Source organism: Eubalaena glacialis, chromosome 3, assembly GCF_028564815.1.
Source record: "Eubalaena glacialis isolate mEubGla1 chromosome 3, mEubGla1.1.hap2.+ XY, whole genome shotgun sequence".
In the NCBI taxonomy this organism is placed as follows: domain Eukaryota; kingdom Metazoa; phylum Chordata; class Mammalia; order Artiodactyla; family Balaenidae; genus Eubalaena; species Eubalaena glacialis.
Window position 1 is genome coordinate 186,008,925 of NC_083718.1, and position 137,972 is coordinate 186,146,896.

At 53.1% G+C, this 137,972-nt stretch overlaps 7 protein-coding genes across 16 annotated transcripts; 3 read left to right on the plus strand and 4 right to left on the minus strand.

The window, feature by feature from the left end:
* Positions 1-8,652: 8,652 nt before the first annotated feature.
* NPPB (natriuretic peptide B) lies at positions 8,653-17,206 on the plus strand. Its single transcript, XM_061184104.1, has 4 exons — positions 8,653-8,778; positions 9,038-9,293; positions 13,992-14,099; positions 17,055-17,206. The coding sequence occupies exons 1-4, from the start codon at positions 8,653-8,655 to the stop codon at positions 17,204-17,206; spliced, it is 642 nt and encodes a 213-aa protein (XP_061040087.1).
* Positions 17,207-18,011: 805 nt separating this feature from the next.
* On the plus strand, positions 18,012-20,865 carry NPPA (natriuretic peptide A). Its single transcript, XM_061184106.1, has 3 exons — positions 18,012-18,131; positions 18,230-18,556; positions 20,791-20,865. The coding sequence occupies exons 1-3, from the start codon at positions 18,012-18,014 to the stop codon at positions 20,863-20,865; spliced, it is 522 nt and encodes a 173-aa protein (XP_061040089.1).
* Positions 20,866-22,206: 1,341 nt separating this feature from the next.
* CLCN6 (chloride voltage-gated channel 6) lies at positions 22,207-51,668 on the minus strand. Of its 4 annotated transcripts, XM_061184944.1 has the most exons (23): positions 51,389-51,668; positions 50,540-50,599; positions 44,687-44,752; positions 44,263-44,328; positions 43,331-43,397; positions 41,421-41,527; positions 40,661-40,787; positions 39,944-40,011; positions 38,862-38,920; positions 37,875-38,007; positions 36,944-37,057; positions 36,507-36,673; positions 35,838-35,964; positions 33,012-33,138; positions 32,597-32,750; positions 32,296-32,455; positions 32,099-32,205; positions 30,898-31,084; positions 29,950-30,107; positions 29,649-29,805; positions 27,943-28,050; positions 27,673-27,798; positions 22,207-25,217 (listed from the first exon to the last, which is right to left on the minus strand). In XM_061184944.1, exons 1-23 carry the CDS (start codon positions 51,476-51,478, stop codon positions 25,137-25,139), a joined length of 2,616 nt encoding a protein of 871 aa, XP_061040927.1. In that variant the 5' UTR covers positions 51,479-51,668; the 3' UTR covers positions 22,207-25,136. The 4 variants fall into 4 exon arrangements, with proteins under 4 accessions (XP_061040927.1, XP_061040928.1, XP_061040929.1 ...); XM_061184946.1 differs by lacking the exons at positions 22,207-25,217; positions 27,673-27,798; positions 27,943-28,050 and having other exon boundaries at positions 29,655-29,771; XM_061184948.1 differs by lacking the exons at positions 22,207-25,217; positions 27,673-27,798; positions 27,943-28,050 and having other exon boundaries at positions 29,796-29,830.
* A 160-nt stretch (positions 51,669-51,828) lies between these two features.
* MTHFR (methylenetetrahydrofolate reductase) lies at positions 51,829-67,603 on the plus strand. 6 transcript variants are annotated; one of them, XM_061184965.1, is made up of 13 exons: positions 51,829-51,862; positions 52,750-52,863; positions 54,235-54,480; positions 55,638-55,876; positions 56,738-56,848; positions 59,628-59,821; positions 60,540-60,790; positions 61,079-61,213; positions 61,388-61,568; positions 61,811-61,993; positions 62,825-62,926; positions 63,777-63,896; positions 64,274-67,603. In XM_061184965.1, the coding sequence occupies exons 3-13, from the start codon at positions 54,248-54,250 to the stop codon at positions 64,490-64,492; spliced, it is 1,968 nt and encodes a 655-aa protein (XP_061040948.1). In that variant the 5' UTR covers positions 51,829-51,862; positions 52,750-52,863; positions 54,235-54,247; the 3' UTR covers positions 64,493-67,603. The 6 variants fall into 6 exon arrangements, with proteins under 6 accessions (XP_061040948.1, XP_061040949.1, XP_061040947.1 ...); XM_061184964.1 differs by lacking the exon at positions 51,829-51,862 and adding an exon at positions 52,216-52,459; XM_061184966.1 differs by lacking the exon at positions 52,750-52,863 and having other exon boundaries at positions 51,852-51,862.
* On the minus strand, positions 65,533-86,134 carry C3H1orf167 (chromosome 3 C1orf167 homolog). The gene is given in 26 exon segments (XM_061184107.1): positions 65,533-65,855; positions 66,406-66,440; positions 66,747-66,812; positions 66,815-66,933; positions 67,126-67,288; positions 67,665-67,777; positions 68,141-68,187; positions 69,333-69,606; positions 70,228-70,617; positions 71,649-71,793; positions 72,708-72,761; positions 72,764-72,915; positions 73,578-73,636; positions 73,697-73,732; positions 74,965-75,082; positions 75,402-75,587; positions 75,720-75,864; positions 76,097-76,272; positions 78,765-78,802; positions 78,804-78,848; positions 78,850-78,956; positions 79,416-79,471; positions 81,902-82,038; positions 82,868-83,299; positions 83,754-84,985; positions 86,065-86,134. Coding segments are annotated over 26 exon segments (4,545 nt in total). The 3' UTR covers positions 65,533-65,705.
* A 10,576-nt stretch (positions 86,135-96,710) lies between these two features.
* On the minus strand, positions 96,711-111,297 carry AGTRAP (angiotensin II receptor associated protein). 2 transcript variants are annotated; one of them, XM_061184950.1, is made up of 5 exons: positions 111,158-111,297; positions 103,473-103,507; positions 101,075-101,180; positions 100,042-100,216; positions 96,711-98,529 (listed from the first exon to the last, which is right to left on the minus strand). In XM_061184950.1, exons 1-5 carry the CDS (start codon positions 111,182-111,184, stop codon positions 98,426-98,428), a joined length of 447 nt encoding a protein of 148 aa, XP_061040933.1. In that variant the 5' UTR covers positions 111,185-111,297; the 3' UTR covers positions 96,711-98,425. The 2 variants fall into 2 exon arrangements, with proteins under 2 accessions (XP_061040933.1, XP_061040932.1); XM_061184949.1 differs by having other exon boundaries at positions 99,970-100,216.
* A 15,350-nt stretch (positions 111,298-126,647) lies between these two features.
* Positions 126,648-137,379, minus strand: DRAXIN (dorsal inhibitory axon guidance protein). The gene is made up of 7 exons (XM_061187091.1): positions 136,929-137,379; positions 134,347-134,537; positions 134,092-134,094; positions 132,863-132,974; positions 132,355-132,444; positions 130,736-130,825; positions 126,648-126,760 (listed from the first exon to the last, which is right to left on the minus strand). The coding sequence occupies exons 1-7, from the start codon at positions 137,377-137,379 to the stop codon at positions 126,648-126,650; spliced, it is 1,050 nt and encodes a 349-aa protein (XP_061043074.1).
* Positions 137,380-137,972: the final 593 nt, after the last annotated feature.

A 137,972-nucleotide genomic window follows, 5' to 3' on the forward strand; every position in this document is an offset into this window, starting at 1 on the left:
AATGAGAAGCCTGCGCACGCAACGAAGAATAGCCCCCGCCCTCCACAACTAGAGAAAGGCCACGTGCAGTAACGAAGACCCAACGCAGCCAAAAATAAATAAATAAATAAATTTATGTTAAAAAAAAAAAGAAAGAAAACAACCAGCAGAGCAGACAAAGTTTCTTAGAGCTGGTACCTGCCGGGCGCTCTTCCAAGCGCTGTATGCGGGTTAATCCCTTTGATCTTCACACAGGACCATACTGTTCCCATTTTACAGAAGGGGAAACAGAGGCACAGAGAGGTTCATGACTTGCTCGAGGTGGCACAGCGGTATCTCTTAGAGCCGAGGGTGGGTTGGTGCTAAAGCCTCACCCATCCCTCAGCCCCACCTCCGCAGGCTGGATGCGGAGAATGAGGCCCCGGTGGGATGCAGCTTCCACACAGCCCGAAGCTCAGTGACCAGGCAGGGCTCGCATCAGGGGTTGGGGTCGTGAGCCTGTGCTCTTTCCTCTGATACAGGGGGAGGGGTGGGGTGGGGGGAACCTGCGGAACGATGATGACCACAAGTAGGGAAGGTGCGTTGCAGCTGCCGCAGCCCCGTAATTAGCCGCTGGGGCTGTGGGTCGGCGCCACTGGGCACGACCCTCTCGACCCTCTGAGCCAAGGGCCGCGCTGTGGTCAAACGTGGGATGTCAGCGCCTTTGAGGGCGAGCTGCGGGGGACCCTCGCAGTGAAGGCAGGCGCCGGGTACCCAAGGGCCGCGAGGTGGAACGGGATGCGGGCGCTAATGAAATTTGGGGAACGCCCCCCTCACTCTGATTCCCACCTCCACTACCAGCGGACAGAAGAGCCCCGTGCAAGGGAGAAGCGCGGCAAGCCCCACCCTCCTCTCCCCATCTAGTGCTGCCAGGCTGAGCACGTAAAAATATAGGAAGCCCAGTTAAACGTGAATTTCAGACAACTAGGGACTAACCTTTTAGTGTAAGTAAGCCCCAGTCTACCGGGCTGAGCTGTGGCAGCAGGGATTCCGCTTTTGGGAGAGTCCCGGACTTAGCACCTGGCCTCAGGTGGATACTCATTAATGCTCTCTCTCCCGGCCAGTCTAGATAGGAGACGTTTAACTAGGGAGTCCCAGGCGTGGGAACAAACTCTCCCAGCTGGGGGCAGGGCATAAGCCTGTCCACGGTCAGCTCCTCCCCGTGAGGTTGGCTGCTTTCCCCCAGCCAGCCAGTGTGGGCCATGGGGCATCCCTCCAGGGGCTCCCCGACATGGCTGTTTCCACTGGAGCCCAAACCAGGCCTTTAGCTGCTGACCCTGAGCCACTCAAACCAGACAAGCTGAGTGAAGCCAATGCCCCCACCCCCGCCCTTTGAGGTTAAGCGCGGCATCCCTGGAGGACACTGAATGCAGACCCCGTGTCTCTACTGGATTAGCAGGGTCAGAGAGCAATCTCACACCCATTTCCAGGCTCCTGGCTCTGAGCTGAGATAGTCCTTTGTCTCTTCTCCTGCAGGAAGGAGGCGAGATTCCTGGATCGGGAGGACCTTGGGAGGGAACCGCCTCAGGAGGCAGAGGGACCACCTTCCCATGGTGTCTCTGGCTCAGCATCACAGGCTGCACAAATGTCTGCTGGTGGGTGGGAGGTCAACATATGTGTCCTTAGCCCTGCTTCTTAAGGAGCCCTCTTCAGCCTGCTGAAGGGGGAGGTCTGTCTGCCCATTTAGACTGTAAGCCACTTGAAGGCAGGCTTTGGGCCTTCTAATTCCTCCATCTATCCCCACTGTGCCAGGACAGAGCTCCTGTGGGATGTGGATTCTGAGGTGTACCTCTCATCCTTCCTCCTGCATCTCTCCCACCAGCTGATGCAGCTCTGACTTTCCAGCCTTTTGGAAAGTTATTGAACATGTTTTCTGTCTGACTATGGGGATAAAACCACATTACAAGAGGAGAGAGTTAAATTAGACAGTGCTCAGCAGTTTCGTCTGCAAAGGCTCTAGACCTTGGGCTGTTACCAAGGGCTGAGATATTTTGTTCTCAAGATACATTTCTAAGAGAAAGGCATGCCGTTTCTTTTGGGGACTGTGTCGGTTAGGAATCTTTGAGACAAGTGATAGAAATCTAACTTAAATTGGTCTAGGCAAAAAAGGGGGGCAGATTTATAGGTTCACATAACCAAAGAGGCCAAAGTAGATTGACTTCAAGCATTGCTGAGTCCAGGGACCCCAATGATGTCACTAGGATGTCAGCTATGGGGACAAATAATGAGTACAATCCTTTTTGGAGGTGGTGGGAGGGATAAGGTGACCCTTTCAGAATTCTTTTTTCCTTATGAGGTTGTAGCAATGCGAAGGAGAGAGGAAAGAAAGGAAAGAGAGAGAGGGAGAGACTATTACCCAGCAACACATAGGCAACCCCTCCACTCTAGTCAGATGCTTTGAATATTGCTGGCGAGGCTGCACATGGGATGGGAAGAGTTAATAGCTCTTTTCTTCCAGGCTGCCAAACTCAGACCTTCCTCTGTTAACCATCAGGCTAGAGATTCACTTCAAGAGCAGAGAAGATCTACACACTCAGACTGGTTTCTAAAGAACCCCGAGCACACACTCACCACACACACCACACACACACACACACACACACACACACGCCTATCACAGCTGTGAAGGATCTGATGTCCCTCTGCAGGTGGTTTCTGGCTTTTGGAGAAGGTCTAAGGGTCACAGAAGACGGAGGTATTACTGGGAGCTGGGAGCTGGCAAGCAGACCTAACCATGAAGTAGGGGCAGTTGACTATAACAACACTTTTGTGGCTGGGAGAATTCCTTGTCTAATTCCTTCTTTCTACACAGGGGAAACAGAGTGCCAGGGCAGAGAAAGGACTTGCATAAAGCCACTCAGTGAGACAGCAGTGGACAGAGGTTCGCCACCAGCTGACTCCCGGGGTAGTGCTCCTTGCTCCCTCCTTCCCCTTTTCCTAGGTGCCCAGTGCTCTTATGTTGCCCCATAGCTGCCCAGGGCTGGGCTAGAGATGGGGTGAGAAGGGGAGCTGCAGAGAAGTAGCTCAGTACAATTGCAGCTGAGCCATGCTACCTGACAGGCCCAATTGCCCCAAACATTTCCTTACATGCATCTTTCTTCTGCCAAGAGCCTAGGTGTTATAGACTGAATGTCTGTGTCCCCCACCAAATTCACATGTTGAAACCTAACCCCCAGTGTAATGGTGGAGCCCTCATGAATAGGATTAGTGCCCTTATAAATGAGACCCCAGGGAGCTCTCTCACCCCTTCTACCATGTGAGGTTACAGTGAAAAGAAAGCTTATGAACGAGGAAGGGGGCTCTCACCAGACACTGAATCTGCCAGCACCTTGATCTTATATTTCCCAGTTTCCAGAACTAAAAGAAATAAATTTTTGTTGTTTCATCCATCCAATCTACGGTATTTATTCTATTACAGCAACCTGAATGGACTAAGACACTGGGGGTGGTAGTTGAGCAGTTAACCAGTCCCCCAGCTCTGCCCAGAACACTCCTCATCTTCCCTCTCATGGCTGATTCATTCTTATCCCTCAAAGCATTAGCCCAGAACCACCTTCTCCAGGAAGCTCTCTCCTCAACTGAGTGTTCCTGCCATGTTCCCAGAGCACCCAGGTCTCCGTGCTGGATCAGTCACCACGTCACCCTAGGGGCCTGTGACTGCGTCTGTTTCTCTCCCTACACTGTATGCTCCTCAAAGGTGGGATTTGTCTTGTCCACTCCGCATCCCCACCTCCCAGCAGAAAGCTTAGTTTTACCTGTACAGTCCCATTTCGTCTTCACAGCAACCCTATGAGGTGGACATGAAAAACCATGAGAGATGAAGCAACTTGCCTGCGTAGCAAAAGACTGAGGTGGGATTGAGTCCAGGCAATCTGATTCCAGGGACTGGACTCCAGATCATTGTGAGCTCAGACCTTCAATGAAGATTTGTTGAGTGAAGTAAGGGTCTTCCTTCTTCCTTTGTAGCCAGCACAGCCAACACCTAGCACCCCCTACCTAGGGTCTGATACTGGAGAGAGCCAACACTGCCACCACAACCACATTTATGAGGGGGGGGCGGGTTGTCACTAAGTGCCAGGCACTGTGCTCAGTTAGTTTCCTATTGCTACTGAAACAAATTACCCTGAACGTAGTGGCTTCAAATAACACAAATTTATTTTCTTACAGTTCTAGAGATCTAAAGTCTGATATGTATTTCATTGGGTTAAAATCAAGGTGCTGGCAGGCAGGCCTGTGCTCCTTCTGGAGGCTGTAAGAAGAATCCATTTCTTTGCCTTTTCCAGGTGCTAGAGGCCACCTGCATTCCTTGGCTCATGGCCTCTTCCTCCATCCTCAAAGCCATCTTCACAGATGCCAGCCGTGTAACACCTCTCCCCTCTGACCCCTGTTTCCACCCTTCCATGTCCTCTCTCTAGCCCTGATCCTCTTACCTCCCTCTAGTAAGGACCCTTGTGATTATACTTGGTCCTCCTGGATAATCCAAAATAAGCTACCCACCTCCACATCCTTAACTTAATCACATCCACAAAGCCCTTTATACCACGTAAAGTAACATATGCACAGGATCTGGGGATTTGGACATGGACATTTTTGGGGGGCTATTATTCAGCCTACCACATATACCATCTCATTTAATCCTTGAATGGTAATACTGTGACATAGATGGTGTGATTATCTCCATTAAATAGAAGTAGAAAGTGCATGGCATGTCATAGGCACTCAATAAATATTTGTGGAGATGATCTGGTGTAAGAGGGGTCCTTCCCTGGACAGAAGTCCCTGGAGTATGTATTCAGTCTTGTGTCTGCCCTAAAGTCTTCTTCCCAATCCCCTCCACTGGGGGAAGATAGAGACCCTGTCAGAGTGCTGAGCACTTAATCGTTTTCCCCCGGGGTGGCTCTGTCTCCCCAGCGAGACACAATCTCTGTTGATGCAAGGATGAACTCTCCCATGTATTTCAAATTCTTTGGCTCTTTTCACACTGCTATGGACTTTCAAAGACACCATTTTCTCCCTTTTAGTCCTTGCAAGGAGGGAGCATATGTCCATTTTGTGGAAGAGTAAAGAGAGGCTCAGGCTAGATGCAGAGTCAGTTCTTGATAGAACTGTTGGTTGATGTACTATGCCTTGCTCCCAACCCTTCATATCATGACACCCAGCTCTAGGGATTCTCTACACCCTCAGCAGCCCCAGCCTTCTGACTCAGCTCTGCTCTTGGCAGGCTTTTGTTGTTTCTCTCTCTGCTGTTTAATCTTTGGATATTCTTCCTGTAGTGTGCATGTACACACACAAACACACACACACACACACACACACACACACACACACACTGCTCCAGCCTCCAGAATCTTCCCAGGACAGCCCTTACCTCTCCCCCATCTTCGCCTGCAAAATTCTCATCTTTCCCACGCTTTACATCCTTCCCCTTGTGTCAGCCACCAGACTTACATCCCTTATTGCACAGCTCTCTGTAGCTTTAGAGATGGCAATAGAGTATCCTAATTTTTCTTTTAGTAGAAGAACTTTACAATCACCCTGGCAGTGATTAAGAGCTTCAGGTCTGGAATCAGACTGCCTGGGTTGGAATCCAGGTTTTACCACTTGTTAATTGTGTGACCTTAAGAAAATAGATTAAGGCAACCTGTTGAATGGGAGAAAATATTTGCAAATGATGTGTCTGATAAGGGGTTCATATCCAAAATATCTAAACAGCTCATACAAGTCACTATTTAAAAAACCCAATTAAAAATGGGCAGAAGAGGGGTTTCCCTGGTGGCGCAGTGGTTAAGAATCTGGCTGCCAATGCAAGGGACACGGGTTCGAACCCTGGCCCAGGAAGATCCCACATGCCGCGGAGCAACTAAGCCCGTGCACCACAACTACTGAGCCTGAGCTCTAGAGCCCGCAAGCCACAACTACTGAGCCCACGTGCCACATGCCACTGAAGCCTGCGTGCCTAGAGCCCGTGCTCGCAACAAGAGAAGCCACGACAATGAGAAGCCCGCGCAACTCAACGAAGAGTAGCCCCCGCTCACCGCAACTAGAGAAAGCCCACGCGCAGCAACGAAGACCCAACACAGCCCCCCACCAAAAATAAATAAATAAATAAATTTTTAAAAAGGCAGAAGATCTGAAAAGACATTTTTCCAAAGAAGACATACAGATGGCCAACAGGGACATGAAAAGATGCTCAACATCATTAATCTTTGGAGAAATTGAAATCAAAACCACAATGAGATATCACCTCACACCTGTCAGAATGGCTATCATCAAAATGTTTAATGGGGACAGAGTTTCAGTTTAGGAAGGTGAAAAATTCAGGAGATGGATGCTGGTGAGAGTTGCACAACAATGTGAATGTACAGTTCAGTGCCACTGAACTGTGCAGCTAAATATGGTTAAAATAGTATGTTTTATATTATGTGACTTTTACCACAATTAAAAAAACATTTTAAAAAAGACCACAAATTACAAATGTTGGCGAGAATGTGGAGAAAAGGGAACCCTGATGCACAGTCAGGGGGAATATAAACTGGTACAGCCATTATGGAAAACAGTATGGAGGTTCCTCAGAGAACTAAAAATAGACCTACCATATGATCCAGTAATTCCACTCCTGGGTGTATATCCAAAGAAAATGGAAACACTAATTCAAAAAAACATATGCACCCCAGTGTTCATAGCAGCTTTATTTATAATTGCCAAGTTATGGAAGCAACCTAAGCGCTTATCAACAGATGAATGGATAAAAAAGATGTTGTATATATAGACAATGAAATGATACCCAGCCATAAAGAAGAATGAAATTTTGCCATTTGCAACAGCGTGGATGGACCCAGAGGGTATTATGCTTAGTGAAATAAGTCAGACAGAGAAAGACAAGTACTGTATGTTTTCACTTATATGTAGAACTTAGAAAATAAAACGAATGATATAACAAAATAGAAATAGACTCAGAGATACAGAGAGCAAAGTAGTGGTTGCCAGTGGGGAGAGGGATGGGGGAGGTGCAAGATAGGGGTAGGGGATTAAGAGGTATACCACAAGGTATAAAATAATAAGGTACAAGGATGCAATATATGGCATAGGGAATACAGCTAATATTTTATAGTAACCTTAAATTGAATCACTACGTTGTACACCCGAAACTAAAATAATATTGTAAATCAACTATACTTCAATTAAAAACTAAAAATCAACTTAGGTGTAAAAAAGAAAAGAAAGTAGATTAATTTCACTGAGCTCAGTTTCCTTATCTGAAAAGTGAAGAACTACAATAACAATTTTCTCACTCAATACCTGGAAGATGCTATTTTTCAGGCAAGATTTGCTTAGAGGTCTCAGCTTCTGCTCCTTGCTGCCCCTTTCTCCACTTCTGTCATAACACATTTCCTTTCCTAAACAATGCTACTCCCTCATCCTGCTGCTTGTCAGCACAAGTTATCTGGTAAGGGTGGTGACATCAGTCATGCACACTTTAGGGGGGATTTAATCTGCTGTGTCTCTTCCCAGGGCCATTTTTCTATGGAGCCCGTTTTGTAATCACAGACAGGAGGCACAGACCATCTGCAAATGGGAATGAGATCATGGACGACCAGGTGAAGGAGGCATTGTGGAAGGCACTCCTTCACACCCTTAGTGTCCCACCAAATAGATAACCATCTTCCAGTCATCCTTGCTTTTTCCGTTATGTTGGCTTGGTGGGAGAGAGGAAGTGTTGGCACCTGGAGGATATGTGATAGAAGGCATTCCTGAATGACTTCATCTCTGGGCCTTGCCTCTCAAAATTCCTGTCAAATCAGCTCTACACTTTAAGGGATGGAAGAAGGGTCAGCATTCCAGAAGTTCCTTGTCATACCCAGACTTTTAATCAGGTGACACTGGAGAATTAGCATCCTAGTGCAGGAGGTTGTGAGAGGGCGGAGAGGGGTCTCAGACGTCTCTTGCCCCTGCCCCACGCTTGTCTTTCTGGCAAGACCCAAGTTGAGGAGAGCGATTCCTCTTGCGTTGTTGGCTCAGAGCGATCAGAACCACGGACAGCGGTCAGAGCGCCCGGAAGACCCGCCGCCGAGCCAGGTGCGGAGAGTTCCAGGCGGGTGCCGAGTTCCAGGCGGGGAGGGAAGACGCGCTGCGGCGGTGGGGTGTCGGCTGGGCCTGTTCTTTCTCTGAGTCACCCCGTGCGCCCGGCATTTGCGTCAGGCCTCTGATCGCTGGGGTACCCTCTGCCCTCTCCAGGAATGCGGGGGGGAGGAAAGAGAAAAGAGCCACTCTAAAGCCCCGGGGTTTTTGCAGGAAAGGGGGAAGCGAGAGACAAAGGACCTAGCGGTGTCTACCCAACCCCGCCAACTCCCCCCGCCGCGCGCTCCCGTTCCCGGCCAGGCCCATTTCTATACAAGGCCTGCTCTCCCCGGCCTCCACCCCTCCGCGCGGAGAGGTGCATTCCCCCGCCCTGAGCTCAGCAGGCCGGGCCGGAATGCGCCGATAAATCAGAGATAACCCAGAGGGGCAGGGCCGGCCCGGCTCTCAGGACGGGGGATAAAAGGCCGCGGTTGCCCGAGGACCCAGTAGGTGAGACGTGAACCGGGACCCAGCGCAGCGGCAGCGGCGGCAACCTCTCTCCGCCCCTCCAGCGACATGGACCCGCAGACGACGCTGCCCCGGGCGCCCCTGCTCCTCCTGTGCTTGCACCTGTCGCTGCTAGGCTGCCATTCCCACCCGCTAGGTGGCCCCGGCCCGGCCTCGGAACTGCGCGGGATACAGGTGAGCGCTGCCGAACTGCGTAAACCCGGCTCGCCGGGAGGGCACCGACAGCAGCAATTGACGGATCCCCACCTACCCCCACCCACGGTCCCAAGAGGTCCCCACCCTCCCTTGGGAATTAGTGATAAGAGAATGAGAAAGCGGCGAGACTGGGGGCGGGGACCCCCGTCCCCAAGGCGGTCGGTTTGCCTTGGCGCCATCGAGGGCGGCTGGGCCCAGGTGCGGGTTCCTGAGGCTCCGCCTCCCCCGGCCATCGCAGGAGCTGCTGGGCCGTCTACGAGGCAGGGTCTTGGAGCTGCAGGCCGAGCAGAAGGGCCTGGAGCCCCTCCAGCAGGGCCACGGCCTCGCAGAAGCCTGGGAGACCCGGGCGGCCGCCCCCGCGGGGCTCCTCGGGCCCGGCAGCAGCGTCCACCAGGCCCTGCGGGGAATACGCAGCCCCAGGATGATGCGCGACTCCGGCTGCTTTGGGCGGAGGCTGGACCGGATCGGCTCCCTCAGCGGCCTGGGCTGCAATGGTGAGCACCCACCCCCATTCCCACCGCGTGCTGCCTTTCTGGGTTTGATGTCTCTGGGGACCAAACTTTGAGCAAAGGACACCTGGATATCACTCTTTCTTGCTGACAGTCCTCAGGGTCAAGGAGCGCCTTTCTGGAAGTATTAAATTTTGACAACATTCATTACCATGCCTGTGAGTTCCCACCCACCTTCTAACCACCTCCTGCCTCTCACCAAAAGGGGCAGAATCACCTTAGGATGTAATTCGGTCATTGCCTGGCAGCCCCTTCTTGGCGCAGAAAGAGTATTAAACATTTTCCTCCTGGTTTCCCCTGAACTGTCTAGAGCTGCAAAGGCAGAGGGCAGGATCACCAGGGTGATGGTAATCCCCAGTTTACAACAGGGAAAGCAAGGTCCAGGGAGATAGATTATTCCAAAGCCTCAAACATCCAGATGAACTGAAGAGGGGGGAGGCACAGATGGCACATGGTGAGGGGAAGCTCAGGTCCTGCCTGTCTCCCACCCAAATGTAATCACCACTCTCTCTCTTCCCCACACAGTGCTGAGGAGGTATTAAGAGAAGGTCCTGGCTGCATCTGATTCTCCCTCAACCCCCTGCTCCCCTTTGAAGCAACTCCTATTTATTTTTACTTATTTATTTATTTATTTGGTTGTTTTATATAAGATGGTTCTTATCTTTGAGCACAAATTTTCCATGATGAAATAAAGTCAATATCATAGCTTTTTCTTTTGAAATTGACTTGTCTCAGTGTTCTAAAAAATAATCCATCATTGAAAAACAGACAAACCCTGTGTTTTCTTGAAGATCCCAAAGATGTCCTAATGGTGGGGCAGGGACACGGCTTCAAGGGCTGGTCAAACAGCTGGAGGGGGTGGTGGTGGTGGCTGCTTTTCTTTAAGGGCTTTTCATGCTCTGAAATGTCTCTAAATATCTCAAGCACTTGAGCCGCTTCCCAGAAACTACTTTTCAAAGGCTGGCAGTTTCTCCCTGGGAGTTGAATGGGCCCTGATGTATTCCTGTGACATGAGGGTGTGTGTCAAGGTATCTGCCCCTTGACAATAGCCTTCCCTCTGCCTGGAATTCTGCCATTAGAGGCACTCTCCCTGTATTTGTTGTTTCCAGAAGTTCTCAGAGATTGGGGGTGCTTTGTGTGTGTGTGTGTGTGTGTGTATGTGAGTGTGTGTGTGTGTGTGAGAGAGAGAGAAAGAGAGAGAGAGAAAGAGATATGCCAGCTTATTTGCATTCCTGATGGGGGTGAGCTCTCCATCTGCCCCCAACCTCAGGTTCAAGTCTTCAATTCCTGATGTCATCCTGGAAAGGAGGCTTCTAAACCCTGAGTTTAATAGCATTTTCATTTCCTGAGCCCATAAGTTTAGAAGTGCCTGAAAGAGGCCCAGCATTTCAGGGTGCCCTTCCTTTGCAGCCCCACGTCTTCACTTCCTCTCTGCCCTAGAGAGAGAAGACCTTTATTCCAAGGCAGAAAAGGAGACAAGCACTAGAATCCTACCGCGTTGCCTTAATCAGCAGGGAGTCCTGGTAGATGTCACTGCCCTCTCCTCTCAGGGTCCTCCTTCCCCTGCATCTTGGGTTCCAGGCATCCCAGGTCATGCTGCAGAACTCTCTCCTGCTTTCAGGCTCCCAGGCTTCAGCTCATGCAGTTTCCTTTGCCTAGAATGCCTTTTACGATCCCAGCTCTGCAGAAGGACAGGACTATTATTATCCCCTCTTTATGGATGAGAAAACTGAGACCCAGAAAAGGGAAGCATCTTACCTGAAAGCATTCAGCTGCTAAGTGCCAACACTGAGATTTGAGCAGAGATCCACATGACTTTCTTATGGCTTTTCTGCTGTTCTCATCTGATGTTTCTTTGAGTGAGAGGGAAAGAGAAGTGGTGGGTCTTTGTGTTATTTCTCATTTTAACCCAGTGTGCATTAGACATATCTAATGAGATTAAGATTTTGAAAATAAGGTTTTAGGACCAACTGATTTTCCAATAAAACTGTGAGCCATCTTTGCCTAATGTTTTTGACCCAGGATGGTAATGAGTAATTAGCACAGTTAACATTTATAAAGGCCTCACTATGTACCAGGCCCGGTTCCATGAACTCATATTAGTCCTTGCAACAACTATGCAGGAAGAACTCTTATTATCCTTCATTTTACAGATGGGGAAATCGAGGCACAGAGAGGTAATGTGACTTTCTCAGGGTCCCGCAGTTAGGACGTGGCAGAGCCAGGATTCAAGCCCACGCATACTGGTCCAACACCCAGGCCCCTAACCACTGCACAACCCAACCTTTCCCAAGCCAGTGAATTAGGCTTGCTGGTGGGTTGGAAGGTCCCCCTCTTAATGGCATCACTCAGTTCACCATTTGGGGCTGCTGCGTATTGGCAACTTTCTCCCCCTGCTCAGGTGATGAAGACAGACCCCCTCCCAGAACGCCCACTCTACAAAACCCAGCCAGCACTTCAGAATTCTTCCAGGTAAGTCCAGCTCTTCCATAAATAGGGCTCAGGCAGTGGAGTCTGTATGTATGATACAGATATATCCTGTTACTTGAGCCTTTTCCTCAAGCAAAAGTCCAGGAAAGAGGACCCCAAAACAAACTGTGAAGGAAGCAAATATGACTTCTGGAGGATGGGGAGTGGGTGGCCTGATGTATCCAATGAAGTGACATCTCATTGAGCTCCCCCTGTGTTTGGTGTTTGAGGGCAGTGCTGTGGCACATGCATCATCTATGGATGCCTTTTAGAACCAGCCCTCCCTAACCTGGGACCCTGGCCCCTTCAAACACATCCCCATGTAGCTATAGCCATGGCCTTAACCTCCCTGACTTTCCTATTATCAACCTCGTCCTCCAAAGAAGCTGCCAGATTATGTATCTCCGTGGATGCTTGTCAGTATAATCTACCCAGAAAGACATGTTGGTGGACACAGGCCCAAGGATGCCTAGCCCACGGCTTCACAGCTGGAAGGAGCTTCAGTAGAGGGTAGACTGGCTTTGCTGGGTCTCCAGTTTTGAGGTTACTGAAGTCAGGACAGTGTTGGGCCTGAACGCTACATCTCATGTCACTGATTCTGCATTCCCCTCTCCATCCCTCTTGTGGCAGTTTGACTTTTTTTTTTTTTTTTGACCACGCCGCTCAGCTTGTGGGACCTGAGACCTTAGTTTCCCAACCAAGGATCGAACCCAGGCCCTCAGCAGTGAGAGCACAGAGTCCTAACCACTGGACTGCCAAGGAGTTCCCAGCTTTGACCCTTCTGAGAATGATTTGTGGCAAGAAAAAAAAAATGCATTCTTTCCTCATGCAGAACCAGGTCTAAATAAAGTCATGAACTTGGCCACTTGTCTTTGTTCGTGTTGCAGTTCTCTCAACCTCCTATCCCTGTCTCTGTAGGATTTTTCATGCAATCAGTGCTTTTCCACTAAGTGGCCTGTTTCTCCCATGGGGTCAGGAGCCAGGCTCCGTACAGCTGCCTGGGCATCCTGGAACATTTCAGCCCTGGGACATTGGCTCCCACTCTTGTGCCCCCAGTATCTTGTCTCTGGCACTGCCAAGTACAGCCCCTGCCCTTGCTGCTTCAGTGCACCCCAGCCCTAATTACATCCAGCAGCACGGCACTGTCCTGCCTGAGGACTTTCTCTGGCAGCCAGAGTCCACTTCCTGTGGGCAGGCAGGAAGTGCTGGGGAACATGGGGACATGGACCAGAGCAACACTCAACCGACACCGTGGAGTGCCCTCGGTTCACAGGTGGCGTGTGTCTTTCACCGGTTACTGGATTTCTCTGTGGGGAGTTGGGATTAAGCTGCAACTGCCCACGGGGATTACTAAACTCCTTCTCTCCCTGGTCACTTCCCCACTCTCCTGCCAGTATTTCCTGGGATTATCTCCAAAATAAACTATTTTGCTTGAATACTTGTCTCAGATTCAGGAGAACCCAAACTATGACACTCCCGAATGAGTAAACCTTCTCCCAGGGCTCCACCCTCGATGACTTCAGCCCTTGGAATCTTCCTTGACTCCGTTCTTTGGCTGGACCACCCAGGCAGGTACCATGTCCACTCTTCCTTCCTTCCCTCACCACTCATATTGGCGCACCAGCTTCCTAACTGGCCTCCCTACCCTGGGCTCCCCGACCTGGTTCTTCCTGCATCGGGGGAGAGAGCAGAACCTTCATGCCTTAGCCAGCGGGTGACTCCCCCTCCCTGTGAGGCCCCTAGGGAGGGCAAGGTGCAGGGGTGGACCCTCATGTATGTCCTTGGGTGGTATGCTGGAGGGGGTGTTGGTGAATCACGGTCATTGTGGATGTAGTTAGTTAAGATGAGGTCATACTCGAGTAGGGTGGGCTCCTATTCCAATATGATTAGAGTCTTTATAAGAAGAAAAGAGAGAAACACAGAGAGGGAAGACAGTCATATGATGACAGAGACAGAGATTGGAGGGATGCATCTACAAGTCAGGGAATGCCAAAGATTGCCGGGACGTCCCAGAAGCTGCAAGAGACAAGGAAGGATCCTTCCTTACAGGTTGTGGAGGGAGCCTGGCCCTGCTGACACCTTGATTTCAGACTCTAGCTTTCAGAACTGTGAGACAATACACTTCTGTTGTTTTAAGATACCCAGTTTATGGTACTTTGTTACAGCAGCCCTAGGGATCTAATGCAGTGCCCTCATCCTTTTCTCTCCTCATAGACTGTTTGAAGGTGCTGGGTTCCACGACGCTCTCTGGAGATGTGCAGCATGACCAACCAACCGACCAACCAACCACTAAGCTGTTTTTGCAAAGCTGTGACCAGCTTGGTAACATATCACTTTATATTTGCTCTTTCTCTTTCCTTACCTGTGGTGGGCAGCCTCTGAGATGGCCCCCAGTGAAGCTCATCTCCTGGTATTCATCCCTTGGTAATCCCCTCCCTCTGAGTATGGGCTGGACCTTATGATTCACTTCTAATGAACACAGTACAACAGAAGTGATGGGGTACCACATCCAAGATTAGGTTACAAAGAGATGGTGGCTTACATAATGTTTCCCTCTCTACCTAAAGGAAGTCAGCGGCATCTCTATGGAGAAGCCCATGCGGTAAGGAATTGACATCTCCAGCCAACAGTCAGCGTGGACCCGAAGACCTGCCAAGAGACACACGAGTGAGCTTGAAAGCAGATCCCCAGCCAAGCCTTGAGATGACCGCAGCTCCGGCCAACATCTTAATTGTAGCCTGTGTGAGCTCTGAACAAGGGGCACCCAGCTAAAGCAGAGCCAGATTCCTGGTCCACAGGAACTATTAGATAATAGATGTATAGTTGCTAAGGTTTGGGGTAATTTGTCACGCAGCAGTTGTTGACTAATGCACTATCTCACTTCCCTTTGCTCCTCACTCTTACTTCCCTTGAACTACAACCCCCATAAAGCTTTAGCAAATCAACTTGTCTTGGGCCTTTTTTTCCTGGGGAACCTGTCCCCAAATTCCAGTCTCAGTGGCCTCCATGTTGCACCAGAGAAACAGAACATCATTTTCAAAGTCCAAAGCAATCATTCCTAAATACGCACCAATGTCCTACCAATTTCTCCCAACTGGGGCTTCTGCTTTAGACTATTTAGGTCTAACAGACTTGTCCCATGAATGTGAGGGGTTTTTCACACCAGTTCTGCCCACATGTGACATTGCTGGGCCCTCATGGCTCCCCGAGGCAGTCCACAGCATCCCCATGGAGAGTCATGAAACCAAACTTGGCTAGAAACTGGAGATACCCCATTCTGGATCCTCCCACTCATCTGCAACCTTTATTCCATCATATGACTAAGACGACTTCTTTCCAGTGATAAGGAAATAAAGCCTTTTGATTTTTCAGCTAGTGGGAGAAGTGGAGGTGGAAGGTGGACCTGGTCTTCTGTGCCTTTTGCTTTTCTTCTCTCTCACTCCCACAGGCTGGCTTCTAAACACCCTATTAAATATTAACTCCTCCACACATACCCCCCGAAGTGGAGCAGGGGCACGAAAATGAAGAGAAACTGTACGTCAAGGCATTTTCCATTTCAGGGACAAATCAAAGGCTTTAAGAGGGTTGGGCAGTAAGTGTATTTGGGGATTGTCTGTTTTCCCTGGGCCCTGTTAGTGCAGGGGGTGGTGCTGGTCCTATACAAAGTCAGGGCATTAAACCTAAGTATTCTTTTTTTTTGCCACCCACCTTCCACAAAAAACCAAAAACAATAGAAGCAACTCAACAAATGACACTCGTGCCCCACTCCAGTTTCACGCTGGAAGACGAAACGTAACTTTAATAAAAGGAGCTGGGAAAATTCTGAAATTCTCCTTCTGGAACCTTGGACGGGATCTCCGCTTTTCCTTGGGCCACCAACAGACTTCAAAAGTGGCTCAGGACGCAGGAACAGCATCAGCCTCCGGAGGCCAAGCCGTAGCAGGGGCCACCTGCCATGATGCCCTTCCGGAAGTCTTGCCTGCATCAAAGGTCTGTCTCTAAGGGTATCTCCAGGAGACAGGCTGTGTGACGCACGCAGCGAGGAGCATCAGTTCCCCCAGGGTGGCTGCTCACTGAATCCTCTTTGCTAATAATAACCCTGCCACCCGAGCTATTAAGCTGTGAGCACATTCCAGAGACTCGTCAGGATAGAGCGGTTCTTTGCCCCCAGAGCTCCTAATCAGAATTGCACTCATTTCGGATTTCAAGTTGAGTTTGGCCGACCCAAATCTTTTCTCCTTTAGAATAAAACCACCCCGAACACCTCTCATGACCCCTCGCCACGTAATGCCCGGATTTCCTGCTCTTTCACTGCGTAACAGCCTCTCTCTCTGATCAGCCAAGGAGTGAGCACAGTTGGGGGAGGGTCCGGCCAGGACAGAGCTGTCATTCCACCCACATTTCCTGAGCTTCTACGGGGTAGATTGAAACATGTTAGGTGTGTAAATAGGTCATGGGACTTGGATGTGGTGCTTTCCTGAGATAGTCCACACACTCGCAGACTTGCCAAGCACGCAAAGCTACAGTCCCAGGGCAGGGGGAAGGCGAGGAGGTGCTCAGAGGCAACCTGAGAGGCTGGGATTAAGGTGGTGTTTAATCAGGAACTGAGACTAAAGGGCTTGTTAAGGAACCTTCGTGCAAAGAAGCAGCAGGATCTGGGAAGTGGGTGGAGAGCACAGGCGTTGGCGTCAGACCTGGGGTCCGAGTCCTGGTTCTGCCGAGTGACTTTGGGCAAGTGATAGATGCTCTCAGTCTCAGTTCTGTCCCTCTGTGAATGGGGACAATACTACCCACCTTCTGGGGCTGGTGATGAAAAGGAAAGAATCCATATAAAGCTCTCAGCACGGTGCCTGGCACATTCCAACCAACCAGTAAGGACAACCGTTGTGAGCATCGTGCAATTATATAGCAATTCACACTTCAAAATACGTTCATATATTAATAGCTCTTATGATCCTCACAGATGAGAAGAATAAGGCCCCAAAGATGTACGCAATTTGGCTTGTTTGGGGCTGCAATGCAGGGCTCTCATCCCTTCAAGTGTAGTGTTTCCCCCCGGATACGTTACATTGAAGAGTGTAGAGCATTGAGTCCAGTGCTTAGTAAGTGGAGGCCACTCATTACATGTGGACAGGCTCGCTGCCTGGTACTTCTCTTTTGGGGGCCAGGAAAATGACGGCTTCTGTGGCTCATCGCTTGCCTGGCCTTGGAGAAGGACATGGGAGGCATTAAGGGAAATTCCACGGGCCACAGCTGCATCCCACCTCGCTCCATCAGCCAACTTCGCCACGGGAGCTTTCCTGGCGAGGTGTGAGGCATTACAAGCTTCAAACCCAGAGTCGGAGAAGGAGCGAGCTTCTGTAAATGAAAATGCTGGCATCCTCTTAGCGCCAGTCTCCCCCAACACCTTGGGGGGAGCCGTGCGGTGAAGGAGGGGAAGCTTTGCAGAGGAATGATCGCGTTCCCAAAGCTTTTCTTGCGTTTCTATTTGGGAGCGGAGTTCTCGGGACATCTGTCACATTTGGTTCTGGCTGACTTAGTACTCTAAAAAATAACTCCCTCTTCACCTGACCACTGAGGGTGACAGCCAGGGGTCAGGACAGCCCTGTGGAGGGAGAGGTCTGCCCTCGCTGCCGATGAGTCAGGTATGAGGCCAGCTTGAGCATCCGGACTAATTTGTCCTGAGCTGAGCTGCCGGCTGCCTGCCATTTCCTCCCCTCCCGCCCTTATCTGGAGCCCCTGACAGCTGAGCCGCAAACCAACGGGGGAGCTGGGCGCCGGCCAACCGTCACCCTCTGCTTCCCCGCACGGGTCCGGTGGCTGATGAGAAAGAAGCCTGAGGCATCGCTGTGAGATAACCAAGGACACTTTTTTGCTCTTCTCACACCTTTGAAGTGGGAACCTCTTGAGGCCAATCAACAAGAATGTGGCTCCTGCGGCTGAGGGTCCCGGGCTTGTCGGAGCTGCTCACGGCGGAGGGGCTGTGACGAGCTGGCTGGACTGATAACTTTAAAAGGGCATCTTCTGCTGGCTCCTCACTCAGCTGCTTTATCGCTGCAAGTGACAGAATGGGGAGGGTTCCGTCCCTCTTGTGCTCTCAGAGAGCCAAGGGGCTATAAAAAGAGGAGACGCAGGGCAGCTGGGAGACGGAGACGGAGGGAGGCCAAGGGTGGGAAAGCAGAGAGGAGAGAGAAGAGGCAGCAAGCACCAGACCGCCCCTTGACCGACGCCAGCATGGGCTCCGCCACCATCGCCGCGAGCTTCCTCCTCTTTCTGGTGTTTCAGCTCCCAGGGCAAACCAGAGCGAACCCCGTGTATGGCTCTGTGTCCAACGCAGACCTGATGGATTTCAAGGTAGGGCCAGGAAAGGGGCACGGTCTGGGATGAGGGGGCTTTGTGACACTGTGCCAGGTAGTGAGACTTCTCCCTTTCCCTATTTTCCTTTTGTAAAGAACTTGCTGGACCATTTGGAGGACAAGATGCCTTTAGAAGAAGAGGCTGTGCCCCAACAAGTACTAAGTGAGCAGCATGAGGAAGCTGGGGTCCCTCTCAGCCCCCTTTCTGAGGTGCCTTCCTGGACCGGGGAGGTCAACCCGGCCCAGAGAGATGGGGGTGCCCTTGGGCGGGGCCCCTGGGAATCCTCCGATAGATCTGCCCTCCTGAAGAGCAAGCTGAGGGCACTGCTCGCTGCCCCTCGGAGCCTGCGGAGGTCCAGCTGCTTCGGGGGAAGGATGGACAGGATTGGCGCCCAGAGCGGGCTGGGCTGCAACAGCTTCCGGGTAAGAGGAACTGGGGATGGAAATGGGGTGGGCGGGAAGGAAATAATGGTTTTGTTGAGGTTCAAACCTTGTGAAAGAATACCACCAGGGGACACCTTCAACAGGAAAGGGAACAGCATAGAAGCTTACTCCCTTTGAAATTTCTGTCCCAACTGGGTAGGTGCCCCACGAGTCTCAGAACCATGATACCATCCTCAGCTACAGTCTGCTGAGAAAATGCTAAGAAGAAAAGAAGTTACTGCCAGGAGCACTGGGAACTTAACACGTTCATGGGGCCAAGTCACCTGAGTACTGCTGATTGGCAGTTCATGTCCCTCGAGGAATTGTCAGATCCCGAAGGATCGAAATTTACCAGGATTGACTTTACTAGCTTCTAATGGGCAATTCGTTTACCAGTTCATGGAACTCAGAGGGTCGTCAAGCTGGAGCAGGGGCTGGTGGGAAGGGAGCACAGTCCTATGAAGCTGACTTTTTCCAGTGGAGGGAGGTCACCAAGCCAAACATGTCTCTGCTCTCTTTGTAGTACCGAAGATAACGGCCAGGGAGGAAAAGGCGGGCCAGACCCCGGGCAGACTTCGAGAGACCCTCATCCCCTGGGATCTCTCACTCAACTTTGTCCCGTCTCGTTGCCATCAAGTTGAGCTGTGACGAGCGTCCTATTCAAGCATCAGCCTCCTGTCAACATTTCTCACATTTTATGCTAAATGTAGATAAAGTGGTTTAGTTGTGGCTTCTCCACCTCTCCCACCCGTGCGTTAAATTTTAATCACCTGTTACTGACATCGGTTTGAAAATGAATAAACTTCAGCACCACGGACAGAAGCTGAAGGCTTGGTGTGATTTCTTTCATTTCCTGGGGAAGGGAGTTCAGCCTGATAGTCCCTGGCATTTTACCTTTTGTCAAAGAGAATAATGCTCAGTTCTTTTCTTCTACCTTTTTTTTTTTTAATTAATTAATTTATTTATTTATTTTTGGCTGTGTTGGGTCTTCGTTTCTGTGCGAGGGCTTTCTCTAGTTGCGGCAAGCAGGGGCCACTCTTCATCGCGGTGCGCGGGCCTCTCACTATCGCGGCCTCTCTTGTTGCGGAGCACAGGCTCCAGACGCGCAGGCTCAGCAATTGTGGCTCAAGGGCCTAGTCGCTCCGCGGCATGTGGGATCTTCCCAGACCAGGGCTCGGATCCGTGTCCCCTGCATTGGCAGGCAGATTCTTAACCACTGCGCCACCAGGGAAGCCCACCTCCTTTTTTAAAAAAATAATAAACTTATTTTGGGGAGCAGTTATAGGTTCACAGCAAAATTGAACAGGAAGTAGAGATTTCCCACATATCCCTGTCCGTCCCACATGCACATCCTCCTCCATTATCAACATCCCTGCCAGAGTGGGACATTTATTACCATGGATGAACCTACAATGACACATCATGATCACTTAACGTCCATAGTTCACATCCAGTTCACTCTTGGTGGTGTACATTCTATGGGTTTGGACAACTTCGGCTTCCTTTCATTTCTCCCTCCTTGAGCACGTGTGTGTGTGTGGGGGGGGGTAGGGTCTCAAACCACAGCTCTCAACTTGCTCTCACTCACACTGCAGGCTCACCATGGATCCTGAAAAAGCCACTGGAGACCAAAAGGGCATTTATCTTTATATTCAGATTTGCTCACATTCAGGGCACTTATTTATTGAAAAGAAAACTTACAAACATCTGGGCTTTTTTTCTGGTTACATCGAACGTAGCTTGTACTCAATATGACACTTTTTGTACATTTACTGTTTTTTGGTTACTGTTATTATTAATTTTTTTTAGAGGCACATATGTAAAATGAGGGCACTAACTCTTCTCTGACACCTTTTGAGAGGTAGTGCGGCAGCTGAGTGAATTGTACTTTTAATCTGAAGAAGAGTGGGCAGGATATTTGGGTTTAAAAGCTGAGCAAAGTGAAGAAAGAAATGTTTGCTGTGCTGACAAACTTCAAGTTTATGTGCCTTTTGGGCACTAAATTAAAAAATTAGCCATTGGCTTTCCCAAATTCAGGTCCAAGGTGTTTGGACTTGTAGGTTTTACTGAGGGGGGAGCCAATGGAGAAGTTTCTTTGTATCTTTGTATCTGCTTCTGAAAAGGGTGCTGCCCAAAGCAGAAAATACCAGGCCCTGAGTTCACCTGCAACATGAAGCAGTGCTCTGACCAATTTTCCCAGCCGTTACCCCCTGACACCACACTCTCCGAATCAGATTCTACGACACTCCTCCGACAACCCTCCACCTTCGCTTCCCCACGCCCTTATTCACGCTGTTCCTTCCACCTAGAATGCCCTTCATCCAGAGCCCTTGAGACCGTTTTGCTCATTTCTCAAGGCTCATTGAGAATGCCACTTCTTCCCTGAAGCCTTCCCTGATACCACATGCCCAGGACAAATCAAGCTCTTCACTGGCAGCATGTTATAACTATTGTATAGCTATTATCATAGACCACAATTTGTCTTGGTATGCAACTGTGTCTGTGTCCCTGAACTGCAAGCTCCTGGAGGGTCAATGCCCCTTCAGCAGCCCCTGCAGCACGTGGTACATTGGGTGCTCTATAAATGTCGGTCAAATTGTCTTGGTCTGGTACAGAAATTGAGAAAAGAGGAAATAAATTAGCAACTTGCTCCTTGTAGAGGGAAGGGGAGGCCAGGAGTGAATTGATGGTTAGAGAGGGAGGTGGGGAAAGAACACTGAGGTAACCACTCTCATAAAGATGTTCCTTATGTGGACTCTGAACGCAGAGGGCGGAAAGCCAAGAACAGAGGACTAACAAGGACCAGGAGGGTGGAGAGCAAGGAAGAAGCATCTGTCCAAAGCCGGCTCCTGAGGCCCGGCACTGTGGGAGCGGGAGCTGCTGAGAGGAGTGGGGACCTGGGCTCACTGCCAAGGTGTCGCAGTGACACAGCGGGTGCTCGCCAATGGAATTTACTGAACGTGCCAAATACCCAAACGCACAAGAGACGCCCCTGGAACTTGGAGGACCGTGGGGGATGGGGATGGGTGGAAGGGGGGATGGGTGGAGGGACCTGAGTCGACTGAGACCGTTTCTGCCACTGTGGGGTGGCAACTCGAGGCAGGACAACTGGAGACCAAGAAAATCACGTTTCCGGCAAAACAAAATGTGAGCAAAGAGCCATGGCAGGTGGCAGTGACGGAAGCTGGCTGCAAGGGCTAAACGTCCTCAGGCCCAGCACCAGGTCCATTTGTTCTGGTTGGACATCGGGGAAATCTGCCTGTGGGGCAACTTCCTAAACGCAACACCAACAGGAACCGAATGGCTTCTCCACCGACTGCTGCAGGAAGGAATGGCTGGAAGGACAGGTGGCTTTATAGGAGGAAAGGACCTGTAAACAAGGCCCAACAGCGTCGACGTGAAGCGGGAACACCGGTGGTTTTTGCTAAGATCCTCAGGACTAAACTGGTTCTTATATTAAGGTGGTAAGTGGCCCCCTGCGGATGAAGAGTCCTGCTGGGAGAGCTATAGAAAAAGACCTGAGACTATAAACCCCCTCCCCAGCTGTGCAATTTTGACATATTAGAAAGAGAGAGGGAGTGAAATGAAAACCAAGTATGTACCACTCTAAAGAAAGTGCACGGTGGAGACAAGAGGATGATGGAGATGAAGACATTTTATTCTGACATGTTACAGTTACAGTGAGAACTTCCAAGTTCCAAGAGTTGAAATAAAAATAGAATTTTACAAATTAAAATAAAAAAACAATTTATATACACAGTAGAATTAGCTGACATTACCATATAAACAAACAGTGCAAACAGAAAGAAGGAAGCTGCTACTGTTGAAATGACCAAGGTCCACGAGCCGTGGGGCAATACTGCACATCAATACTGCAGGCCTGGGAGGGCGCTGCTGGCCTTTCCGGAGGCTTTCTTGTCCCCCGGGGGCCATGTCAGTGTGTGATTTTGCATCAGAAATGTCATATGGTCAGCTGGGTCAAGTATGCAAGTGTCCATTCCAGTCTGGAACTGTTAGTTAAACAAGGTCACAAGCAAATCGTCCCCCAGAGCACAAAGGTCCCCCAGTCGGGTGGGGACTCTTGGCCCCCTCCCCCATCACCTCGGCTGGGGAAACAGGAAACCATCTCTAGCCAACCCCAGCCCCAGCCCCCGAGGGTTTGTTTATCCAGGTGCCACGTTCACTGGGAGGTGATCAGGCTGGTAACAGGCGGGATGTTGAAATGCAGATTTCTAACTAACAGAAATCAAAGAAGTGAGGCTTACAGTTACTTGTTACAAGTGGAGCCCTGCTTGTCTTTGGGCTTGTCTGGAAAGGGCAAGATGCCAGGAGAGGACAGGAAATAACGTGCCTTTCCAGAGGGGCTGGGTTTGGGTCCTCCTTGGCGCCCGTCCAGTCTGTTCTGGGGGAGGGAGGCGTTTGCACTCTGCTGTCTATCTCTGGGCTACACTGAAGGGAACAAAATATCTGGTGACTTAAACACAACGTGATGTGCAGGAGGCATAAATTCCAACACCACTCACCCAGGGTGTCCTGGAGGCTACCAGCCTGTGACCCCACCCTCTGGAGGCGGGAGATCCTCATGCAGGACCTCAGTCCTACCAATTTCAGGAGAGGAAAGGAGAGGGAAGAGGAAAGCAGGTTCCTGGTATGGGCGGTCATGCCACTCGCCTGACTTGGGCATTGGTTTCCTTCTTAATAAAAGGAAGAAATAATGCGGTCAAGTTCCGAATGCCGCCTTAACATAGTGGCAGCTGGTTGAACGCAATCACATTTAGAAGGGCTTGCCCTTTTGGTCCTTGTGATTTCCCGAACTACTTACTCGGAGTTTCATCTGTGTTTCATAAGTCAAGTGCACCCAAGGAAGTTGAAAATTTTATAGGTTGAAGTAATCTTGGTCAAAGAGATTAAGAAAATAGGAGGAATGGAGGGGCCAGAGTCATTGGCAATGATGCTGACGCAGCCCCCCGGCGTAGATGGAGTTGTTCCCTAGAGTGTGTGGAGCACAAGACCTGAGCCAGCAAAGCCGGGCGGACACCCCCACCACCCCCAGGCTTAAAGGCGGCAACAGAGGTCGGGAGGCTGAGGGGAGAGAACGGCGTTGCTGAGGCCTGGCACTGACGTCCTCAGGCAAATTCCATGATTAAAAAAACCAAAAAACAAAAAACTAACGTAATGCAAATGAATGCCACCTTGACTCTCAGAGCACATCTGCCACATGGTTGCACGACGGGCCTAAGATGTTGCTAAACACGTAGAGAGAGCACAAGAGGAAAGTAAGCGCAAATGCCTTTGGGTGCCTGTTCAGAGAGGACCAACCAGCCCAGAGGGAAACTAAGTCACTGAAAGAGAGAGGGAGGCTTCCTCCGCTTGATGTTAAAACCCCGGGGCACGTGCTGGCAGGAGGCACCTCCCTCTCCCCACTGTTAACCTCTCCTGAAGTTTCCACCGCTGAGCCGCTCGGTAGGCTGGGGATGGCCAGCAGGCGAGTGAGAAGTGCTCGTGAAGGGCAGACACCCTCTTCCTCGAATAAACATCTGCTGTACTGTCACACTCTGGCTTTTTAAGCCACATCGTGTACCTGTGAGTGGACCTGGCTCAGGATTCACTCCTTTCCATCTTCTGAATAACTGCACCATTGCCCAGAGGCAAGTGAAGCAGTTTTATCTAGGGGTGCCCTGCTTTTAGGGGTGATGCCAAGATCCTCTGGGCTGGGGTTGCTTCACCAGGAAGATGCAGGTAAAACTTAAGGAAAGTTTAGAAATTCCATGGAGAAGAAAAGGATCAGGGTGAAAACGTGGCACTCGGAGACCATGGGTAATCTGGAAAATGGAGAGGAAGCCAAAATGCTCAAAACTAGGGCAGATGTAAATCTAACCCTACTGTCAGAGTTATTGTTCAGGAACTATTAGTGGGATTTGAATACTTTGTGCTTCTAGGGTTCTAGGGAGATTCACAGCACAGGGGCGAGACCAGAGCACCAGCTCACACCCAGAAGCAGAACTTCCCTCAAAATGAACTGCTGAAGATGTCAACTTAAGAGTCCCAGTGAAGGCGGGCCTCCCTGAAACATGCGTAGTTTCCTCAGGGCCCAATTCCTCAATTTAGTACTTGACTCAATTCTGCAACTGGCATTCCACCCAGTGTTTGCCTCGGTCAAGGTCCCTCCCATGATGGTTTAAGGCAACAGCTGGGTTCCCTAGGAAAGGAGCAAAGAGGTGGTGGGGGACCTGCTCCGAGTGCCCCCGCCAGTGGGTGAGGCCTGACTTCCCCTCCGGTCCTGGTGTTAGCGGGGAGGAGGGGCTGGGGCCTGTGCCAGCACTGGACGGGGGAGCGCAGGGGGCAGGAAGCGGGAAGACACTGGCGGAGAGCTCACACAAGTCCAGACTCTTGATGGCTTGACACTACCCCCAGGAGCTCTGACGGCAAAGCGTTCGATGATTGTAGGCTTTCCAAGCGCGCGGGCGACTGGGCATCTTCCGTGCCCGGGAACAGCCCTGGCCAGCCATGGCGGCGGAGCCCGAGCTGCGGCTCCCGGAGAGGACGGGCTGGCACGTGGCGGCGAGGCCGAGCCGGGCCGTCATAGGCTCTGGTAGTGCTGCCGCAGCCGTGCCTGCAGAAACTCGTGTGTCAGGTTGTGCCGCGTGATGACCCCAACGATCTAGGACGAAGCAAAAAAAGACCCAAGTCACCTGCAGAGTGAACCCCACTGGGACGAGAACATGAGGAACAGGAGTGGACAGAGCTTGCCCGGCCCGTCTCAATAAACGGCAGGGCCAGAATCAGGTCCTGGAAGGACGGGGACAGGCCTGACAACATGATCCGGACACTCATTTCAAAGGCCACCTAATTTCTAGATGGGAAGGAGATAAAGAGACAACTCGCGATCACAAGCTGGAGGCCAATGGCACAAATTTAGCTCCAAAAGGTTTTAGTTGGGCCGGCTAGAATCTGAATGTGAATGTCTTTTTAAACAGGGCCCACGCTCTCTAGCTTCTCAGCCACCACACCCAGCCTGCTTCGTGTGCGTGTGCAAGACACAGAACCCAGGGAAGGCTTCTGAGAGGCGGCGACCCTTGCTCCAGGCCAGAAATACCATCTTTCAGAACTACCTGAGTCACTGTGATATTGGGATTTATAATAACACATATTTGGACTTTGTCCTAGTTCCTGGCACAAAGCTCTTAAAACTCTTGGCATTTCCTAAATGATGAGTAATAAGGGTGTCTTATTATTCGTAACAAGCTCCTTTCAACCACCCCAGAGTTCATGTTCATGAAGTAACTTTTAGAAAGCCCTTAAGGATGGAGGCTGGTTTCCCAGGGAACCAAGTGTGTGACCAGAAGATTGGAACTTTCATTCCCACCCCGCCAGCTGTGGGAGGGGAGGGCTGGAGGTTGAATCGATCACCAACGGCCAATGATGTAATCAATCATGCCTGTGTCATGAAGCCTCTATTAAAATCCCTGAACTCCAGGGTTTGGAGAGCGTCCAGGCTGGTGAACACGTAAGCTGCTAGGTGGCGCCAGAGAGGACGCAGAGCTCGGCACCCCTTCCCCATCCCACATCCCTTGCCCGGTGTACCTCCTCCATCCGGCCGTTCCGGGGTTACTAAATTACTGTTTACTATAAAAGGATATAAGTAACTGTCTTCCGGAGTTCTGTGAGCAGGGGGTCATGGGAACCTCCTATTTACAGCCAGTGAGTCAGGAGCGCAGGTGACAACATGGACCTTCCGTTGAAAACTGAAGTGGGGGAAGGCGGGTGTGATGAACAGCCTTGTGGGGCTGAGCCCTCAACCCGAGGGACCTGACGCCGCCCCCGGCAGACGGCGCCAGGGCCGAGTTGAGTTTAGGACGCCCAGCTGGCACCCGGAGAACCAGAGAACTGCTTTGTGTGGGGAACACCCGGCCTCCGCCGCCAAGCCAGGGACAGACGCACAGCAGAGCATGAGAGTCCAGAGAACCAGAGTCCTCCCTAAACGGGTATTTCCCACAGTCATCGCAGTGACTCACAGCTGCCACTGAGGCGGGTGTCCCACACCATAAACTGCGTTAGAACTGTCAGCGCGGCTGTGTTTCAAGGAACACGATTTGACTCCCTGCCACTAAACCCGCGTCAGGACACGCCGTGCTGTTGGAGGTCCTGCTGTGACCCTCACTTTGGAGAGGCGTCACTTCCCGGAGGGCAACGAGGCGACACCCACCGAAAGCCTCAAACAGGTGACCGTTATGGTGAAATTTAACTAGATATTGCACAACAGAGGACAACTGAATAAGTGACCGGACTGCCACACAACGGAATGCTCTTGAGCTGTCAAAGTATCCCAAGTGAACACTTTCTGCCGTGGAAAGTCATTTCCTATAGATTAATTGAAAAATTAAGGTATTAAACAGGATAAATAGTGTTAACATCCTCATTAAACCTTGACACATAAAACCTCTATGTCTAGACACCGAGGAAAAAAACAAGATATACTTTGAATTAACGTGGCTGCCTCTACAGAGATAAGGGTTTGGCATTTCTTTTTCCTGCCTATCTATATTTTCATATTTTTCTACAAACGCCAATGTTTGTGGAATAAGAAAAACAATGGAGTTCTAAGAAAAAGAAAACAATGGAAAAATCTGTAGCAATAATTACTCAGTATTTTACCTTTCAAAACTCTCCAAGTATTTTGTCTGAAACTCCCTCATTTACTGCTACAAATTCCCATAACAGGTGGGGAACTGACCCCCTCCTCAAGGAGGCGCCGTCAGGTCAAGGGTGAAGAGGAAGGTTTCAGGACAGAGACAAGGCCCTAAGTGCTTCTGGGCCTCAGAAGGGAAGACCAGTGAGACGCTGGCGACATCTGCCGGCCACACAGGAGACGGCGTAGAAGAAACACCCCGGAGGCAAAGGGAAAAGAAGGTCGCCGAAGCTACCCCAGTCTCCCCCTCCACCCCCGGGCCCCTCACTCCCGGTGGGGAGCCGCAGAGCAGGTCGGGTCTGAGAAGCCTCCCTGCGGGATTCTGCTGCTCCTTCCTGGGTGAGAGGCCCCGCCGCCCCGGCAGCGCTGCCCTTAGAGGGTCTTTTCCAGAAGGTGCGGCCGCAGGCACACGCGCCCTCACGCTCACCTCTCCCACCGCGTTCACCACGGGCAAGTGCCGCAGGCCCATCGTTCTGAACAGGTTGAAAACTTGGGAGACGTGGGTGTTGGGGGAAACAGTGAAGGGCGCAGGGTTCATGTACGGGGTGACGTCCTGCAGAGGAGACAACACAGGGGACCTGTGGCCTGTCCTGCCCGCCCAGGATCAGATGCCAACCGTGCAGACGAGCAGCGGTCCACGCAGGACAGGCCCTCGGCCTCCGTGCCTGGCCCCGTCCCCAAGGGAAGCCCTTCTCACCACGATCATGCGCGGGTTCAGCAGGGTCAGGTCCAGGTCGTGGATGTCAGGGTACCGCGGGTAATCCTCGGCCATCTCAGTGTAGGAGAGGCGCGGCTGGCTGGCGCTCTGCAATCCCAACCGAGACAGTCCTCGCACCGAACGTGGCAACTGGCAGGGTCACCTTTAGAGACCCCCCCCTCTGCGTCTGAGAGCGGGGCGGGGCAGAGCAGGGGCCAGGACAGGTGCTCCACAGCCAGTTCTCTGCCAATTCCTAGCTGTGTCTCCCTGGGCCAGTCTCCTAATTTCTCTGAACTTCCCTTTCATCTGTAAAACAGACCTGAGCTATTCTAGAGTTTCAACGAGAAAGGTGCTAACTAACAGTAGCTGTGTGGGGTGACTTGTGTCACCCCAAAAGATACGTCAGAGTCCTAACGCCTGGTACCTGTGAATGTGGCCTCATTGGAAACAAGGCCTTTGTGGATGGAATCAAGTTAAGATGAGGTCATATTGGATTAGGGTGGGCCCTAAACCCAATGACTGCTGTCCTTACACGAGAGGAGAGAACACACAGGGAGAGAGCGGGTGACGAGGAGGCAGACGTGAGTGAGGAGCCTCCAGTCGAGGCAGGCCGGGGACTGCTGGCACCCACCACAAACGAGGAAGGCGCCTCCAGAGGAAGCACGGCTCTGCCGACACCTGCACCTTGTCCTGTGGCCTGAGAACTCTGAAAGAATACCCTGCTGTTGTTTGAAGTCACCCAGTTTGCGGCGACTGGAAATGGCAGCCACAGGAGACTCACACGGGAGCTTTGTTACTCCTCCCGCGTTCTGAGTCTTCTGGACTTTCCCTCAGCTCTCACTGCTGCTGACCGTCACCGGGCAGCGGGGCCGCCACTACCAGCTCTCGAGCGGGGCACAGGAAGCACGGGTGCTGGTCACTACTCCGCCCCGCTCTCCTCCCCTCTGCACGCAGCCCTCCCCGTCCACCGCTGACGCGGGCCAGCTCTGGCGGCTCCTGTGTGCAGGCAAGGCCCTGTGCAGTCTGGCCCACTTCATGCCTCCAAATTCCCTGTCCCCTGTGCTCCGCACGTGACCTTTCCCCCATTCCAGCAGGGCTGGGCCTCCCCACAGGCCACACCCCCAAGCCCGAGCCTCTCCACCTATGGCCTTTTCTGTCCCGCCCACGTGAGCTGCTCTTCTGCAGGCCAGTGAGACCACGAGTGACCTCAGCTGGCTGCCCACAGGCAAGACACAAAGCAGGAGAGTCAGTTTGGAAACCAGTCCTCTGGGTGACTTTTTCAGGCTCCATGTGACGGGGTGAAGTGTGTCCCAGGTCGTTACAGGGACCACTTCGAACACAGCCCACCCGTGCCTGCTATCTCGACAAAAACCAAAGAGAAAAAAGAAAAAAACTACAGGGGAATTGATGAGAAGAAGGGTATTTCTCTGGATGACACATGTAACAAAGTTCATTCATGGCAGAGATTAAAGGCAGAAACTATATTAAGAGCCCACCGGCCAGAAGGACACTTAGCAACGGGTGAGGAGACTACGGGAAGAGGCCCTGGAGGGCGACTCACAGCCCTGCTCGGTCTCAGCGCAGGGACCCTGCCTGCAGCGGGGGCCACGGGGCCACACACACCGCTGGACGGCAGGTGCAGGGACTGCGCTCCTGCCACCCTCGTGCCTCCCAGAATGCTGGTGGGGACAAGAAAGGAGACTCACCGACTGGCTTTCAGAATAACAAACTCCTCGGACAAGCAGGGTGACGAGTTGTGAGCGCAGGATCAGGCCGTGGAAGGTCAGTGGGCGGAAGCGCTCCTCCATGGTCCAGTCTTCGCTCGGGGACTGGTCAGGGTATAGGTTGGGGTAGGGAGTGTATCTGTTATACAAAAACCAGACGCTGCCTAGGACACCCTCAGCAGGACCACTTCCCGTCCACGTCCCCGCGCCCCTCCCCCAGTTCCCGCGGACAGCCCCGGCGGGCGAGGGGCTGACGGCCCCGCAGGCGGCCGCGCTCCCTCACCTCCGCTCGAGCATCTGCTGCAGGAGGTCCTCCTTCTCGCCCGGGTCCTCGGAGGTCACGTGCTCGTCGCACACGTTCCGCAGCTCGCTGGACGGGTAGGACTTCATGGACTGGCTCCGTCTGCGCTGCTCACCGGCGCGGGTGAGGATGCTGCACTTCTGTGGGCGGGAGGGGCGGCGACGACGGCCAGCTAGCGCGGGCGCACCAGCACCCACTCAGGTGAGGGTGTGGGTGACAGTGCGGGTCAAAAGCGCAGGCCTCCACCGCAACTGCAAGAAACCTTCACTGCGGCTCAGGGGCTTGTGATTCAAAGGAGCCTCTCGGAGCCCAAGGTTTTTGCCAGCCCAACCCCCCTACTCCTTTGATTTGGGGACAGCATCTCAATGCTCCTACGTCATGTCTTGGCGGTCCTGTCAACTGACGTGCCCCCCAGCCTCCAAAGCCAAGGGTGGGCACGTGACCCAAGTGAGGCAGCGGGACTCTCCCTCAGCGCAGGTGCCTCCTGGTACCTGCAGAGGGGCCACCAGCCACCTGCTCGCCCACAGCGCACAGCTCCTGGCCTTCAGCCTTCCCGTCCGCCCTGCAGTTTCCAATGGACTTTTTTCTTTCTTAAGTAGGTCAAAGTCCATTGTTGGCAACTCAGAACCCTCCCCGATGCAACCTGCACTGCATACTCGAAACTGCTGGGTAAAACAACAATCTGTCCACCTGCTTGCTGGAGTGGGAATGAACACACGTCCTGACGGCCTAACGCAGTCCTTACTCACTGGGTAGTCTGTACTCGCCATCCAGTCCACACTCTCTGTCGCGTGCAATGAAGGGCGCCGACTTTCACACGAGCCAACCAGGGCCACCCCGTCTCCGGGGTGTGACAAGCACGGGATCACCGCGAGCAGCAGGGAACCGCTTGCCCATCGCCCACCTCTCCTCCGGGGCCGTTTCCTTTACCTTGTATTTGATGTTGTTGCTGATGAGCTGATTGCCCTTCATGAACTCCTTCTCGTTGCCCCGGTTCTCCGTGACCACGGGGAAGGCGTGGTGGACGGTGGTGCGCAGGATGCTGACCAGAGACTGGATGCGGGTGTGCGGGTAGACGTAGGTCAGGTTGGGCTCCATGATGTCGTTGGCTCGCAGTCTGGGGGAGGGAGGGAAGCGGTCCAGCCTCACGACAGAGTCCACGGCACCGGGAGCGAGCCGTGACGGAGCTGCGCTGCCTCTCCTGCACCGCCTGGACCACCTGGGCCCCTTTTCCGAACCATCTCTAGCAGTTCCTGGAACACACCCGCTCCTTGGTACTTCCATCCCCTTCGCTCATCCTGTTCCCCATGCCTGAAATGCCCTTCCTTGCTCTGTCAGACGCGTGGGCCAAGACCCTCAGCTCAATATGAACGTCCCCCCTCCACAAACCTCATCCACTTGCTCAGGGGTTTGGCCATCGCTCCTCAGCACCCCATGGCACATGCCAGTATCACCATTGAACTGCTAATTATACTGGAATTAAAATGAAAATGTTTGGGCGTCCCTTTAGACCAGGGATGGCAACTGTCACCCACAGGTCCAATCTGGTCACGCTCGCTCGTTTACATGTTGTCTGTGGCTGCTTCTACACTAAAACGGCAGGACAGAGAGCACATGGCCTGCAAAGCTGAAAATATTTACTATCTGGCCCTTTCCAGAAGTTGGCTGACCCCTACGTTAGACTTTAAGCGCCTTGCACGATCCCAGACATGGGAGGCCTGAACTATCTGTCGGCTGATGGATAAGCTGGTGATTATGCCCAGAGGAATCACTGCTGATAGGACGACACCTCGCTGGGCACACACGAGGCAGCTAGTTCTCACTCACAGGGCTTGGACCCTGAATTTAAACATTCAATCATAACACTTCCTATTTAACCAGAACGCCACAGCGGCCGAACCATCCACGAAGCGGCCCTGCCCGCCCCAGTCCCCAGCTGCACGGGGCCGCTCCACCGTCCCAAACACACTTGGGTACAGACGTGCTTGCTGTTGGGAGGACCTTGTTGTTGTCACTTACCTTCTTCCAACCCAAGAATCTGAATTACCGTTTCCTACCTAATACAAACATTCCTGGGCCCTAAAGTCTGTAAATTCTGGAACTAGGACATGAAGAGAAATCCTGGCCTTACTTGTCCATTTCCACCTCCGTCTCCCATTCTAGAAGCGGCACGCCTCGCAGGCCCACGTGGATGTCATAAATGCCCTTATTGAAAAAGTCCCCTGTCCATTTGGCTACCTGAAACACAAAGCAAAGACTTGAAAAGAGGCTGCTGTGGGGGAACTTGGCCCTGAACCTGAAGGAGGCCTAGAAGGGGGGCGTGCTCACCATCAGGGTGATCATAATGGGGAGGCCATAACTGATCTCGTTGGTAGACTCAATCAGGATGACCGTGAGACTGATGGTCATACGGACAACCCCACCCAAGAAAGCCGCAGCACCAATCAGGGCAAAGGTTCCCGAATAGATATGGTCCAATCCAATGTAGCTGGTGAAGAAAGAAACCAAGAACGTGCCTTAGAATCATATTGGGGGTGCGGGAGGGAGCTATGATTTGCACACCTGTGCATACGTACTCAAGTGCACGCTCAGGCGCATGCACGCACACACACACACACACACACAGTACCTTTTGAGAACGTTGGCAACTAAACGTCCAAAAGCAGCTCCACATAGCAGGGAAGGCACAAAAAGGCCACTTGGAACAGAAATGCCGTAAGTCCAACATGCAAGCATGAAATAGAGGACGAAGAACAACGCCAAAGTGATGGGGCTAAAAGTACCTGCAAAGCCAGAACAGACCGACCTGAGTCCCACTAAGATGCCTGCCAAGGCCCATCAGACTGCGTTGGCTCCCACCAGGTCCTTCTGCGCCCTGACCGGTTCACCTCCAGCACCGGAGGCAGACACCTCAATCTTGTCTGGGTTGGCATTACCAATGAAAAGCCCTGTTCTCGCTCAGAATGAAGGGCAAGCCTGGCTGTGTCTGACAGAGGAGTAACCATTTGTTCCCTGCCCCAAACCCCACCCTCCCGGATACTCACTATCCTGGTGGAAAAGCTGAAGGATGCCAGACTCCTGCGGGTTGAAAAAGAGTGTGGCCATGTCATTGTAGGTCTCATTGGGACAAAAAAAGGTCTTGATGCTGGAATTCACTTCTTCTGACGTGACCTAAGAAGCAGGAATCAAAAAGTCAAATAAGGGCCCCTGAGTGGGGCATTTGAGACTTCAAGTGGGATGTCTCCAGCGAGGTCGAAAAAGTCTGGTTTGCAAGCTTTACCCATAAATTAAACAGGCAGCAGAAAAAAGATCGATCCCCAAGAGCAGCCAACCGTGATACGGTATATCCCTTACGTTCTGAGAAAGAAAGAGTCAGGAGGAGGGCCCTGTTCATGCACATTCGTAACAAAAATGTAACTACACTTCGGGTTTACCATGGTCTGGCTCTGCCTCCTCTCCCAGGGCTAATTTTGTCAGTGGTACTGCGGGAAGCCTGGCCCCAGAGCACCATGGATGGTGGAGGACGAGGCAGGGGACCGACAAGTGGCCGGGAGGGGACAGGCGTCTGCGGAGGAGAGTCCAGGGCATGGCCTGACCTAACGCCCCAACTTTGTCCCAAATGGAAAAAGCCTCCACCCGAGCTTGCTGCAGAAGAAAACCCACGTACACGAGGCCCGATGCAGACGCCGCGCTCCTGGCTGCCTCGCCCACCTGGCTGAACAAAACCCAAGCTGGGAGAAGAGATTATTTCTCCACATCCCAGCCCTCTCATTCTCTTCATCGTTTTGTGTGAGCAGATGAGATCCGGGCACTGCTGGACTCATTATAGGGCGAGGGTATCTGTTTTCTGGTTGGCGATGTACAAGTAGCACAGGGGGCAGACCTCACATCTATCACTGGGCAAACAATTAGAGAGTGTTTCTTGCAAAGTTAACTAAGCAGACAGACTTTTCCTGGATTCCATTCTATCGATATTAATGACACCGTAAAGATGCCCTTATGCGGACCCTGTAACAATACTAGGTGATGGGTTTGTATAACTCTACCAGGTGGACCTGGCTGGGCAACACGGCCGGATGAAGGCTGCTGTAGGAGACAGGCGAGCGCCCCCTATCGGCAGAACCTGGCAGGGAGGAGCTGGCAAAGGAGACGCATGTGCAGAACAGGGACAAGCTGAGGCGACAGCTTAATCACCAGCACATGCAGTTTCCCAAACTATGTCTAGAGGAACCTAGTCCTGAAGATGCTCTGGAAAGAGTCCTGTGGTCAAACGCATACAGAAGTATCACAGCACTTGCTAGAAATTGGTGTATCTGTGAAAAGCAGAGAACAGGCTCCATGATCAGGCGGATTTGACTCTCACGCTGCCACCCTCTAGTGGCCTTGGGAAAGGTCTTTCATTTTGTGAAGCTTCCGTTTCCTCATCTATGAAATGGGAATAATACCCACCTCATGCTATATATTACTAGCTGGGTGATCTCAGGCAAGACCTCAGTTTGCCTCAGTTTTCTCATCTGTAAGATGGGGACAATACTAGCCAACGTGGCAGTGGTAAGGACTAAGTGAGGTCACGTATGTACAGTGCTTAGTAGAACACCTGGCACAACAAACACTCCACACATTCCTAACACTTACTGGAACTTTAAAGGCCCTGAGAAGTCCTGTATTAAAGAAACCTACTCAGCTCTGGTTAACCCATCTGACCACAGAATCCTTTTCCATTTGTTTGCTCTTGAATCACGTGTATCAATGTTCCTTAGAACACACATTGGAAAATATTGGTCTGGTAACGAGGTGGCCTTGGGGAATAGCCAGTAACAGGGATCAACAAACTTTTCCTGTGAAGAGCCAGACAGTTAATATTTTAGGCTGTGCGGGTCACATACAGTCTCTGTCACATGTTCTTCTGTTTTTGTTTTTGTTTTTTTTTTTCCCAACGCTTTAAAAATGTAAAAACCATTCTTAGCTTGGGGGCTACACAAAAACAAGCAGTTGCCAAGGGCCAGATTTGGCCCATGGACCGCAGTTTGCTGACCTCTGACCTAGTACATTCTAGCCGTTCACTGACTGTTCCTGGGGACACGGAAGAGGCAGCCACTCAAGACAAAAGCCCAAAGGGGCTCAGAGGGACTCAAGTGGCTCCCCGGGGGCAACAAGACATGTACTTAGAGAACCTCCAGCCTCCACCCTAGAGGCCAGCTCTCAGACCCACCGGACTGGACCAAAAAACACAGGGTACAGTAAGCTCTAATGCCTACCTCACTCAACCGGCTCTTTCGGGGAAAGGTGCTAGAAAACATCACATACTCCTAGGAAAGGAAAAGGAGAAATGCAAAGAGGAGGCATGCCAGTAAATGACCTAAACCCAGAAAAACTAGAAGATGCAGGAAGAGCCAGGACCACTGTGTGCCCTGAGGCAGGCATTCCTTTCTCCCATCTGAGGGGTGCCTCTCACATCCCGAGGGTGAGGCTGGCGGGCACCTTTCAGGGGTGGGGGGTAGAAGAGTAAACAGGCTCGGAGGAGAAGCAGACAGTCAGCATCCTGAACGTCTGTTTCCAATTAGTTTTGTTCAACAAAGAGAGAGAGGGAGGGAAGGAAGGGAGGGGGACGGGGGGGAAAAAGAGAGGGAGAGGAGTCCCCTCTATGAGAGCCAGGACTGTTCACAAAAGTGAGAAAGAGAAAGTTTGGTGCACATCCTCTCTTAGGTAAAAAGACTACTACAACGCCCGCCCCACCCCGGGCAATCTCAATCAGGTGTGGAACAATGAGCCCAACACATCTATTAGCTCTAAACCGACGCAAGCCGTACATTTCTGGATTCTTCTGCTTCGCGGGTGTAGGACAAAGGTAGCAGGTGCACCAGGGTTACCTGGAGTGGGAAGGAGTCATTGCCGACTTGACTTGCGGAAGACATCTGTCGGCATTCTCCTAACACCATGGAGGCCACAAACACCACCACGGTGGTCACCACAGACACCAAGAGGCTCTCCAAGACTCTAGGAGGCAAAGCGCAGCTGTTACTGTGGATAAAAAGTCACCTGGTCCTGGGAACTCAGAAACTGCCTACCCACAACCCTCCTTTCCCCCAAGAGCACGCACAGCAGCCCCTGCTCAGTTAGCGCGCGTGCAGAATTTATCAGTGACTTGCTGCATTCCGGCAATTTGCATGTAAAAAGTGGGTAGCCAGTAACGTGGGCTGCTGCCGCCACATCATCTCTCTCCGAGGAATGAAAGGCCTTCCATTTTAAGTCCGGAGGCAAGAGTCTCGTGAGAGTGCACCCCTCGGCGGGGCCAATACTGACTTTGTCATGTGTCCTGGTGGCCAAGTCCAGAGAGGCTGGGAGTGAGCCAGCGGCTCTGATATAAATTAAGCTCAGCCTCAGTCTCTTGGCCCGTCTGACAAACAGATTTCCATTCTCAGTCTTAGACATGACATGAAAGCTGGTGTGGGAAGTGGGGTCCATTCCCCGGGAGAGATGGCCCGGTCCACACGGGGCCTGGGGGGCCACGGCAGGAGGGGAGGTGACTGCGCGGGTACCTGACGAGCTTAGGTTTCGGGTGCACGTTTCGCATACGGTACTTTGCAAGCCTCTTGTTCAGACAGTTGAATGTGGCTCCCAGGAGGCCCCCAACGACCCCCATCACGACGAAGAAACCCAAGTCCATAGCTGTCCAGAGATGACATTTTTTATCAGAGTCAGAGCACTGAGAGAAGGGGCAAGGGAGGGAGAGAGAAAAACCAGAGTGCCCATGAGAACAGGAAGGGACAGGAGCAGAAAAAGACAGAGACGAGAAGCGATCCTGCCTTCTCCCTGCGAGAGCCAAAGCAGTGCTGGAATCCTGCCCACTGAGCACAGGGCATGCGGAGACGACAGGGGCCGAGACGCACCTACCCTTCGGACGGCTTCTCTCTGGTACTTAAGAGCAATTTTCACGGGTCAAGAAAGAAATTTTGGGGGCAAGGACAAAACGTACCTTAAACTCGCCAAAGTTCAGCAATCCAGGGAGCTGGAAGGAACCCCAACTTCCAAACTGAATCCCAGAACGGAAGAAGTTGAGGGTGAAGGTGGCAGACATGGAGCAAAAGAGCTAGGGGACAGGTGAAAAAACAAGAACGCTCAATAGCGACAGGTCCTGCTTCCTCCCAGACATGTCCCCGTAAGCCTCCTGCTCCGCAAGAGACCTGCCAACTCCAGGTCTGGACACAGGGCTCTGGTAACCACGGCAGTAGATACACCACAAGTGTGAAAAGTTGGAAATCAGGCTATTAGGAGTTTTCACTCAGCCTTTTGTGAAGGACTATTTATTTACAGCCTATTATGCACCAGACCCTCTGCCAAAAAAGGAACAGTAAACACCAGAGGAAGAACGTGCTCCCCTGAGGGAGGAGACGGGGGTTCACATCAGTACCACAGCTGGTCTCACCTACTGGGTCGGATGGTTCCTCAGGAGAGAATAACAGCAGCTTGACTAAGGATGGGAAGGGTGTTAATATGGGAAGTACAGAAAAGTCCACAGTTTGGAGGTTATGGGTGTCTAGAGCAAAGGAGGTTCCAGTAACGTCAACTCTCCTGGTCTCATCAGAAGCACAGGTTAACTAAAACTATCGATTAAATTGAGCCTTTTATCACCGTGAAACGTCCCTCATTCACTTTGGTAATTCCCCTTGCCTCAAAGTCTCCTTTAACATTAAGAAACTACTACACCAGCCTTATTTTGGTTAGTGTTTGCATGGTATACCTTTTCTGCTCCCGTTATTTCCAGATATTTGTAACTGTATTTAAAGTATGGCTCTGGTAAACAGTAAAAGAGGAAAAAAAAAAAACTACTGGTAAATGTAACGAGTAAGAGATGTCCAGTTTAAATTTGGGGGGTGTGGTTAAGTTCAGGGGAAGGTCTTCCTCACCACTTTCCACGTGAGCCCTTGGTTCCAGAAGGATGAGCCCTCCTCCAGACTGAACAAGGTACCCCCAATGGGGGCCCCGAAAGCTGCAGCGACTCCGGCGGCCGCCCCTGCTGATACAAAATCCCGCTTGTCTCTGAGGAGAGAAGAGAGAGACGGTTTATCTGAGAAACAGCCCTCAGGCTGCGAAAGGCAATTTTTCACTTCCTTATGCGCTGACATTTTAACATCTCGAGACCCACGAACAGTCAGGGCTCATGAAGGGCAGGTCTCTGGGGAGGCAACTCGGCAGCCAACGCAGTTCACGTACGAGCCAAAAGCTCTCCCCAGGAGGAGCTCCGCCAGGTGGGGGGACTCCCTGATGTCAGTTGACTCTGAACATGGATTCTCAGGAGGCAGACTGGAGGGTTCTGGTGTCACCGCTGAGCCACTGGCTCATCAGACCTTCCTTCCAGAAAGCCCAGCACCAGAGAAAACGTACAAGTGTGGCTGTGAGCAGAGGGGCAGGTGACTGAGCGGCAGGAACGCCGCGGCGAGAAGGCGGACCGCAGCCCGGACCCTGGGCCCCTGACTGCAATGGCCTGGCCAGGTGTGCAGGTCAGTAACACACGCAAATCCCACGGGCTGAAGAGTGCCCGGAAGAAGCCTTCCAACCCCGAGACGCGGCTGACCAAGCAAGTAAACTCCATTCTTGATAATATGCCTGTGGACTTTCCTGGTCGTATGTTTGACCTTGGACCACATTCTTCGTTGTCTGAGATGCTTCTAGGCCCTACGTTATGACAAAATAGAAGCCATGATGCCTGCTTGGCCCTTGTGCTCCTAATCTTCAGAAGAATAATTCAAAGCCCACCTCCTTCTGGACGGTCGGGTTTCGCACGCAGCCCGCCCAGCAGGGTAGGCTGTGAGCCGGACTAGAGCAAGTGTAGGGGCAGTAAATGAACGGCTTGTTTTTTCCAAAAAAACCCCCAATCTCCAACCTTTCCATACCTGTCACTTCGGAAATAGGGGAAGTTAAACTGGATCTTCCGTAAAGAGATGCTCTGAAACTAGAACAAGAGAAAACAGAGTCAGAGAGGGGCCCGAAGCTGCAGGAATCCACAGCGCCGGGGGGTCCCTGTAGCCTGAGCGCACCTGGGCAGGGACCGTGAGAAGGAGAGTCCAGGGCAGCAGATGGGAAAAGAGAGGTGACTTTGGGGAGGAACTTCTTTTCCTGCCCCCAAATTTCTAGGCTCTTCAGAAACTGCATTTTGTACATAGTGAGCGAGTCCGGAAAGAAAAGGGGAAAGAGCTGAGTGAAGGGTTGGGCGGAACTGAAAGCTGCTGCAGATGTAACGGGGCGGTCACCGAGGAACAGGCAAGGGGGCCAACTGTTAATCTGCTCGACAAAACCTCAGGCCGCCGCACAGCAACTCCCTCCCCTTAGAACATGAGATGTAAACGTCTGTAAGTGACAGTTCACAAGCAACTGAGACTTCTCCATGTGGACCAGCCCGCGAGAATGGGAGCCGGGGAGTCCTAAGCGAGCTCCTTGGCCTCCCTAAGCCTCAGCTCCTCATCTGAGAAGGAAGATGAGGACAACTCAACCCTTGAGGTGCCTTTAAAGAAAGGAGTCAGTATATGAGAGTCTGGCCCGGACAGCACCTAACGCTAATGAACAGCAGCTGTTACTCCTGCGTTGCTTCCAAAGGAATCAGCATAGACCTGCGCCTGAAACCATCTCCGCCAAGGCTTCCAGCCTCTCCTGAGACGCTCCACAAAGCCACCCTGTGTGGACGTGCTCGGCAAAGGCTGTGGGAGCACCGGGTGACTTTCATTTGAACAGACTTTCTCTCTGTCCCATTCCTGCTTCTAGGACTCAGCAGGGCCTCGTTAAAGCCTCGAGGTACCGACTACCTGCTCTCCTGGGAGACAGACCACATCGTTTCCTCGTCAACCCAAAGTGACAGCAGATTCCGAAGCCGTGTTGGGATGCTCCCGACGGATTTTTTCCAAATTCAGCCACAGACACGCCCCTGCGCAGGAGGCCCACTCGGAGGGGTAACCCGCCCCCGCAGACCATCAACCCTTACCTGCGGGAGGCCAGCCCCTACCACTGCTCCACTGTGGATCATGGGGCCTTCCTTCCCCACAAAGAGCCCTGGAACAGTTGGAAAAGGGGGAGGCCGTCAGTGAGCACAGAACGGTCTGGGTCAGGAGACCTTTGTTACATAGACTTTTCTCTTGACAACTATAAAACAAAGATGATCCTATGGCTTTATAAGAGAAAGAGTGAGTCAAATTCCCATCAAACAGGAGAAAATAATCTTGAAATTCTACATCGGGGGTCAGCAAACCATAGCCTGTGGGCCAAGACAGCCTTGCTGCCTGTTTTTATACAGCCTGGGAGAGCTCAGAATGGTTTTTACATTCTCACATGGATACATTTTAAGCGGTTATGTAAGTTTAAGCACCTACCTAATAGCTTCTTTTCTTGCCTCTTGGCCCACAAAGTCTAAAATATTTACTATCTGGCACAAAAACTTGCTGACTTTGCTAAAAGCCAACTCCACAAACCAACAGACAGCCGTTCTACTTCAACACTCAGTGGTGTGCTGGTCAGATATCTCGGAATGGCAACTAATTCACAGCGTCTGCCTTTAAAAAACAACCCATCAACAAACAGTGCAGAAACCTGTTTGAGGCTGGGGCCTTCAAATCCGAACCTACTCAGTGTACACACATGATGCTTCTTGTCATCTTCACCCCTTGAACGCTTGAAGGATAAAGGTCAGAAAGACCCTCCTTACCTCCAGCCACACTGAACAGCACTCCAAAGACTTTGCAGAGCAGGGTCCGGAGACGCACGATTCCGGGCACCTTCACACCATTCAGATAGCATTTGATCTCGGGTATCCCAGAACCCGCTGCCACTGGCTGATGGGGAGAGCAGGTACACCCAGAAACTCAGACTCCACTGGGTCTACGGTTCACCCTGGACAGCCTCACTAAAGAGGGCGAACTGACCCTCCTCACCAGAGCAGCACCCACCCTCCTGCCCCCCGTGGGCCTGTGAAACCAGAGGCTGCCCCTGCTCCCCGGGCTTCTGACTCAGTAGGTCTGATGCATTTCTAGCAAGTTCCTGGTGATTCAGCATCACCTGGGGGGGTCTTTCAACAATCGATGCCAGCCTTCACTTACGGAGAGTCTTACCTCATTCGTCTAAGCTAGGTATCAGTTACTTTTAAAGTTATTTTAAAGTCTTTTAAAGTTTAAAGTATTTAAGTTTGAAGTATTTTAAAGTTATTTAAAGTCATTTTTACCATTCCCCAGGTATTTCTAATGTGCTACCAAGGTTGAGAACCAACCTCCTCGTCTAGATTTTTCCTCTTTAATCTCACCAGAGGCTGAAACCACTTTCAGAAAACATCTCTAAGTGAACGAGAGACCACTTTTTCTACGGGAATCTATATTTGAAGTCTAAATCAGTTTCTTGACATTTTGAAAATGGAGATGGAGAAAATGAGCGCAAAACCTCATGAGCAAAAAGGCAACACCCCACCACCTCACCTCAATTAGGACAAGAAGGCTCGCGAAGAAGACAAAAGTCAAGTTGAAACCCAAGAGTTCAAGGAGGGACAGGGCGAGGCAGCCTTTCTGGCTGCACTCCTCCACCGCTACAGACATGGGGTTAAGGAAACCGTGCCCGCTAGCTGGGGCGGTCCTACCGTCACTTGAAGTGAGGCAGCTTCTCCTCTTCTGAAGCACGGTGGCTGCTTACTGCACACCTTCCTGTTCTCCGTATATAAACTTAAAAAAAACACAACTGCCTGAGATGTCTCCTACATTAGGAACCATTTTTAAACTATGAAATACTTCAAACATTATGAGAGGTAATGTACAGACACCTGTACTCCCACAGCCCATGCCTTGACAAATCTCAGTGTAACGCCACATTTGCTCCAGGTATTTTTTGAAAATGAAAACATTAGATACCATTAAAAACAACGACGACAACAACAAAACCCTTTCAGTGTCCCTCCCTCTCTCCTGGAAGAAACCACTAAGCTGAAACTCTTGCGCGTCCTCCCCTGTAAGTTTCCATGTGCGTCCACATTGTTCTAGGTGCTTCTAAAATTAAAACAATGGCATTGCACTTGACGCACATTCTACAGCTGCCTTTTTTCTCTCCCTCAACGCTTTCTGAGAATCAGTCATGTTGATATAAAAGCTCTGGTTCATTTATTTTAACTTCTACATAAAACTGTATCATATGAACATCAGTTTTCCCACTCTCCCATTTGGTGCGATTTCAATCCTTTGCGATCACAGAGCTGCAATGAACATCTCTGTGCATGTCCGAGGGCCACATTTAGAACAGAAACTCAGGAGTCAGGAAGGCGCACCTTCCTATGTATTTAATTTTCATTTCCCTGCTGGTGGTGAGGTGAGTCCTTTTCCACAGGTTTATTTATCAGCTAATTTTCCTCTTCTGAGAATTGCCTGTTCACATCCTTTGCTTGTTTTTCTATTGGGCTGTTTGGGCTTTCTTCTTACTGAGTGGCCGTTCTCCCTCTATTCTGGATACTAATTATTTGTTTCTTAAATGCACGGGAACAACCTCTCCTAGGCTGTAAACTTGTTTTTCAGTTTAGTTATGGTGTTTTATTGTTGTTTGGGGTTTTTTGGTGTGTGTATAAATAGAATATTTACTTTGATGTGGTCAAGTTTATTGATCTTTTCCCCTTCACTCTGTGCCTCCTGGAGTCCTTAGAAATTACTCTGTACTCTCAACATTACATAGTCTCTTCAAGTTTTGTTTCGCCTATTGACATCTTCAGTCCATCTGGAATTAATTTATAGTACAAAGAATCTAATTTTGTATTTTTCCAGGTGGATAACTGATGTCCCAGCATCTTTTATTAACTAATCCATCCTTCCTCACTAATTTATAACACTAAGTCTGTCAGTCACCACATCTCTGTATGTGTGTGGGCCAGTTTCTGCTCCTCTATTATTTCCCACTGGTCTAATAGGGTGTTCCTGCACCAATATGATACTGTTTCAATGACTGTATCTTCAATTATATGTCTTGACATCTAGTATGGCTAGTTCCCTGTCTGTTGTTCAAAACTGTCTCAGCTACTCTGGGCTCTTTACTATTCCACACAAATTTAGGAAGAGACTTTTTGAGTTCCAGCAACAAATCTATTGGAATTTCCATTGGGACCACCATGAATTCATAGATTGATCAGGGAAAATAGGCATCTGTGCTTCACGTCTTACTAACCATGAACATGAGCATCTCTCTATTAAAGTCTTCCTCTCGTGTCCTTCGATGATAATGAAAAACCTCAAACCCAAGTGGCTAATACGTAGCTCTTCAAAGATCACGTCTGCTGTTAAACTCACTTCTAGACAGGAAAGCAGAGTCAGCAACTGCTGACGTCCGGAAACACCAAGACCCGTGAAAAGGATACACGCCTGCACCACTCCGAACTTGAGCTGGGTGAAGAGCCGCACAAAGAAGTCCACGAAGAGACCCACCTGTGAAGAGCACGTGAGCGGTCACCCAGGTCTCCCTGCTGTCACAGGCGCTCCCTTTGAGGCACCGCCCCTTCCCCCCACTGCCTGTTCTCGCTGGTCACCTGCACCGATGTTACCAACAGGCCACGCGTCCTTAGTCACTGTGGCTACAGGAGGGCCCCACCTGAGCCTGGCGCCACGGCCCCTCCAAGCACAAAAGAAAGGGGTGCAGCTAAGTTGTCAGAAGGAGAGTTAAAACACAGAGGGAAAAGGCTGGTAAAAAAGATCTGAGACTGGGCTTCCCTGGTGGTGCAGTGGTTGAGAATCTGCCTGCCAATGCAGGGGACACAGGTTCGAGCCCTGGTCTGGGAGGATCCCACGTGCCGCGGAGCAACTGGGCCCGTGAGCCACAACTACTGAGCCTGCGCGTCTGGAGCCTGTGCTCCGCAACAAGGGAGGCCGCAGCAGTGAGAGGCCCGCGCACCGCGATTAAGAGTGGCCGCCGCTTGCCGCAACTAGAGAAAGCCCTCGCACAGAAACGAAGACCCAACACAGCCAAAAATAAATAAATTAAAAAAAAAAAAAAAAAAAAGATCTGAGACCAAGGAAGACCACTGGTGCTTGGAGAGGAATAGTACAGAGATGTGTGAGGGCCTGCTCCGCTCTTTCCAAATGCAGTTTCAAAAAGCCTTTGCGTGCTTTAAAGGGCATCAGAGTTGCGTGGCAAGAGAAGTATGAAAAAGTGTCAGGATTATGATTTTAAAAAAAGGAGTGGGGGGAAGGCAGACTCAGTTATGAAGACAAACAACTTATTCGCCGGCTGGAGCTTGCCCTCTGACCCCCTCCGCCCCTTGGCCCATCATCTCCCCACGCCCCGCCTGCTCACCAGCCCTGTGCAGACTCCAATGGCAAACACCATCATCCACTTCACCGCCTCATATCTGCGACCTTTCTGTTCACAAAGGAAAAAAATGACTGCATCATTGCAGGCTTATGATGACAGCAGGGAGGGAATACATTTCAGCCAACCAGTTTTAGACTAAATTCCATACGGACAGCAAGCACGGTGATGATGTCTGGGGTGGCAGGTGCTTTACAATGTAAGAATGAAGAACGCTAAGGGCCGGGCCAGGAGCACTGACAGTGGGCACTCTGGTTGGCAGGTTGAAGGACTAAGTAATAAATGCAGATATCTCATGAAAAGGGTTGTTAAGAGGCCAAGGGGTAAAGAAATTTACTTGAGTATTTAGAACAGAAAAAGAAGCTGTCCTAAGACCTACTTGGTCCCAAGATATCAATAAGGGACTCACCTTATTATCCATGGTCTCCAAAACTTCCAGGTAAGGGTCATTGATACAGCGATCATAATCCAAACTCTGAAAGAGGGACGTGTGAGTTAAAAAAAAAAAAAAAAAAAAAAAAAGTCACAAGCCGATCGGAAGAATTACCAAAACCTGGAAAGGGATAAAACTCCCGGTTCCTGCCACTCAAAGCACAGACGGACACAGCAGCACCCAGGAAGAGCTTGTCAGAAACGCACACCCTCAGCCCCCTCAGACCCGCAGTATCGCAATCTGTGCTTTATACGGACATTTCAGCAGCACTGCTTTAGGTGTATACGTCACGCTTTAGGAAGTTTTTTGTTTTATTTTTAATTAAATTAAATTAATCAATTAATTTTTGGCTGTGTTGGGTCTTTGTTGCTGCGCGCGGGCTTTCTCTAGTTGCGTCGAGTGGGTGCTACTCTTCGTTGCGATGCGCAGGCTTCTCATTGCAGTGGCTTCTCTTGTTGCGGAGCACGGGCTCTAGGCGCGTGGGCGTCAGTAGTTGTGGCACACGGGCTCAGTAGTTGTGGCTCGTGGGCTCTAGAGCTCAGCCTCAGTAGTCATGGCGCACGGGCTTAGCTGCTCCGCGGCATGTGGGATCTTGCCGGACCAGGGCTCAAACCCGTGTCTCCTGCGTTGGCAGGCGGATTCTTAACCACTGAGCCACCAGGAAGTCCCAAGAAGTTTTAAACTACGTATTTTTAAGTGTCCTGTTTCTGCCAAACATTAAAAGACCTTCAGCTGTCACTAGTGTTACCCAACTTACTCTATTAGATGAACAAATACTTCAATTAACCTGAACCAAATTAATTTAGAAAGTCTAATTTTAAGTATCTTCTGCAGTTCGTGTCTGTGAAAAACAGGTCACGAGACAAACGTGGAGACTGTTTTCCTTAAACTTCACAGAACACAGCTGTTCTGCAAACGCTTTGCAGGTGGGCCAGGGTCATTTCAAGAAACAATTCAAAGGAAATAATTTTATTTCTACGTCTTGCATGAGAAGCAGCAGTTTGGCACCAAAGGAAAACAGTCTTCTGTGTGCTCTCTCCCCATAACCTGTTGCTACCTACACGTCAGCTAGTGAACAAACTGGACACTGGCCCGGTGGCCACACTCCCAGGCAGGAGTTCAGAGTCGGCCAAACAAACACAGGTGTGACACGTGACAGTTTTTTCCATTTATATGACTACCCAAAGTCCAAATTCCTTTTTTAAAAGGCTCCTGGAGTAACAACAGGCGACTGACTAAATCAGTTATCATCCACCCAAATACGGAAGACTATATAGCCATAAAATAATTCTGACAGGTCTACAAAGACAGATGGGGAAAATGTGCAAAAATTAAGTAAAAAAGGCAAGATGCAAAATAAATAAATAAAGGCAGATGCAGAATAAAATGTATAATATAATCCTATTTTGATTAAATAAAATTAAGATTTGTATGTCAGCATACAATGCAAAACATTTGGGAAAACTGTTAACAGTGGTTATCTCTGGTGTTTTAGGAGGCATTCACATCTGGATATGATTTAAAATTCTCCCAGCAAACATGGTGTACTTTTTATATTAGAAACAAAATTGTTTTCCTGATTACAAAACAAAGACAACCCAATCTGTAAACTATACTTCTGCTGGGAAACTAGACCCATCCATGAATGACTAAATATATATATGTATTTAATGATTATATATATATACACATACACATTCTACACATATATGTACGTATAGTAGACCCTTGAACAACGTAGGGGTTAGGGGAAGCGACTTCCCACACAATCGAAAATCCGAATTTTGCTATTTCTGCCTCAAAAATGAAGAAACTGATAAATGACTCACCCAAGGGCAAGAAGCTGAAACAGTTTGGATACTAGCTCTTTTGATTCCACATACTGTGATCTCTAATGGAACACAAAGTTTTCCCCACACTTAGTTAATTTAAATATCTGTAAAATGAAAATACAGGCACTGCATATAACCTGCATATAAGTGGACCTGAGCAGTTTAAACCTGTGTTGTTCAGGGTCAGCTGTATGTACACACACACGTTTGTGTATATGTGTGTGTGCATATATACGCACACGCATATATTTTTTAATCAATTAAGTGACAGCACATTCTAGGAACAAACAGAAAAAAATTAACATGTTGAAAAATATGACTATCCTTCATACCAAATATGTATAAAAATCACTGGCAATTAATTATTTGCTTGATGGTTCTGTCTAATAACACTATGGCTCCATAAACATTGAAAACGCTTATAGATGTCCAGAATAGGCAAAGGTATAAAGATAGGAAGTAGATTAGTGGTTGCCTACGGTCAGGGGCAAGAAGAATGGGCAGTGACTGCTAACAGGTGCATGGTTTCTTTCCAGGTGATGAAAATGTTCTGAAATTGATTCGATGATTGCACAACTCTGTGAATATACTAAAAAAACACTGCACTGTACATTTTAAATGGGAAAATTGTATAGCATGTGAATTATGGCTCAGTAAAGCTGTTAAAAGGGACATTTAGAAACAACTGCAACACCAGAACACCAATCTTTTTTTTTTTTTTTAAATAAATTACCTGAAAGTTGGACACTTGGTAAACAGGTACCAATGAACTATATGATCTGTTATTAAAACCTGATATTGTTACTTCTCCTTTGCCATGACTAACTTCCTTTTTATTTCTGCTGTATATGTTGCTCTTTGGTTTGGGGGACTAAGAACTTTCTTAAAAATAAAATTTGTATAGGTGGCCTGCAGGGCTGCTGCCCATGATTATGAGCAAAAATGCCATCTGGCCATGAGGGCATATGGGGACTGAGATGTAGGCCAAATTCACTCAGAAGGGCACCTTAGGGCTCACACAAAAAGCACCTTCAATGGGCCTTTAGCTGGGGCGTTGCAATGGCTCAGAGGGGGAGGCCTTTTATTCTAAGTCCTCCCAGCTCTGAGGGGTGCCTTTTTCTAACTCAAAAAGGCACTACAGGCCCTGCATGAAAACAATACTGTTTGGTAATGGCCCCATCCCATAAATAGGGAGTTGTTATTATTCAAACCACCTATAATGAAAATAGATGTCAAAACAGGGACTCTACGGACTTCCCTGGTGGCGCAGTGGTTAAGAATCCGCCTGCCAATGCAAGGGACACGGGTTCAAGCCCTAGTCTGGGAAGATTCCCACATGCTGTGGCGCAACTAAGCCCATGTGCCACAGCTACTGAGCTTGCGCTCTAGAGCCCGTGCGCCACAACTACTGAGCCTGTGCTCTGGAGCCCACAAGCCACAACTACTGAGTCCGCATGCCACAGCAACCGAAGCCCACACGCCTAGACCCTGTGTTCCACAACAAGAGGAGCCACTGCAATGAGAAGCTCGCGCACCACAACAAAGAGTAGTCCCCGCTCACTGTAAGTGGAGAAAGCCTTGGTGCGGCAGCAAAGACCCAACACAGTCAAAAATAAATAAATAAATAAATAAATAAATTTATAAAATTAAAAAAAAAACAAACCTCAATTTAAAAAAAAAAAACAGGGACTCTAACATCTTGTAAGACTCCCAATTTATCAAAGAGTCAAGTATGTGCAATGAACTCTTTCTAAGGCAAGAAAGAACACATCTTAGAAAGAGCTTCAGAAGGAAGGTTTTCTAGTTGATCCCTCATAAATAAAATCTGGGCAGACTTTTCTGATTACGTGCCTAGCTAAATTTGCTCTTACACATAGCAAATGCTCTCAAGAAGCTCATATGCAGAGATGGTTAATTGAGAAATATTAACGACTCACACAAAAGAACATTAGCCCATAAAATTTACATAAATATGCATATCAGCTGAAAGTAAATGCATTACAAATATGAGTGCAATACAGTGAAAGGAGTGAAGGGGAGCCGGGGGAACAGTAGGTCAATGGAGCACAGATGCCGTAGTGAGCTCCCAGGAGTGGGATGAAGGCTGAGACGGTGTCAGTCGTAGTAACAGTCAGGATGATATCACCAGGCTCAGGCTCAGGCTCAGGCTCAATGAGGGAATACAAGGTGACAGCACAATATGGACTGTCTCATACTAATTCCTGCAAGTCTCTCAACTATGTACAAGCAAACAAATATTTAAGAAATACGAGACAATACATCAGTGGATACAGTGCTTTTTGATTGATTAAATGCACTCACATCAGAGCAGCACATCACACTATACCACTGTGGTACAGTTGGCAAGTTCTAGACTCCTAAAATTATTTTGTTAAGTCAATTGCAAGGAGAAAAAAAAAGATGAAGGTGGAATCTACTTCATCTTAAACCTATTTGACTTAAAAGATATATCACACAAATGCAAGGTGAGGACCTCATCTGGAACCTGATTCAAACAAACTATTAAAAAGTACATATGACATTTATAAGACAACTGGAAAATCTGAACACTGGTTTCTTGATATCAAGGAATTATCATGAACTTCTTAGGTATGAAAATGGTATTGGGTTATGCTAAAAAAAAGACATCATATACTAGAGATATGCACTGAATTACTTATGGGTGAAATGATGTGATGTATAAAATTTCCTTCAAAATAATATGGGAAGGGGGAAGTGGATGGGAGCATACATGAAACAAGGTTAAGCATGAGCTGAATGACTGTTGAAGCTGTGTGATGAGTACAGGGGGTTTCAATGTACTATTCTGCCTATTTTTGTCTATGTTTGAAATTCTCTATAATAAAAGTTTTTTAAAAATTCCATGCGAAGCTATAAATCATAATAGTTACACTAAATTCTACAGCCAGAGTAAGATAAAATATTAGAAAGAAAATTAGTCTGGGTATGTTATTGCTCTAGGATATTGATTTTTTTAAGTCTACCTGACATTTTCTTTAAAGCATTAAACATAGACATGACTAAGCCCACTTCTTGGAATTGATCCTAAGGAAGCAATTAAGGATGAACAGGAAAGGATGGTCACAACGATGCAGTTCATAATATAGAGAAGTCAGATTAAAGAAACTGTGGCACAATGAAATGTTATTCCCCTATTTAGAAAGATATTATAGAAAAGTATCTATTGCTACAAAAATTCTTATCAACTGGGAGGGGAAAACATGTTAAAATAGTGTATTTAGTAGAGTCTCACTTTGTTACTTAAGAAAAAAACATGGAAAAGGACGTTTAGTAAAGTGAATAATCATCTTTTAACGAGCAGTGTTACGGGTTTTTCCCTAGCTTCTTTTTGTAAATCATTTACGAATCCTCTATCACAACTATGGCTTGTTTTTGCCATTTCAAAAATCATAGAAATGTCATCATAAACTGATTAAATGATAAAAGGCACTCCAGCAGCACTGGCCTTACTACACACACACACACACACACACACACACCCCCCACAGACTTTCAGAGTCCAATGCTTGAAATCCAGAACTAAAACCAAGAACTGACAATTCTGAGAGAAGCTGCTTGGGCAGGAAACAATCATCTGAAAACTCAGTTCTCTTCGAAGAGAAGCAAGGTCTCCTGGCCCACACCTGTTACGAGCAAACACTGTCAGTGGCTTTGACTCTGGGTCTCTACAAGTTGTAAAAAAGCAAACGGTCTAATGGCAAACACATGCTCTATCCAGGTTAAGGTGCCACAGATCTATGAAAGCCTGGAGACACACCCAGACCTTGCTTTGGGGCTGAGGTGAGAAAAGGGCTTCTTGAACAGGCCCCTTCCCACAAAGAAGTTACATCTTACCCACTCACTCCCCGGGAGAGAAGGTCAAAGAGCATCTCTGGTTGGAATCCTAATGCTTCGCTCTGAAGTGAGCAGGTCACGCACTACTTATGTTACCCAAGACAGCATCTAAGAATCTTACCTCATAATCTTTCCTTGGAAGGATCTCATCCTCCTCCTCTTGTGTTTCTCCAAGGATGGTCTAGAAAAACAGATGCAGAGAAGGAAGACCTTTTTAATGGTTTTAAAAGTGGAAAGAGGCAGAAGTATTTACTGAAACCAGCTACTAGTTTCTAAATCATCTGGAGCCATTATCATCAAATGGGAACAAGACCTAAAAAAAAAAGAACCTTTTGGGATGGGGGTGATGTGGTGGGGATCTACAGTCATCAGCTGAGCGCTTCATTCCTACTTATACATTCTCCAAATAACCTCTCATCTTCAGGACACTTCAAAGATGTCACTTGCCAGTTTAAGGGGCAAAGAGTTCAGGTTCCGTCTGGTAACATGCCGAGTCTGAAATCAGGAGGGACTTGTCAACTCTGGGGACACAACAACTCAAGTTTTCCCAGGGTGCTTTGCAGAGGGAAGCTGGATTATCAGTGACCCAGAAAGGGTGAGGGATAGAGTGAGAAAGGGCTGGAAAAACTAAGCCAGCTGCATGATATGCACAAAGTCCAGCGAGGGGGCTCACTCCGAAAACGCTCGTTTCATTCAAAACTCCTTTCAGATGGAAATAAAAAAAATAAGGATGGGATTAACTGGAGCTGGCCTGGGTTCTCACTCAGATTCCAGGGAGAGGGTTCTGAGAAATGACCCCAGACTTGGGCACGTGAAGCCAGGCAGATGCTTCGAGAGCCCAGGCTGCGGTCCCCAGGCCCCACCCGCTGCCACCTGCGGGCCCAGCTCGGCCCGGCCCCACCCCCGGCAACGCCTCTCGCCGTCCCTTAGCAACCGCCCCCTCCCCAGCCCGGTTCCACCCGCTTCTTACCAGCTCCTCGGGGGTGCGGGTCTCACGCTCACCACAGCAGCAGCAGCACCACCTGCAGCAGCAGCACAGGGACCCCCTGCACCCCGCCATCTTCCTCCTTTACTGCCACTCTGGACCCCCTCCGCCAACCCCCGCCCACCCAGGATCCGCGCCTCACGTGACTGGCCTCGGGAGTGTCACGTGGCCCTCTCGAGCTTGGGAAGAAGACGGGGAGTGGCTGCGGACGGGTGAGGCGAGGGCTCGCGTCACATGACGGTAGAGGGACGCCTTCCAACGAGACTTCTGGGCGCCGCCATGTTGGGGGCGGGGCTTCCGGGCGCCCGCAGGGGTGGTTTCCGCCCTCTGGCCCCGCCTTCCTAAGCAACCTGACACCGGCGCCGCGCCCCCACCGGAGCCGCGCCCCCTCTGCTGGCGCCTCCTTATGGGCCACGCAGCTGCGACGGGCGCGCGCTTTGAGTCATCAGCGACCAGAGGGTGAGTGGCAGCGAGGCTTGTGGTCGCCGGGGACGGAGACCAGGACCTTGGGGGCCTTGGGGGCCTTGGGGGCCACCCACCCGGGGGCGGGCTCTGGACGGAGGGCGGGGAGCGGTGGCGGTCTGTCGGCCCGACCCCTCTGCGCACATGCCCTCGGTGGGACTAGAGTAGCCCCCCCTGGCTGCCACCCCCGCGATCCTCAACCCTGAAGCGGAGACTCACTTTCGGCCCCCGGCCTGGACTGAAGGACCGCAGGGCTGAGGCGGCCCTGAGCTGGAGGTGGACTTGGGCCTTCGCTTCCGCCCCCGCCCGTGACCTAGTGACCCGGTGACTAGATTCGCGGCCCTCGAGCCCCCCGCGCCAGAGGCATCTCTCCGGCTCCCTGCCGAGCACCTGGAGAAGAGCCGTGGGCCGCTGGCACTGCTGTCCCCGACGCCCACTGCATCGGGCGGCTCACAAGTGCCCACCGGGATCCCTCTGGGAGTGGTGGGCTCCGTATTCCCCCACTGCTCGGTGCCTGGCACCGATTAAGTGCTCATCAAATGGCAGAGGGTTGCTTTGAGGACGGGGTGACAGCGCCTGGCCCGTCGGCGCTCAGTGAGTGTTACCGGGTGCCAGCACGGGGATACCATAGGCAGAATGCCCGGCCCTGGTTTCAGGGAGCTGGGAAGAGGGAGGGGAGACAAATATGTGAACCCACAGTTGCAACCCAGGGTGCTATGGGATCCTAGCTTAAAATGGGTTAAGTGGTAGCACGTGAAAAATGTTGGAAGAAGGCTAGTGCCTGGCACATACTAGGAATGCAGTAAGTCTTAATGAACAAATGAAAGAGCAGATAGTTTGTGGGTGGTTCAGCCTCCTCTCCCCTCTTGGTTTTGTTCCAGCAGACAATTAATGAGGCACTCTCTGGAATTCGGAAGAAAGACCAGACTAGGCTGATCTTGACACTCTCCCCTTTCTTACTCCTGACGTTCATCCCCACAGAGAAACTGGAATTTTAGGTCAGAATCAAAATGGGCATCCCTGGGGGTGGTCTGGTCTCAACTGCTTGACGTTGGGTGTACCAGGGTGTGTTACGTGCACTTGTGTGTGTTTTAGGGGAGAGGAGCATTGGATCTCGTCAGTTTCTCAAGAGTCTAGGACCCCCAAAATGGTTAAGAACACGGGCTTAGCCGTGGACATTCCCTGAAAGACGTGAACTTGGCCTGGTTGCTCCTCTAATGCTCCAGGTCACCACACCCTGGATTTTCACGACTGTGTGTTTGCATCTTGCTGTGCAAGAGTAGTGTTTTGTTTTAGTTTTTGTCTTATTTTCCCCACCAAACTGCCCAACGGCGCTGTGCCCTCTTGTCGGCCAGCCTGTGGTTGCCATGGTTCAGGGCTTCAACCGTGGTGGCTTTGCAGTTGCCGTAATCACTTGAACTGACTTCACTGGTGTGTGTAAGGAGAACAGCCTGGAAGGCAGGCACAGACTGTTCAACCTTTGTTCTGAGTTGGACATAAATTCATGCCCATATTGAATTTGGGTCTGGCTATTTTTGGAACCCAGCCAATGTCAAGTTCTAACCCATGACATGGTCTTTTCAGAGAAGCACAAACTCGGGAGAAATCAGGCTGCTTTGTCAAGCCCTCACCCCTTCCAGCCTGCATGCATACAAACTGTTCCAAGTAACAGGAGATGTTTCCATGGCTGAGCCGTGCCTTCCTTGGCATGTGATCCAGTCACCCTGAACATCTGTTGGCCTCATCACACCCGAACCCTGCAGTCTGCAGTCCCACGTCCCCCTCCTTCCATCCGCCTTCGGCCGCTAGAGCCTCAGCCCTCCCTCTCGCCGGGAAGCCTTGCCCCCGCCCCTTCGCGCCGGCCCCAGCTACTGCTCTCAGCTTTTCCTTTGTCACAGCTCCGCCCAGTCGGACACACCCGCTGGGGAAGGTTCCTCCATTTCTTCCCCAGTGGTCTGGGGTCTGAGTTTACACTGGCAGAGATGGACCGTCCAAAACCCAAGGTCCTCCCGGCGGGGCACTGCTGCCCCTCCCTGGGATTGCGGGCCTGGGAGGCTGGCAGCGCGAGGTTCTCAGTGCCACCCTCCATCAGGTAGCGGTCACGGAGGATCCACGGGCTGCAGGAGCATGTTTCTGTGCTGGGTGGGGGCTGTCATATGCGGAATCAGGCAGCAGCGGAGGGCAAAGCTTGGAGCGAGGCAGCGCAGACAGTCGTAACTGGCGTGTGGAGCCACTGGGTGGGCGCGTTGTCACCCGTTCCCTCACCGCCTTCCTCCTGCGTGGAAATGCAGCATCTCTCGCTTGACCCTGCCTTGCTGGGGCTCGGCTGCCCGCCTGCCGTCTCACGCCCCCTGCCTCACCCCGTGCAGCAGGAGCTCGGCCATGGTGAACGAACCCAGAGGGCATGGCGGCCCCAGCCCCCGCTGGGAGGGCAGCAGCAGTGGCAGCGAGAGCTCCAAGGATAGTTCAAGGTGTTCCACACCCGTGCTGGACCCGGAACGACACGAGAGGCTCAGGGAGAGGATGAAGCGGAGGATGGAGTCTGGTGACAAGTGGTTCTCCCTAGAATTCTTCCCTCCTCGAACTGCTGAGGGAGCTGTCAATCTCATCTCAAGGTGAGTCAACGCAAGATGAGGAGTAGGGCCCGACTGGGGGATGGGGGCAGGGGGAAAAGATGAGCTGTCCGCCCTGAGGCTGGGCTGCACTTTGACCCAGCGGGAAAAGGCAGCCACAGGGGCTGGAAAAAAGCAAAGCCAGGGTAGATCCTTTGATACGCAGCTTCTGTTGTCTGTAAAAGCCCCTCCAAGCACCTGGAATGTTTAGACACACTCTTCCATGTGCTAAAAATGTTGATTCTCTCAGACGAAACTCTTTGGCGGAACTTGGGGCTGGATCGTGAGGAGAGTTTAGGAAGTTACAAAACGGTGGCTTGGAGAACATTTTCAGCAAGTTAGGAATTTGGATTATGCATCTTGAAATCTAGAAACGCCAACTGGATCATGTTAGCACTTGATGAATCGCAGTTCTTTTTTTAAAGTTTATGCTTTTTATCACTTGCACTTCTTATGTGTCACTGCCAAGGTTGTGACGTTTGAAGGCACAAAGATGTTTCAATGCACCACGTTATAGCTTGTAGCACAGCGCATGTGCGCACGTATAGCTCTTGATTCTAGTTATGGAAACGTGGCCGTGCTCTGCAGGACTCTTGGCTGCTGCGCCGGAACTGGGGGGCGGCAGGAAAGAAACTTGTGTCTGCTGACCCTCTTTGTCCCTAGAATGAGGCCCTGCTTGCCACTCTGAGGGTTCCCCGAACCCTTGACCATTGAAATGTCTTAACTCACCCGAGACAATTAATGTGCAAAGCACTTCGAAAAGTCCAGAGGGCTGCTCTCACACAGACTGGTTTCATCGTCGTTATATATTATCTCCACAGTAAGAGTAATCGTAACGATAGCACATTGATTGCGTGTTTGCCGTGTACCCAGCGCGGTTTTAAGAGCTGTGGAGCCATCTGTCATGATATCCTCAGAGTATTATTATGAAGTAGGCACTGTTCTCTGCCACATTATAGAAATCAGGAAACTGAGGCTCAGAGAGATCAAGTCATTCTCCCAAGATCACACAGCTAGTGAGTAGCCAAGCCAGGATATGAATGCAGGTCGGTCTGATTCCAGCCTGCACGTGATGCTTCTCTAACTCCCAGACCCCATGGGAAGGTGATGAAGGGTGGTGTACCCCCAGGAGCCCCTCTTCAGAAAGAAACTCCCTACAGGTTTGACCGGATGGGGGCAGGTGGTCCCCTCTTCATAGATGTGACCTGGCATCCAGCAGGGGACCCTGGCTCAGACAAGGAGACTTCGTCCATGGTGATCGCCAGCACCGCCGTGAACTACTGTGGCCTGGAGACCATCCTGCACATGACCTGCTGCCATCAGAGCCGGGAAGAGCTCACGGGCCACCTGCACAAGGCCAAGCGTCTGGGCCTGAAGAACATCCTGGCGCTGAGGGGAGGTGTGGAGCCAGCACTCTGCTCTCTGGGGTCTTGCTTTCCTGAAGACTTCTGTCCCTGGAACGGTCCTTTCCTTTTCTCCAGGTCCCACACTGAGTACGCGCAGGGTACCGTCCCTGCCAGTAGCACCAGTAGGCAGTGTGGGTCAGGAGGACCATGGGCAACACACAGATGGAACCACTCCTTGACCTCTTGACCTCGCAGTGGGAGTTCGGTTGGGCCCGCGGCTGGTGCCTGATAACCCTCTGTCCCGATGTACACAATCAATTAATCAATTAGTCAATCCCTGGCTGCACCTGGCTTTTGGCCCAGTCGAAGAGTTCAGCTCTGGCATGTGTCCTAGGAGTGAGAATAGCTGGTTATGCCTCTGGCACGCACTGTCACTGGGCCACACAAGTGTGGGAAGTGGGAGCCTGATGGGTGGGCACTTGTGGCCTCATGCTCCCCACCCCAGAGACCACCTCTCACTTGAGATGAGTGGAAGATTCTCCCGGGAGGCGAGGGTTCCAAGGGGGTGGGAGAACGAGCAGTGGGCTTGGGTGAGGGTGCGTGGACACACCCAGGTGTGAGTAGGGAAGGGATCGCCGAAGCTCCAGGCTGAACGCAGAGCTGCAGCTGCTCCCTGTCTGCTGCTGCCAGCACAGGGCCCTCGGAGTCGGTGCTCAGTGACTGTTTGATGGGTTGGCTGCTGTCTTCCCTCCCACTGTTTACCAAGTGCTACGCTAGAACGCGGAGACACCAACTTGAGTAATATGAAGGCTCTGCCTTCGAGGTGCTCATGGTCCTGGGTGTGGGGGGAGAAGGAACAGAGAGGCTACCTGGAGGTTGGGTGAGACCCAGCACTGTGACCTCCAACCCTGCAGACCCCATAGGTGACCAGTGGGAAGAGAAGGAAGGAGGCTTCAACTATGCCGTAGACTTGGTGAAGCACATCCGAAGCGAGTTTGGTGACTACTTCGATGTCTGTGTGGCAGGTGAGAGGCTGGGGTATCCCAGTGGGTGGGGCCGGAGAGGGGAAGGAAGGAGAGGCACAGAGAGCCCCCTCGGCATTCAGGTCAGGACCCGCTAGCTCAGCGCACCGCCGGCCTGCCTGCGCCGGGTGACGGAGGTGCAGGGGTGAATCAAACAGCGTCTGCCCTCTCATCATTCTGTCATCCGCTGTCCACCCAGGCGTGCCACCACCCCTTAAGTTTTCGTTCCTCTGCCTTTTCTTTTTATTATTTATTTATTTTTCTTTTCTTTCTTATTTTAGGCTGCGTCCGGTCTTCGTTGCGGCACGCGGGCTCTTCATTGTGGTGTGCGGGCTTCTCTCTAGCTGTGGCTTGCGGGTTTTCTCTCTCTAGTTGTGGCGCACAGGCTCCAGGGCGCGTGGACTCTGTAGTTTGCGGCACGCGGGTTCTAGTTGAGGCGTGTGAGCTCAGTAGTTGAGGCGTGCGAGCTCAGTAATTGTGGCGCGCGGGCTTAGTTGCCCCATGGCACGTGGGATCTTAGGCATTGCAAGGCATCCGGATTCTTTACCACTGGACCACCAGGGAAGTCCCTTCCTCTGCCTTTTCTCGCTCTTAGCCTGCTTCCCAGCCCTATTCTTCTTTAAACAAAAGAGGTATGTTTATTAAGGTTCCGGGGGCAGGGAATCTCAGAACAAGGTCAGGAAATGGCATCAGACCTCATTAAGCGCTGGAACCAGGAGGCAGGCAGAATCCAAGGCCCTCCCTCATTCTCTCTGCCCCCTCGCTGCTTCATGCTTCATCCAGTAGACCTGATATGTACGCTTTTTCTGTCTCTGATATGTACGGTACACATGTGACCTGCCGCCTGCTCCTGACTCGCCCAGACTGATTGACAGGTCTCAGTATCAGTTCCAAATCCTCAGGAGAGAGAACTGCATCGGCTTAACTCTAGTTTCTTTAGCTACAGCCGGGAGGCAAGGTTCACCTGCTAGAAACAGATGGCGTGGCCTTCCCTTTTGCCCCGACTCATGGGGTCTGGGCCTTCAGCTTCTCAAAGGGGGGCTTGGGTGTGGTGAGGCAGTGTGTGCCAGGGACACAGGAAGTCCGGGGATTAATTTGACCTATCACCTTAGCATGACAATTTTTCTCAAATATTTTGGGGAAAATCATATTCTTATTAAAATAAACACGGCTGCATTATGGAGTAGCACATCAAAGTGATCTGAATTTAAAAATACAAGCCACGTGGCTTCAAGGAAATTACTTGTTGTGGGGACTTTGGGCTGCGTCCCCAGGCCCCCACGTACATGTCCGCTGTTCTTCGTGTTGAGAAGAGGGCATTGAGGTGGATGAGTCTAGGAGGCCCCGATGAGGAGGTAGGAATTCAAGTGTTGTTGGTCGTGCGGCCACGAGACAGTCGGTTGATTGGGGAATGTGCCCACGTGTGGTGGGCATTGGACGGTCACGAGGGGAAACCAGCAGAGCTGTGAGTGTACAGTTGCTGAACGGTTTGGTGCTTTGCTTATGGTAAAGTGGATGAAAAGGAGGACCGGTGGATTACAAGGCACCTAGCTGGCCACGACAGAACAAGAATACAGTAAAACTGAGCAAAATCCAGATGTAAGCAATTGCTGGATTTGTTGGGTGCTGTTGAGGTTTTATAGAGTTTCAGCTATTAAAACCTCTGTTTCTGAAATTCCTGCTGGAAAAATAGCCTTGTTATTGAAAGTATAAAGCGCTAGTGTTTAATCCTCCCACGCCCATCCCCGAAACAGTAGTTTTTATATCCATCTTTGATGACTCAGGGTTTCTTAAGAACGAAACTGCCTTATCACAGCAAAGCAGCCTGGCTGCCCAACAGGGTGGGTTCAGGTTTGCCCCTTCCTGGCTCGGGGTCCTGCCCTGGCCTCGGGCTGAGGAAGCCAGCACTCTGCTTGTAGTTCATTAAGGCCTGTGGTCTTTCCTGTGCAGGCCGAGCCACTAGTAAGTTTAGTCATTTAGGGAAGGGAGCGCACCGTTCCCGGAGCTAGTCAGGAACCTAGGGGACGTCTGGCCCCGCCTCCCAGGCATCCCCGGAATCCCATCTTCGGCATCCCCGGCACAGGGTCATCGCCCTGCCGCATCGTTTTCACACACTGGGAGTTCATTCCTTTGTGGCGTTGCTCGTTCCATTGTCAGGCAGGTCTCTGAAACTGATCCTAGTTCTGCCATCAGAAGCAGCACAGAATATGATGAATGAGGAACACGACTAAGGTGACTCCTTTTTCCCAGTGACAGACTTGTGGGCGTCTAGAAATAGTTACCATATTTTCTGCGTTCTTTTCTTCAAGCACAACATCTCTACTGTCTGCACTTATTCCTTGTGTAACGTGGTTTCTGACTTTGCACTGTCTGGGACCCCGGAGTTATTTTAATATGAAATTACAAGCACTGTTTTAATCCAGTACCTAGGGTCAAGCCCATTACCCCAAGGCTGCCCGGCCAGTGTGAATGTAGCATTTCCTCTCTTCTGTGGCCACAAAGTGCAGGCCGGATTGGCCTGGCTGATTGCAGGACAGTGTGGGTGTTTGGGGGCAATCCACCCCCACTCTTGGGAGGGTGGCTCTAAGGCAGCGTTCACCAAGGGTCACCTCCAGGGTGAGGGGCGCATCAGATGAGCCCAGCCGTCACCGCTTCAGCCTGTCCGTGCTGTGGGGTTGGAAGGTATGGATCCGGAGCTCTCCGTTCCCAGCTCTCTAGTTGCTTCGTCACTCACCTTGGGCAGGTGGAGCCAGTCTCTCCCTTCTGTCGTCCCTATTGGCAGGTTACCCCAAAGGCCACCCCGACTCAGAGAGCTTTGAGGCTGACCTGAAGCACCTGAAGGAGAAGGTGGCAGCGGGAGCCGACTTCATCATCACCCAGCTTTTCTTTGAGGCCAACACTTTCTTCCGCTTTGTTAAGGCTTGCTCCGAGATAGGCATTACTTGCCCCATCCTCCCCGGAATCTTCCCTATTCAGGTGAGGGTCCCCAGAGGGCTCATGGACTCCCGCCACCCCCGGCCTAGCACAGGCCAGGGCCTTGGTTCAGGCCAAAGTGAACCCGAAGTGCCGAGTTCAGGCCAAAGTTCTTCTTTGATGCTCATTAGATTTTCGTCAGACGGGTGCTCAGTCCTTGCAAAATGTTGTCTTGCCACCCTCTTTTGATTACCTCTTATGTCTCCCCAAAATAGCAACAGTAACTGTCGGAGGGGTTTATTGATAGGTGTCACTAAAAGGGATTATTACTCTCATTATAAATTTGGGTTAAATCAGTGTTTCCCAAACTTGGCTGTCACCAGAATCATTTAATAAGCTCTTTTAAAACATGGATTTCCAGATCCCATGCCTAGAAGTTCTGATTTAATAGCTCTGAGGTGGGACCTGGGAATTTGTACATTTCTGAAGTTTGGCAGGCGATTCTGGTGATTGGTCAGGCTTGGGAACCACTGGCTTAGATGACCACCATTTATCAATAGATACATCTAGGGGCCAAAGGGCCAGCTCAGACCAATGGCAACAATGCTGTGGGCAGCTGCTGTACCCTGCAGAGTACAAAAAGTGCTGGTACAATACGGTCTGACTTTCCTGGGTCAGTCTGTGTCACACTGCAGAGCCAGGAGGCCTGGTGGGGGGATAAGTATTTGGGGTGAGAGACGGGCAGGGAGATGGGACCCGCAGCCCCCTGTGTCTTGGGCAGGGCTACCACTCCCTCCGGCAGCTTGTAAAGCTGTCCAAGCTGGAGGTGCCGCAGCAGATCAAGGACGTGATCGAGCCAATCAAAGACAACGACGCTGCCATCCGCAACTACGGCATCGAGCAGGCGCTGAGCCTGTGCCAGGAGCTTCTGGCAAGCGGCTTGGTGCCGGGCCTGCACTTCTACACCCTCAACCGCGAGATGGCCACCACAGAGGTGCTGAAGCGCCTGGGCATGTGGATCGAGGACCCCAGGTGAGGCCAGTGGCCCCGAATTCAGGCCCTGGAGCCACAGAGGAGAGTCGGGTGGGCAGGGAGGTCAGAGAGAAGTCACAGAATGCGTGCGCCCTAGCTGGCAGTGCTGGCTGCCACGGGGGCACAGAGGGATGTCTGTGCCGTGGCTGGTGGCACCCTTAGGGCTCCAATCTCAGCGGGAATGCCATCCGGCTTGACGTTTACGAGTCAAGATGGAAGAACCCAGATTCAGTGGTGCCCCCTCCCTCTGGCCAAGCCCCGACCCTTTCTGTCTCCATTCTCACCCAGACGTCCCCTGCCCTGGGCCATCAGTGCCCACCCCAAGCGCCGGGAGGAAGATGTCCGTCCCATCTTCTGGGCCTCCAGACCAAAGAGTTACATTTATCGCACCCAGGAGTGGGATGAGTTCCCCAACGGCCGCTGGTGAGCCATTGCAAATGAACTGTTTCTTGGGAGGAGGGAGACCCATCGTGGTGGAGCCCTCGGGACAGGATTCACAGGAATGCCCCCCACACCCCACCCCGGGGCAGGTGGATGCTACTGTCTGGAGCCCAAGGTCAGAGGTGTGCCTTGACCTCCGGGCACCTCCTCCGCCAGGGGCAATTCCTCCTCTCCGGCCTTTGGGGAGCTGAAGGACTACTACCTCTTCTACCTGAAGAGCAAGTCCCCAAAGGAAGAGCTGCTAAAGATGTGGGGGGAGGAGCTGACCAGTGAAGAAAGTGTCTTTGAAGTCTTTGCTCACTACCTCTCGGGAGAGCCCAACCAGAACGGCTATAAGGTGAGTGCTGCTGGGATGGGATCCCTCGGTCCCTCCCCTCGCCCCATGGGCCAGACGCAGGCATGACTGCCCCACCCTGAGCCTCATCGCTGTGCCTGGAGGTGGCACCTCAGCAAAGGGAGAAGGTGAGTTGGGGGGTCCCCACGTGGGGTGCCTGGAAGGGGCTTACGGAAGCAGAGACAGGCTGGGCCTCTGATGGGGACCGTGACTGGGAGGAACCCAGCCCGGCTTACTCTCCCCAGGTGACTTGCCTGCCCTGGAACGATGAGCCCCTGGCGGCCGAGACCAGCCTGATGAAGGAGGAGCTGCTGCGAGTGAACCGGCGGGGCATCCTCACCATCAACTCCCAGCCCAGCATCAACGGGAAGCCGTCCTCCGACCCCATCGTGGGCTGGGGACCCGGCGGGGGCTATGTCTTCCAGAAGGTGTGGCAGGGACGCACGGGGCTACCCCCGCTTGACCTGCCTGCAGGGGTTCCCCGGGGCTGGGGACAGAGGCCTTCGTCTTGGGGGCTGTTTGTTCTGAGCGGCCGGGGATCAGAGTGGATGCGAGCTCAGGCTTGGAGTCGGACAGACCTGGGTAGGCTGGTCAGTTGACCACTCTGGGCCTCAGCTTTCCCTTCTGTAAAATGGGGATATGTCATGTCGTGTTCTAGGGATGAAACATGACAAAGCACATAAAGTGCTTAACACGTGGGAAGCATCCCTTAACTGGGAGCTATTATTACTGTTCCTTGTGGACCCCTTTCTCCTGGGGCTGCTGGAGTTAAAATTACATTCTAAGCTAAAGCCTGAGGGCTCTGGGAAGTGAATTTAAATAAGCCCAGCTTAATCCCTGGTGGCCAGGTGGTGCTGGAGAAGCCCTCCACCCAGCAGATAGGGGGACGGGGTGTGTCAGGCTTCTCTTGCCTTACTTGCCAAACTGGGCCCCCTGTACAGCTTCTGGAGCGACTTCTCCATGGAACCTTCCCCAACTGGACGAAGGGTTGGCAGACGTCCCTCAGACCTGTCCAGACCGAGAAACCTCACGTACCTGCTCCCCTCCCTTTGCTTATGGGTTCAACTCCCAACTAGTGGCCACCGCTAGTCCCGACACCTTAAGTGTTCTGCTACAAGTGTCCTTGTGGATGCCTCCCTGGGACGGTCAGGAGGGCAGGCGTCTGGTGTTTCAGAGCACATGGCCCACTCAGCAGCGCCCGGCGAAGGCATCCAGCAAGGACTGGGGGTTACGTGATGGCACCTGTCTCCCTCCCGCAGGCCTACTTAGAGTTCTTCACTTCCCGAGAGACAGTGGAGGCGCTTTTGCAGGTGCTGAAGAAGTACGAGCTCCGGGTGAATTACCACATCGTGGATGTGAAGGTGGGCCGGCCCCGGGTCAAAGGGCGCTCAGCAGGGCCGGGGTGAGGGCACCACGTTTACTCCACCATTCAGCAGTCATGGAGTGCCCCAGCGGGGCCACGCATCGTGCCAGATGGATATGCAGAGCCAGGCCCCTGCCCTCCGAGAGCTCCCAGCCTAGCGAGGGAGGCCATCAGTGAATAATTATGAATGGGTGTAAGCAGTTGCACTTTATAACAGTAAAGTTCAGCATAGGAAGAAGCTGGGGATCCAAGGGAGGGATGTCCAGCTTGAGAGATCAGGGGAGGTGTTTGGAGAGTTCCTGTGTGGCGTGAATCTTTAAGGATGAGGAGTAAAAGGGCATCCCAGGGAAAGGGCAGAGGGCGTGCAAAGGCATCGCTGCCAAATGGGGTCAGAGTGAGGCTGAAGCATTAAGCCGGGGCCAGGTCCTCAGGGGTCTCAATTGTCCTGCTTGGAAATTGGGTTTTCCCGTATAGGCAAGAGGGAGCCTTGGCTCCATGTTTTATTTTGGGCAGGTCCCAGGGGACAGCTGTGTGGCTAACAGGGCCAGGGGAGACCAGAGTCAGCAGCCCTGGTGGTCTGAGTAGCAAAGAGAGGCCTGGCCAGGCTAGACATGAGGCTAGACACGAGAGGAAGTGAGAGCACCACTGGGTATGTAGGAGGAGGAAGGAGAAGCCCAGGATGACGTCTGGGTTTCAGGCTCGTGGCCCGTCACAGAGCTGCGGAGCCGGGGCAGGGGTGGGGCCGTGACAGTGGGAGGAGGGGCAGAGCACACCCCCGGGGAGAGGGCTGGAGCTGTCTGCACCCCAAGTCTGCCCCTACCCACCGCGCCCTCTCCTCCCCCCCGCAGGGTGACAACATCACCAACGCCCCCGAGCTGCAGCCCAATGCCGTCACGTGGGGCATCTTCCCTGGGCGAGAGATCATCCAGCCCACAGTGGTGGACCCGGTCAGCTTCATGTTCTGGAAGGTAAGGGGGGGCCGGGACCAGGCCTGCCCTGCCCACCTCCAGAGCCTTGGGCGGGCAGGCGGGGCGGCTGGAGGCCGCACGGCCAGGGCTGGCAGCGCCCTGACTCTGACACATGGTGTTTACTTCTGGGCTGGGGAGTGGGGGTGGCACTGGCAGTGGGCCAGGTTCTGTTCTCGGAAACGTCTTGTTGGGCAGCAGCAGAGGCCCTTGGGGTGCTGAGTGTGGAGCCCTGGCCCTAGGGCAGCCCTGTTAACCTGGCCGGCGTGTCTGAGAGTGCGTCTGTATGTGGGACCGCGTATGGACCTGTGTCTTTCTGTCTGTGTGTGTGCCGGCGTCTCCGTGTGTGTCTGCGCGTGCGCGCCTGTGCGTGTGTGCAGGACGAGGCCTTCGCCCTGTGGATCGAGCAGTGGGGCAAGCTGTATGAGGAGGAGTCCCCGTCCCGCATGATCATCCAGTACATCCACGACAACTACTTCCTGGTCAACCTGGTGGACAACGAGTTCCCGCTGGACAGCTGCCTGTGGCAGGTGGTGGAAGACACGTTTGAGCTTCTCAGCAGGCCCCCCCAGAACAAGAGCGAGACGGAGGCGCCGTGAGCCTGAGCCCTGACACCCTTAGCTTGAGGCCACTGTGTCCCGCCTTCCTCCTCTCCGTCCTGGTTCTCTGGGAGACCCCCGTTCTCCTTCACGTCCCCCCACCCCCTGACGCGACGATGGCAGCTAGACTGGTGTGAGGGTTCCAGGCTCTGGCTGGACCGGAGTCCGCCCCACACGGGAGCCAGGTGTTCCCTGCTCTGCTGAGAGTCTGTGCTCCGGTGGGAAGCAGCCCCCCGCCCCAGAGGAGCACGTGGGCAGAACACATCCTCCCTGAGAAGGGTTGTTGCTGACGGAGCCCCTAGGAGCCAGCCTGGGACTGCCAGTGACCTTGCTCTTGGGGCCTACGGAGGACAAGCAAAGCGAACATGGCAGTGGGCTCTGTGGGATTGCAGAGGAGACATGGCAAGGTCAAGGCGCTGCAGGCTTCCACCTCCAAGGCGCTGACAGCCAGGCACGACCCGCTCGGGAATGAAGGGGCGGACCACTGCCCTGCCAGGCACTGGCCCCTGGACGGACCTTGGACTGAAACCGAATAGTTTTTGCCTCCTAGCCGAGAGCTCAGCTGTTTCTCCCTTTTCTACAGCGCTGCTTTTTGAAACAGTTGTCTCTGTTCCCGTGGCTCGAGAGAGAAAGTGCCTCTGAAGGGTTAAAGGTGTCTGAACCTTTGTGCGTGGTGGAGCCCTTGGCCTTCCCTGTTCTCCCCTGGCTGTGAGGGGTGAAGGGATACCCTGCCTGTTAACCATCGAGGGCGAAGATGAGGTTGGCCCGAGCAGGACTGACTTCCTCCTGGCTTATTTTCCGGGCAGGACCTCCTCCTGCCCGCTGCTCCCTCCTCTCCGTGCACCCTGTCCCGGAAGCTGTCTGTCTGGCAGTGCTCCCCGGGCCTCAGCCCTCAAGCCGCACTACCCAGGGGCTGTGACTGACACGTGCACATAGGTTGGTCCCCGTGCCAGTCCCTGCTTGCGGGTCTTCACCGCTCAGGGCAAGGAGAGGGGGCCGGTCGTCCACAGGGCAGCCTGACGGCAGAGGAAGCAGGTCAGAGGGGCTGGCTGGGTGGGGCAGGGGGCAGCCTTTAGGAGAGACAGAGACGCAGCTGGGGCTAAGGAGGGCGTTTTATTGTCCTTCAGAGCTCTTGGCCTGAGCGCCTTGTACCTGAGCCTGTACTCCTCAGGTGGGTGGGGCTCCGATCCATTTTCCTTTCCAGGGGAACGGGTCACAGCTGCGGCTGGGCCCCCTGCTTCACCCCAAGTCCACCAAGCACAGGGGCTCTGGCAGCTTCCCGCCTGCTCCCCGGCCTCCCACCGCTGCTGGCTGTGCTCCTCAGGCCCCTGGCTGCCAGGCGCTGGTGCCGTGTTTCAGAGGCCTGGAATCAGGCAGCAGGAAGCTCTTTGGCTCCCTCCTGGGCACGTGCTGTCAATGCTGGAAGAACGCCGGGGCCCAGCTTCTTCTGCCCCCGAGGGAAGAGGAGGCCCTTCCCTCTGCCCCAGGCCAAACACACAGGCTCGGAAGTGATGTGACCTGTGGTCAGGGAAGCTGGGCTCTGAGCGCATACCAGGCAGGGGCGCTTAGCAACCCGCACCCAACACAGGCGCGTGTGAGCAGCAGCTGTGCCACAGGCCGAGCCCTGTCCCCAGACCAGTGACAGGGCAGGACCGTGCTCAGCACGTGGTCACCAGTTGAATGAAGGGCTCTGGAGTCCAGGCTGTTTTCTCTAACTGAACTGACCTCTTCCCTGAAAAAGAAGAGGTTCTGGGGGCAGCAAGCAGGGAGGGCCGCAGCTCAGGAATGGGCAGGCGTGGCACTGCTAGGAAGGGCCTGCTGGGGGGCGGGGCCGCCCCCCCAGTACCTGGGAATGGACCCAGCCGTCGTCTTGTTGCTGTAATCGCTGAGACACCTGCAGCCGCAGGGCCCACAGTCGCCAGGCCCGCCTCAGGTGCCACTGCCTGAGCTGTGGGGACAGTCGCGAGAGGCCCCGAGCTGGGCCCACCACTGTCCCCGGCCCGGCAGCCCCCAGCCCCTCTGCTGCCTCTCCCTGCCTGCAGCTCTGCGGCACCGGGAGGAAGGGGATGTGACGAGGAGGTGTCATCTGAGGTGTGTTAACAATGCAGATTCCTGCAGCTGTTCCCGAGGTTTCAGGCTTGGTAGGTCCAAGGGCCTGAACTTCCTTTCAGAGACTGCGTTTCCAGGGGTTAGGGCTGGGAATGGGACGTGAGGGGAGATCAGCGTGAGGGTGGGGAGGGGCCGCCCCACTCACCAGTGTCGGCGCCAGCTGCTCCGTCCCCCGAGCATCTACCCAGCGCTGCCATGCAGCTGCCCGGGCCTGGCCTGCGGGGAACCCCGGAGCCGGCGAAGCAGTGCCTCAAGGCACCAGGGCTGCAGGTACTTCCTCCTGAGGGGAGAGGCCCTGGTGTGTGTCCTGACAGCCAAGGGCATCACGACCCCTTCATGGCCAGGAAAGAGGGCAGAGCCACGGGCCTGGACCTGGGCCGCAGAATCCTGCGGGACGAGCACCAGCCAGAGAGGGCCCAGGTCAGGCAAGCCTCTCAGCCCAGCCCACACCCTCAGCCCTCCCTCTCCACCCCTACTCTCAGCCCTTCCTCTCCACGCACACGCTCTGCTCCCACCCCAGACACCTTTTCTCAGCCTCGCCTTTGCCCCTGAGGTCTTTGGTCTCAGAGCTGCGGTCCCCTTCTGGCCCCATAGGGCGCTGGCCCTGCGCCCAGCAGGCGCATCTGGGCCCCTGCAGCTGGAGCTGGGAGGCAGGGCTCCCAGCTGGGAGGGGAGGCTCTCTGTCACCTGGCAAAGGGGCGTCGGAAGAGGTTAACACATCATTCAGGGCAGTAAGCTCTCCCCCCGGTACTTCTGGAAGCTGAGCCCTAGGAAGAGAGTGAACAAAAAATGGTGTTGAGCCTGTGTCCCTGCTTCCACCACCTCTGCCCACGCCTCCTGCAAAGGCTTGGGCTGCGGCCCCAAAGGGTGGGGCCAGAGAAATTGTAATTGTTTTCTCAAAATTGTGAAATATTCCAGAAGAGGAGATGGGTGGGGAAAACAATAAATACGTAAGACAGATTCGCCAAGAGTTCAACGCTGATTTCCGGGCCCATGAGGGCTGGTGACGGTCTCATCCCTGCACTTCAGACATTGTTCATTCCCCGAGGGAGAGTCTCCTTACTCTGAGTCCGGGACGTTTCTCTCTGCTTCTTCTGTCCACTGGGGCTGTGGTGCTTGGTTGGGCTGGGCAGGCCAGGCCCTGTGGCCTGTGGCCTGTGGCCTGCAGCTGCGGGCCTGAGGGAACAAAGAGGAAACCCTGAACCAATGGGCTTGGACATCTAGGGGCCCAAGTGACCTGGCAGGATTCCTTTCCCGACCAGTAACAAGGCCTCCTATTTGTGTGCACACAAGTGGGACGGATTCTCTCGTGAGCCCTGAGGCTCCCAGAGGAGACAGGAAAGGCCCGAGAGTAGTATGGCCATCAGTACACGCCACTGCCTCTTTCCCCATACTCCCACATGGCTCGAGACTCAGGAAGGTGAGTGGACCCAAAATGGCTACCAATCAGAGCTTACCTGTGCCAGGTACACCCTGTGAGGTGGGCATTACTCTCCCCACTCAGCCTCATAAAGTCAAATTACTTGTCTGAGGCCTCACCTCTCCGGAGTGGTCTGACTCCAGGGCCCGAGCCCCCAGCGACTGCACTATACGGACACCAGGGGCTCTCTAAGGGAGTCTGTGCCACCATGAGATGGCATAAAACCCGCCCCCATCGTTAGGTGAGGGCTGCCTGGGCTCGCGTGTGCGTGCGGTAGAAAGAGGGGGGGCCTGGAATTCAGCCCCCTAGTTACCATTTACCATTCCTGACATTTACTTTGTTTCTACAAGCCTCAGTTTCTCCATCTGTAAATGGGATCCCTGCCTGCCTTTGCTGACAGGAATGGAATGGAAGTGTTTATAAACATACTCTGAAAATAAAATTCTCTTGAAACACAGATCTAGAAATAAAATACCCTGAGACCCCAGAATCTGCTGTCGCCATAGCCCCACATAGGTAAATATGTGGATTCTGCAAATAACCAAAGCCAGTCCGTTTCAATTCCATTTAAAACAAACCACTTTAATCTTTTTTCTTAGAAACTTTCTAGAGTCTATGACATACTTTGTGGCATCCTGAAACAGGATTCTTGATGATGCCAGTTCAGCTTGAGGAACAATCTGTGGCCTGCCAGTGACTCTGGGGCTATGTGTCCCGCAATGACATGTCCCTAGACTGCCATGCAGTGTCACTCTTTGTGCCCGGGTTTCCTTGTGGCCTCTTCCCTCGTGCTGGGCCACCCAGCTCTTTGTCACCATTTGCTGGTATCAGAACTAATGCTTCTGGTCTGGAGACGGACTGGCAGTTATCTTTGGGTAGAGAGAGTCATGAAAGAATATTTTTTCATTTATATTTTCTGGGTTTTCTGTAATGAGCATGTTTCATTTTCTAATTAAAAAAAAAAAAAAGACAAAAAATTGCTACTGGCCCCAATTACCTCTCTTGATCCTAGACTGTACCATGACTTATAATGAGTTTAGGTGTCTGTCTCCCTGACAGATGCGACCCAGGGTGCTGCTTTGTAGCAGACCAGCACTGGGCGGGCACTCAGTAAGTGCTGATGGACCTGTAATTGGCTGTCTGCCCGGCCAGGAGGCTCTTGAGAACCCACAGGGGTGGTGTCCACAAGGCCGCTGGGGTCCTGGAAAAGCATGCAACCACCCTCACCATCGGGGCTGAATCAAGCTGACTCTGAGGCCAGTGGCCCTGAGGTCCTTTTGGACCTCCCACCCGACCTGGGCCGGGCCTCACCTGCCTCCCCAGGGCTGGAGCGCTCATCAGCACCAGGAGGTGCCCTCTGGTGGCCAGCCTAGGCCAGTGCCTGAGGCTGGCTCTGGGCCTGGGGTGGGCTGTGCTGGCCTCCTGGGCCTCGGCCTGTGGTTCCAGCCACACTCTGAGCAGCGCTGTCCGCCAGTGGGCCCAGTGGGTTCGCAGGAGGTGCCTGGGCCCAGCCTGCTGGAACTGGGTGATGGCAGTTCGCTGGACACGGCCCCCGGTCGCTGACTGGGCGCAGGCCTCTAGGACCCTGGCGGGGAGGGAGGAGCCCACACCGAGGCCATCAGGGCCGGGACTCTAGGGCGGGCTGTAGGGAGCCCTCCTCTGCCCCCGCCGGTGCACTGCAGGAGGGGGCCCTCCAGGCAAAGCCCGTGCCTGTGCTTCTCCTCCCCCATCCCTCTTCTGGAGAAATCTCCTTCAAATGGGCACAGAGAGCAGCAGAATATCACATGACGGGGACAGGCATCCTGTACTGGGGACACAGAGAAAGCAGTCCTGCCAACTGCTCCTTCCCTCCCATCCCCCCACGAGCACTGCTTTATATCATCCAGGACCTGGTATGTGTCTGGCCCGAGCTGAGCTGAGAACTTGCACACGTTATTTCTTATCCTGATCCCCGGGGCCACCCTGCAAGGCAGGCCTGTAATCTTCCTTGGACCTTCAAAGTTAGACTTGCCCAAAGAGGGGTGGCATAGCTGGAAAGTGCAGAGCTGGAATTTGACCCCAGGGACCAGGACCTCCTCTCCCCATCACCCCTAGCTCCCTGAGACCTGCCACCAGCCGTCAAATACCCTCTACCCTGGCCCCGAAGAAGCTCAAGGCCTAAGCTGGAAGCACAGTGCGGGGCTGCCCTCAGGCCATGGGCACCCACCTGGCGCTCAGCTTCGGGGCAGCATGGTCTCGGCTGACCCGCTGCAGGCAGGACTCACGTGCCCACAGCATCCAGCACAGGGCCTGGGCCTGGGTTCTCTCTCCTGCCTGCTGGCGGGCCTCACAGCACTGGCCAGGGGCCACTTGCCTTGCCTGCTGGGCCCGGGCCCTCCTCAGCTTGATGTCCACCTGGTGTCCCTGTTCTTGGCTTCTCCAGCAGGAGAAGGAGGCCCGGGCCACGCGCTGCTCCCGAGGCCGGGCTGCAGCTTCTGGGGCTTCACTGGCAAATGTGGCCCCTGGTGCCCATCTCCTCAGGCCATCCTGGAAGGCTGGACCCTTGGCCCGGGGCATCCCTGTGTCTCTCACTACTCCACACCAGGCCTGGAAGTGGCTGCAGAACAGGTGCAGAGAAGGGGCCCAGCCGACTTCCCAGTCAAAAGTCTCATTAATTCAAAATTACACCCGAAAATTCCCCACAAACCATCACTGGTTCTTCACAGTTTTGCATACACAGCCCTGTGCCTTAAGAACGTATGGATGGATGTATAACAGGTGAAAGCTCTGGCTTTCATTTAGGGGCCTTGGCACGCACTCACCCTGGCTCCGGGGGCAGGTGTTGCCCGGGAGGGTGTAGGAACCCGGCAGTCGTGGCTTCAGGTCCCCCTCCACCAAGAGAACATGAACGCCCTGCTTGCCCTCACAAGGCCGCTCTGGGGCAGGAGGTCAGTGAGGAGAATGTGGTCCCCGCTCCCAGATGGACCAAGAAAACATCAGCCACTCTGCGGTGAATGGTTCAGTGCCCCCATGGGGACACTGTGAATGCGTGTGAGTTTGTACAGAACCAACCCTGGGAGAAGGTGTCATCTGTCCCCTCTGCTTTTAAACATGCACCCATGAACGGTATATGTGTGTCACTAGAACATCTCTATTTCAGATTTCTCTCTCTTTGTGGTGGCTGTTTGAGGAGTTGATTTCCCCATCTTTTTTTTTTTTTTTTGGCCTCAAGGCATGCGGGATCTTAGTTCCCTGACCAGGGATCGAACCTGTGCCCCCTGCAGTGGAAGCGCAGAGTCTTAACCACTGGACCGCCAGGGAAGTCCCTGATTTCCCCATCTTAACTGTGAGCTCTGAAACCAAAGGGCTGACCTGGCCAGGAGGTGGAGACCTGGGGCTTGTCAGGGCATCGGGTGGGGTTAGGGGCTTGCCATCCCCCATCTCCCAAACAATTCATATAATGGAAGCTTGGTGGTTTTGACTCCAGGCTGGGGTCTCCCTTCATGCCCATGATGCCAGGGTCCCAGGCCTCCAGCCTGGCCTGCCCCTAGAGCTGCAGAGGCCACCCAGCTTCCCATCCCTAGGCTCTCTCCCTGCTTTTCCTGGGGTGGGAGTGACCCTCGCTCTCCCACCCCCAGGCCCGGCCACCTCTGCAGTAGGAGCTGCTCTGGACCGGCCGCCGTGGGTCTCTGACGAGCTGCGGCCTCCTGCCAGCTCCGGAACACGGCCCTGCGCAGGCCCTGGAGGCGGGCCCGCACACACCGCTGCTACTTTTCACGCCGGATCTGCTGTCCTGTGGCCAGAGAGATGCTGAAGTGCCCCTAGGCGCTCATTCCAGCCTCAGCCTGGGCCCCAAGGAACCGCGGGCCCCTGCTCTGCCAGCCTCCGCCCTCTACCCAAGTGGGAACCAAGGAGGCCACCTAACTGTCTGGGTTAAAATGCTCCCATTACAGGTGTCCTACTGGTGACCAGGCCAACCAACTCAGAGTTTTTTGTTTTGTTTTTTTAAATTTCTTGACGATGTTTAGGAATCAGGAGAATTCACATAAAAATACAGATTTCCAGCTTTTCTGTAAAAACAGAGGTCTGGCAACACTGGGCCAACATTCCTGGGCAACGATTAGGCTGGGGAAGCAGCTGTCCCCAGTGGACAGGACACGAACTTTCCAGAACAACCAAATCCCCACCTGCCAGCCCACTGATATGATAGCGTTGGAGTGAGAAGCCTCTAAAATTGCCCCCAGTGATCCCCGCCTTCTGTGCTGGGCTCTGAGGACACTGTGACTCCTGAAGGCCGGGTGAGGATGACAAGGATGAAGATGAAGATGGTGATGATGATGGTAGCACCCACGAGGAGCTGGGTTCTGAGCCAAGCACTTTGTGTGGATTGTCTCACAGATTTCCCGCAATCACTCTAGCGGGGCAGGGGGGTGGGGGTGTGTGTACCACTGTTATCCCCATTTTACGGATGAGTAAGCTGAGGTTAAGTAGCACGCTTAAAGTCCACACAGCCAGGGAATGGAAGAGCGGGGAACGTGAACCCAAGCCTACAGCGTCCACGCCCCCCGGTCCTGCTCTGCCCCCCCAGGGGGCACTGTGGGAGCGTCCCATCACTGGACTCTGTGCTAGAGGACCAGAATCTTGGGTGTCCCTGACGGACCTTGGCCCCCCTTCAGCCCTGGTGCCCCGTCCCAGTCCCCGACTCACTCTGCCAGCAGCAGTGCCAGTGGCCCAGTGCACGTCGCTGCTGTCCCTGCCCCACTCCTGGGCCCACTGTTCCGTCTCCTGCTGCTGCACCAGCCGCTGCTGCCACAGGCCCAGCGCGGCCCTGCAGCTCTGATCCCAGGCCCGGCGGGCAGCCAGCTCTCTCCTGGCCCCCTGGGCTGTTGCCCAGTGGCTCCAGCCAAGGAGGATGCTAGGAAGGGGAGTGTCCACCCTCAGGTGGTCACTGCCACCCTGGGCCAGCCCGGCCCTCCCCTCCCCTCCCCTCAGAAGCAGGGAGGGCTTGGGGTGACTCTTCTCCCTCCATCCATCATGGGGGAGAGTGGGTTGCTGGGGGCTGGAGGGCTTAAATGCTGCTCCGAGGGTCACAATGACAGGTGGTTGGGATACAGTGGGACCCCAGACCCCCGATGCCAAGTGCTGTGCTCAGCTCCTAGTGATGAAGATTGCTACGGGCTGAGTGTTTACTAACGCCAGGCACTGTGCTAGGGGATGTGCGTGCCCCTCCCTCGCTGATTCCCATTGGAGTGTGTCCTATTATTATCCCCATACAAACGGGGAGATAGGAGCAGAGAGAGGTTAAGCAACTTGCCCAAGATCACACAGCCAGTGAGGGACAAAGCTGGGATTACCACAGCCGTGAAATTTCTGGGAGAAACGAATACCTCACACCTCTCAGCAGGGCAGGGTAGGAGGGCAGGAGGCTCTGAGAGGATCTGAGTCTGGGGTGTGAGGGGAGCCCTCTGGGATGCAGACCCCAAGGGGGTGTGGTGGGAAGGGCAAGGATTGATGGGAAACAGTAAATCCAAGGGTGGTGGGCAGCATGGCTCACCCGTCCTGGGGAGGGGTCCCTACCGCCTCTGAAGGGTGCGCTGGTGCCACCTTGCCACTCCCCGGGACTGCTGGGCCCGCGCCTGCCAGAGCAGAAGGTGCCACCCCTACTGCCGCTGCCCAGCTGCCCACAGAAAGCTCACTCGGAACGCCTCCAGGAGGCCGGGGGCCCGGGAAGTCTGGGGAAGGAGGTGTGGAGTCCTGGGTGCCCCGGGTGCTGCCACCCTCCCCTCCCCTCCCCCTCCCCTCCCCTCCCCCTCCCCTCCCCTCCCCCTCCCCTCCCCTCCCCTCCCCCCTCCCCTCCCCTCCCCCCTCCCCTCCCCTCCCCCCTCCCCTCCCCCTCCCCTCCCCTCCCCTCCCCCCTCCCCTCTCCCCTCCCCTCCCCCTCCCCTCCCCTCCCCCCTCCCCCCTCCCCTCCCCCTCCCCTCCCCTCCCCCCTCCCCCCTCCCCCCTCCCCTCCCCTCCCCCCTCCCCTCCCCCTCCCCTCCCCTCCCCCTCCCCTCCCCTCCCCCCTCCCCTCCCCTCCCCCCCTCCCCTCCCCTCCCCCCCTCCCCTCCCCTCCCCCCTCCCCTCCCCCTCCCCTCCCCTCCCCCCTCCCTGGTGAGTCCACACCAGTATTTCTGCCTCTGCTCGGTTGTGAAGATAGCGAAACTGAGGCCTGGGGGAAGGTCATTTCCCCAAACTCCAAACAGCAGCAGACCTGGGATCCAAGCACTCATCTCAGGCTACAGGGCAGCCTCAGATATGTTGCAGGGAGATATGAACTGTGACCCGGTACCCAAAGGCCAGAGGATAGACTGGGGGAGGGAGGGCTACATTCTGAAGGATCATGGTGAACTGAATTTCCCTAGAGTTCCAGGGACACATTAAAAGAGACTGAGGGTCCAAGTGGGCCAGGTGGGTGTGGGGCTGATGGATGCCAGGTGTATAGCTTTTTTTGGTTTGTTTTTATTTTTTTCTTGTTTTGTTCTTTTTTGTTTGTTATTTTGGGTTTTTTGTTTGTTTCTTTCTTTCTTTACAACCCCTTGTGTCGAGGGCTGACTTTCAATAGATCGCAGCGCGGGAGCTCCTCTGCTAGGTGTATAGCTTTTAAGGACAGAATTCTTAACCCTGCAGCTGCTGGCTTACATTCCTGCTGACATTCCGTCAGTGAAGCTGGCCCCTCCTGACTTCCACCGGCTCTCTCACCCATAGCCATCAGCCTGGGCTCTGAGTCCCAGCATCCCATCTTGTATAAAAGCATCACAAGAAGTTCTCACTATAGGGACCTTCTTGCTCCTGATTCAGTGTGATTTAGAGCAAGCTGCTTGACCCCTCTGAGCCTCAGTTTCCCCAGCTGTGTAATAAGGCAAATGGGGGCAGGGGGAAAAGTGGCTCCTTCACTGATTCATTTACGGTATTTGTTCTGTGCCTTCGGCAGCCTGGGCATCTGCAAGACGCTGGGAGACAGTGGTGAGGAGACAGACACGGTTCCCGCCACCAGGGGGCTCCCACTTAGCCAGGAGATGGGTGAGAGGTGGGTCCAGATTCTGGGGAGGGAGACGAGCATTAAACCAACCTCCCCATCAGGTTCCAGCCACCTTGGCAGGACTCCATGTCTGTGCCCCTGACCACTCCCTGTCCCCCACAGCTCTCTGCTCAATCACTGTCTCAGTGTCCCTAGGCTACCTCCCCCGGCCCCATGCCTGCTGGGCACCACAGGGTGCCAGACCCCATGCTGGGGCCACAGAGAGGAGCAGGATGTGGCCCATTCCCTATGGGACACTCCATCCGGTGCCTAGGACTGCTCACATTCCCACCCCATGCCCTCCAGGCCCAACCCCAGGTCACAAACTCATGGACACCTACTCCGCCCGCTGGCACTGGGAGAGCCGCGTCCTCCAGAGCAGCAGCGGCCGGTGGAGGGCCAGCCTCCGGCCGGCTTCCTGCAGGGAGCCCCGGCCTTGCTCCTGCGGCAGTGCCTGGGCCTGGGCCACCACCCCCAGGCTGTGGGCTGTGGCCCCCCAGGGGCCCAGCTGAGGAGGGCCATGTTCCCTGAGAAGCAGACAAGAGATGAATCAGTGACCCCCCTCTGCTCAAAGCCATTGGTGGTCGCTGCCTCAGGCCCCTTAGGACCTCTCCCCTCGTGGCTACTGCCCCCTCCCACCACCCCCAAACCCTCCCCACCGGGACACCTGGAAGACCCCATCTTCCTCTGTCAGGTTTTGGTCGGTCGGTCGGGGGCAGGGGTTGTGCATCCCCCTAAGACCAGGAGCTTCCCAGAAGCAGGGGCTACATCTCTTGCAGGTGGAAGACTGAACAGGTCTCTCGCCTAGAGGAGCTCACGATGGAGGTCAGGATGGGGCCCACCAAAGCCTGCTGCTCCAGGGACCCCTCCAGACCCTCCCAGGCCTGCCAGGCTGCATCCCCGAGAAAGCTCCCGATCCCATCACCTCCCACCACGAGAATCCATAAATCAACTGGGCGACTGCAGAAGGAGCTTAAGTGATGCTGTTTGCTGGGGTGGGAGGGAGAGGGAGCCCCTCGGCCCGCCACTCGCTCACCTGCCTTCCGCCAACAAAGGGACAGCTGGGTCACCTTCGCCCCATCTGAGGCCTGGAGCTGCTTCATCTGCACCCACTGCTGCAGGCACATCCTCAGGGTCCCTGCCCGGCGGTTGGCCATGTGGTCCCGGTACCAGGTCCCTCTTTGCACGAACCGCTGCCAGGCCCCAAAGCACCTGGAGAGCCAAGAGAAAGTGCTGGTGCTCATCGTAATGACTGCAGCTGCAGCCTCCTGCCATGTGCCAGACACACCACTGAGGCCTTGGGCAAGCCACTTACCTCTCTGAGCCTCAGCTTTCTTGTCTGTAAAATGGGGCTGCTGTAAGGATGGTGCGGCATGCCATCTCCTCAGGCCACACCGTCACTTCTTTTTTTTTTTTTTTTTTAATTTAAGAATTACTTTTTTTTTCTTTTTTTAATTAATTAATTTATTTATTTTTGGCTGTGTTGGGTCTTCGTTTCTGTGTGAGGGCTTTCTCTAGTTGCGGCAAGTGGGGGCCACTCTTCATCGCGATGCGTGGGCCTCTCACTGTCGTGGCCTCTCTTATTGTGGAGCACAGGCTTCAGACGCGCAGGCTCAGTAGTTGTGGCTCACGGGCCTAGTTGCTCCACGGCATGTGGGATCTTCCCAGACCAGGGCTCGAACCCATGTCCCCTGCATTGGCAGGCAGATTCTCAACCACTGCGCCACCAGGGAAGCCCCAACACACCGTCACTTCTGGGTGCCCAGATGGCCTCAGCAGCCTCCTACCTGCCCTCCTGCATCCACTGTTACCCCCGCCCCTCCAGTCAGTGCCTACACAGTAACCAGAGTGATATTTTTCAAATCTCAAATCAAATTACCTTACTCTCTTGCTAAAATCCTCCAGCAGCAGTCCCCTTGCTCTGATGATAAAATTTCGACTCCTCCCCACTGCCAACAAGGCACTCTCTGCATGGTCTGTCCCCCACCCGCCATTACACACCTTTCCAACTTCATCTCAAACCACCCCAGCTCCCAACCCCATACTAACAGGGTTCCGACTGGACTGCCGTTCTTTGAATTTTCCATGTTCCTCTCCCTGTCAGAGGTCTTTGCACATGCTGTTCCGTTCCCTCTGCCTGGCACTCCTGTCTGCTGTCCCTCCACCAGTCAGCCATGCACCCTTCCCATCTCTGCTGAACCCTGGTCGAGGTCAGCTCCCTTTGTCAAAAGTTCTCATAGAAAACTCTATCGGGGACTTCCCTGGTGCTGCAGTAGTTAAGAATCCGCCTGCCAATGCAGGGAACACAGGTTCGATCCCTGGTCCGGGAAGATACCACATGCCGCGGAGCAACTAAGCCTGCGAACTGCAACTACTGAGCCCTTGTGCCACAACTACTGAAGCCCACGCGCCTAGAGCCTGCGCTCCGCAACAAAGAGAAGCCACTGCAATGAGAAGCCCATGCACCGCAACAAAGAGTAGCCCCCGCTCGCCACAGCTAGGGAAAGCCTGCGCGCAGCAACGAAGACCCAACATAGACAATAAATAAATAAATAAATTTATTAAAAAGAAAAAGAAAACTCTATCGGGGGATGCAATCAAAAAAATGCAGACAGTAGGAAACTCTACCTGACAAGCAGCCTGGTTTCTTCAACAGGTAACTTGCAAGGAAACAAACAAACAAAACAACAGAGGGGAGTCCCTAGATTAAAAAGAGCTTAAGGACTCCTCAACCAATGACAGCATGTGGGCCTTATTTAGATCCCAATACAAACAAACTATAACAACAGGGACCTCCCTGGTGGTCCAGTGGGTAATACTCCGTGCTCCCAATGCAGGGGGCCTGGGTTCGATCCCTAGTCAGGGAACTAGATCCCGCATGCATGCCGCAACTGAGTCTGCATGCCACAACAAAGATCCCGCATGCCGCAACTAAGACCCAGCGCAGCCAAAATAAATAAATAAATAAATAAATACCAAAACCAAAAAAAAAAAAAAAAACTGTAACAACATGTTTGCTTGTAAAACAATTGGAAATTTGAATGCCGACCAGATACTTGTTGGTATTAAGGAATTATTCATTTTTTAGGTGTGATCCTGGCATGGTGGTTCTGTTGTTTAAAAGACACTTTATGTTTTAGAGATGCTACAGAAATATTTACAGATGAAATGGTAGGATGCATGGGATTTGCCTCAAAATTATCTAGTGGGGGAAGTAGCCAGGGTACAGATGAAACAAATTTTCTCAGGAGGTGATTTTCGTGAAACTGAATGATGGGTACACTGAGGTTGATTATCCTATTCTCCCTACTTTTATGTAAGATAAAAATGTCCCATAATAAAATAGTTAACAAGGAAAAAAACAACTTCATGTAGATCTGTGTTTCTTCCCTTCACAACACTTAACTTTGGTGGTATTCACACACACACACCCTTTGTGATTGTTAATTTCCTGCCTGTCCCCGCACTGGGCCATGGGTTCCATGAGGGCCAGTGACAGCGGGCATTAAGCTTTGCTTATGACTAAATCCCAGCCCCTGGGTGGTGTCTGGCAGGTCTTAGCATCTCAGTAAATGGAACATGTATTCATTTCTTATTTTCATCATTTCAACACTAGGAGTCAAGAATTGACTTAAAGGGCATCTCCCAGCTGCATCCCACCCTCTGCCTCAGGGGAGGGAGTCCCCATTCCCACTTCCCCCTACCTGCAGAGCCAGGCCCTCTGGCACTGGGTATCCAGTGGGGGACACCCAGGCTGCATCTGCAGCAGGAGAGCACCAGGCCTGGGGTGGGGGGGCTCTCCATCCTCTGAGTCCTCAGCATGGCCCCGGAGGCCTCTCCCTGGACCCCCTTCTCCTGCCTGGCCCATTCCTTCTGATGGCACCACAGGAGGAAGGCTACAGGGAGGGAAGAGAGGGGGAAGAGAGAGTGAATGGAGGGGAGCATCAGGGCCAGGAGGGACCACTGACTCCTGGGACCTCAGGCTGTGTGGCCTCCAGCCAGTCCCTCTCCGTCTCTGGGCCTCAGTTTCCCCACGAGTGAGTCATGTCTAAGGACTTGCCAATTCTAACACTCAAGCTTCTGTCCGGCCTGTACCAGCGTCCATGGCACACAAATGCAGGATGTGCGCATCTCATACTGTGTGTCTTTGAGATGGTCACTTCATGTCTCTGTGCCTCAGTTCCCCATCAGTAAAATGGGCACAATGCCTTGCTGAGGTCACCACGAGAGAATCAAATGAGATCTTGTCTGGGAAGTTGCCAGAGTAGATACTCGATAAACACTCATTCACTCACTGAGGACCCCCTGCCCTGCCTGGCTCCGTCTCCCCCGTTTCCCAGCGCCCCACATCTTACCAGCCAGCTGTTGCAGAGCCTGCAGGATCTGGACTCCCCTGTCTCCTCCATCTGGCCTTGGCCCAGAACACAACGGAATCGGCTGGGCTCCCGCTTCCTCCCTCCGACTACTTGGACTGAGAGTAAAATTGCCCAGAGAGAAACTGATGCCCAGGCAGAGGGAGGGCACCTGGTCCCAACCCATCCACCCCAGTCCTGCAGTGCTGTCTGCCTGCAGGAGCAACGGCGCGCTGAGCCACCCCCTGTTCTGTTCCAGACAGTACGTTCTACTCCTGATTATGTAAGTGATTTGGGGGGAAGGTTATGCTTTTGCTGAATTCTCGTCAATATTATTAGGGTTTTTTACAACACACATGCATTAAAATAAATATTACTTAAATAATTATTTTAAACACATTTGTTTCATTTAAAAATAGGAACAAAAACAATATATCACTGGAATGGAAAATTGAGGAAAAGAAAATAACCACCTTTAATCTCACCACTCCAGAGATGACCATCATTTTAGCATTTTTTGGGGGGGAGGATGGGGGATGACATTTATTTACTTGTATTTTTAATAGTGGTAAAATACACATAATATAAAATTTACCATTTAACCATTTTTTTTTAAGGAATACTGATGTGATTATCGTGACTTTCTTTTTTTACTTTTTGAATTTTTTTATACATCTTTATTGGGGTATAATTGCTTTACAATGTTGCGTTAGTTTCTGTTGTACAACAAAGTGAATCAGTTATATGTATACATATATCCCCATATCCCCTCCCTCTTGAGCCTTCCTCCCACCCCTCCAGGTCATCACAAAGCATCAAGCTGCTCTCCCTATGCTATGCAGCAGCTTCCCACTAGCTATCTATTTAACACTTGGTAGCGTATATATGTCAATGTCACTCTCTCACTACATCTCAGCCTCCCCTTCCCCCACTGTGTCAAGTCCGTTCTCTACATCTATGTCTTTATTTCTGCCCTGCCACTAGGTCCATCAGTACCATTTTTTCTAGATTCCATATATATGCGTTAGCATACGGTATTTGTTTTTCTCTTTCTGACTTACTTCACTCTGTATGACAGACTCTAAATCCATCCACCTCACTACGAATAACTCAATTTTGTTCCTTTTTGTGGCTGAGTAATATTCCATTGTATATATGTGCCACATCTTCTTTATCCATTCATCTGTTAATGGACATTTAGGTTGCTTCCATGTCCTGGCTATTGTAAATAGTGCTGCAATGAACATTGTGGTACATGACTCTTTTTGAATTACGGTTTTCTCCGGGTATATGCCCAGTAGTGGGATTGCTGGGTCATATGGTAGTTGTATTTTTAGTTTTTTAAGGACCCTCCATACTGTTCTCCATAGTGGCTGTATCAATTTACATTCCCACCAACAGTGCAAGAGGGTTCCCTTTTCTCCACACCCTCTCCAGCATTTGTTGTTTGTAGATTTTCTGATGATGCCCATTCTAACCCATTTTTAAATTAATTAATTTATTTATTTATTTATTTTTGGCTGCGTTGGGTCTTTGTTGCTGTGCACGGGCTTTCTCTAGTTGCGGTGAGCAGGGGCTACTCTTCGCTGAGGTGCGCGGGCTTCTCGTTGCGGTGGCTTCTCTTGCTGCGGGGCACCTGCTCTAGGCACGCGGGCTTCAGCAGTTGTGGCACTCGGGCTCAGTAGTTGTGGCGCACGGGCTTAGTTGCTCTGCAGCATGTGGGATCCTCCCAGACCAGGGCTTGAACCCGTGTCCCCTGCATTGGCAGGCAGACTCCCAGCCACTGCGCCACCAGGGAAGTCCCCATCTTAACCATTTTTAAGTGAGCAGTTCAGTGGTATTAAGTAATTCACATTGTTATGCAACATTTTAGTGTTTTTGCTTCTGGTTTTTTTTTCTATGCACCGTTTTACGTTCATAGAAAAAAATATTTTAGGTACTATTTTTTTATCCTCTTTTTGTTTTTCATTGAACATTGCCATAACCCTCTTTCTTCTCATTAAAAATTCTATGCAAATACCCATAAACCTACTTCCAGGAAGGGGAATAATATACATAAGGAGGGAGGTGAAACTTTCAAATTAATTGAAATACTTCCATCTATCTCGAATGTTTTTTCAAATCAAACATGCATTACTGTTATGATTAAAAAGAACACCAGTAAAGCTACCGAAACAAAAAATAAAGAAAAAAAGAGTGGGGAGGAATTAAAAAAATCTCAATAAGCATCATATTGAACTGTTGCCAAATGTTTATCACATGGTTAAACTACAATTTTCTCTCTCACTGTTGGGTATTTAGGCTGTTTCGAAGTTTTCACGAAGTGTAAATAATGCCATGATGGACATCGTTTTGCACAAATCTTGGTCCACATTTGCTGGTTTTATCCTCATTCTCTTGTGGGGGAGGGGAAACGGGGGACAAGGAGGGAAGGAAGGCAACCAGCACTGCCCAGGTCACACTGACCGACCTGGCGTGTCCCAGACTACCTGCTTCTCCAGGCGGTGTCCACCACTGGCTTCCTTCCTGAGGGGCCTCGGTCCTGGCCTCCCCCAGAGGATGGGGGTCCTGGCCCAGCCTGGATGTGAAGCCACCCTTGTTTCTGCTGCTGAATCAAGTTTCTCCACTGGGACAAGAGAGAAGGGGAAGAGGGACGTTGGCTGTAGCCTCAAATGTACCCTGAGCAGTGGGGGGGGGGACACCAGGAAGGGTGGGGACACGAGTCAGACGTTGTGTTCTTAACCATTAGACTCCCCTGCCTCTTTGGGAATGAATGAATGAATGAATGAATGGAGAGATAGAGCCCAAGAGGCAGGGTTTTCCTTGGGAGACAAAACCTGGAGCTGGGCCCTCCTAAAGCACTTTTCCCAAGGAGGGAAGAACATAGAAGTTCCCTCCTAGTCTTGGCTGGCAAACCGCTAGTAAAAAATAACAACTGGGACTTCCCTCGCGGTCCAGTGGTTAAGACTCTGCGCTTCCACTGCAGGGGGCATGGGTTCGATCCCTGGTTGGGCAACTAGGATCCCGCATGACACACGGTGCAGCCAAACAGAAACAAAAAGCAAAACAAACAAACGAAAAATAGCAACCACTGAAACAGTAGAGTGCTTGCTATGTGCTAGGCAGGGTTCTGAGTTCCTTATATTTATTAATTTAACCTCACAACAACCCTGAGAGGTATGTACTATTATGATCCCATTTTAAAGCTAAAGAAACTAAGGCACAGAGAGGTTAAGTAACTTGCCCAAGCTCACACAGTGAGAAAATGTGGGGAAAAGGAAAGTGGCGGAGACAGGATTTGAATTCAGGCAGAGCTCGGTCATGTCTGGGGTGACACCGCCTCCCCCCCTACCGCCAATCACTCAGGAGGAACAACCCGCACCCCAGGAGAGCCTCCTCCCCAGACACACGGGCACTTCATCACCTCCCCATGGTCCAACCTGGAGGCCCCTAACCTTTTGGAAGGTCCGCGCCAGCAGGGGCTGCGTGTGTCGTCCCCACGCCGCCTCCAGGTGGGCCTCCCGGAGCCACAGTGTCCACCGCGGCGCCCGTAGGCCCCCGCGCAACAGCTGCCGGCGGCCCAGCGCCATGGCCGCTGCCACTGCCCGCCGCCTCTGCACCCAGTGCCGCCACGCTCTGAAACATCTGGACGGCCACTGCCGGCTGGGGACAGACCAGGCTGACCAGGGGATGGGCCTGGTCCCCAGTCCCGGGGAGAGCTGGGGGCTCAGCAGCACCCACGTCGCCTTTCCAGCAGGGAGGCTGATGCCCCACGCTGCGGCAGGAGAGCTGGCTGGACCCCGCGAGAACTTCCCTCTATGGGGGGCTAGCCTTGGAAATCCCAGACAAGAGAGCTCCTGGGGGCAGGAGAATGAACGCAGGACAGACTCACAGGTTTAGGATTCCCGGGGGCAGCATTCCCGTGTTCCCGTCCTTGGGGCCCGGGAGGTTCCCTCCCCCTGAAATTCTGCAAGGATCTGCCATCTGGGCCTTATCTCCGTCAGGCCCGAGTCTGCAGGCAAATGGGAGAGGAGGCGTCCCAGGAGCATGGCCCCGGCTCCCACCCCGCAGCCCATGACCTCACCGGCCTATCTCAGACTCCAGGCTCACAGTGTTTCCGGCTTCGTTCTTGGAAAACAAAGGGACACGACACAGCACTCAGGCCAAGAAGCAAGCAGGACTGGACACTCCCTGCTAAGCCTGCCTGCCCACGGCCTCCCTTTCTGAGGGAGGGTGACAGAGGAGTGACAGCCAGCTTGGAGTGAGAATTCCTGGGAGGCAGCCCTCCTCTCCCAACCCTGAGTCCCCCAGTTCCCACTCCCAGACCCCTCTGGCCTCTACCTGCAGGGCACTCCTCGCAGGGGCCGTGTCTGGCGGACGGGAAGCCGACCTCTCTTCTTCCCTGCCGACCTGCTCCCGTGGGGTCCTGTCCCCTCCTTCCCGCCCAGGGAGGATGCCCCGGGCTGAACTGGACGAGGCTGAAGAGCAGAGTCTGGCTTCCCTGCTGCCCGCCCCTTGAGGGAGCAGGGGGTCCTCCCTCTGTCCCCTGCCGTATGTAGTCCCTGGGGAGCACGTCTCTCCTCGCCTTACAGGGTGGGCAGGAAGGACCCCCTGCCCAGGGTCAAGGGCAACCCCAGGAAGCATCTCCAAAGTAGTCTCCAGTGATGCAGGCTTGCTGCTGGCCTGAGAGTCTGAGAGACCATCCTGGACCCCTGGTGCTTCTGGGAAACCTGCAGTTTCCCTGAAACCTTGGGAATGTTTCCTCCTCTCATCCCAGGAAGCAAGAACAGGCTGGCTGGGCTGGGGGTGAGCAGGGAGTATCTGGCCAGCTCTGGTCCAGGGCTCCTGCTGCACAGGGCCTGCGGGTTCCCGGGATGCCTGGTACCTGAGACGGACTGCCTCACGCTCCAGGCGTTGCACGGAGGCCAGCAGCTGGTGAAGGGCAGCTTGGGACGGAGCCCGAGCCCGGCTCTGGGCAGGGACAGCCAGATCCTCCAGGGTGAGGGGTTCCCCCACGAGCCTGGAGGTCCAGTCCCCCAGGCCACACTGGGATCTGGGGTCCGGCCGTGTGTGCCCTTCGAGCGGGCCCAGGCCTGCAGCGGGCCCAGTGTCTGGGCAGGGGGTATTGGTGGACAGCAGCCGGGACCACCTCGGGCGGGAGGCTGGGGAAGCCAGTGGCCCTTGGGGTAGGGGGCTTCCCCCGGGCATCCTGTGCGGCCAGAAGCTTTCCTGAGCCCCCGACCAGGGGCGACGTCCCCACTCAGCCAGGCTGGTCTCCCTGACCCTCAGGTTGCTCTGCTGGATGGCAAACGCCTGGGCTCTCCCTTGGGGCCTCCCGGCCAGGGGCTGCAAGTTGCTCTGCTGCCGGAAGCTTGAGTTGGTCAGCTGGCCAGTCGTGTCCCTCAGGGCGAGGCCCAGGCTGGGGCTGGTCAGGTTGCTCTGGACTCGGCAGGGCTCCTGGCACAGAGCTGCCCCCGGGGATGGTGTGGTGGCAGACCCCCTGCTCTCAGCCTGGCCCACGGGCAGCCACCGGCCATGTCTACTGGCCAGGCTCTTCCGGAGTCTCCATTGCTCTAAAAAGAGGACAGACAGTTATGCCCTGGGGGAGAACTTGGTGGTCAGTGCTGGGGAGGGACAGGGCGCCACGTGGGAGGGAGCCCAGGCTCCAGAGGTCTGCGTCAGCTCTGTCATCCCAGGTGGACCAATGGATGCACCCGGGGGTCTTGAGCCAGAGCAGCGACCTGGTGACAGTGCAGGGACTCAGAGCAGGGACAGGGCAGGGGCAGGGAGGAGGGCAGAGGGAAGCAGGGAGATAGTTGGGAGGCTGCTGAGGGGTCCCAGGCGAGAGATGATGGGGCTGGGATGGGGGCGGCAGGAGGGTGGAGAGAAGCAGACAGATCAGGTCTGCTGAGAAGGCCTAGAAGAGGGTGAAGGAAAGAGAAGTGTCACTGACGGCTCCCTGGTGTCCAGCTTGAGCAAAGAGGTGCTGGGGCGCCCGCAGCTGGGGTGAAAGCAAGACTCAACATATCAAACAGCTAAACGTGGGCTGCTCTGGCCCTGAGGGGGTGGCGCTCCCTCCCTGCCGGTCTTCCCAGCCCCCAGGCCATTCTGAAGCTGGGAGACAAGGCCTCTTGGGGGCGGGTGAGATGCCTGGGAGGGCCTGGCAGGTAGAGTGGGCCATGAGAGTTTGTAGATAGGAACTAAAGGTCAGAGAAGTTAAGCACCTTGCCCCACGGTCACACAGCTAGAACAAGAGAAACTGGCAAGTAAATAGGAATCTGAATCTGTTCTTGGGCTGCTCCCACTCTTGGCTGCGCCAGCTCTGTGGCCTTCTGGAAGCCCCAGGAACCTGAGCAGGGAGGTTCCTAGCCCACCAGCGCTGCCACAAGACCGACCTGTGAGGGCCCCTTCTCTGCCAGGGGCCCCAGACCGGCCCACTCCTGCACCCCCCTCCTCACCTCATGTCCTGACTTCCTGACCCTCCCTCGCACCCCAGGCTGGAAGACTTTGTCCCGGCCCAGCTGGCCCTGAACAGCTAATCTCTGGAATTAGCAAGGCCCTGGGCTGGCCTGTCTGGGAAAGGGGCGCTGGGCTGCTACCCGAGGGGACCTTGCTCCTGCCACCTCTGACCCAGACCCACTGAGCCTCTTGCCTGGCCTCAGGGTGGTGGCCGGCCTGGGGGGCACATTCTCCTTGTGGCTGGTGTCAGGTCTCAGCTCCATGGGCTCCAGGGCAAAGCCAGGGTGGCAGTGACCTTGGTCCACACCACAGCCGGTCCTGTTTGATTAGAGGGACTCTGAGGGGTGAGGATAGGGTGCCCGGCTCCTACCCAGCCACGCCCAGCCCTGGTCCCCACTCCCACGCTTCACCAGCATCCGGTTGCCCTGAGGTCCAGCCCCAGCTGTCCTGTTCAGGGCCCCTTGGGGTCTCCTCTCCCCAACCCCTGTACCACCCCTTTCCCTTGTAATTTTCTCGTGTCTTCCGGCACCCACTCCTAACAAACACTGATGACAGATCCCTGTGGACCCTGCTTCCCGAGCAGCCCTGTCAGGTGAGGGCTCTTTCTCTCAGACCTCTAGGCAGGAGGGGGGGCCCTCTTTGCTTCCTGTCGCCCCCTCCCGACCATTCTCCCTCTCTCCTCTCTAAAATGCTCTGGTTCTAAGTTCCAGGCAGGCCAGGAAGGAAGTCCTCGTCATTTATTCCTGGACGATTTCAGCTCCCAGCTCACTGTCACTTTCTGCGGCACACACCTAACTTCTGGGTGATTTCACCCTGCACGTGGACAATCCCTCCAACCCCTGGTCTGCGAGTCCTTGACCTTCTAACCTCCCACCATCCTGTCCTTCACCCAACCTCAGTCACCTGCTCCCAGGGTCCCCCCAGACTTTGTCATCCTCAAAAACTGCACCACCCCATAATTTCAGTTTCAGAGCCCACACCCATCTTTCCAGCTCCCTCCCTCTGGTGCCCCATCCTTCCTTCCATGAGACCCGACCCTCTGCCCCTACTACCCTTTGTCCTCCGACCCACCGTGATGTCTCTCTCCCGCCTCCTGCAGTTTAACCATCCGGCGTTATAACCATCCCTTTTGCACACCCCTAGCTCTCTCTCTCTGCCACTCATGCAGCAAAATCACAACATAGGTTAAAGTGACTAAAGGAAACCCTACAACTGCAGTGGTGGCCTCGCTCCGAAATTACCACCTTCAATCTCAAGCGGGCCCCCAAGGCTGCTGGAGAATCAGACTCTAGTCCCCTCCTCCCCACCCTCTTAGAAGCTATTTCACACTTGCTCTGCTGTCCTCAAGCCTCTGTCGCCTCTTCTCCTCTCACCCCCTGCAGCAGACCTTGTTCCTGTTTCACCCACCAAAGAGGGCCATCAGAAAAGAATAGCCACAAGTGTCCCCGCTCACCAGCTTCATGCCCATAGCCTCTCCCACCCCCTCCCCCATCCTGTGTGGTCCCACCCCCAGCCTGACCCTCCTCTGTGCTCTGGGGGCCATCCCATCTCCCCTGCCCAAGGCCAGCACCCAGGGCCACCACTGGCCTCCGAGGTCCCATTCTGTGAATCAGGAAAAGCACCCTCGACCTCCACAGCTGACTCGCCCCCCACGCCCACCGGGGCACAGAGCTGGGGGGCGGGACACAGGCTATGATGTGTCCGTGCCCTGTCCCTGCTCCCAAAGTCACTTCCCCCATCGTCAACACTTCCTCTTGCCTGACGGATTCATTCCCATCAGCACTTCAACAAGTGGTTATTTTTTTCCATCTTTAAAAACAAAAAGCAGGGGCTTCCCTGGTGGCGCAGTGGTTGGGAATCTGCCTGCCAATGCAGGGGACACAGGTTCGAGCCCTGGTCCGGGAAGATCCCACATGCCATGGAGCAACTAAGCCCGTGCACCACAACTACTGAGCCTGCGCTCTGGAGCCCATGAGCCATGGCTACTGAGCCCGTGTGCCACAACTACTGAAGCCCACGCACCTAGAGCCCGTGCTCCTCAACAAGAGAGGCCACCGCAATAAGACCGTGCACCGTGGCGAAGAGTGGCTCCCGCTCGCCGCAACTAGAGAAAGCACAGCAACGAAGACCCAATGCAACCAAAAATAAATAATAAATAAATTAAAAAAAAAAAAAAAGCAAAACACCAAAAAAACCCCACTCCTCTCTTGAGCCTCCAGGAAGGACTCAGGCCATTTCTCCCCTTCTCATCACCCCCAAATCCCAATTCCTCCCCCACCTCCATCTCTGCTGACCTCAGTGCGACTGGGCTCCCCTCACCCCAAAGCACCTTTCCTCCAGGTGACCTCCGCAGTGCCAAGCCCCTGGCTAGTTCTCAGCCTTCGGCTTGTTGCAGGATCTTAGTTCCCCGACCAGGGATCGAACCCGGGCCCTCGGCAGTGAAAGCGCAGAGTCCTGACCACTGGACCGCTGGGGAAGTCCCAGCCCTCAGTTTTCTTGAGGCAGCAAAGGCGGCAGGGCAGTGATCACTCAGCCTCCTCGGAGCCCCTGCCTCCCTGACTCCAGGCTGCCACCTCTCAGTATCCCTCCCTCCCCCCGCCTGCCTGCTCTTTCCAGCCTCTTCTGCTGGTTCCTGTTCTCCGCACTCATCCCTGGGACCCCCCACTTCCCTGATGCTCGCACCCCAGGTGACCTCAGCTTCAGATGGTTCTCACGCAGACTCCCATCCCGCTCTTCTCCCAGAAGGGCGGCTCCTTCTGGACATCCTGACTCCTCGCTCCCTCCCATCACGCGCAGTCCATCAGCTAATCACGTCTGTTCCACCTTCCAAAGACACCCAGCATCTGCCCTGGCTCACCACCTCATCCTCACCTCCCTGGGTCAAGCCATCCCCTCCTCTTGCCTCTGAACTGGTCTCCCCTCTTCTGCCCTGTGCCCACATCCGACAGCCTCCTCCCAACAGAGGGCAGAGTGGCCCCGTGAACACTGAGATCAGGCTGTGTCCTGACTCACCTCAAACAACCCCAAAGGCTCCCCAACCCACTCAATCCTCAACCAAGGCTTCGAAGCCCTCTCTCAGGGACCTTATTACTATGTACAAAGTGACGTCGGAGCACAGCCTTATCTCTTTGGTTATGCTTTTCTATGGCTGCACACATGTACCCTCTGGCCTTTAAGAAAGTTGGCTGACCCCTGCTCTATGCTACCTGCTCCCCACCCTTACCTTACCCACCCTCCCCCTCTACTCCCTCCCCTCGCTCTCTCTGCTCTGAACACACTAGTCTCCTCACTGTGCTTCCCAAATGCTGTGCACGTTCCCACCTCAGGGCCTTTGCACTTGCTGTCCCCTCCGCCCAGAACCCTCTCTCCCTCTCTCCCTCATTCCTTCCAATCCTGCTCAAACTTCACAGGGAGCCCTTCCCTGACCACTCTGCCCACACCCACCCTCATAACTCCCACCTCTTTTTACCCTGCATGATTTTTCCCCATGACTTATCACCACCTGACAGACTGCAGAAATTAGTGTTTGCTGTTCTCTCCGCAGTGGACTATGTATGAGCCACTGTCTCTTTTCTTCCCTGTATTCACAGCACATAGAATAAAGAGTACGTGGCACACAGTAGGGGCTTATACATTGTGTTAAAGGAGTGACTGGATCGGGCTAAGCATCATGCAGCCTTTAGGAGGCGTCCTGTCATTTAACCTGCACCGCAGCCCTAAGAAGTAGGCTCCTTGTTTTAGAGATGAGTTTAAAGAGACTACCTGCCCAGCCCAAGGCCTTATAGCCGGTTAGCAGTGGCAGAGGGCTACCCCGGGAGCTATCTCCGCAGCGCATGCTCCTAACCAGGACCGCCCCGAACCCCACCTCTTAACAAAGGAGATTTGAGACAGCTCAATCCGCAGTCTCCCTTCCTACCCCTAATTCCCTTCATCCCACGCCTGGGCTCATCGGCCCATCTATCTGCTCCTCAACTCCCACCCCGTCTGCCCCCCGCCACTCCATCCTCATCCTCGTCCAGTTAAGGGGATAAGAGTCTCTCTTCTCTTCCCACCAGGACTCAGTTTTCTGCCCTCCTGGACCTGCTCTCCCGCGCCTCTATCTATCTTCCTCTGGTCCACCTTTACCCAGTCGAATTTGAACCTGGAGGGGATCTCAGGCAGGACGGCTAACGATCCAGGCAGGTGGAGGCGGGGGAGGGGGGGCGGGGACATCAAAGATCGCGCCTGCCCAGTGCGGGGCTGCCGCATGGAGGGTGCCCCCTGCGCCTCCACGCGAGCTGAGAACTTGGCGGCGGGGGTCTGTGCGCATGCGCGCTTGGGGATGCGGGGGGCGGGGGTGAGGCTCGCGGTCCTCGGGTTCTGGCCCCACGCGGTGCGCCCGGAGGCAAGGCAGGTGGTCTCGTGCAAACGTCTCCACGTGCAAGACAGAACTCTGCCCGCCTTCGGCTCCCTCCGAAACGGGCTGGACTCCGCCCTCCCCACTCCCCTCCGCGCTGTGTCCTTGGCGCAGTCATACTTTTCTCCGGGCATTTTCTACCTGCCAAACCTCTTTGCCCATGCTGTTCCCCACCCAGACCTGCCCTGCTCTTTCCTTTACGTTTTCTCTTTTCTAAACAGGGAGAGCACTGGGCCTGGAGTCAGAAGACCTGTGATCAAGATCAGTTCCCTTGCCGTGTGGCCTCAGGCAAGTCCCTAAATTCTCTGAACCACAGGCTCCGCCTCTGTAAAAGGGGAGTGGTGACACCTACTGTACTGTCTCATGGGTTTGATGGGAGAATCAGACGTTTAATAAATAAATGCCAAAGAGCCTTTAAACTCTAAAGCAATTCTTGAAGGAGGGGATGATTATTACTTCCTCTTAAGTCCTCTTTTATGTCTAGTAGTACTTTCTGCCTTAGAGTCAAGTCGATCTGATATTAATTTAGCTCTACCAGCTCTATTTCAGCCCTTATTTGCCTGACTTAACTTTTTCATTGATTTACTTTCAGCCTTCCTGTGTCTGTATATTTTAGGTGTGTCTCTTAAAACACAATGTGGCTGGAATTTTTTAAAAAGTCATTTACAAATGTATGATTATGATATATTTATATAACCATCTTATTTTTGTGCTTGCTAATGGTCAAACTTCATGTTTTTTTTCTCCTTTCTTGCCTTTTTTTAGAATTGACCAAGGTTTTCTTTTTCATTTTTTTCCCCACCATTGTTTTGGAAATTACACATTTTATTTCTCTTCTTTCAGTAGGCATCCAAGACATTTTAATATGTATATTTAATTTAACAAAGTGTAAAGTTAATCCGGTATTTACCTTCCTTCCAGACAAAAATGGACTTTGTAACACTGTGTCTGGTCAGCTCCTCCTGACATAGATTATTATTGTCTTGAACACTAAACCACATGTTTACTATTTCCTTCATGCGTATCAGATCTTCCTTGAGGAAAAATTTCCTTCTTCCAAAAAAAGGTTCTTATACGTTTCGGTAGGGAAGGTCTGTTGGTGATCATCCCCATTGGCGTTCCTCTGAACATGTATTTCATCCTGAAAGATAACTCATTAGTACACAATTTAGATTGACAGTAATTTTTTTCACCACTTTAAAGATACCATTCCTCTGTCTTCTGACTCCTATTGTTTTGTTGAGACATCAGCTGCCAGTATAATTGTGTGAAGGAAAAAATGTTGCCTGCCATACCAGTAAACAAAGGATGCTGCAGCCATCAAGCCACCACATTACAGCTGCCCCCAAAGGTGCGCCCTGAGGAGACTCAGGATGAGAAAGCACATGATATTGGCCCCAGATAGCTGAGGTGCATATCAAAGGAATGATTTCAAGGAGCCCAGACTTTTGCATCTTCCCATACATAGAAAAGCGCTAAATTCATTGACCTGAGATGTCTGCTTTTCTTTAATTTTGGGTAATCTTTTGATGTTCCCAGTACCTGGTCTTTGTTGCAAAAACGCCTTTATATCCTGGTTCCCCCCTCACGTCGTCGAAGCAGTCCCTCAGAGCTATCTGAGAGGCTGTGTCCTGAGTTTTAGTTCTCAGTTTTGTCTGTCAAATAAAACATAATTCTCAAACTTTTAGGTTGTGCTTTTTTTTTTTTCAGTCGACAATTGTCATTCCGTTTAGGACAATAACTTTTTTGTCTAACTGCTTTTGGGATCTTAGTGTTTGTCTTTGGTGTTCTGCTGTTTTCATTCATCTATTCATTCCATGACTTTTATAAAGCACTTACTGGGTGCCAGCACTGTTCTAGGTGCTGAAGATACATCACTGAGTGAACAAAGTTCCATTACGATGACTGTAAATGTGGGTTTCCTCTTATGTATTCTGTCTGGAGATTGTTTGACTCCCTGGATCTGGGGCTTGGTGTCTTTCCGTTTTAGAAATTCTCCACCGTTATTTCTTTGGATGTTGCCTCTCTCCCACTGTCTCCCTCAGAAACTCTGACTATATTTATATAGGACCTTCTGACTCTATCCTTTGTTTCTTCTCCTATTTTCTGTCTGTTTTTGCTGAATTCTGAGTAATTCCTTCACATCTATCTTCAAGGCTACCGATTCTCTCCTCTGGTGGATCTTTTCTATGAATTAGCCTATCCATTGACTTTCTAACTTCAGTCACTGTGTTTTTCATTTGGAGAAGTTCTATTTATTTCCTTTGAAACTCTACCTGGCATCCCAGCCTCCACAGTGTCACACTCTGCCTCTAAAATCAAGAAGTTTCCATGTGCCCTATCCAGGTCTCCTCTTCCGGGGCTGTGTCCCCAGCTGCGGAATAAGGAGGCTGTAGGGGACCAGTTTTCATATTGTGCTACAGGGACCCTACCTTAGAGTGGCGGTGGTGATGGGGTGAGGGTGGTGTGCTCTGTCAGACTAGCTCTGTTTCATATACTGGGTAAGATGTCTTTTGAACAAAGTGTTTGAAATAAAACAGACTTTTCAAATCGCTGGGCTGGGGAGCTCTAAGCGCCCTTCAAGTTCAAATCTGTGATTCTGAGTTTAGATCTCTGATATAATGTTTTATAATAATCTGTTGACCTCTATCTCCTGACAATTTTTGCAATCTTTTGAAAACTCGTAGGACGCATTCAATAAATGTTTATAGAATTAATAATAAACGAATAGATAAATGGATGGTCAGACATGCTACCCCCAAATACGGCACCTTGGCATATTGAATATTTTAAGCTGAAGGAGTTTCTTAGAAATTATTAATTAATTATTTTTGGCTGCCGTGGGTCTTCGCTGCTGCACACGCGCTTTCTCTAGTTGTGGCGAGCGGGGGCTACTCTTCATTGCGGTGCACGGGCTTCTCACTGCGGTGGCTTCTCTTGTTGCGGAGCACGGGCTCTAGGTGTGCGGGCTTCAGTAGTTGTGGCACACGGGCTTAGTTGCTCCATGGCATGTGGGATCTTCCTGGACCAGGGCTCGAACCCGTGTCCCCTGCATTGGCAGGCAGATTCTTAACCACTGCGCCACCAGGGAAGTCCCTGAAGGAGTTTTTGAGAAAACAGCAGAAGCAGGAATGTCCCTCTGACCTTCCCCCACCGCCCTGCCCTTCTTCCCTGAAACAGGTCATAAAACTCCCATGTGCAAGGAACTCCCCCTGTATCGAGGAAATAAGACATTCTTATCACCAGAGACAGGGAATTTCTGGCCAAAAAGTCTGTAAAAACAGACCTTGTTAAACCCTTATCTTCCTAGTTACTTCTTTACCATTTACAACCCCAAGCCCAAACACCTTTGTCTTGTCAACTCTTCACAAATTTCTTGTTTTTCTTTGTCTAAAAGCTTCCTGCTCTGGTCACTTCTTTGGGTCTCCATTCTCTTGTATACATAAAAATTCAAAAACTTTGTATGCTTTTCTCCTGTTAATCTCTGTCAGTTTAGGGACTTCCCTGGCGGTCCAGTAGTTAGGACTCTGCACTTTCACTGCCAAGAGCGTGGGTTCGATCCCCGGTCAGGGAACTAAGATCCCGAAAGCGCAGCCAAAAAAAAAAAAAAAAAAGTCTGTCCGTTTAATTTTCAGACCCAGCCAGGGACCCTAGGAGGGTTGAGAAAAACTTTTTCCTCCCTTCATTGGTCATCCCTCCCTCTGAATAATTAACACAGGCAATGAGATGTATCATTTAACTGAGGCTCAGTGACGTTGAGACCATCCAGTCTCTCACACCACCCGTCAGAGGCTGCATTTAGGATTAAAACCAAGACTCGCTGGCTCCAGAGCTGGTTTGGAGAGTTGGAATTTCCAGGCTGATTTGGAGACTGTGAGGACGTGCCTGGCGGGCCCCTGCTCTGGTCCAGTTTTGGCCAACGGGAAAAGACACTGACCTTCCCGGGGCAATTCCTCTGGCTCCTTCATCTGGAAGGCTCAGTTTTGTGAAGACAAGGGATACAAGATTTGCAGACAAGATAAGTGACTTTAGCCCTGGCCAGCAGGAGATCAGAGACAAGAGGAATCTGCTTCCTGTGGTTGACAGTTTCTAGAATGTGAGAAAACCCTATAGACTAAAATATGGACTCTTTCCAAATCCCTTTAGAAACTGGCCTTTTAAAGAGAACGCGGGGGAATTCCCTGGCGGTCCAGTGGTTACGACTCGGCGCTTTCACTGCTGTGGGCCCTGGTTTGATCCCTGTGGGGAACTAAGATCCCGCAAGCCACACGGTGCGGCCAAAAAAAATAAATAAAAAGAACACGGTAATGAGAATGTCTGGCGGGAAAGCCCCGTTACCTCAAGTGCGGCCCACTGGAGACTTGAGTTCCTGGCCTTGCTCATGCTGAAAACTCAGCTTCTGTGCGCCGGGGCCAAGTCAAATCTCGGAGACAGTTTTGGGTGAAGTAGAAAAGAATAGCTTTACTGCTCTGCCAGGCAAAGGGGGCCACAGGCATCACTGCCCCAAACCTGACCTCCCTGTCTCCTCTTGGCGAGTGGCAGCTCCAGCCTCCAGTTGCTTGAGCCCCAAACCTTGCAATCTTGATCTCCTCTTTTTCTCCTACATCCAGTCCATGAGTGCAGCCTGCTGCCCTGCCTTCAAAACAGATCCAAGAGCTGTCATGTTGGGAGAGGTAATCTCCGTCACGTGGCCTTTCCACCCCGCTTGGCCTGGGACACTTCCTCACCAAGAGACAAAGAGCCCACACAGCCTTGCCGAGCTTGGCGCCTGGTGTGGGAGCATCTTTCCCGGTTTCAGGCCCAGTGTGTGCTCTTCTGTTCTGCTTAAGCCTGTGTGTCATATGGCACCTGGCCAACCCCACTGCTCTATCTGTCCTCTTCGGGGAGGGGATGGGGTCCTTCCACTGCGCCATGAGAGGGCCGAGCACAGGCAAACTGCCCGTCAGCTGCCGGGAGAGACCCGCTGGCCCCCGGAAGGCCGACGCCACTACTCAAGCCGATCTTGCTGTCTCTTCTCAGCCTGACTCCAGCGCCATCCATCAGTGCTTGCGCGTCTGTTTTCCTTGGCGCCTCCAATACCAAGCTGCCGTGGGCAGAAGTGCCTGGAGGACTCCCCTGGATTGATAACCAGTGCCACCTCCACCTCTCCATCTAACACTGTCCTTTTAGAATGTAAGTCAGACCACGTCCGACTCTGCCCAAAGCCCTCCAGCGGCTCCCATCTCACACTCAACCAAAATCCTTGAAATGACCTTCTGACCCCTCTGGCCCCTACTGCCTCCCTGACCTCATTCCTTCTTCCCATCCTCGGCTGCAGCCACTCTGGCCTCCTGACCGTGCCCCCAAACAGACTGGGCAGGCACACGCCTGCTCAGGCCTTCCTCCGAGCTGTGCCCTGCCTAAAACCTCCCAAGCAAAATGGAATCTCCCAGGTACTAGGGACTTTTTCCCCTCACTGGGGTATCCCCAGCATCTAGAACACTGCCCAGCTCCCATCGATTTTTTTTTTTTTTTTTTTTTTTGGCTGTGTTGGGTCTTCATTTCTGTGCGAGGGCTTTCTCTAGTTGCGGCAAGCAGGGGCCACTCTTCATCACGATGCGCGGGCCTCTCACTATCATGGCCTCTCTTGTTGCGGAGCACAGGCTCCAGACGCGCAGGCTCAGTAGTTGTGGCTCACGGGCCTAGTTGCTCCGCGGCATGTGGGATCTTCCCAGACCAGGGCTCGAACCCGTGTCCCCTGCATTGGCAGGCAGATTCTCAACCACTGCGCCACCAGGGAAGCCCCCCCCCCATCGACTCTCGACTGCTTGTTGAATGAATGTTAGACACTCTCCCTTATGAGACCTGCTGTGTGCAAAGGGGCAGCCACCCTGGTGGCCCTCACTGTTTCCATGTGTCTCTGACGGCCTCTCCTCGCAGGATGGCCCTTGGCTTCCTGGGGCCACCTTGCCCGCACGGTCAGGGAGCCAGAGCAGCCTGAAAGTTTAAGTCACTGTCCCCCAACCCTGGAGTAGCTTTGGCAGATGACCAAGAAAGCCCAGCCCCCCTGTTTCGCACCACATCACACGCTTCCTTTCAGGGTCTGCTCCTGGGGAGCTCCACCTCAGACAGGGGCCTTCCTCTGCCCTCTCCCCAAGGATCCACTCAACTTGGGGGTCTGGGACTATAAGGAACTGGGGTCTCTGAATATACTCCCCCTCTGCTTGACACAGCCTCTCCTATCTGTACCCCCCACCCCGCCTCTTCCTTCCTTGAGAAATCTGACACGCTCAGGATCCAGATGCAGGAGCATATACGCTACAAGCCTCCCACGTGCCAGGAACTGGTATACTTGAGTGCCAGCCTCCTCTCCCCTACCCAAGGCCACAACCATGCGCCTGACATGGGTCCTTCTAGTTGATGCTTTTACATTTTACCGCATATACGCCACGAACAATACAGGGTATTGCTGAGAGGTTTTAAAATTCACACTAACGCTCTCGTATCACGTGTGCCATTCTGCAACCAACGTTCGGGGGGAACCAACATTGATAGGAATAGGCCTGGTTTATTCATTTGAACTGCTGAACAGTATTGCTTAGAATGAACGGACCACGGCTTATCTGTCCGCCCCCGTCTGACTATGAGGCTGTTCCCGGTTTTCCACAGCTGCAGCCACCCAGCGTCCCTTGGCCCCAGAGCCCAAGTCCCTTCCCCGGAGGCCCCATGTTCCTTCTTTCAGGGCTCTCACCTCCTGACAGAGGGCTCCTAATGCCTGTTCCCCCCGAGAGCAGGACCTGAGTTCACCCCTGTAGCTCCAGGCCCCTGCACAGCATGTGGCAGGCACTCAGCTTCTCTGGATGGATGGGTACAGAAGAATGGGGGGAGGGGACTGTGCACCAGGCCTTGACCTCTTTGTGCCGGGGACGAGCCAGGATGGTCTGAAAGAGCCCAGGCACCTGGGGTCCAGTGGTCAATGCCATCCCAGTGGGAGTGGGGTAGGGCCCTGGCCATGGGATCCTCGGAGCTTCTGGACAGGTGTCCCCATCTGCTCTGAGGCCAAGACACAGGGTCTGCCAGGAGGAGACCGCCCCTGGCCCACCGACCCAACATCATCATGGGCCCCAGGAACAGCCCCGCCGACAACCTCGCTGTCATGCAGGGAGCCCTCCCGAGGGCCAGGCACCGTACATTTCAGCTGCGTCATCACTCTCTGGGCAGGCATTAGCCCTCCTCCAGCAGACACGGGGGCCTGAGGGGCACACAGTCAGGGGCAGGGCGGGATTCAAACCAATACCTGAGGCATCTGAATTCGGAGAAACGGACACCCATTTGCCGCACTGAACAGTGCCGTCCTCTGCTGCGGCCTCGGCTGGGCCGGAGCCGAGCACAGAGCAGGCCCAGCTGGTCGTGAGCCCCTGCTTCCTCCTGCCACAAGAGAATGGGCACCTAAGGCCTGGTGCCCTGGGGATTTGCCGGAATCTTCCCAGGAATGGCAAGTCCAGGCTCCAGCCCTGACGGGAGATTAAACGTGGCTCAAAACACACTCAGCTACAGGATTCCCTGAATTTTAATGCCATGGCTCTGAGAAGGGCAGCTGGAGGCAGTGGTGGATCTCTGAGGCTGCAGACACCACCAGCCTCCAGTGCTGGGGTCCTGGGCCCCAAGTGACTAGGCAGTGAGAAGCCAGGGGTCCTCACCTCTGCACTCCTGGGGCTGAGCGTGACCAGAAGCTCTCAGAGCTCCTGCGGGAGGGCTTGGCCAACTTCGGGAGAGACGCAGGGTAGGGGCATCATTGGCTCTTAGAGGTCTGACCCCGCCAGGCTCAGGCACGGCTCGGCCCGGGGCCTGCACGGAGCAGCTAAGGGTGGAGGTGACAAAAGCGACCACAGTTCCCAGCCTGGCACCAGTGGGACACCTGGAAGGGAGGAGAGGCCTCGAGGAGTTTGGGACAGGTGTGCACAGGGGCTCCTGGCCTCTCAGGGCACTTGATTCAGGCAACCCCTGAGATGGGGAACCGGAAGACACATCCCACATTAGTTCTGAGAAAGGTGGGGGGACGGGAGCGCCCCTAGGATGACATCCAAGGCACCAAGAAGGTGATGCAGCCTCCTCCCACCCCTCCCCGCAGTTCCTCAAACTGGCCCCTAGGCTGGGGCCAGCTGCAGCAGGGCTGGCTTCAGTATCCTTGGGGGACGTGAGCCCTGCTCTCCAGGTCAGCAGGCATTTCTGGAGAGTCAATCGTCTGGTAGGCACTGTGCTCCTGTGAAGGTCCAAGGAAAGCTAGGGGGCGGGGGAGATGGAGGGAAAGAAAAAATGAAGGGTGAGCACTTAGGACATTCCATAAGGCCAAACCAACATACCCCTACCCCTCGACCAGAAAGGCCAGAGCTGGGCATCCCAACACCCAGGACAGTGACAGTGGCAGCAGCCCCAGGCACCAAGCCTTTAGCATATATTATTTATTCAATCCTCCTGTAACCCTACAGAGCAGGTTTTCTATTGTCCCCACTTTACAGATGAGGAAACTGAGGGTCAAAGCGATAAACTGACTCGCCTGAGATTATAAAACTTGAAGCAGAGGACACCAGGATTCAAACCTAAGCAGCACGACCCCAAAGACAGGGCTCTTAGCCATTACGCCTCAGTGGTTCTCTGAGCAGCACGTGCTCAGAAATCTGGCCAAGGGACGCCCAGCCCTGGGCCCACAGGCTCCCCTCTGGCTCCTCTCCCAGACAGAGCGCATACAGCGTGACTGTGTCCAGAAGGCCCCAGAGCTGGCACAGTTGCAGAGCCCAGAGGGTGCAAGGCAGGCTGTAGGGCTCTCAGTGCCACACCCCTCACTCCCCTCTGCACTCTGCACATCTGTCCTGTGCTCCTGAACAGGCCCCAAGGGCCCTGGGCCTCAGTTTCTTCATCTGTCTAATGGAGGAACGCCACTGGCTCCTCCCCGCCCCCGGGCAGGCCTGGGCAGTGCTGAGGTTGCCCAGGGTGGGCGGCCCCGGGCCATTCCTGCCCTTAGCCCAGCTGCTCTCCCAGCCGGTCACGGGCCACTCTGGGCCTCTCTTCTCAGAAGTGAAAGGCGGAGGACCACACCTCTCCCCACTTCTCTGAGAGAGAGAGAAAGGAGGTGAGAATGTGCGTCAGAGAGGGCAGGGGAAGGGCCACCACGAGAAGGGGTACAGCTCAGAGAGGCCGTGGGAGCGGGCAGCGGGTCTGGGCTAAGGGAAAGCGCCTGCAGTTCAGGGCTGGCTTTGGCCGGGGCCCCCACGGCCTAGGCCAGCACCACCCCTCCCTTGGCCACCCAGACCCCGTATGTGGCAGGAGGGGGGTTCCAGCGATGGGGCTGGAGGGAGCTGAGAGGGGAAGCTGGCCCTGCAGGTGCCTACAAGCCTCGGGCCACAGACTGCCCAGAGCTGCCTGGGGCACTGGATCACGCCCCAAGCTGCACCCACGTCTGAGCTGAGAGGGGGACCCGGCACCGTAGCCTGGTGCCAGGGAAAGGTCATACCAGGTGGGGACGGCCGGGAGAACCCCTGGGCCCCTGCAGCAGAGATCAGGAACTTGCACACGGTCCAGCCTGGCTCCCAGAGCCCACGCCAAGCCCCGCCCTGCACCTCGAGCCCTTCTCTCAGGGGGCAAGGTTGGCTCCCTGGGGCCGGGGCTGGGGGGTGGGCAAGGTGGAGACCGGGGAGAGGTGGGGAGATGGCAGCGTGCCAGCACCTGGGCCAGCGAGAGGGGAGCTGGGGAGCCGGCCGGAGGCGCTGGCCTCGCCAGTGTGGAGCAGGAGCTCACCCCCGCGCTCCCGGTACATCTGGTAGACGAAGAAGCAGGAGACCGGCTTGAGGAGCGCGCTGACGATGGCCATGACAGCGCTGAAGCGCTCTGTGTCCGAGAGGCTGGCCCTTGGGTAGAAGATGCTGATGTGGATGATGTCCAGGAAGATGGTGACCACCAAACCACCCAGAAACTGCAAGACAGGCCGGGCGCAGGGCCCAGGGGTGACCACGTGTCATCCGGGTTTACGAGCCCGCTGCCCCCCTGTCCCACCCCCTCACTCTCCCACCATATACACCAGACCGGAAGCTCCATTTGTGCCCTACTATGTCCTTGGGGTTTGCTGGAGAACAGATCGAGCCAGCAGGCAGGACTCTGTGGATGAGATGCCCGACTGGGGGCTGTGAGGCTGTGAGCAGGGGTGCGGGGCCAGAGCACCTTCCCCCACCTCCTCTCATCCTGAGGCCACAACGAGGTACAAGACTTGGGTCCAGAGCCTCTGAGATGGAAGGTCCCTCAGAATTCGCTTGCTCCATCTTCACCACCAAAGAAATCCCTTCTCAGCCATCCCGAGAGGCCGGTACTGGTGCTCACAGCCATCTGGGTCTGAGCGGGTGTCGGGAAGCTCCCCTGTGGGACAGTTCAGCCAGACCGTGTCCACTCTGACCTCACAAGGTGGTGGAGTTCCCTCTTCACAGGCCTCCCGGCCACATCTCTCCCTATTAGGAGGGCCCTAGAGGTGGGTTACTGGCGTGTGCCCCGCTGCCCTCGGGGAAGGGCCAGTCTGGGACACTGGTGGGAGCCCACCCCACGCCCCTCCTGGGGAGAAAATGAGCAGCCTCCGGGCTCTCGGAGCCAGGCAGGCAGAGAAGCAGGCCAGACTAGTGAAGGTGCACATGGGCTGCTAGCCTGGGTGGGCTTACTTAGCAGGCTCTAGAAAGTGGGAAATGGGGAAAAAAGAAGGGAGAGGAGATTGGACGAGCGAAGGGGAAGACGGAGCCGGGCCCACGATCACCCCTAAGCCAGTCCTCCCACGGCTCCCCCAGCTCACCATACTTATGGCGTCGATGGAGTCCCGCTGCGCGACGGCCCACACGCCCAAGGCCAGGATGGTGAAGTTGGACCACGCGTAGGCGCCCGGGAACACGATGCAGCCCCTGTGGGAGAAGGAGGCATCTGAGTCAAGTCAGGAGGTGGCCGCCCCACAGGTGCCCACCCCTCCCGCAGGTCACCTCCTAAGGCTCTCAGGTCTCAGGGCCCCTACGAGCAGAGGCCACAGGCTATGGCCTTGTTCCTTCCCACCCCCCGTGCTCCAGAAACGTCAGCACATCCCATCGCTCTGCCTCCCAAACGGATCCGGAATCTGGCCACGTCCCTCCAGGTCCAAACCACCATCCTCTCCTACTAGCCTCTCCCCATTGGTCTCCGTACTTCCACTCCTGCCCCCTCCTGGCCATTCATAAATAGCAACCAGTTAGGTAAATCAGGGGACGTCACTCCTCTGCTAAAAGTTCTCCAACAGTTCTCTTGGAATAAAATTCAGACTCTTGACCACTGCCTATGGGGCCCTGTGGGATCTGGTGACACAGCCCAGCCTATACCTCCCATTCATTGCCTTGCTGTCCCCTCTACCCTGAACACTTGGTCCCTTTTTCTCATTTTAGCCTCACCTCAACTGTTAACTCCGAGACTCCTTCTCTGACTGCCCCATTTCAAGTACCACCTCACCACTTTCTAACACAATGCCCACCCTCTTTTATTTTGTAGGGTATTGCTACTAACTGAACTGTTTACTTGTTTGTTTGTCAACTCAAAGAAAATAATAGTTAACCCAGAGCCCTTACTAGTATCTGGCACAGTTTTAAGTGCTTTAAATTTGCTCATTTATGTGCATTTGTCTTAACAACCCCAGTAAGGAGGCACTATTGCTATCCTCATTTTACAGATGAGGAGACAGAGGCACAGAGAGGTCAAGTAACTTGCTGAAGGTCACACAGCTGCTAAGTGGCAGAGCTGGGATTTAAACCCAGGCAGTCTGGCTCAAGAGGCTGTGCTCTTATCCACCGTATTCACTCAGCTTGGATGGCCCCAGCACGCAGTGGAGTGCTTCATAAATTTAAATGGCATTCCCTGACGTGTACCATACAGAAAACATGTGCAAAACACTTAAGTGTAGGGCACAACGAGGCTTACTCAGAATACGTAATCTCATTTTTTGGTTTTGAGAAAGCAGGCCTCACCAACTCAAAATCTTGGGGAGTGTGACTGAGAAATCTGGATTTTGACTCTGCTCCTCGAGGTCATTAACCATGATTATCACTGTTCCCATTATTCACACCCGTTAACGTGTGCACTGCACTTCCACAACTGCAAAACGCACACGTGAGCTCAATGGTCTCCAGTCTTGGTTTGGCAGAGAAATCTCCCCAGAAACTCAACAGCTAAAGCAGACGGTAATGATGAAAATCAATCCTGAGGTCCTCAGGCCTCCCTTGTGCAGGCCTGGGCAGTGTCTGGTGAGCAGAGCATTGCCACGCTTCTCCCTCACAGCTCCTGAGTGGCGTGCTTCCTTGTACCCATTTTACAGATGGAAACCAAGGTCCCGAGAAGTGGAGTCACTTGGTCAAGGTGACCTGGCTGGAATATAGCAGAGCCAGGACCTGAACAGGGTCAGTCTGAATCCTGAGTCTGCCGTCTCTGGGCAGGGGGTGTGAAGTGAGAGTGAGGGTCCACCCCTAAGCAAATGACCTCACCCCTGTGTCATGCGTCTACTTGCTGAGCTGCTGAGCTAACCCCCAGAAGGTGCCCAGCCTGGCAGCTGGCCTCTGGACACCCTCAATAAAGGTTAGCAGTTTTACAGTTTCAGAAGTTATGCTTTCACCTTCCGATGACCTTACAGGACAAGTGGGAGGGTCAGTAATGCTCTCACTTTATAGGTGAGAAAATGACTTAGGGGGTTTAAGTGACTCACCCAAGGTCACAGACACACAGAGCTCTACCTGACATCCACCCCAGCACAGTATAAGAGACTGGCCCCCAGGCTTCAGCACCTCAGACCCCCCAGATGCAAAGGCCTTGGGGAAGAACCAGAGGGGTGACAAGCCCAAAGGGCTCGCTCGGGCAGTGTCTGGAGGAAGGTTGAGCGGTTGGTACTGCCCTGGGCTGTTGCCTCCCTGAGGATGAGGGCTCGAAGCTCCTAGGGCAGTAATGGCAAAGGCCTCTGGGTACTGCCTGCCCCTCTGACATCCTTGGAACGTGGGGAGCTTGCTGATGACGCTCTTGACGAAGGTGCTATTTAGTCTCGGAACGGGCTGGGAGACGTGGACAAGGCCCGTGAGACACATGGCTGCAGACCCAGGACACACATGGACAAGACCCCAAGGAGACACGCGGACCCAGATCCTGGGAGACAGGTGGACATAGAACAGGACACTGAGAGAGTCACTCACCAGATCGTCAGCAGCCAGTGAAGCAGGAGGATCGCCTGTGGCACACAAAAAACAGGGAGTGGGTGGAGAAGAGATCTGTGAACGTGACCACCGTGGTGGCAGGGGGCTGGGCAAGAAAGCTTTTGGAGCCAGAAAACACCGGAAGCCCCTGCCTAGCACCTAGGAGGGCTTCAGCAATGTCTGCTGAAATGAAATACTACCAACAGCGATAGAAGAGAAGGTAGAGAAGGAGGAAGGGCATAAGCCAGGCGATGCTGCCACGTCACCCCTCCCCACTCCCTTGGGGCAGCTGACACCTACAGCCCTTCCTGCTTCCAAAGGCTGGAGGCTCCTTTGGGGAACCTGGGAATCTGCTCTGGAATCAGAGGAGCCTTAGTGGGAAATGGGGGTGGGGGGGAGCTCAAATGAGGCTGATTTCTTAGGACACTGGAGCTGGGGTGCCGTGTGGGGACGGGGGGATGCCGGCTGCGTCCAGGGAATGGGAGAGCAGCCCAGTGGCAGAAGACCAGAGGGGAGAGGTGGGCCTTGAGGGTCTCGGCAAGGAGCATGGATTTCATCCCAAGTGCACTGAGGGAAGTCACCAGAAGCTTTTCTGCAGGAAGGTAACACGCTATGATTTGTTAAGAAAAGAAATCCCCCTGGCGTTTTTCTAGAGTTCTGCGCTATCCCACCCTTTTTATTGTCCCATATGTCCTTCAAAGACAGCCCTCTTTACTGGAACTGGTCTCTACTCCTGGTAATCAAAAGGGCCCTGATTGCAAAGCAAGTAAAGAAGGAAGGAACAGATGCTACGGGGAGGACAGGGCAGCTGCCAGCTAGAGCTTCCAAAGAAGCAGGGAACTCGGAGCTGGTGCTAAAGGGGACGCAGGGACCAGCCAGGCAAAGGAGAGGGAGGGAGGGGTGTTCCAGAGTGGACACCGGAAGCACAGGCAGGGACGCAGGACCCAGAGCCCCGAGGAGGGGGAGGGCTGGGCCAGGGGTGGCGCTGAGGCTGCGGGAGGCCAGGAGCCCCAAGTCGGGAGCCTCAGTGGGGCCCGGTGGTCGACGGGGGCCCTTGAGGGGGTTTGCTCCCAGCACTGAGGGGTCAAGTTGGGAGGGGGAAGCCAAGAGCCTGGGGCAGGGGCGGCATGCTGGGCCCAGAGAGCAAGGGCGGACGGCCAGGATTGCAGTGGTTTCTGGTCTGGTGCAAGGGGGTAAGGAGAGGGAGCCACCCGCAACAAGGAACTCTGGCTGCATTTCTAGAAGAGTTACTATTTATGGCACACCTGCGATGTGCCAGGCCCTGGGCCCAGTGCCCCACATGACCTTCTCTGGGCCTCACAACAGCCTCTGGAGCAGATACTAGAATCATTCCCATTTTACAGTCAAGAAAACTAGGCTCAGAGGTAAATTAAGTTGATCGTGATTCCACTGATGGCAAAACTCAAATTAAATTGTAAGTCTGACTCCAGAACCAGGGCTCCTCGCCTTCACGCCGGATGCACGGCCTTCAGCGGAGAGGAGCAATTTGGGCTTGAGACAGACGTAGACGTTTTCCACATGGGGGGCAGGTGACATCCGGGGCAGACGCCCGGGATACCCCACCTTCACCCCCAGTGCTCAGTGAAGTGAACGAAGCCCAGAGTATGGTCCACAGCCCCCAAAGAATCCCTCTGCCAGCTACAGAGGACTAGAATAATTCTGTAAGGACGACTGCACCTGACTTTACACAGGTCTTGAGACTCCGAAAAAGTTGAGTCTACATGACAGAAGGCTAGCGCTGGAAGGAATCTTTGCCATCACCTTCCCTCGTTTATTACCGAGTGCCTCCCACGCGTCAGGCAGCATTCTGAGATTTTTGTGCATAGGAACGAATTTCATCCTTACAATCCTCTGAGGTACAATTTCCCCCATTTTACAGTTGAGAAAACTGAGGCTCAGAGGTAAGTAACTTGCCCCAGGTTGCACAGCAGAGCCACGTTTCAAACCTGACTTAGCCAGGTGTTGTCCGACCCAGGGCCTGGGCAGATGTGCCCTCCCGTTACAAAGATGGGGAAACTGAGGCAGAGGAGGCCTAATCTTCTGAGGGTTTCTTTTCCCAGGGGCTGAAGAGGAGGGATCACACAGCGCTAAGTTTCTGAAACATGTACAGTTTAAGCCGGCATCGCTGGCACCTGCTTGGCCTCCACCCTGGGGATTCAAAGGCGAGCTAGGCAGCTGCAGCACTGGGCTGCCCTCCCAGACCTGACACCTGGGGTGGGCGGGACACTGTGAACCAGACAATCACCTCAGGAGTGTGGATTTCCAATGAGACAGCCTGCTGTGAAGGAAGTTACAGCAAAGGAAAAGGAACCTCATTCTGCATCAAGGGAGAAGTACTTAGGAGGCTTCTCTGAGGGATGAAGGGGGTGAGCTGGGGTTAACCAGGGGCAGAGGGGAAAGAAGAGCATTTCAGGCAGAAGGGACAGCACCTGCAAAGGCTGTGTGGCAGAAGGGAGCATGGAACATTCTGGAAACGGAAAAGAAGCCAATGTGGCTGGAGTGGAAGAGGAGAGTGGAGAGGAGGGACAGGAAGCTGGGCGTGGGGCAGGGCCGGGCCTGGAGGGTGTGGGGCGAAATTCTGATCTTTATCTTAAGAGCAAAACACTGTCCCCCTCTGTCTAACAGGAAACCCTGCCCACAGAGGGGAAGGGACCTGCCAGAGGCCATGACACATGGCCAGCCACGGTGGTCCTGGTGTCGGGTTTTTAACTAAGACAAGACACCAAGGAAGGAGCCACAGGGGAGGCAGCTCACATCGTCACTCCCGAAAATCGACACCAAATCCATCCCTCCCTTGACTTCTATTTCAGAAACGGTCTTCATTTCCAAGTGCTCTGCTTCCCACCTCTAGACTGTGCACGCTGCAGGTCTTTACTAAAGGGGTGCTCTTGGCCTGCAGAGCCCAGCTTTATCATGGTAAGAGGAAAGGCTGAGACCCAGGGAAACCTGTGGGGAAACCATTCTGTTTAACCTGCGGGATAAAGTTTTTCCTGGAGCCAGAAAAGCTTGTACTATGGAGTGAGCACCTGCTAAGGTCCAAAACTAGGCCCTCTCTTTTGGGCAGAACAGAGTATAATCTGGAAATCCTGCAGATCTTTAGCAGACACGCATCCCCTCGGTGTGACATCACTTTTGTTTTCTAAATATTTAGGAAACGTAGCATTAGTGGATCACTTCTCTTCAGCCCTGGGAAAAGAAACCCGCAAAGACTAAGCCTCCTCTGCCTCAGTTTCCCCACCTTTGTAATGGGAGGGCACACCCACCCAGGCCCAGAGGGGTCTAATGTGCAGGAAAGCTCCAACAAGAAACCCAGCCAAGATTCTAAAAAAGAGTGGGTATGTGTATACGTATAACTGATTCACTTTGCTGTACACCTGAAACTAACACAACACTGTAAATCAACTATATGCCAATAAAAATAAAGAAAAGAAAAAGAAACCCAGCCAAACTGGCTCTGCCCTTCCTGACAGCCCTCATCTCAGCACAAAAGAACTGTCTGCTGGCTCTGGGGGAGGTTTCTGGTAACCAAGGGGATACTGGGGATTCCCAGGTACTGCCACAGAGAATGAGGGAGGGAGGGGCCTGAGAATGTGCCTGGGCAGCCTGACCGTTCCGACTGGGCAAGAGGAAACACAGACTTGAGCCCCTGGACTCTTCCTATAGACTCGGCCCAGGGGGGCTGCCCCGCCCTTTCCCAGCCAGTGTCCGATGTGTCAGAAGACTGGGGGACGGGGAGGGCCAATGGGCCAAGGCAGCAGGGGGTCGTAGGATGCTGGACTGGGGGCAGGAGACCTGGGTTCTGGTCCAGGGGCCACGTCCCCCTGTGTCTGAGCCCCGGGTTCCTACCCTGTGAAATGGAGGCAGCATCCATCACCCACGTGTCCCATGGGGGTGCCTCAACCGCAGACACAGGCATCTGACGGTCACTGGATGTACCCGCTTACTAACCGGAAGCGCTGTGTGCAACAGGCCCAGAAACAGCGTCAACAACATCAACCCCTGCTACTGATGAAGACCTGCCTGTCACGTGTCTACACTACCCTGAACACTCGGCCCATGTCATCCTTGCAACGGTCTGGCTAGAGTTTTAATCCTGTTTTACTTATGACGAAACTGAGGCTGTGAGAGATTAAGTAAATTGGCCCAAATGGTAATGCTTATAAACAAGAGAGCCCAGATGCAAATCTCAGAATCGGTCTATCTGGTCTGAGTTTTCCTGCTAATAAAAATGTGATGCTACACCACCTCCTGGACCACTAGATCCTCCTCTTATCACCCTAGAAGGTAGGGTCTAATTTTATGCTCTTTTTATGGTGAGGAAACTGATACTCAGAGAGGTTTAGAAATCTGCTCTAGGTCACACAGCTAGTAAGCAGCAAAGTCTGGCTTTGGACAGAAGTCTGTCTGGCCCCAAAGCCTGTGCTCTATCCACTGTGCTACAGGGTCAGGATCTGGAAGAGCAAGGGAAGGGTGGATGGAAATGAGGAGGTTTGACCTTGAGAAGGGAAGGCTAAGGGGGAAGCCGAAGGGTCCTGCGGACCAGGACTTAGACCCTTCGTTTGCCACTAGAGGGCCCACAGGGGTGGGGGTGGGACTTCCCAGACGGGTGGTAGACAGACCTGAGGTCACCATACACTTTTGGGTTTTTTCAGCTTGCAGGATTGAACCTGTGCCCTGGGCAGCGAAAGCGCTGAGTCCTAACCGCTGGACCGCCAGGGAACTCCCAGGAAAAATATATTCCCTATATTAATCTATATGGAGGGAATTCCCTGGCGGTCCAGCGGTTAGGACTCTGCACTTTCACTGCCGAGGGCGCGGGTTCAATCCCTGGTCAGGGAACTAAGATCCCACAAACCGCATGGCACGGCCAAAAAAACCCAACAGCAAACAAAAACAAAAACACCCAGAATATATTTTCCTGGTCCTGTGCAAACACTCGGTGGCCTGTTGCTTGAGGCAGCAAGATCCCCGAGGACCCCCGAGGGCTGAGGCTAGGGGACAGCACTCAGGGCTGCTGGAGAGCAGAGGCAGAGATGGGCAGTGGTTAATGGTGTGGGCACTGCAGCCAAGTATGTGGATTGGACCCCAGCTCCGTGACTTAGAGCTGTGTGACCTTGGGCCAGTCACCTGAGCTCTCAGAACTGCTGCTTGCTCTTCTGTAAAGTGGGACAGTAATGCTTCACGGGGGTGTTGCGTGGCTACAGAGAGGTGGAGGGATGTGCGAAACATTCAGTGCAATGCCTGCCAGGTAGTCAGCCCCCGAGACGTGGCCATCCTCATTACTATTATACAGTCAGCTTCCAGAGTTCTTAACCCTCATGCTACACTACCCCCTGCACCCTCCTCCAAAGGGCCTTTCTCCCAAGACCTCACGAACCCGAGCCCAGTGCCTTCGAAGCTTGTCACAGTGACATTCCTCCAGCTCAGGACTTGCCTTACGGGTGGGGCTGGGTTAGCGACTGCCCAGAGGGCCTGGGCAGTTGCTTCTGCTCACCTGGCACCACTGCCCACTCCAGCTGGGCTGGGCACAAGCAGGCATTGAGCCAATGCCCAAGGAATGTGTGAAATGAGGGAGGGGGTAGTGCAGGGCCACAGGGGTGCATTTCCCCAGCTCCCAAGGGGCTCTGGTCTCAGAACACCCCACTCAGACGGCGGTGAACAAGGATCAACAGCTCTCTCCACAGGGTGGCCAGGTTTAACAACAAAAAACACAGAGCACCCAGTTAGTTTTTAATTTCAGATAATGAATAATTTGCTAGAATGTCCCAAACATTGCCTGGGATATACTTACACTAAAAAATTATTCATTGTTGATCTGAAATTCAAATTCAACTGGATGTCCTGTATGTTACCTAGCAACTCTAGCTGCTCAGGCCCTCCCAGCACTTAGCTGTCTCTGATTGGTATCAGCTAAGACCCTTGGAGATATGATGTTTTATTTCCCAAGTCAAGGGAAGGGCCAGACATTTCATTCTGGGCACCCAAAGCCAGCACAGTTCACACCTGGGGTCGTGTGTGGCCTGTCCCACCCATGAAGTTGCTCAAAAAAAACCCCCAAACAGACTAAGCCCTCCCTGTGGACAGAAAATGTCAAGGCAGAAGTCAGTCCTAACTAATTGGTGGTCAGGAAAGGACACAGCTTTGAAGTCTGACCCTGATGGGTTCAAATCCTGCCTCTGCCACTAAATCTGTGGGACCTTGGCAAGTTACTTACCTGGTCTGAGCTGAAGTTTGCTCATCTGTAAAAATCTCAGAAGGTTGATGTGATTAAATAAATAACCTGGCACACCACAGATGCCCCCCAAATGCGGGTCTCTCCCCTCTCAATTCCTGCGGCTCTGTCTCTCATTTCATTCCCTCTTAGTAATTATTTTAGGCAAATCTCTACATTAACCCCACACGGGCTGGAACAGAGTGAGTATTGACACCAACAAACCTCAGTTGCCCTCATGTAAACTTCTTCCCAGCTAAACCTTCAATCCAAGTCCATTCCCTTGTTCCAGCCATCTCTCCCCCTAGCCGTTGACTGAAAGCTTCGGGGAGGTTTGCTGAAGCAAGTATTAAGGAAAGTATCAAGGGACGTCTTCCCATGTGAAGTCACAGCACAGACGGTGTCTAATAATCCAAATATGGATAATGTACTGTTCTGTAGTCATCTATCTCTGAGATTCCTTCAGTACCAGACACCACGAGTGCTAAATTCTTTGTCATGCATGAGTAAAAGGGCATTCCTGGATACAGTCTCAAAGGAAACTGCACTGAGACCCAAAATGGCAGGTTTGGTCCAAGGTTCATACCTTCCTGACCAAAGCTAAAGGCTTCAGCCTCTCAGTGGCAAACAGAGCCAAGAAGCACTGGGTTGGTGGGGCGGGGAGGAAAAAAAAGAACAGCCGCTGGCATCCTGACAGCTGAGGACACGGCTCAGGAAATGAAGACACCCCAGGAAGCTCCAGTGTTTCCCTAAATGCGCAAAGTTGGCGTTTTCTGCTTGTAAGTAACTTCTATTGGTGTCTGTGTTGCTTACGAAATAAAGACGTTGAATTTATAAACTTTGAAAAACCACTCGTCCGGGATCACAGCTTGATCTGCCAACAAAGGAGGCTACCAGGTTGGTGTTGGGGGTGCAGGTGAAAGGTTTAGCCCCTCTCTCGGTGGAGGGGAGGTGTGCCGCCTCTAAGTCGCCCCTCGGGCTCTCGGTGGGCCCCTCCCTGGGCCCCTCCCCCCCCCCTCGCCTTCCTCTTTCTCCAGGGGAATTCTGGGCGCGCAGGCCAAGGCGAGCCTCTGGGGCCCGGCACTCCCAGCTGGACCGGTCTGACTCCGGGAAGAGGGGGCCCCTTCCCTCCCTTTCCTCCTCCAGTTTCCTCTCGGTCTTTCCTTCTGGCCTTCTGTATCCCTCTCCTTGCTATGGTCTATCCACCCACCTCCTTCTCACCTGGGCTCTGTACGTTCTCTTTCTCCCTACCACCCCTCTTTCCCCAAACTCTCGGTCCTCTCAACTCTAAATTCCTACTTCAAAAGCGCAAACGCCCAACACGCTCGGAGAGACCCGCCCAGCGCCCGCGCCCGCGCCCGCGCCCGCGCCCGCCCGCCAGCCCGCCAGCCCGCCAGCCCGCCAGCGGCTGGGCCACCCCCGCCCCGCCCCGCCCCGCCCCGCCTATCGCCACCTTCAGGTTCACGGCGGGCAGCTCCATCACGACCAAGCCGGAGAGAACCTGCGCGACAACCGCGGGGGCTCCCGGTCTACGAACTCGGGAAACAAACTTGCCCGGCTCCGCCCCGCCCGCGGCCCCGGCTCCAACCCCCCCACCCGGGGAGGGGGGTAGGGGCACGTGGGTTGGGTCACGTGACTGTTGCCCGGTTGCTAGGCGACGGCGTCCGGCTGTTCGCGCCTTAGTCCCGCCACTGCCCAGGTAGTTCCCGGCACGGCTGGAGAACATCCAGATTTGCGTGGCAAAGGGCACAATATCTCGCCGAGTTGAAGTCCCTGCAAGTGGGCTGATGGGACCACCTGCAGCCAGGAGAGCTTGGGGGAACGTCCAGGTACAAACTGCAGATGCGGCAACAGCTGGTATCTCATCCCAGAGGGCACCCTCTCTCCTCCCTCCTTCTCCGGTGAAAGTGGAGACAGTTACGGACCTCAGAGGATCCTTGTGAGGATAAATGAACTAATTCATGTTGAAGAAAAAATGATTCTGACACTTGCTAAAATGGTAAGGAAAACTTATTCAAGACTATTGGGGCAGGGGTTCCACAATAGGGGAGGGAGAGATCAAGCCCAACTCGGAGTACCCCAAGGACAAGTAGGGGTTTATAGGCAAGCAGCAGAGTGAAGGGTCAGTGGGTGGCAAAAGTATGACTAAGAGGAAACATCAAGGATAGGGTGATTCTTGCTAACCTGACCTAACAGGATTCTTGCTAAAGGTAGGCCAAAGACAGACATCAAAAGTGGGGGACGGGGGGGCTTCCCTGGTGGCACAGTGGCTGAGAATCTGCCTGCTAATGCAGGGGACACGGTTTCGAGCCCTGGTCTGGGAGGATCCCACATGCCGTGGAGCAACTAGGCCTGTGAGTCACAATTAACTGAGCCTGCGCGTCTGGAGCCTGTGCTCCGGCACAAGAGAGGCCGCGATAATGAGAGGCCCGCGCACCGCGATGAAGAGTGGCTCCCACTTGCCGCAACTAGAGAAAGCCCTCGCACAGAAACGAAGACCCAACACAGCCATAAATAAATAAATAAATAAATAACAAAAGTGTTTAAAAAAAAAGAAAAGTGGGGGATGGGGAACTTGATCAGATATCAAGGGTCAGAGGGATTCTTGCTGAGCTGACTCAGCAGGATTCTTGCTGAAACTGGGCTATGCAGGATGCAGAAGGCTGGGCTGAGGCCTAGTCAAGAAGAGGGCTCAGAGGAGCCTAACTACAGTTTGGTTAAAGATACAGTCTTTGTCAGGACTTCCCTGGTGGTCCAGTAGGTAAGACTCTGTGCTCCCAGTGCAGGGGGCTGGGGTGTGATCCCATGTCAGGGAACTAGATCCCGCAGGCATGCCGCAACTAAGAAGTACTCATGCAACTAAGAAGTACTCATGCCGCATCTAAAAAAAGATCCCACGTGCCACAACTAAGACCCAGTGCAAACAGAATAATAAATAACTAAATAAATATTAAAAAAAAAAAAAGATAGAGTCTTTGTCAACGTTAAGTGCCCAGAACAAATGCCTGGCACTTAGTAAATGGGCAATATACATAAAATATTGTTATTATCAATACACAAGGGGCCTATGGTTGGAGCCTTCTTGAGTTAACATACTTAAAGCTTCAGAAAAATCCACCTGGAAGACCAGCAGAAAACCTATAGTCACACTTGTCTCCAGAAGGAAGAAGACATGAGAAGATTCTATCAAGACACTGTCTGCCCCCCAGCTGTGAATGGAAGGGATCGAGGAAAGAAAGGGCTCTCCCACCTGGCATCTCTCTTAAAGATCGTTGCCCTCCAAAGAGTCCCTCCATCCTCCTCCCCAACCCATCCTCCACCCATAACCAGAGAACACTTTCATTTGGATAACTCCGGCTTTCATTTAGAGGGTCCCCTCGAGTCTGTCTGAGTGTTTATTCTTATTTCCAGGAGGGGAGAGACCACGTGGAAACTTGAAAAACTGCCTGGAAACTTGAAAAACTGCCTGGGTGGGTCCTGAGATCATATCAAGACACATACTCTCTCCAGATACAAAGAAGGACTTTTCTAGGTGGGTGTGGGGACTTTTGCAGGGCTGCAGGGTCCACTGGCCTAATTTAATGCCCCTTTTGGAGACACAGCCATCCAGCGGGGGGGCAGAACAGCACAACATCTGCCAGAGTAACCGAGAGCTGGTAAGCTTTAGAGACCAGACAAATGGCTACACTGGGTAGGATTGTTTGGGATTCAGAGCCCAGGGGACGAGCTGGACCAGAGTAACAAGAGTTTGAGTCCTATCTTTGTCCACTTACTGGTTCAGCTTGAGCAAGTCACTTTGCCTCTCTATGCTTCCGTTTTCTGATCTGTAAAATGAGGATAATAATAGTATCTTCCTCAACGGGTTGTTAGGATTTGTTAATACACAAAAAACGTTTAGAACATTGCCTGGCAGACAGTAAGCACTCAATCAGGATTTGCTACTATTTTGTTATTCATTATTAGTTCATTATCATTAATTATTGTTACCGGCATAGTATCTAGAAAAGAGGAATTCCTCAATAACTGGTGGGTATTATAACATTATTATCATATTATTTCCTTCCAAGAGATGTTCCCCATCCGCCCCAGATCCTAGAGGTGTTTAATCCAAGCCTGCAGGTGTGTAATAAAACCATGATCACCTTGTAAGGAGAAAATGCAAAACAACTCCTGGGGTTAGAGCTGACATTTATTAAGTACTATTTTGTGGCAGACAGTGTGAAAAGTGCTCATAATAAATGTTCACAACAACTGCTGTGGTGTAGGTGCCGTTCTCATCCTGATTTACAGTAAGATGACCGAGGCTAAGAGGAGTTAAGACACTTGCCCAAAGGCACATCACTAGTTGGTATTAAACTGGGCTGGGGACCAAGGAGGTCTAGTTCCATGGCTGTGACATTCAGCCACTCAGCTCCACAGCCCACGTCACAGGAAAATACAGCCCAGGCTGAGATGCAAAGGATGGAGCAAGGCAAGGAGGGGAAGACAGATTGGAGCCAGATGAAGCACAAGGCTGGGCCTGTGGAATGTCCCTGCCGCTCACACAGTGACACTGCATTTACCCTGACCAGCTGGGGCCAGAGGCACTCGGGGATGGGGGTGGGGCAGGGTGGGGCGGGGCACAGTGGGAGCAGACCCAGCAGGGGTGGGGAGGGAGCCCACAGGGACAAAGGAAAGCGAAACTGTTCTTTTTTAACATCTTTATTCGAGTATAATTGCTTTACAATGGTGTGTTAGTTTCTGCTTTATAACAAAGTGAATCAGTTATACATATACATATGTTCCCATATCTCTTCCCTCTTGTGTCTCCCTCCCTCCCACCCTCCCTATCCCACCCCTCTAGGTGGTCACAGAGCACCGAGCTGATCTCCCTGTGCTATGCGGCTGCTTCCCACTAGCTATCTATTTTATGTTTGGTAGTGTATATATGTCAATGCCACTCTCTCACTTTGTCCCAGCTTACCCTTCTCCCTCCCCATATCCTCAAGTCCATTCTCTAGTAGGTCTGTGTCTTTATTCCCGTCTTGCCCCTAGGTTCTTCATGACCTTTTTTTTTTTTTTCTTAGATTCCATATATATGTGTTAGCATATGGTATTTGTTTTCTCTTTCTGACTTACTTCACTCTGTATGACAGACTCTAGGTCCATCCACCTCACTACAAATAACTCAATTTCGTTCCTTTTTATGGCTGAGTAATATTCCATTGTATATATGTGCCACATCTTCTTTATCCATTCATCTGTTGATGGACACTTAGGTTGCTTCCATGTCCTGGCTATTGTAAATAGAGCTGCAATGAACATTGTGGTACATGACTCTTTTTGAATTATGGTTTTCTCAGGGTATATGCCCAGTAGTGGGATTGCTGTGTTGTATGGTAGTTCTATTTTTAGTGCAAAACTGTTCTTAAAGCCAGAGTTCCTGCCATGATCTATCCTGACTGTGGAAAGACAAGGGGACCCCCACAAGGCACACTCCACAAGGCTTTGGGGTCATATTTTTAGGGAGTACACTTCTGGAAGTCAAGTTTAAATTTTTCATGTCCCTCACCAATCCTGTCTGTCTCAGCCGAGTTTTATCTTCGTACCTTCAACAAAGAAAATGACATCACACAACAATGTGAATGTACTTGACATTACTGAACTGTACACTTTTAAATGGTTAGGATGGTAAATTTTATGTTATGTATTTTTTTTTACCGTAATTGCAAACAAAACAAAACCAAAAAACCAAAAAACTGACATGCAGAATAGATTCATTCATTTATTCATTCAGTCATTAAGGGAATAGTTATTGAACACCTACTTGGGTGAATATCTAGGAATGGAATGGCTGGACCACACGGCCCGTGTATACTTAAATTTTTAAGAAATCGCCAAACTTTTCCAAGACGGTGGTGCCGTCCTATTTTTTCTTCGTAGCACTTATCAATACGTGAAGGTATTGCCCTATCAATTTAATTGTCACCTTGTTTATTGTCTGTCCCCCCATCTAGACTGCAGGCCCTAGGAGGGGCTTGCAACCTTGACACTTGCCTGGTGCATAGCAGGTGCTCAGGGAATACACCAGCTGAACCAGTATGTGTGCACCACTTCCTCCCACCACGGGCACCAGGGAAGACCTGCCACCCAGCTCTCCGCTTGTCCTCAGGGTGCCACTAACAGTCCGGGTTCTGCCCTGGAAGCCACTCAGTCAATGTTGCTGGTTATGCAAATGGCCGATGAAGAAACCACTGCCGTTTCTTCCCCAGAGTTGCTTGTGTCCTTCAGATAAAGATATCATTTGGATCCCTGCCCTGCCTCGCCTCCTCCTAGCAGAGTGATCTTAAAGCTCAGGGTGATGGTGGGGATCGTGTGAGATAGTTTACACAGCATGCCTGGCACAGCTCCTGGCACTTTGTAGATGCTCAGTAAGCAAATAGCTGCCCTGCTGCTATGAAAAAAACCACAGCATCTTTCAGCGTCTCTCAGGATCTCCTGGCCCCTGATAAATGCCTGCTGAATTGGAACAGCAGAGAAAGGCCCCTTGGATGGGGAGAAGACGCCCATAGCCCTTTCCTATGAGCAAAGCCTGGGAGATGGACCTCAGTGTTTCAGCATGCTGCCGCCTTCCCAACCTTGACCCCCCGCAGCGCTGCCACTCTGTATCTATGTGACCTTGGGTTAGTTGCTTAATCTCTCTGAATTTTTTTCTGCATCTAGAAAATGGGGACAGTGCTAATCAGTCCCCAGGCAGTGTGAGGCACAAAGGAGGCACTGGATATGAAAAGGCTTTGAAATGATTTCCAACTGTCCTTTGGTCCACAATGTACTAGACACCCAACAATTCTGATGTGATCCGGCCACTTCCTTCCCTGAGTGGGTACATCAAACTGGAAGAAACAGAGCAGAGAAAATAACCAAAACACTGTCTGAAAGTCACAGGCACCTGTGAGAGAGCAGGCCCTCTATAGGAAGCTCATCAGAGAAGGGCCTAGAAGGCAGAGCCGTGGACCCTGGGTGCCATCAGGATTCGTGCTGGATCCGGATTCGATCTGGAGACCTTTCCTCCAGTGCTTCTTCTCGGCTTGACCCAAACACGCTGGCTCTGTGTTTCTTGGCCTAAGGTCTGGCAGGGTCGGGGAAAGCCCGGGTGTTGTTGGTCAGGGTTGGTCCTTGTATCTGAGGATGTGATCTTTTCTCTTTCTGAGCAAAGACAGCAGGAAAGGAGGAGCAGAAGTGAAGGAACCGAGTGGAACCCTGTAGGGTTAGAGTCGGGGCATCTCTCTTAGGCCCCCAGATCCGGCGGCCCATTCTCTGGTTGATGCCAAAATTCTGAAAGTATCGAAGATCATTATGACTTGTCAGTAAGATCGTCCGTGTCCACACATCATTCACTCAGAGCCGGGCAAGGGATGTGATGCTGGGGAAGCACGTGCCCGGGGGGCATTAGGGTGGGCGATTCTGCTCCTTCCCTCTTCCTGGGTTTTCTGGAGGAGCTTGGACATGGCTGGGAGGTGTGAGAGCCCCCTCTCCAGAGAGGCATTTGTTTGTGTGACTGGTCAAAAGGGGGGGGGGGCTGATTCTGAAATATTTGTCCCGATGGCACAGAATTGGAACTTACGGCAGCATCCACCGCTAACTTTTATAGGCCACAGTCAGGCTCCTTAAATACTCCTCCTTGAGCCTTAAAACGCAGCCAATAATTCCTAATGTTCCTATTGCTTCGCCACCTCATCAGGGTCCTATGAAAATCACTGCTGGGTGAGCCCCATCCTGGGACGGCCTCACCGAACACTTAGTGATATTACCCGGTCCCTCCAGAGGCCGGTGTGCTCAAGTCAGGCATCAGAGAACCCATCGGAATGCCCTGTGGACCCCTTGGTGAGTGTGGAAAAGGCAGAAAGGAAATTGCCTGTGCCCTGCCGTGTCCCAGGAAACAGTGGTCGTGTTAGACACCAGCCAGAAAGAAAGCGATATAAGTGGATGTTGCCCAGGACAAAGCCAGCCCCCCCCACTGCACTCTAATTCTCTGTCCTGTGGCATTTTCTTCATCCATACTCCTGCAATCCTCTTTATTTTTATTGAAGTATAGTTGATTTACAATGTTGTGTTAATTTCTGCTGTACAGCAAAGTGATTCAATTATATGTTCAATTATATAAACATATATATATACACACATTCTTTTTCATATGCTTTTCTATTATGGTTTATCACAGAATATTGAGTATAGTTCCCTGTGCTCTGCAGTAGGAGCTTGTTGTTCATCCATCCTGTATATAGTGATTTGCATCTGCGAATCCCAAACTCCCAATCCAGCAATCCTCTTTATGTCACCGTGTGTATGCATGTGTGTGTGTGTGTGTGTGTGTGTGTGCGCACACGTGCGCGCACGCACGAGTGAGCTCACAGGCCGTCACTAAATGTGTGTTGACTGCCTCTCGCCTCCCCCTGCCTGTCCCGGTTCTGTCCCTCTGTCCCGGTTCTGTCCGGAGTTCAGGCTGCTGCCTCCTCTCCTCTGTCAGGCCTCCCATCTCTCCACATGGGTAGGTTGGAATTCCAAGAGAGGCATCTGAGGGCTCCGGCCGCGCCTTAATGATCGCTCAGAAACCCAGACAAGGCCAGTTATGGCTGCTGAGGCCTGCGGCCCCCAAGATGCCTGTCTGCAGTGGGGTTTATCTTGGTGTTTGCTTTCACCCACTGCCCGCCGCTGGCTCACTGCCGATGGCCTTCAGTCTCTGCCGCAGGCTCCATGAGGTCTCAGCCCACTCGCTGGGGGTCAGGAAGGCGCAGGAGGAGAGATAAGAGAAGAATGAGGACACAGTGGTGGGGCTGGGCAGGGTGCCTCCAGGGTTCCACCAGTTGGAAAGCCCCTGGGAGGAATCCTGAACCCTTTCCTCTCTGAGGAGTCCCCCAGGAGGCGGCCTGAAGGTGAGTGCGTGACCTTCGGCTCAGGCAGCCCAGGGCTGGGACCTGCCGGCACAGCTCCTGCCCACCCCCCCCAAATGGCCCTGACAGCAGCCTTGATGGTCCTGGGTGAGCTGCACAGTCCTGTGACGGGGGGAGTGGTGTGGTCGGGGGCGGGGGTGAGGATCGGTGACCCACTCCCAGTAGGTGCTCAGTGAACTGGTGGCCTTTGAGAGGAACGTGGGGTTGGTGGACATAATCAGGTTTCAGACTCAGAGAGACTCGGGTAGGGTCCCTGGCACTGCCACTAAGTAACTATGTCACTTTGGACAAGTGGCCTTTGTTTCTTAGTGTCTTAGTTTTCCTCCTCTGCAAAATGGGCTCTAACAATTTCCGGCTACACCAGAGGATGGGTGCCCCATGCAGGGGACTCAGCTCAATAAACAGAGGTCGGGGTTTTGTTTGGATGAATGCATTTCCTCTCTAACCCTGGATTTCACTCTGTGCTGGGCGCTGACACAAGGTCAAGGCTGGGAACACAGCGGGACAGTTCGGGACCACAATGTGCAGAACTGACTAACCTGCCCTGCTGCCCTGACCAATCACCAGTGTGGAAGGAGCCCGGGTGTCCTGAGGCTGGTCCAGTGGCACAAACAGGTGGGTTTCAGGATAAACCATTGTGAGGGGTGTGATGAAGGGAAGGGGCACCTCTGTTAGCCGCTTGCTTACATGGGTCCACTCACACCACCCTACCCCACCCTATGCATCCCGACCAGAACTTCACGTCCAGACACTCCTCCGGGCACACCAAAGCACCCATGCCCACATACGTGACAGATGGTGGCCGCTGCTGCCACCTGATGCTAAAGCTAGCAAACAGACTGTGGAAGCCCAGTGCTTCGTGACACACCACAGACAATGCTACCACACACCCAGGTGTTATGATCCAGATCTGGAGCTGGGGAGCCCAGCTCCAGGAGCCTTCCTGTGATGGTGAGTTTTCTGTGTCAACTTGGCCAGGCTGTCGTACCCAAGGACTTAATCACACACTGATCTAGGTGCTGCTGTGAAGGCATTTTGCAGATGTGGTCAACATCGACAAGCAGTTGACTTCAAGTAAAGGAGGTGGACCTGCCAGAATGCGGGTGGGCCTCACCCAATCAGGTGAAGGCCTTCAGAGCAAAAACTGCGGTCGTGGGGAACAAGAAATGTGGCCTCAAGTGTGCTACATCAACCTCTGCCTGAGCTTCTGGCCTGCTGGCTGGCCCTACAGAGTTCAGACTTGCTGGCCGCTAAAACGGCATGAGCCAATTCCTTAAAATATATCTCTTAATATAAATACATATATAAAAAGAGATAAATACATAGACACTTAAAGATACATAAGTATATTGGGACTTCCCTGGTGGCACAGTGGTTAAGGATCCACCTGCCAATGCAGGGGACACGGGTTCGAGCCCTGGTCCAGGAAGATCCCACATGCCGCGGAGCAACTAAGCCCGTGCGCCACAACTACTGAGCCTGCGCTCTAGAGCCCGCGAGCCACAACTACTGAGCCCACGTGCCGCAACTACTGATGCCCGTGCGCCTAGAGTCCTTGCACCTAGAGTCCGTGCTCCGCAGCAAGAGAAGCCACCGCAATGAGAAGCCCGCGCACCGCAACGAAGAGTAGCTCCCGCTCGCCGCAACTAGAGAAAGCCTGCGCGCAGCAACGAAGACCCAGTGCAGCCAAAAATAAATAAATTTTTTAAAAAAAAGATACATAAATATAAATATTCTATTGGTTCTGTTTCTCTGGAGAACTCTGAGACACCCCCAATCCAGCCACCTGATCCCCTGAGGGGCAGCACCCACGCTGCCGGGAAAAGCATCAAAGCGACTGTGGCCTCGGGTTCAACAGGTCTTGACCTTTCACTTCAGACTGCTCTGACTCTCATTAGCAGAAATGGGTTTGAGTTGACATCCCAAGACAGAAGGGGTTTTTAGAAGGCCGGCATGCTTTCTGCAACCACTGACCCCGGGGTCAGCAGTATAGACTAGGGGTTGGCAAACTACAGACCAATAGCAGATCCAGGCCGCTGCCCTTTGGTGTAAATAAAGTTCTGTTGGAACACAACCGAGCTCATTCATTTGTGCTCATCTATTTCCGTGTTGTCTATGGGGGCTTTTGCACTACAACGGCCGAGTTGAGCGATTGGGACAGAGAGGGCGCGACTTGCGATGCCTATATGAAGGGGGACCTTCTGGGCTTGATTCCTGAGACCCATCCCCAGTGGGAGGTTTGCCAGCTACCTGGGGCCTAAGCAGGGAGGAAAGTGAGTTCTCAGGAAGGTTTGGTGCAGTAGTTCTCAGACCTGGGGGATGAGGGTGGGGTGGTTATCAAACATGCAGATTCCCAAGCCCATCCCTAGAGATTCTGAGTCAGAGGCCCGGGTAGGCTCAGAAACCTGGGTCTGCTCCCCAGAGGATCCTGGTGCTGGTACCCCAGGCCCGTGTTGTAGGAAACCCTGGATTAGGGGGGTTTCCCTGTCCAGGCTGTAGGAGCCAGTCCCTCAGTGGTGCCTGGGCAGGGAGATCCCCACAGGAACACTAGGCCTTTAAGGGCTTCCCACCCCTGTGGTTACCCTGGCCCCCAGGAGAGTCTGGACCCTACCTTGGCTTTAGGATGCAGAGCTGCTGAGAGCCATGACATAGCCTTGCTCTGATCAGATAGGCTTAGGGGGGTCTGGTCTGCAGAGCTGGGTGGTGCTGGCTGGAGCTGCTGGCTGGAGATAAGGGACGTCTTCCCTGGTGCTAAGCCAGGCTGCCCTGTCGCCAGTTCACACGCTTTCCCAAGACGGCGTCTGAGGCTGCCCAGGCCTGGCCTCAGGCGATGGTGCTTTGTTCCTCCGCATTCTGCCCAAGCTGGCATCTGCTTGTCTCTGCACTCTGCCTGGAATGAGCCTGCCAGCCTTGTATGTGGCCAGCCTTGTAATCTCTTTGGGACCTTAGCTGCCCCAACTCGAAAACGGGAGATAAAAATATGAAACTCCCACCCAAGAGGTCTGGTTAAAGGACCATGATGCAGTCCAGGTGAGGGCAGAGACCCTGCCTGCCTGTTTACTGCTTAGCCCTGAGCAAATGTTCAATCCAAGGTGCGGAGTGAATGAGTAAGTAGCTGGAGAGATACCAGGTTCAGAGCCCCCTGCAAACACCCTGACAGCGCTCACTGCCTGCACATCTCTGGAGGGGCAGAGAGAGACAACACGGCAGCTTATTGACCATCACCTCTTTATTTACAGCTCAAGAGAGCGCATGCAACACGCCATCACAGGACCTACAAGGGCGTAGCACCTCCCCCCTCCCCTGCTGCCCCAACACCTTAAAGAGGAACGACAGCCCCCCCAGGGAAGTTCCCAAGAGTCAGAAAACCCAACGACTGAGGCCCCAGGCCCAGGTGCTTCAATTCATTTCCTCTAAAAATAAAGGCCAGTTCCAGCCCGGGAGACAGGGTCTCAGAGCCTGCAAGGTGGTCATTGCTGGTTATTAACTAGGCAAACTGGATCTCAGATTTGCCAACTCACACCTGAATGCAAACGCCCCCAAATCATCCGAATGTCCCTGACCGTCTGACAGTCCTGTCTCCCCCTCTGCATCCTAGGCCCACGTCTCTGAATCTTCATTGTGCACAAGCACGGCCTGGAGAACCTGTGGTTCAGCAGGTCCCGGTGGGACCGGGATCCCACATTTCTGCCAAGCTCCCAGGTCTTCGTTCCTTTTCCCACAAGAATGTGGAATGACATTGACAGTGGGGAATTGTAATAGGGAAGAACCTTTTGTAGCCACTAAAGGGATGTTGCCTATAAGCTCAAATTGTACACAGTGGCCCATCTCTGGGAACCCTGCTTCCCAGATAATGAGCATTAAGCTACAATACCTTTGTTTAGCTCACAAGAAACATTCTGACCAGGCCCATCTGTGAATGACTGCAGGAAGGAAGAAATTAACACATCCCTTCTGGAGGCTGATGGGAACCAGGAAGTGTTTGACTTTACTCGCTCCCCTTTTAGTATAAAAGGAGCCTGAATTCTAACTCTGGCAAGATGGTTCTTTGGGGCACGCGCTCACCATCTTCTCGGTTTGCTGGCTTCCCAATTAAAGTCATTAGTCCTTGCCCCAGCAACAGCAATAACAACAAAAAAAGATGGAGGGACCAGAAAGCCTCTTGCATCCAGAAGAGGCCGCTTATCCTCCATCAGACCACCCGTCCTGACTTAGGATTCAGAAAATACACTCCCTGCAATGGAAGCCCCTGGCTCTTCAGATTGGCAAATCCTGTCACCCCTCCCCAGCACACACCCTCTTGTCTCCCATAGGAGTGAAGGTCATCTTGAAGGTCATGGTGCACCTTTCAACCCCATGAAACCCCCAATGAGTAGCCTAAATGGTTTGCTCTTGCGGACCCTTCCCGCTGTCTCTTCCAGCACGTATTTTTTCCTTGCTGTTCTGTTGTTTTATAAACATGTTCCTTGCAGGTTGCATATATGTTCGCTGTCTCTCCAGCTGCAAAGCGGATCCCCTTCCAGGGAGCTGATGCCCACCATCTTGACATCAGATTTTATTGGATGTGTTGAATATGGCTTGAAGTAAGCATCCACTTGCAGCTTCTCAGTGGTGGAAGGGATCGTGGCTTTGCGAGGTGACTTGTGGCTCCGTGACTCCACAAGGGGCAGGTAAAGCTGTCCCGTTCCCATGTGGTGTGGCTTTCATGTCCTCTGACCCTTCACTCATTCCTAGCAGGCTCAGGAGCCCCTCTTGGCATCGCCGGACAAATCCCAGAAAGGCAGCCCCATGGGAACGGTGGGTATCTCTGGGGAGTGGCTGGAAGACTCCCGCAGGAGGAATGCAGGGGTCACAGGTGACCGTCCCTGCAGCTATTGCTTTCCACTTGGCCTCCTGCTCGGCTCTTCCCGGCCCGGGGGTGGGGTGGGTAGTTTTAGAAAGTCCTGATCTTGTTATTATTGCAAAGCCACTGACACCTGCAGCTCTGCCTCAGTGGCCAGAATCTGTACATGCTGCCTCGGGCTGAGTCCAGAGCAGTTTTCCAAACCTCTTTGACCCAGAACGCCATCCCCTCTCTCCTAATGGAGCATCTCACGGCCCCTGTGTTCCAGGGGACACGCCTTGGGAAAGGAGCCTAAATGGTGACCTCTGAGTACGTGACGGATTGTTATCTCAAAAAACAGAACACCTACTAAAATCATCCTAAAAATAAATTAGCTAACACTGAGGGCTTATTATGTGCCGGGCTCTGTTCTAAGCATGTTGCCAGGATTTTGTGTTTACATCTCACAGCAGCCCCATGAAGGAAGATTTATTATCCCTATTTTACAGATAAAGAAATCAAGGCACAGAGATCTTAACTAAGTTTCCTAAGGTCACCGAGGTGGTGAGCGGTGTAGTAGGCCGTTTGTCGGCACCTGTACCCGCGCAGTCAGCAGGGCGAGGGAAGGGTCTCGGGCCCAGTGTACATCAGAGTCACCTGGACGCTTTGCAAACGCACGAAGCCCAGAGACAACACAGACCAATTAAACCAGCATCTTCGCAGGTGGGCTCCGGCATCGGTACCTTTGAAAGTTCCCCAGACTGTTCTAATGAACAGCCAAGGTTGAGACCAGCAGATTAGAGCAGGGATCTGCAAACAGGGATTTGGCCCGGGGGCCAAATCCAACCCACGGCCTGTTTTTGTGTAGTCTGCAAGTTAAGAGAGGTTTTTACATTTTAAAATGCATTTTAGAAAATCAAAAGAATAATGGGTCTATGACAAGTAAAAATTATGTGAAATTCTGTGTCCATAAACCATTTCATTGGAACACAGCCTAAAATATTTATCTGGCCCTTTACAGTAACAGTTTGTTGAACCCTGGATTAGAGGAAATTGACTTATGTCCCAGCAAAAGAAATTTAAGATAGACCAAGGAAGAACTTCCTGGTAGAGAGGTTTGTTAAACACACAGGGGGCTTTGGGATCCCTGACTCTGGAGTTGTGAGGATTCTACCCACCCTGCCTTTGCAAATGCAAAATGGAAGTAGCTAGGGCAAAGAGATAGGCCTTGACTTTCTAGCTATGGAACTCCCTTGGTAGTCAGTGGTAGTTCTGTGGGGCCTTTCAGCTTTGTCCTGATCTTCTGTGTTTTCCATCGTTGATGGCCCAGGGCTAGCCTAACCGCTGCCCTCCAGACAAAAGCAATTCTGGGTTCCCTGCCTGCAGCCACCCCTGCTAGGGTTCTATCACGATCTCGAATCTGCCACTCCATGTGAGGCACACAGTGTGGGCCTTGTCTGGTCTCAAACAGACAAAACTGCCAGTGGATTCGATTTCCAAATAGCCGGCTTTGATCTCTTGCAGTCCCCCGTCTCCCCAAGATTCCCATGCCCGTCGAACTTGAATAGGGAGAAAAGAGCCAGTGTATTTGGTTTCTCCTAGATCTGTCTGCTTTCCTTGGTGCCGGACCCTTGACCCCGACTGATTTTCCCAATGGAGTAAACAGCCCTGGCATCCCGTGGGCGTGGTCCCCCGGCTGGGGTCCAGGCCAGCAAGGACTCTGGATGGAGAAGGCTTGCAGCCTTCTTTGCCCTGGACCTGAGGGTTGGCCAGGAGTGAGATGCCAGGTGGGGGGATTTAAGTGGCTCTCCTGAGGTGGCCACTAGAGTCACATCTGCTCAGAGAGGTTTTTGGGGTGGGCATCGTGAGTCTGGCCTGTGGGGGGCTGTTAGGAGACGTGCCCCAACTCCTCAGTGGGCTCTGCTGCAGAAGTGTAGGCGGGGGATCCTGGGATGGTCTCTGGGGGGCCTGGGAACCACTAAGACGTATGCAAAGTGGGTGCACACGGGCAATGTGTGTATTTTTTGAGTCCATGCTTGCATTAGATTCTCAAAGGACATGAACTACAAAAGCCAAAGAACCCCCCTGGGGTGGCAGCTTTCAGGCAACTCCAAAGTGCATGTCCCAGGACGGGGTGAGCGGGGCCATAGAAATAAGAAACAGCTTTACCGTTTACCCCAAACACTTCATGTCTCACAATACCAGCTCCCAGAGGGCAGGGATCAATCTGCCCAAATCATGCCTTATAAGCAAGCAGGTGTTTAACGCACATTTTCTTTTGTTTTTTAAACCTTTGTCCAGGGAAAGAAGAGAATAGTCGGTTATTCCAGCCTTCACCACAGTGAAAGGAACTACCAGGGAACACGTCTCTCTCACCGAAAGCCGTGGAGAACTGAAATGCGTCCTTAGTTGTGGAGGAGCAAAGACGTGGGCCTTGGAGCTGGTCGGACACAGGTTCAGATGCCAGCTTCACCCTGACTCTCCAGGACCTGGTACTTTCAGTGGGGTCTTGGGTCCAGCAGCATCGGCATGCCCTGAAGCTTGTTAGAAATGCAGAATCGACTGAATTGGAATCTGCATTTTAACCAGATCCCTGGGGATTCTTACACAGGTGAAGGTTTGGGGAGCATTGATCTGGGACCCTGGACAAGTCATAAAACCTTGCCTCAGTTTCCTCCCCTGTAAAATGGTGATTATGCCTACTTTAAAGGGCCATGTGATAAATGAGATAATGTATGCCCCTCATGTAGCACAGTGCCTGGTACATAGGAGGTGCTTCGTACTCGTCCCCCGCCCTTGGGTTCCCCTATCTCTCAGGGAGTTTCCATTCTTTTCCAGCTCGAAAACCTCTTCCTTTTTAAACTTGAAACCATTGCAGTGCTGCTGTCGGACGATAGAGGGCGCTCTCGACACTGCCATCGCGGAGAACGCGGACACCGGGATGCGCTGGCGGTGTGGGTCTCCCATTGGCCGGGTGGTGGCTGCAGGTGTGCTGCTGCTCGGCTCCTGGGCGGGGGCAGTTCGCCCAGGGCTCCCCTCCTGAGGCTGAGTGTCCTGGGTCTGAGCCTGCAGCCTCAGTCATCTGACTCCCCATTTGATCTGCCACCGCGAGTTATAAACAAACTGCCCGGCTTCTCCAAACCTCCCGCGCTCAGTCCCCTGGCCGGTGGGGAGGCGCCTCACGCGGCCCGCTAGACGTTGATGAAAGATCCCGTGTCGCCGTTGGCCGTTTCGGGCTCCACGCAGCGCCCCTTTCTCCGGGTGACCCTGCGGTTCCGGTGGAATTTGACGTAGCAGCGCAGCCCTGGGTGAAGAGAGGCAAGGGGGTCAGGGATGCGACCAGCCAGACCCCTCCGTGCCCTCTGGAACCCCCTGCATCCTCTCACCGCCACCCGCTTCTTTTTTCTGTCCTACAACCAACCCATCCCCCGCAGAGCAGCCTGAATGGGCTTAAAAAAGCGAATGACAGAGGGAGAAGGAAGAGTGAACAGATGGCGCACAGGGGATATTTAGGGCCACGAAACTATTCTGTGTGATACTATAATGGTGGGTACATGTCTGCGCATTTGTCAAAACCCATAGAATGTGCAACACAAAGAGTGAACCCCTAATGTCAATTATGGACTTTAGTGAATAATGTATCACTATTGGTTCATCAGTTTTAACAAGTGCACCACACTAAAGTAAGATAATAGGGGAAACTGTGTTTGGGGGGAACGTATGAGAACTCTGTAGTTTTTGCACAACCTTTCTGTAAACCTAAAACTGCTCTTAAAAAATAGTCCATTAGGGGCTTCCCTGGTGGCGCAGTGGTTGAGAATCTGCCTGCCAATGCAGGGGACACGGGTTCGAGCCGTGGTCTGGGAAGATCCCACATGCCGCGGAGCAACTGAGCCCGTGCGCCACAACTACTGAGCCTGCGCGTCTGGAGCCTGTGCTCCCCAACAAGAGAGGCCGCGATAGTGAGAGGCCCGCGCACCGCGATGAAGAGTGGCCCCCGCTCGCCACAACTAGAGAAAGCCCTCGCACAGAAACGAAGACCCAACACAGCCATAAATAAATAAATAAATAAATAAATAAAATAAAAAAAAAAAATAGTCCATTAAAAACCTTTTTTTAAAGGGATGCAGATTCTGCCCTCCCCTATGAAACCTCCCATGGCTCCCCATTGTACTCAAAAGGAGATCCAAACTTCCTACCCTGGCTTATAAGACCCTCTGGGACCTGGACCTGCCTCCTGTCTGCTCTCTTCACCTCCCACTCCCCTCCTCACTCTCTAACTCCAGCCACACCCAGTTTTCTTGCTTTTCCTCATACACCCAGCCATTTTTGGCCCCAGGGACTTTGCACTTGCTGTTCTCACAGCCAGAAGTGCCTTCCTGAAGCTCTTGGCATAGCTGGCTCCTTCACAGCCTTCAGGTCTCAAAGGGACCCTCCCTGACCACCCTAATTAAAGTAGTCGTGGGCCACCAGTGGGAGGGGTTCCTGGCTGTGGCTCTATCATAACCACACGTCAGGCATCCCCTGACATACATGGGTAGACATGTTTTTCATTTAAGGCCACAGAAGGCCACATCCTCCTGATTGGGGGTGGGAGGGTTAGGGGAAGAGATTGCTCAGTGTGGCCTGAGCAATCCCTACATTTCAGGTTGGGAGTGACCACAGGGAGAGAGGAGGACACCACCTGCTTCAGATCTGCTTATGTCACTGTCAAGAGAATGAAGGAACTGCTGTGAAGTTTGTGCTTTGGGGTCTAGAATTGACACCTGGATCACAGCTTTCAGACCTGTGGCCACACAAAATACACTTAGGAGGGGGGCAGGGGATTATGAGCAGGAGTGGTTGGTAGCCACAGAAGCCCTTCTGGAACCCTCCAGAATCCAGGCTGGCCTAGACTGCTGGACTTCAGCCCTGGGACCTGAATTCAACATTTTGGGGTTTCTCAGAAGTCCTCAGGACTCTTGGTCCTCAGAGGGTTAACCTGACAAGCTCTTCCTGGACCATCTTTAATGAGCTGTCATTTTCACTCAATTTTTTTTTCTGGAGCCTGAGTCTCCACGGAGGAAGCAAGAATTTTGGTGGGATCGACCAGGGTGGGAGAGACCACGGGAAACGAGCAGATGGGGTTTTGGCTGCACACATATCTTTTGGATGCCTGAAAAGCTACCCCCTCCTACCTGAGGCCCTGGGGAGGAAGGAAGGAAGCCTTCCTGGGCAGAGGGGCTGCCCACTGAGCATCCAGCTGGGCACCAGCCGGGCGTGTGAACTCAGTCGGGCCATGTCTCCCTCACCTGGGCAGGCTGGACCTGGAGGCCCTGGCGCTATTCTGGGCTTCCTGGACCAGAGCGCCCTCCGGGCCATTCTGCACCTCAGTCTCCGCCTCTGTGAAATGGGCCCCCAGCCCTGCACACGGGTAACGGAAGGCAGCTCCCCAGCATCTCCACCCCTGCCTGCCTCCATCCCCTCACCTCCCAGCTGGTCCTCTGTGTCACCACTCCTGCCCCCAAGAGTCCTGCAGCCCAAGTGAGCTGTTACACTCATAAGTCAGGCCAGGTCACTCACTCCCCTGCTTAACACCTGCCGACACCTTCCCATTATAACTCAAAGTCCTGCGTGATCCTCCCCGCCAGCTTCTCCTACTTCCCCTTCTGCCACCTTCCCCGTTGGCTACTGTGTGCCAGGCGCCCTCAAACATGCCAGCCTCATTCCTGCCCGAGGCCCTTGGCTTTGCTCTGCCGCTTGCCTGGGACTCTCTCTCCCTCCCCCCCCCCTTCATTTTCAGGTGGCTGGTTCTGCAGTCCGCTGCTGTCCACCCTTTTCTAAAACACCTCCCAGACTGCTCATCAGGCCAGTCTGGATTATTTCCCTTACAGCCCCTATTCCTTTCTACAGACATCTTACCTACCTCTTTGCTTACTGTTGCTCATCTCACTAGAATGGAATCCACGGGCGCAGAACTTGCTGGTTCTCTGTGCCGCTGAATCCCCAATGTCCTTATCAGAACCCAACACATAGTAGGCACTCAATAAATATTTCTCGACAGACTGGATGAATGAATAATTGGACCTAAGCAGCTTTATTGCTCTCACAGCAGATCATTTTTGAGGCTAATGTGAGAAAAAATTGGGCATGTATCTCAGAATGGTCAACAGAGGGACTGAGACCAAATCCCCTCACTCAGGAAATGTGAGCCCTGGATGTGGGATGACACTGGGTAATTATTGTGCATTTTTGGTATTTTGTTTTTAAAAGAGTACTTATCTCTTAGACGTATATACTGAAATATTCACAGATGAAATATCCACACTTCCAGGAGTTGCTTCAAAATCCTATTGCAGGGACTTCCCTGGCGGTCCAGTGGTTAAGACTCTGCCCTCCCACTGCAGGGGGCGCAGGTTTGATCCCTGGTCGGGGTAAGATCCCGCATGCTGCGCAGCGTAGCCCAAAAAAAGGATTTAAAAAATCCTATTGCAATGGGGGAAGCAGATGGGGGGGAGACAGCACAGACTGGCCGTGAGTGAGAATTATTGAAGCTGGGTGACGGGAAATGGGGGTTCATTATACTATTCTGACGACTTTAATATATGTTTGAAATTTTTCAGAACACAAAATTTAGAATGTTCTCCCACTTTTCTAGCTATGTAGGTTTGGGCAAGTGACTTAACCTTTCTGTGCCTCAGTTTGCTCTTGGGTAAAATGGGGAGAACAATAGCTCCCTTCCTGGGATCATTGTGAGGATTAAGGAGATAATGGGTAAAGGGCTTAGCACAGAGCCGGGTACACATGGGCCCACCTGGGCCCACCTGGGCAGGAGGGCATATACCGCTCCACGTGGGAGCTCGGAGGAGTTAAAGAGGGAGCCAGCCGGGCAAGTGCATCCTTCCCTGGGACAGTGCTGGGAAATCCACCCCCCACCCCTTGTTATCACACTTGGAATGTCTCCCCTGGGATAGAATTCCGGTGTGAAAGCACCAGGCTTCTCAGGTTTGATCTTATTTTAAAAGATACACTCCTCTCTCCTCCCCTCTCCCGCCTCCAGATCATGGGAGATCATGCCAGCTTGTATTTCAAGAGGTGAGAAAAGCAAATTTGAGCAACGATGCCAGGAATCGAGACTAAATGAGTTCACAGATTGTGAAGGCACCGAGCAAAGCTGTTCCTGCTCGTGTCTTCAGCTCCCCAGGGATTCTCCCACCCCCTTCTCTGCCCACCCCGGCTTCGAGGAGAAAGGGAGGTGGCGAGGTCTCGGCACCGAGGGAGGCCCCGATGTCGGGCTCACCTTCCACACACATGCAGTCGTCAAAGCATTTGTTGTTCAGGCCTCGGTTGTGGGGCGTGCAGAGATGCTCCCGGAGGTCGCAGCAGGTCCCTGCCCACACAGCAAAAGCACACTCGGTCAGCCACGCCGAGCGGACCCTCCCTGTGCCCTGCACATGCTCCCACTGGACAGGAGATACATCATCTCCACGGTGGGGCCGTTCCTGGCAGGATGGACCATCTGGTGCGCAAGGCTCCCAGCTGGAACCACTGACGAATGTCACGGCCGAGGCCCCTGGGGGCGGGCGGCAGAGACCCCAGACGCCCCAGATGGGCAATTGACGGATCATGGGAGGAGCGAGGGCGCTGTGGGATCCCCCCCTGGGTGGAATGGCTGGGGGCTGCCAGGTGTGAAGTCAGCATGGAGCTGGGAGGGGCCTCAGTGATCATGGAGCCAACGTCCTCTTTGGACAGATGGGGAAACAGAAGCCCCCGAGAGGCAGGCCCTAGGCACGGCCTCGCCCACCATGGAGCCAACTCTCAGAGCCACTGTTCAGTTGGCCCAAACTTGAGCCTTTTCTTTCTGCTCAGGGTGAAAACAACGGTTTGGAAAGAAAACAGCCTTTCAGAGAGCTGGCGGTCTGGCTTATCTGATCCCAAATGGCTTGTTGGGTTGCTGTTTTGTCGAATATTCTGGTCACTGAATTAACGAGCATCGTGGAGGTATGCAACTCAGATCTCCCTCCGGAAGGCACTTGCCATCCATCGGCCAGGAGAGCAGTTAGCTGCCAGCCTCCAGCTGTTAACACCCGCAGGGGCCTCCTGAGGCAATGTCACACTGTTCCCGAGCAGAACAGCCCAGGCGGTGACTGGCTCAGCGGGGGTGCCAGGACCTGGCTATCTGCCCAGCAGGGGCCTCTTCTAACAGGGAATCTTTGCCCTGGAGCTCCCTGCTGGGCTGGCGGGGCGATTGCATCACAGTCTCCTGTCCATTCCTCCTTCCTTCCACTTTTATTGTTCACGGGCCTTACCCTATCCCCGACCCCCAGAAACCTCCTGCCCTTCTAACTCCACCTCGCTATCGGCGTCCCAGAAGTTCCGACTGACCCAGTCAAGGGCCAGCAGTTTAGACCATCAATCAAAACCCCAGGCCTCTGTTTTCAGACTGTCTTAATGGGCTCGGCTGCTGAACAGGTCAGGATGTCATCAAAGTATCCCAAGAAGCCCAGCAGTGTCATGATGGCACAAGGACAGAATTAAGCCCAAAAAGACATTAGGAGAGAGAAGTCGAGAGAAGGGTCATCATGATTTAAGGCAGCGGGGGGCAGCGGTTCAGAACCAGGCAGACTCAGGTTTGAGCCACTTCCTAGCTGTGTGACCTTGGCTGAAACACTTAGCCTCTCTGAGCCTCAATTTCCTTGCCTGAAAATGGGGAATGACAGGGTCTCTTTCTCTGGGTTGCTGTGAGGATTAAATAGAACAAAGTATGACAGCAACTCTCAGTAAAGTGGTAGCCGTGGTTGTTATTATTTACCATCCCTAAGGGGTCCTGCTCATGTGTCTGGGAACACCCACCCCCATCCCCACGGAGGTTCCCCCAGCGCCCGGCCTAGTGCCTTGAACACGATGCTGGTTTGGTACCTGGCAGGCAGTCCTGGTGGTGGTCGCAGGGCTCCCCTTCAGCCGGTGATGTTTCATTCCCATCACTGGAGAGTTTGCCCCGGTGTTTCTCTGGGGAAAACAGGATCTGTGGTCAGAGGCTGAGGCTCAGCAGGGCAGAGATTAAGCACAGGACACCAGGGTGAGAGCGCTCACACCGCCACTCCCACAGTGTGGCTTGGATAAGACACAATACCTCTCTCTGCCTCAGTTTTCTCTTCTCTAAAATGGGATCAACAGCAGAACAGACCTAACTTTTTTTTTTTTTTTTTAAGGTTAAGTGAGTAGCTACGTGGAAAGCGTTTGCCGTGTGCTGAGCACTTGAGAGCAGCAAGTCCATTTCAGGTGTCCGTTCCATTATAGACTCCAGGGCCCCCATCCCGCCTTAGACATCTGTAGGTCAGGCTGGAGTCACAGAGGCCCCTACCCCAGTGGATGGTGGGAGAGGGGAGGGAGCCCAGCAAGGGGGTGGCGGGGTGGGTAGACATACCTTTCTTCTTCGTAGACGGCCAGACCTCAGACTTTAAGTCTTCATAATCGGTCCAGTCAAACAAGGCCATGTCCAGTGTGGGCATCACCTCCCCGTCAGGCCTGGGATGAGCCTGCAGAGGGGGGTGGAGAGGAGGGAGCTTGAAGATCCCAACAGGTGAAAGAAGAAACATGGGGCCCCAGGACCAGAAAGCAAAGGAGGGGCTCCTCAGAGGCCAGCTGCTCCTGTGCTGGACAGCCTGCAATCCCAGCCCGGGGACATCGAGAGGGCCGCCCAGAGCAGCCACCCCCAATGTGGGACGGTGCCTACAGGCAGCCGACGCAGTCGGGCAAGTGATCCACCAGGCCCTCTGGGGGAGGAGCGGGGAGGCAGCTGTGTCCGCTCAGGAGGAAGCCCAGATGCTTGTTCCCCTGCCCCTTCTCTACCCTGCAGACGTCATCAGCTCTCTGTGGCACTGTTGAGGCCACGGCCATGGCTCAGTTCCACTCACAGCCCTGGCCAGCAGTCTTGGGGCTGGATCTGCACACAGTAGGATGTGGGTTCACAGTAGGATGTGAACCCACCTTCTAGGGCTGGGTTCTCAACAGATGGGCTTCAGGGGCCCTGCGACAGCATGGGTAACCATGGATTCCTCGGAAATGGCCCATAGTCTTATCAGAATCTCAGGGGGGTGCAAGATCCAAAAAGAGGATAAGAAAGATCTACTGCTAAAAAAAAGTTTTATTCCTTCTACACATATATTTATTTTTGATCATTTTTAATGATTTTATTTTGAAACAAATTTCAAAGCCCCAGAAGAGGTGCAATGATGCACCTCATGTTAATTGCAACAATAAATACCCTCCATCTAGACTCACCAATGGTTGGTGTATTTGCCACGTTTGCTGGCTTGCTCCCTCTCTGTATATCTTTTTGTTTTTGTTCTTGTTTTTTTTTGTCTGTGCCACGCGGCATGTGGGATCTTAGTTCCCCGACCAGGCATCGAACCCGCGCCCTCTGCAGTGGAAGCACGGAGTCTTAACCACTGGACTGCCAGGGAAGTCCCTTCCATATATCCTTTTTAAAGGTCTGAAGCAGATGGGTCAAAGTGTTAACTAAAACTTGTTAATTCTGGATCATGGGGACATGGTTTTAAAGATTATTATTCTCTGTACTTTTCAGTATGTACAAAATTCTTCCCCAAAGGCCTTGCTCTTCTAGATGCAGAGACCAGTGTGCTGAGCCGGCACTTGCTTCCTTGGCATTCCCTAGAGTGAGCCCCCAGGACCACTGCCTGGACAGTGGCAGCCCTCCCTGGCCAGTGGGCCCACTGGCCCGAGCTGGGCTGGATGGGCATCAGGAGACCTGGCTTCCATCCAGCCCCGCTGGCCTGGACCAGCTCCTTCCCGCCACTGTGCCTCAGTCTCCCTAAATGTACTAAGAGGGGTTTGCATGACATCATCTCAAGGACCCTTCCATCTCCGAGGCTGACCCGAGCCCCTTACCTGGGGCCACAGGGATGTGACAGGCAGGATCAGGGACTCTTCCGTGGCAGGTGCTGCCTTAAAGGTGGTGAGGTAGAGTATGGTGGGGGCCAGGCTGGTGGAGGATTCCTCCATCGCGGCGTCCGGGGCCTGGTCTTCTGAGAGCTCCACCTTCTTCATCAGGGAGCTGGGACCTCTGACCAAGGCTCGGCCTGAGACAAGGAGCAGGAAACACAGCAACGTTATCTGCTTGCCACCCACCACCCCGTATCGGCCCACAGCAGGACCCACATTTCCTGCTGCGAACAGGGGGCGGCAGGAACCATATGGCAAGCTATTGGCTCAGCCGACATGCTGCCGCCCACCCTCCTGCGGGGGTGGAAGCAGGAGTCTGGGGGCAGGACGAGGGGGAATGTCTTGGATGAATTTGCAGTGTTGCTGGGGAGATGGCCCAGGATTCTTGCTCTAAAGCAATATTCCAGCAAGTTCAAGTCTGGGTTGGTTGGGTGCAGCCAGCAGTGTAAGTGCAATGAATGGAACTTAGTAGGATTAACCACGGAAGGCTTCCTGGAGGAGAGTAAGTTTGAGTAGGGGAGCAACGTGATGAGGCTGAGAGGCATTGCAGGGAGGCAGAGGCCTTTGAGAAGGCTGGGAGGTGAGAGCTCCCTACGTGGTGATAATGACCCTGTTTATTGAGTACATGCTGTGTGCTGGGACCATGTTGTACGCTGGGTCCTGCTTTACAAGCATTATTTCACCTAACCTTTGCAGGAGCTCTGGCAGGGAGGTACTCTTTCAGCCTCATCTACAGGGAAGGAAACTGAAGCACAGAGAAGTTAGGCAACTTGCCTGAGAGCACACAGCTAGTGAGTATCAAAGTCTGAATTCGAACCCAGGTCCATCTGATGCAAAACCAATACTTTTAACCACTGATGCTGCCTTCCAAGATATACGGGCATGGGGTAGGATGAGTGTGAGGGGGGAGAGTGTGCAGGGTTGGGGGGTGGTTGGGAACCAGGGGGCTTCGAGGAAAGCTAGAGGCCCCAGGCTCATCCTTGCCTCTTTTTCTCAGGCAAGATCTGACTTTAAGGTTGGTTGGGTCAGTTGGGGCCTCCCGACCATTCAGAGATGAACCCCAGAGAGTAGGAAGGGGACTCGGGGACCACTGAATCTGCTCTATTCATTTTACAGAAGGAAACTGAGGCCCCATCAGCCTGAGACCTTACAGCTGGTCAGCAGGCCTGGGCCTGGACTCCAGACCTCCGCTCACCCACTCTCGTGGGAGCACCCCGCTGGTCCACGGGAGCCGGGGCTGGAGCTGGGCCGGGCTGAGTCTACGCCCCGTGTATGCCTTCTTGCTTGCTGTCCAGGCTGCCACTGCCCCCACCCCACCTGACACGTGATCCCCAGGGGCGGGAGGCTGAGAGTCTAAGCTGGGCCCGCTCCCCTGTGTTCTGTCCACCTGGGGGCGTCTCAGCGGGCCTGGCAGGGAAGCAAGCCCCAGCTGTTTGCAGGAGAAGGTGGGGCTGAGGCTCCATCACCCGCCTTCTGCAGAGCCCCCGCCCCCATCCATGCCTGTGGCACTCGGTCTGCCCCTAGAGGCAGTCATGTCACATGTAGAGACTTGGAAGCCGAGGTTGCCTGCCCGGGCTCTGGCCAGGGGAGACTGGGGAGGAGCCTGCTGGGTGGGGCTGCGGGGACATGTTTATTCCGGGGAGGCTGGGACCAGTGGGTGGTTCGGCTCACAGGGGATTTGGGAACGTGGAGGGAACTCAAAGGAAGGTCAGAAAGACGAGGAAGAAACCCCATCCAACAACCAGAGCAGAGGCAGGAGAAATAAGGACGCCACCACTCTCCTTGGTCAGCCGTGTCCAGGTCGGAGGACACTGACTCAGCCCTGAGAGAAAGCTGAGAATTAACTAGTAACGACCCCTGCCCATCGCCCCTGCCAAGTGCCAGGCGCCATTCTGGGTACTCCAGAGAGCAAGCCGTCTCTGAATCTACCCGGAGGGCAGAAGGGGCCATTACACTCACTTTGCAGAAACTGAGGCACAGAAAGATGACTTGCCAGTAAGTAGTGGAGCCAGAATCAGACATGGGGCAGATCTGGCTTCAGAGTCTAAGCTCTCGGCCTCTGCTCTGTGCCTCGGAGTTGATGAAGTGATGTGCTTGGAGGGCACCGAACTGTCCCACCTCTACTCAGGACTTACAGTAGGATGGATTTAGGTCAGATACGAGGTAGAACTTCCTGATTTAGGAGGATGATCTATTGATAAGACTGAGCTCCTATGGCCACATGTCCTTCTCTTCCTCCCATGCTCCACGCCCAGGCCTTTCCCAGCGTCCACTTCTTACCAGATCCCTCTGACTTCAGTGAGACCCCTCCCTTCCTCTGGGGTGTCCACTACCTGCCGCCTTTGGGGCCTCTGGATGTCCTCCCAGGGACCTCACACCATTGACACCTCCGCCTCCCCTTTCCCCCCCTCCCCCGCCTCCCTGTCCTGTTCCTGAAGTCCCCTTGGCCATTTGGATCTGATCCCTCTCCCCCACTCCCCCTCCCCCTTTCGTTGCAGGGCCCCACCCCCTCGCAGACCTCCAGCTACCTCTGTGCAGTTTCAACCTCTCCTTACGTCTCTTGTGCTCCCTGCCTCGTTTCTTCACCCTCTCTGACCCTGGAGACCGGCTCTGCTTCTCGGGGTAGGGCAGTGTCAGCCCCAGGAGCAGATCCTTGTCCTGCAGCAGGCCTGCAGGACTCTGCCCAGGCAGCAGCCCCCCTGCCCCTGGCAGCCTGGAGGCCTGCCTGGTGGTGGCAACCACAGCCCCATCCTGGGCCCGGCCAGGTGTGCCTGGGCCACGCTCCTTCTTGCCCAGGCCCTGCCGGCGGTGGTGGCTGGTCTGGGGCGTCCACAGTGCTGGGCCCGGGAGGTCGATGTGATTCTCCGGGAGGTTCTGAGCAGAGCTTCCGGGTCCCAGGGAGACTGCCAGGCTCAGCTCCAGGAGCAGGAGGAGGACGAGGAACAGCATGGGGGCAACGTGGGTGGTGGGCCCAGCCATGGGCTTTTCCCTGCAAGAAAAGTAGGACTCTAAGGGGGCAGCCCTCCTCCCCCTCCACGTCCCCTCTCCCCCGTCCCCTCACTCACACTATTATAGCGTAGTGTTTCTCAACAGTGATGGAGGGGGACTTTGCCCCCTCACCCCTCCAGGGGACGTTTGGCAACATCTGGAGACATTTTTGGTGGTCAAAACTAGGCAGCACCACTGACTTTACTGGGTGGGGGCCAGGGATGCCGCTAAACACCCTACAATGCACAGGACCCCCCATGACAGGGAATCACTGGCCCACAAAGACCCCAGTGCTGAAGCTGAGAATCCCTGGTTTCAATAGTTTAAGAAGCGCCCAGGTTCCAGATTAGTCTAGATTCCTCTTTCTGTACAAACCTCTGCCTTTGGCTAAGTTCCCTGGAATGAGCTGAGTCCCTCCAAGCTCAGAAATAGGCCGATAGTCCCAGAGACTTGACTCAAAGCCTAAATTCAAACAAATGGAATAATAGCATTTGAGCACGTGCTGTAAGTAAGAATAGTGTTCAGCGCTTGGTGTGAATTTCTATCACTTGGTCCTTTCACCGACTCTCTGAAGTAACGCCTAT

Excerpts from the sequence above, each read along its gene's own strand:
- CLCN6 (XM_061184944.1), bottom strand. The coding sequence starts at position 51,478 with ATGGCGGGGTGCAGGGGGTCCCTGTGCTGCTGCTGCAGGTGGTGCTGC. Across the intron at positions 32,751-33,011 it reads TCAGCTTTTCCACCAGGATA|GTACTTTTAGCCCCATCACT; the intron begins GTGAGTATCCGG and ends CTGGCTTTGCAG. Across the intron at positions 30,108-30,897 it reads GCAACAACATCAAATACAAG|AAGTGCAGCATCCTCACCCG; the intron begins GTAAAGGAAACG and ends TCCCGCCCACAG.
- AGTRAP (XM_061184949.1), bottom strand. The coding sequence starts at position 111,184 with ATGGAGCTGCCCGCCGTGAACCTGAAG. Across the intron at positions 101,181-103,472 it reads CACTGGCTGCTGACGATCTG|GGGCTGCATCGTGTTCCCGG; the intron begins GTGAGTGACTCT and ends CTTCTCCCACAG. Across the intron at positions 100,217-101,074 it reads CCATCGACGCCATAAGTATG|TTTCTGGGTGGTTTGGTGGT; the intron begins GTGAGCTGGGGG and ends CCTGTCTTGCAG.
- NPPB (XM_061184104.1), top strand. The coding sequence starts at position 8,653 with ATGGACCCGCAGACGACGCTGCCCCGGGCGCCCCTGCTCCTCCTGTGC. Across the intron at positions 9,294-13,991 it reads CAGCGGCCTGGGCTGCAATG|ACTGTTTGAAGGTGCTGGGT; the intron begins GTGAGCACCCAC and ends CTCTCCTCATAG. Across the intron at positions 14,100-17,054 it reads GCAAAGCTGTGACCAGCTTG|CCAACTTCGCCACGGGAGCT; the intron begins GTAACATATCAC and ends TCGCTCCATCAG.
- DRAXIN (XM_061187091.1), bottom strand. The coding sequence starts at position 137,379 with ATGGCTGGGCCCACCACCCACGTTGCCCCCATGCTGTTCCTCGTCCTC. Across the intron at positions 134,538-136,928 it reads GAGGTTGAAACTGCACAGAG|GCCGAGCCTTGGTCAGAGGT; the intron begins GTAGCTGGAGGT and ends TCCTTGTCTCAG. Across the intron at positions 126,761-130,735 it reads CGACTGCATGTGTGTGGAAG|GGCTGCGCTGCTACGTCAAA; the intron begins GTGAGCCCGACA and ends CTCTTCACCCAG.
- NPPA (XM_061184106.1), top strand. The coding sequence starts at position 18,012 with ATGGGCTCCGCCACCATCGCCGCGAGCTTCCTCCTCTTTCTGGTGTTT. Across the intron at positions 18,132-18,229 it reads CAGACCTGATGGATTTCAAG|AACTTGCTGGACCATTTGGA; the intron begins GTAGGGCCAGGA and ends CCTTTTGTAAAG. Across the intron at positions 18,557-20,790 it reads TGGGCTGCAACAGCTTCCGG|ATTCTACGACACTCCTCCGA; the intron begins GTAAGAGGAACT and ends TCTCCGAATCAG.
- MTHFR (XM_061184963.1), top strand. The coding sequence starts at position 53,848 with ATGGACCGTCCAAAACCCAAGGTCCTCCCGGCGGGGCACTGCTGCCCC. Across the intron at positions 56,849-59,627 it reads CTTCGATGTCTGTGTGGCAG|GTTACCCCAAAGGCCACCCC; the intron begins GTGAGAGGCTGG and ends CCCTATTGGCAG. Across the intron at positions 60,791-61,078 it reads ATGTGGATCGAGGACCCCAG|ACGTCCCCTGCCCTGGGCCA; the intron begins GTGAGGCCAGTG and ends ATTCTCACCCAG.